The sequence below is a fragment of the Ammospiza caudacuta genome, chromosome 21 (assembly GCF_027887145.1).
Source record: "Ammospiza caudacuta isolate bAmmCau1 chromosome 21, bAmmCau1.pri, whole genome shotgun sequence".
NCBI lineage: Eukaryota > Metazoa > Chordata > Aves > Passeriformes > Passerellidae > Ammospiza > Ammospiza caudacuta.
The window spans coordinates 4,733,726-4,873,797 of record NC_080613.1 but is presented as its reverse complement, the minus strand read 5'-3'; the positions used below and the strand labels follow the sequence as shown (position 1 = coordinate 4,873,797).

The 140,072-nt window shown below is 46.6% G+C and overlaps 4 protein-coding genes across 6 annotated transcripts in view; all 4 read left to right on the top strand.

The window, feature by feature from the left end:
• FUBP3 (far upstream element binding protein 3) overlaps positions 1 to 33,790 on the top strand; it is a 38,915-nt gene extending 5,125 nt beyond the window's left edge. Inside the window, exons 2-19 of one of the 3 annotated variants that reach the window (XM_058818102.1) lie at positions 1,916 to 2,021; positions 8,032 to 8,082; positions 8,561 to 8,591; positions 10,174 to 10,223; positions 11,725 to 11,796; positions 12,500 to 12,557; positions 15,120 to 15,282; positions 16,138 to 16,236; positions 18,119 to 18,223; positions 18,614 to 18,716; positions 19,338 to 19,438; positions 20,639 to 20,780; positions 25,274 to 25,434; positions 26,120 to 26,193; positions 26,693 to 26,769; positions 30,385 to 30,456; positions 31,144 to 31,271; positions 32,457 to 33,790. In XM_058818102.1, coding sequence (XP_058674085.1) covers positions 1,916 to 2,021; positions 8,032 to 8,082; positions 8,561 to 8,591; positions 10,174 to 10,223; positions 11,725 to 11,796; positions 12,500 to 12,557; positions 15,120 to 15,282; positions 16,138 to 16,236; positions 18,119 to 18,223; positions 18,614 to 18,716; positions 19,338 to 19,438; positions 20,639 to 20,780; positions 25,274 to 25,434; positions 26,120 to 26,193; positions 26,693 to 26,769; positions 30,385 to 30,456; positions 31,144 to 31,271; positions 32,457 to 32,465 — 1,602 coding nt within the window. In that variant the 3' untranslated portion in view covers positions 32,466 to 33,790. Of the gene's footprint in view, positions 1 to 1,915; positions 2,022 to 8,031; positions 8,083 to 8,557; positions 8,592 to 10,173; positions 10,224 to 11,724; positions 11,797 to 12,499; positions 12,558 to 15,119; positions 15,283 to 16,137; positions 16,237 to 18,118; positions 18,224 to 18,613; positions 18,717 to 19,337; positions 19,439 to 20,638; positions 20,781 to 25,273; positions 25,435 to 26,119; positions 26,194 to 26,692; positions 26,770 to 30,384; positions 30,457 to 31,143; positions 31,272 to 32,456 lie in introns of all 3 variants that reach the window. The other 2 variants (XM_058818100.1, XM_058818103.1) reach the window with 2 other exon arrangements.
• Positions 33,791 to 43,312: 9,522 nt separating this feature from the next.
• Positions 43,313 to 50,638, top strand: PRDM12 (PR/SET domain 12). Its single transcript, XM_058818434.1, has 5 exons — positions 43,313 to 43,701; positions 44,494 to 44,684; positions 45,624 to 45,779; positions 49,243 to 49,354; positions 50,256 to 50,638. Exons 1-5 carry the CDS (start codon positions 43,383 to 43,385, stop codon positions 50,636 to 50,638), a joined length of 1,161 nt encoding a protein of 386 aa, XP_058674417.1. The 5' UTR covers positions 43,313 to 43,382.
• Positions 50,639 to 52,760: 2,122 nt separating this feature from the next.
• On the top strand, positions 52,761 to 56,737 carry EXOSC2 (exosome component 2). Its single transcript, XM_058818358.1, has 9 exons — positions 52,761 to 52,890; positions 52,975 to 53,076; positions 53,179 to 53,224; positions 53,584 to 53,673; positions 53,785 to 53,850; positions 53,997 to 54,065; positions 54,919 to 55,095; positions 55,264 to 55,392; positions 56,062 to 56,737. The coding sequence occupies exons 1-9, from the start codon at positions 52,766 to 52,768 to the stop codon at positions 56,140 to 56,142; spliced, it is 885 nt and encodes a 294-aa protein (XP_058674341.1). The 5' UTR covers positions 52,761 to 52,765; the 3' UTR covers positions 56,143 to 56,737.
• Positions 56,738 to 62,717: 5,980 nt separating this feature from the next.
• Positions 62,718 to 138,569, top strand: ABL1 (ABL proto-oncogene 1, non-receptor tyrosine kinase). Its single transcript, XM_058818123.1, has 11 exons — positions 62,718 to 62,994; positions 116,374 to 116,547; positions 117,822 to 118,117; positions 123,170 to 123,442; positions 127,265 to 127,349; positions 127,713 to 127,890; positions 130,040 to 130,224; positions 132,314 to 132,466; positions 133,110 to 133,199; positions 133,533 to 133,697; positions 136,035 to 138,569. Exons 1-11 carry the CDS (start codon positions 62,859 to 62,861, stop codon positions 137,732 to 137,734), a joined length of 3,435 nt encoding a protein of 1,144 aa, XP_058674106.1. The 5' UTR covers positions 62,718 to 62,858; the 3' UTR covers positions 137,735 to 138,569.
• Positions 138,570 to 140,072: the final 1,503 nt, after the last annotated feature.

Sequence of the window (140,072 nt, the reverse complement as noted above, 5' to 3'; positions counted from 1 at the left end):
TAACCACTGACAGAAAGAGAGTTCTTGAATAGGGTGTTGAAATTAAATATCCCAGAATATGTCAGAGTGTGTTATACCTGACACTGTTCTTTTTGGTCTAAGTTACTGCATGAAAGCTGTTCACAGATTGCTGTAAAATAAATTTTAAAATTTATATTTCAGTGTTGAAGTAGTCAGAAAGCATTTCTGCTTTTTGTATTTCATTGCAATTCTCTTCATCCCAAACATGAGGGGAAAGGGAAAAGGGCTGGATCCATGGATGCAGTACAACATTTATCAAAAGGGTAAAGCATCACCTGGCCCTCCCTCCTGGACAGGACAAGGTGTGTTAATGCTTTCAGAACCAGCTGGCTGGGGATTTACTGGAGATGTTGCTGTACAAAATGCTTGTCATGAAAGCTGCACTACAGGATTGCAGCTGGAAGATTTTATTCTCTAGCTCTGACATTTCTGACACAGCAAAGTTTCTGACTTTCCAAAAGGAGACAAGACAGGATGGACTATAAGGAGAAAATGGTCCAAACTTGGGGCCCTTTTCATGGAAGGCATTGAACAGAATGTTTGCTGTTCTCTTTCTAAAAGCAATGCTCTCGATCTTCCGAGATTATTTCAAATAGCTTTTTTCCAGTGCCCTGTGGTTCTGCATCTTGGGCAGTTGTTTGTTCCACTGCAGCAGAAGATAGATAGTGTCAACAACCAGAGCTGCTGGAGATGTCTTGCTGTTGCAGTGAAATGCAAATTTTAGAAATCTTTAGATATGCTGGTCATTAAAACCATCTCTGTGTAAAATGCTCTTTCATCTGCTCCTGTTCCTTATTCCCTGGTGAAACTCAGTTATAATGGAGTGAGATCAGTCTCTTGGTAAAGATTTGATGAAATTATTTTATTTTTGCTGGAAAAGGCAGCAAGTGCTGTAGCATACAGTGTACTTGATATTTGTTCTGTAACTGCTTTGTTCTGTGCTTGCTTATTCCAGCAAAATACTTTATGTGGGCAAGGGGAGCTGTGACAGTGCAGTTTGCCTGTCCTGGGTGGGTGAAATGGGGTGCAGCACCCAGGGAATGCACCTGGCTGTTTCTGGGGTGGTTTTCTATCAATTAGCTCAGAGAGCTAATTGTGTTGTCAGCACCCACCTGTACAGCTGTCCCCAAATGTCACTGGAGATGAGCTTCACTTGTCTCTTGCATTGAGTGATGTTTAGGTGTGTGTCTCAGTTTATTTGCTTACCTCAGTCCCCTCACTGTGATACCTGCCTCTCCTCTTTGCTGTGAATGAACTCCTTGTGTCCTGGCTCAGCAGGGAATGGCAGTTTCCCCTCTGCAAGGCTTGGAAGCAGCGGCACAGGCAGCATTGGCTGTGTTTGTGCTGCACTGACCACTGCAGGAAATGGAAACTAGCTCTGCACTGATAGTTTGCCCACTGGCTTATTCCTCACACAGCAAACAAGAGTGATCCAGTCTTTGACAGGGAGCTCCCAAACCTGTCCTTGTGCTGTGTTTGCACTCTCCCTCTGCTCCCCCCTGGGTGTGAGTGCATTTCTGTGTGCCTGGATCTGCGTGGATGCAGGAGGAAGCACGTGTCCTCCCACACAGCTTCTCCAGGACAAAGTTGGGGGGTTGGTTTGAACCCTCCTCTTAGCAAGATTTAGCTTGTCAGCTATCCATTGAGCAAATAATCCTGAATGTAATGTTCCAGGGCTGCTTATGATCAGGAAGAGGAACTGGGTGAATATGATCTTAATTAAGCAAATATTCAAAGCAAGCAGAAAACTGTTTGCTTTACAAATGAAGCACCTTGTTACAAATCCACCTATATAGTAACAACCTGAGAGAAGATTGGCCTGGGGTCAAAGCTTTATTGGAAGAAACAGTGTTCAGTTGTGGTGGCTGATAATGTTTTTATCTCCTTTTTATAGATTGCTGCTAAAATTGGAGATATTCCTCACTTGAATAATTCTACAACACTTGTGGACCCCTCAGTCTACGGTTATGGAGTGCAGAAACGGCCCCTGGATGATGGAGGTAAGCTGCCTGTGGTTACTCAGTCTTGTGCATGCAGCTCCTGAAATCCATCTATGGAGGCAGTTGTGTTTTAAGGATGGAAGCTGCAGCTTTCTGTGTGTAGAGATTTTATACAAGATGCCCTGTGCTGTTTGCTCTTACCTAGATTGCACTGTGTTCTTAGGCATTAGTGTTAATGTGAAGCAATTCTTTGGTAGTTCATGACCTTTGGGAATTAGCAAACAAACTGTGTCACTTAAATCTTGGTCTGTGGTAGTAGAGGGAGGAGGATTTGTTCATTGGGTCTATTCTGGAGCCCACATATAGAGCAGCAGGTGTACACAGCACATGTTCTTCCCTGATAGCCCTTCTTTTCTGAGAGCAGGGAATGTGTAGGGACAGTATTACACATGTTCCTTTCCACCTGTGACAATAATCACAGCCCAGGAGCTGAGTTGCTGTCAAGTTCTGGGTGCTGTTTACTTGAATTTTAAGGAGAAAAGATATTTATGTAAGGTGATGCAAATTGGAAGGAAACTTCCAATATTTAGCTGTGCTTTCTCCATTATTATTTGAGAATTCTGAAATCTGAAGAATTCAAAATTTGCCATAGCCAAAGGATGGTTTATTGCATGGACCATAACTGGTAACTGTCATAAGTCAATATTTTATGAATTGTTATAATTTTAAAATAAGCCACTAGTTTCTTATCTTTATTAGAACAAGAGTTCTAACAAAAATGTTAGAACTCAAAAAATAGCTTTTTAGGCTTTATTAATCTAATGATATGCATTGTTACAAGTGTTTAAACTGTGTTATCTGCTGCTGTACAGATGCAAAGAGCTCACCTTTTCTTGTGAAGAAATAAAAAGCATGGCTATGTCTTCCTTTTTGTTATTTCCTCTGGTGTTTTTCCTGACACTCATAGCCCTGCAGGGTGATCCTCTCCCCCATGAACATGTTCAGGAGTACTGAGGAGATAAGCCAAGCTGCTGCCTAGCACTTCATTTTGAAAAGAATTTTTTTCTGTCTGATACAAAGGCTGAAAATAGCTGCATGTCTGCTCCTCAGTCTGAAAAAAACATGCTGCTGCATGGGGAGAAGCTTCTCTCATGTGGAGCCTCTGGCTTGCTGTTTTCTGAGCACATGCCACCACCCACTTCTGTTCTCTGCTCTTGGCTCCATTTGAGCAACAGGTTGCTGCTGCTCCTTTGGTTTGGGGGTTCAGGAGAGAATGGATTTATCTGGGTGAGCGCCACATTTTGTATCTTTGTTGAGAAGCCAGAGGTCTGGCATTGCTGGTGTGTGCTGGTTCTGCAGGGGAAGGAGCTGGGCAGTGCTGGGGAGTGCTGAACAGCTCTGAGCTTAGGGATGTGGCTGTGTGTGAAAAGGAGTAAAAATAGCCCTCTGGGAACCTGTCATTCACAACATTTACCCTGCCTGTGTTCGTCATTGATTCATCAGACTGAAGTGGAGCTCTGACCTCCTGACAAAATGGGTTTTAGGAACTCCTACCACGTGAGTTGGTTGTAGTGTTTCAGTGACAGGTTGGACTTTGTACTTAAACTTGTACTGGTGAGCCCCAGAACGTGGTGAGCCTGTTTGTGTTGACACACAGCCTGTCAATACAGTAGAGTCTGGGCTAGAAAAGTGCATTGCTGCTGGTTTCTTGTGCTCTGGAGATAACTCCATGGGTGGGTGTTGTTCCTGGGAGAGCCTCCCAGAGTGGCTGTTCCTGACTCCTGCATCAGCAGTTGTTCTGCTCACCCTGTCCTCAGCACTGGACTTTGTTTGTAATTGTTTTTAAACGCTGTTTTTGCCCTTGGGTTGTTCATACACATCTGTATAGAACTTTGTCCAACTCCCCTCCCAAAAACCTGGTCTTTGAGAAGGTGAGAAATGACAGAAGTCATATTTTAAAGGGCTGGAATTTGACAAAGAAGCAGGAATTGTCAGGGTTGTAGCACTTCTTTCAGTTTGGGTCATGTTGGGTTTTATTTCTAATGGTGTTAGTAAATCCTGTACTGAGATGCAGCTGTGTGATGAGTTCCCCCCTACATGTGGGATCCTCCTGTGCTGTTCTTTACCTGAAGCTGTGGGTGCTTCTTGCTCTGGATCTCTTTGTGGTGTGATCCATATCTCACTCTTGGGCTACCTGCTCTTGCTGCTGTGTAATTAAATGTCTGTAATGCAGCTTTAGCTTTAAACATCTGGAAGATGGAAGTTGCTTTTAATAGGACACTTAAATTAGGAAAGCATTTCCTATTTGGATGATTTTTTAGTTCTCTGTTAGCTGCAACAAGGGGTGTTGGAATTTCATGCCCACACTTGTCTCCATTTTCTGCTTGTCTGTGAAACACAGTTTGGAGATGTTGTTGTCAAGAAGTGATTATATTGTTACACACGCTTTAGAAATGTTATAGTGCATTTTATAGTGGATTTGGATACATTCTACTGCTTTGGATGGGTTGGAAACAAATCTGATGGGAAATTTCCCTGTATACTGCATGCTCACAGCTGGGTGCAGGTCTCACTGCTTCCTTATCCCCATGCAGCTCTTGGGAAATTATCTCTGTTCCTAATACTGCTGAAAAAATTGTCTGCAGAGGAAGTGTTTAAGGTGACAGGAGAACTGTCTGTCTTTCAGGACAATCTCATTCTTCCCATCTGTTTTTGTAAACAGCTGCTGCTGTGGCTGCCTGATGCCACCTGAGGAAGTGGTCTTGAGACAGGTGTCAGTGTGTTGATCAAAACAAATTCAGCTGCTTTTCAAGCATTTCCAGGAAAAACAGACTTAATATAATGTCAGAAACCAGGATGTCTGAGTGCTTTTTGCACTTCCTTTAACATAACCCTCATCTGAACTGAGGAGCAGCAGGATCAGCCCTGGTAACCTGGCTCCAGTGTTAGATGGACCTTGAGACTGATTATTTCTCTTTTCCCTGGCTTCTTTTTTTCCCCTTTCTGGAAACAACTTGAAAGTAATCCTGCAAACAGCTGTAGTGCAGGGAAGAGATCAGGTTGATTTGTGCTGCTCCTGGCAAGTCACAGCTGCCATTTCTGTGGCCACTTGCAGGGGTTGATGTTTGTGGGGACAGGTGAGTGTGAGCTGCAGACAGACCTGGTGGCATCTTGCCTGTGGCTGCTGCTGGGACAGACCCCAGCCCACCTGTTAAGGGCCAACTGCTGCCCCTGGCCTCTGTTCTAATTAAAAGGTCCCTCTAATTATCAGCAGAGATTAATAAGTTTGTTTAATGCCAAATAACCTTTAAAGAAGCAGCCTCCTTTTGTTCAAAGGAAGCAGGGGTCTAGTCTGCTGCAAAGAGACTGATGGACAGAGCATTGCCCTTTGTTTGGGCTGCTTTAAAGGAGTATCCTGGGAGATCCGTGGGATTAAGCAGCAGCATTACAGCTGAAGGCTGGGGCACCCTTTCAGTCTGGGAAAACAAAGGTGAGAGACCTTGGAGAAGCCTCACACCCCCCTCCCCACTCCTCTCTCCTCCCAAAGCTCCTGTGGTACATCCAGATCTGAAGATGACTTGTTCTGGTGTAATAAAATTTGATTTTAATAGAACCAAGGGCTCAAACATGACATGATCCTGCTGTACAGAGTATTTTATTCTTTCCCTCCAATGTGTTTTCAATGAAAATAGTGATGGGCAGAAGGGAATTCTATCCCTTACTGCTGATGGAAGTCAGTACTGATGCTCTGACAGATCTGCAGCAGCAGTAGGACCAAGGCAAAAGTCCAGATCTCTTGGCAAAAGATTTTATTTAATACACAAAATGCCACTGTTCTTCAAAATTTGTAACTTTACAGATGGCCACTTTTTAAAATGAAGTGGTTTAAGGGAGGGGAAAAAACCTCCAAAGATTTGCAGTGAAGTCACACACAGAAATTATTAGGGTTTGACTATTTAATTCAAGAAAAACCTATCAATATTTAATGATGGAGAATTAGGATAACAATCTTTGTAGCTTTCTAAAATTTATGATTCTCCCATTTTGGCTCTAAAGTATGAAAAGCAGCCCTGTTCCACTGCTCTCAAGGAGATGTGTTGCTCTGATTTTATTCTAGCCATGAAGATATTCCTGAAGAGATTGCATATTCCCATCATGCACATTAATTTAGTGGGAGGCACTGCTCTGTTTTATGGGGTGGAAGAAAAATCCACATTTGTTTTGAGTGTCTGTTAGGTAGAATTCAGTTAAGGTGAAGCGTAAAGCAGATTGAAGAGTTATCAACCAGCAGGTGCCATTAATAGGAAATTGTGCTGATTTTATTCAGTATTTTTCCTTATTTGCAATAAAATGACTGCAGTTACAGTTAAATTGTACTGAATAGATGTAAAAGAGGGAAATATGTATGTGGCTTGTCAGAGTTCAGCCCCCTCCTTGGTGTGAAGGGAGACAGTGGAATGGTGCATCAGCTTTCAGAACTGTGGCTGCCCCAGCCCTGCCTCTCTGTCACTCCCTGTTTTTCAGAGAAAAATGGACATGTTGGAGAGGGAATAGACCTTTAGCTTGTTGGAACTGGGAGCCACATCATTTTTTCCCCCTCAAACAGAGAGAAATCATAAATGACTTGAAGTAAATAATGTCCATTTCTCTCCATTTGCCTTCAGTCTCAGTTTTTTGAGAAGTTATCTGTGAAGGAATGGTCTCTCACATAATTTACTGTGACATAATTTCTCCGTATTAATTTGTCCAATAAACGTGCATTAAGGCTGATAGCTCCCTGTGGGGGTGAATGGCTTACTCTGGATTCTGCAGCTCAGAATGGGTTGGAGGGACATTGCTACCTGCATCTAAAGCATTAATTCCCTGTCTGATTTAACTCCCTGTGCTGGTACAGGTTTCCCCTCCACAGCTGGCTTTTTCAAGTGTAGGATTGTGTTACAAAATGAAGGCTCTTCCCTTCCTTGCATGAACTTGGGGAGTTGATTATAGGATGTGTGTCTGTCTCATAATTTGTGGGCTGTGGCTGCAGCAGAACAGATTGCTAAGAGAGCAGTTCTGGTGAATTGAAATGAGAAGTGGAGATTTAAATACAGCCTTTGCAGGGTTAAAACCACTCTTCCTGGCATCTTGATAATGAGTGGCCTTGGCTGTGGCAGCCCCACTCTACACCAGTACCACCAGACCTACTGCATGGAGTTGAAATATTCTGAGTTTGGTTGTATTTGCTCAGCTCTGTGGTAGAAGCTTATCAGCCAGAGCAAATATTCCCCATTACATCACCCACCCTTTTCAACTGCAATATTCACAATTATCAAATTAGAGCTTTTCATATTTAGGGTGAGAATATGCAAAGACAAACTAAATGAGTCAATTAACACAGCAGTTGTCTTAGCGCTGAGCTGGAGAGAGTAATAAAATAGAAACATTGTCAATATTTTGGTCCTGAACTATCACGGAGGTATTGACACGCAGCAGAAATACACTATTGACTCTCTTTGTCTATTTTCTTTGAGTAAAGTGTTTGGCCACAAAGTTGATGCATTTTTCTACCAGATTTAGACACTGTGGGATGCATCCACTTTCTATCCCTGCCAGCTGATTGCCAATTTATTTCAGGTCAAAGAATGTGCAGCTTGCTGCAAGGTAGTTTGAAACAGCATCTTTATTCTCACAGCTCACATGTTGGCCAGTTTCATTTGTTTTGTTCTGTGCCCTCCAGGCATGCAATATAATCTTTCAACTGGTTGTTAGCACCAAATGGTCTGGGTTTTAGCTGGTTTGCTGCAGGCAAAGTCCAGTAGGAAGCCCAGCAGGGCTCGTGTTCCTACTTTGCATGAGTTGGTCTAATGATATTTTCCCCATTAACATTTGGAAGAAAGATCTAATCTGTGGAGGCTGGGGGGAGAAGTCTGTCTCAGAGTTGTCAGTAGGGAGATAATTGCTAATCAGGGCTGGACCACCAGCTAGCATGGCAGAAATGCCTGGAATGTGTTGAGGAACATGTGTTTTGTTGGGTTGAAACAGCGTTTGGGTGCCACGAGGTTACTTAACAGCCCTATTCCTTTAACAGGTCTCCGTGTAAGTGGGCTCCATGGAGCACAGATCAGAGACACTGAGAGAAGTATGTGCCAGCCCTGTCAATGCTTGGACTGAGGGAATCTCTGAGGCTGCTTGGCTTTTATTCGCGTTTATTAATGCACACTGGTCTCCTTCAGATTTCTCTCCCTCCTCCTCCCTCGCCCCCTTTTCCCTTTTTTTACTACTTTGGGTTTAATTTGGGAAGGGGGGAGGTTAGTTGCAGGGATTTGGATTTGGGCAGGCAGGATTTTCTCCCATGACTCTCAGCATGGGGAGACACGGATCAATTCCCTATCCTGTGTTCAGCTGGGCACTGGGCTGTGCTGTGTGTTGATCAAGAAATCCCCTCCTGTTTTGTAGCACATAACGCATTCATTTCAGCCACTGAACCTAAATTACTGTTTTGCTTTTCTTTCTTTTTTGATGAAACGGTAAGAACTCTTTTTCTATAGGGATGAAGTTAGTTTATCCGTGCTAATGCTTTGATTTTTTCCCCCTTTTTTCTCTCTCTGCCACAGTAGGTAACCAGTTAGGGGCCCTGGTACATCAAAGGTAAGCAGTGGGTTATGTTTTATTATTTATTGATCAATTCTAATTGTTTATTGATCCACCATCTGTAGTAGTGTTAGAAAGTCAGAGGTTGAGAATGTGGAAAAACTGTCAGCTTGGGTTTTCTACAGCCTGGCTTGTTTGTTCTGAGGAAAAAAGAGGAGTTGATGTGAAACTTGGATTTGGTCTCTGCAAATCTGCAGGACTGAAAAAAAGAAATTCTCTCTCCTTTCCCTTCCCCTGCCCTGGCAGGGGCAAGACAGAAAAAGTGAGAAAAGATCTGGCATTTTGGTGAAAGGTGGAACTATCAAACAGACACATATAACTGTTGTTGTTGTCATTATTTAGTTTTGTTGATGTAAAATGACCTGGGGTGACTCCTTTGTCAAAGATGGTTTGGGAAGACTGAAGCAAGTAGGAGTTGTCATCCAGCATGTCTCAGCATCTAATAAAAATGTAAAATTCTCAGTTTTTCTCAAATCCCGCTCTTGAGAATTTTCTATGTTGTTTTGAAGGGAGGAACATTTCTAAAGCTGGATTAGCCTGAAGGTGAATGGTAGTGCATTTCCATCCTAACCAGCTGTTTGGGGCCTCAGCAGAAGGGACAAACAATGTGCATGAAGGCTGTAGAACCTTAAATTTTTAATGGCTAAGTTAAAGCTAATGTCCTACCAGAGCATCCCAGAAAGGGGATAGGCAGTTTGATTACTTATCTGCAACTTAGCTAATCGAGTCTAATGTGTATTTTACACCTTTCCTGACTGATCTAAAGCAAAAAAAATGGGAATATTTTAATACACCTCCCTACAAAACCTGCATTGAACTTACTCTGCAGGTATTTTGTTGCTTTTGGGATTGCTGAGCCAGTTGTATATATAATGCATATTTGCAAATTCCACATTCATGGTGTTGTGTTTTCTCTAAGACAGAAAAAGCTAAACAAAAAAAAACCAATCCAAGTTAATTTCTTTCTACTTCACTATGGTCATTTCTTAGGAAACTGCTTTGAGTAATTTGTTTTGAAAATGTCCAAAGAGCAATAGGTATGGAAGTCTAGAGATAATAAGAATTCAGAGGATAATTGAAGACAATCTTTATTAATTCCAAGGAAAAGAATGATAAGGACAAGCAAGTGAAAAGGAGTCCCAAACCACCAGACCTGTGAATATCAGAAGGGGGATTTATGTCAGGACTGGCTGTGGTTGGTGTCTCCTGGGAAGAGAATGTCCAGAAGCTCTGGGCAGACCCTGCTGCTTGGAAGGTCCAGGCTCAGTGATGAGCAAACTTTGTGGTTTTTTTGTTAAATCTGTCTGGAGCAAGAATGACAGAAGGAGCTTCTTCCCTCAGCTCCATTCAAGGTACCAGAGACAGACTGGAAACGCATCCAGCATAGGAGGAATTGTGTGACCATCAAGAGATCCCTTCCAAAACAAATAATTTTGACAGTGATGTGCTTTTACTTGTGTGTGCAGAGCCCCTGTGCTGAGCCCAGGCTTCATGGCAGGACTGTAGTTTGCTCCAAATTGTTCTTTGTAATGACTTTGGGGTTTTCTTCCCTTTTCTTTTCTTTTTTTTTTTTTTTTAGGGCTGTAATAACAGAAGAGTTCAAAGTGCCTGATAAAATGGTTGGATTTAGTAAGTACCTTGGATGCTTTTGATGCTTCTTGATGTGTTTCCTGTGCAGGAATGCTGTTGATTCTGACACAAGTTTTTGTGTTTATTAGCCTTGGATAAGTGTTGTTTAATGCTGTCTTCATGGGGAACAGAGGATCTGTGTTTAAAATCCAGATGCAAACTTCATGGAAAAGCTTGGTGTCCCAGTAATAAGAACAAGAACGTTTGGTACAAGTTCCTGGGCATTTTAGTGATTTTCTCTTTTAAATTCCCATTAGCACAGTACATAAACAAGTCAAAAGTGACTTTATTTCCCTTCATTGCAACATTTTACTTTGAGTATGCAAAACTGTGAGAGTTGAGGAAGAAAAACAACATTTAAATGTTAAAATATTAGTTGGCCAAAGGCAAGTTAAACAGAATTTTAAATTCCTCACACATTTGCTGCAGGGAAACAACCAGACCAGAGTTTTTCCTAGATTTGCATTCCTGATGCTGTTCTCTTTCAAGCTTGATCCTAATTTCTCTCTTCCTCTTAATGATCATTACTCTGCCTTTCAATGGCACCTCCTGCTGATGTGTTACTGCAGTGATTGCATAGACTCTTCCACTGCTGCCTCTCTGTGTATCCCTTCCAATTTGATATATGGAGAGTAAAGAGGAAAATAACAGGCCCTGCTAATTACCCCATAGCGCGCCAAGTTTTGTCCCGACTCTGTAAGACTGGAACTCAAATTCCTGCAGAGGAAAAGCTCCCTCCTCTTCTGCCAAACCTCTTCATTTGCCACTCCTGGTGCTACACATGGAGCCCTGGGAGAGGGGAGCTTGCAGGCATCATCTCTGTTTCTCACACTGATTCAGGGGGGGATGCAGCCCCACAGCTGAGATGCTTCTTTGGGAGCATCCTGAGCCAGGAATGCCTGGTTGACTCAAAGCTTTGCTGTTTCTGCAGTCTGGGAAGGGTAGGAATGGTGGTTGGCACAGCCTGTGCTCTGGGTGTCTTGTTGTGAAACAGCAATTTAACTCTGAGAGTTAAGGGAGAGGGATATTTGTGTTCCCTGGAGGTTGATAGAGCATTTCAGGATGTGGTTCTGGCTGAGTGCAGACAGCCAAATAGCATGTCCGTTCAAAAATGGCAGTAAAATAGGAATTATAAAGAAACAAGTCTTTACCTTCTTTAGTACTTCAAATAACTGGCTTATTGGTTCAGACTGAACAAAATGTACTTAAATTACTCTCCTAGCATCATCCAGACTAGTGCCTTATTTCTTTCATGCTTATTTCTTTCCATTCCTGTGCAAGAAAGGCTTTTTTGTTTTGTTTTTCCAAGCAAATAGAATAACCTTCAGCAGTATTTTAATGTTTTTCTGCTATGATAAATTTGGTCATGCTGTGGATGCTCTTCTGCAATCCTGGAGTCAAACTGTTCCTTTATAAAAAGCTGCAGCAGAGTAAAAGGGGAAGGTGCTCTGCAGTTTCCAGGAAAAGCAGTTTGTTCTGATGCTTGTTGCACTCATTGCAGTAATCGGCAGGGGAGGAGAACAGATCTCACGGATCCAGATAGAGTCTGGCTGCAAAATTCAAATTGCTCCAGGTAAGGCCCTCTTTGTGTGGTGGGTGAGCAGGTTTTGATGTCAGAGGGTGTTGTGTCCATTAGATCAGGCACTTTCCATGCTCAGGGTGTGTTATCACCATTAACATGGATACACAGCCATGGGAGAGCTGTTGTGGGACCCACCTCCCAAGCAGGGTAGAGAACAGGTTGGCCAGGTGGTTTGGGGAATGGAACAGTGAGGGAGCTGCCTTTAACCAGCAGATGGTTGGAGAGCAAATGAACAATCCATGTTGTTCTCAGACCTGAAGCTGCTGGGTTTTCTCACTTTGCTCAGCTCTGTGGTTTGCCTCTGACTGGTGTGGTCAGCTCCAGCTCCTGGCAGAGGGCATTTCAGCAGGGTTGGCAGCAGCTTTCCATACAGCTTGCTTTGCATCATAAAAATGAGACATTCATCCAAATGGATCATTTGGTGCCAATTTGCTTTGGGGAAGACTGTGCTGTTCCCTGCTGATCAATGTTATCTGAGTTTTTACCCTTCCCTTTAATTTGTGAGGAAGGGTTTAAAAGAATGCAGACATCCAGTAAATAATTTAAAATATGTTGATCCTGGATGTCTTTGAATTCTTTAGCATGCTATGTGTGCAGGTGGGTGGTGCTTCCATTGGTGCTTCATGGTCACTGAAATAGCTGCCACATTTTTAATTCCATGTATCACAAGTTTTTCTCCTTGTTTCCTTTGCAGACAGTGGTGGGATGCCTGAGAGGCCCTGTGTACTCACTGGGACACCAGAGAGCATTGAGTGAGTTCTGACTTCATTTCTCTCCCTTTTCCTTCTTTCTCTTCTCCCTAATGCTGTGCTCTGTCAGTGGTGCTACTTGGTTATTAGCCACACCAGCAAATGTTGGCCTAGAGAAACTTGAGGGTCTCTGGAGCATAGAACCTCTTGGTCTGATGCTTTAAACTGTGCACCTCAAAGGCTTTTTTTCCACTTGCAGTTTGACTCCTCTGCAGAAATTTCCTTGGAATTCCCCTCCTCAGGGTGAGGTTGCTCTTAGGGCACCTAGGATGCAGTTTAGTAACTGCAGCTTTCCAGGATACTGAGCTAAGCTCTTGAAGGGCACTTCTCTTCTCCCCTTCGCTTCCCCACTCCTATTGAGATGAGCATCCTTCCAGCTGAACAAGGGCTGCATGAGGCCTCCAAAGCCTGTGGGTGCCACTCCAGGATACCCTGGAGCTGTTGGTGTTGTTGCAGAGCAGCATGAGGCCCACTGGGTGCTTGTCTCTGCATTGCTGCCAACAAGAAGCAAAGGACTGAACCCAAGTCTTGATTCTCTGCTCCTTGCATGGTAGAGACACGTGGCCAGCCAGCAGGGATTTCTATCTTTAGACCTATAGAAACTTTAGGGACAGTGTTTCCTCCCTCCCCCTTCCCAGGAGCTGAGTTTGAGACTCTCACAAACCAGTTGAGGACCTCCTGCTGGAACTGGATCCAGGATCCTCAGGCTTACAGGAACACACTTAACATATGGAGCTGCTCTTTCTCTCCCCAGCCTTTGGGTAGGTGGGTTTTTTAAAATCCATCTGGAAATCTTTGAGTTGCGTTTGAAAATACATTGGTGCAAAGATTGTCTCTCTAAAGAGAAGACACTCATCATCCTTCCATTCCTAAAAAGATCTAAGGGTACTTAAATCTCCTTATTCTACCATAATACTGCAAGCAGTGAGCCCCAACAAATATAATTGGCAAACTCATAGGGCAGGCAGTGTATTCTTGCTGATATTGAGGTGGTTTTCCCCCTTTAGCAAAGGATATTTAAGAACAGGAGCAAAAGAGTAAAAAGCTGGGATGCTTTATGAGATGCAGTTGTGGGAAAATGGGGGAGAAGTGTAGTTAAAACTTTGTGGTTCTGAAATAAGCAGTTAAAGGTAGTCATGTCCAATGCTGTCTTTAAATAAAATACGAGTAAATCTTAAGTGAGACTGTTAAATTTGTGAAACAGAACATGGACATGGAATTAATTGAAATTTAATTTAATTTTGTGGTAAAATTCTTGACAAATTGGTTGTTTGAACTGTTTTTTTCAGGCTACTTGTAGAAAAAGAAAATTATGTAAGAAAGCCATTCTAAGTGTCAGACTTCTTTGAGAAGGGTTTTGTGAGGAATGTTTTCATTAGTTATATCCAGTGACAAACTTATAGGGTTAATTTCCAAGTGACCCCTTCTGATCTGAAATATGTTGTGTATTAACTGCTGTGGTCTCTATATTGTCACTAAAAAAACTTTGCACAAAATACGAAGGCAGATAAGTAAAATGTCCCAGGACTTTTCCAGAACATTTGAAGCAGGCTTCCAGAAATTCTACCTTTTCCCTTTTGTTGTGAGAAAGTCAGGGGCAAGCAGTGCTCTGCTCTGAGTGCAGCCTCAGAGCACCACCCCCTGAGATGCCCTGGGGGAATGTCTGCTTGAAGGGATGAGTTTGTACTGGTTCTTCAAATCTGCAGAGAGAATTCAGTCATCCTTAGGGTGCCTGATATGGCTTGGTGTGAGGTGGAGAGAGGGGAAGGTGCTGCATTAGGCTGTCAGGGAACCAGTGAATTTCTTCTGCTTTCAGAAGGGTTGTGGGACAAGGGCAGGAATGGGATGTGCTGGTATAGGAGTCTTCAAGAGGAAGGGAAACCCTGTCAGTTAGCTCTGACATGCTAAAGAATTTAGAGAAGGGATCTTTAATCTCCCAAATGCTTCTTTGTGTGTCTCTTCTCACCAGGAGTAGAAGAACCCAGTCTTTCACTGGTGGCTGCTGCAGTATCCCTGCCTTGCTTCGTGGTGTAGCTTCAGCACCTACTGCTTGGAGCAGAGGCTGTGTTAGGACAGTGTTCTGGTGCTGCTGGTAAGAGCAGGTAGAGAAGAGCAAAGCAGTTGCCTGTGACTGATCAGAGAATGGTTAATCCATGGGCTGTGTTAGTATCAGAGCAGTGTGTGTCTTTTTGTCTTGACTGAGAAGGAGACCAGAGCTTGAGTTTTATTATTGTGTATGTGTTAGAAAAGTTAAAACCTAGAGCATCTTCATTTGAAGCAAGCATCCCAAATGCTGTAGTTCAACTATTGTCCTTAACTTCCTAAGAGGTCAGAGCATGCTGCTGCTCTTCCTTTTCTCTTCCCCTTCAAAAATCAAACTGCTTATAAGTAATCATGATAGGGGAAAATAGACATCAAAGAGTTTATTTTTAAAAAAGGGCAAATATTGTGCTGACTGGTTTCCTCCATCTTTCCACTTCTCCTCTCCATTCCGATGGTTCCTGGTCTCTTGGTCACGTGGAGCAATGTTGTCTAATGGTTGTTTCCCTCGATTCTTTTCCCAAGACAAGCAAAACGGCTTCTGGGGCAGATTGTAGATCGCTGTCGCAACGGACCTGGTTTTCACAACGATGTTGATGGCAACAGTACCATTCAGGAGATTTTGATCCCGGCATCCAAAGTGGGTCTAGTCATCGGCAAAGGAGGTGAAACAATAAAACAGTTGCAGGTGCGCAAGATGCATTTCCTTGAGGGCTCTCTTCCCTACTGCAGCTTCTCTAGATCCACTGGAACGGGCTGAAATGGAGAGCCTTGAATGCTCTAACCTTCTCCAGCAGGGACTACTCTTCTGCCTTCGGGGATTGGACTCAAATCCAATCTCGTGTTACAAAATCAGTGTGGCCCCAGCTACACAAGTAGTGGAGTTTTGCCAGAACTGCGACAGAAACCCTTGTGCTGTAGATAACACTTGGTGTGTGCTGTTCAGGAGGGGATCCCTGTAGCCAAGGAAGGGCCATGTCTGCTCTGCTCTGCAGTATTTTAATGCCAGCCACGCTCTTGTAGAGTGCTCTGCTTCTCTTTTGTTGCTGGTCTGTGGTAAAGCTGCCATATGTCATCTTTTTTTCTCATCCCACCCCTTTCTAATTAAGTGTTGTGTTATGTATAAACTGTGTTCCTGGACGTTCTTTATTCCTCCATCTGGTACAAGTTTTTAAAGAATAGAAGGTTATAGCAAAACACCTAGGGTCAAAAATGGAGGGGTTTTGAGTGCCCTTATTAGACCTCTGTCATATAGTTTGGAGGCTGGTCACTTAATAACTGTTACATGCAGACAGCTACACATTTTGGAAAGGGCTGGAAAGTCAGCAGTTGAGGTGGAGAGGGTTGTTCTTGCAAGGATTTCAGCTATTTGAGAACCTCAGGAGCAGTGCGGTTTCTGGCAGTCCTTTACACTCTAGGACTGTTCCTGAATTTGTGCATTCTGTAGCGGTGCTGGTTTGACCTTCATAATGTTTAATAACCAAAATCTAGTCCCTTGTTTTAGGGACTCTGCTTAGAAAATTGCTCTGTGCTTTTTCTTCAGGAGCGAACAGGTGTGAAAATGATTATGATCCAAGATGGTCCTTTGCCTACTGGAGCGGATAAACCTCTCCGTATTACTGGAGATGCATTTAAAGTACAGGTATGTAACAAAAGCAAACTGGTTCCCCAAGAGAACTGAGGAGAAATTCAAACCTGACTGTATTTGTGAGCACCTAATGGAGTCAAATCCAACTGTAAATGTAATAATCTTTCCTGGCTTTGTTTGTTCTGTAAGGTTGAGTAGAGCAAGTTAAAACAGCAGAGTTTGTTTTACAGCATGACTTAGGAGCTGTCACTCCATAAATACTCCACATGGGTAGGAGTAGAGATGAGGGGGAGGGTTTGGAGAAAGTAGTTTTGAAATGCTTTCCAGTATGTGACAAAAAATCAAAGAGAGCTCTGTGTCACTCAAGCAAATGGGTTCTTAGTGACTGAATCACGTTTGAGACAGCAAACCTTTCACAAAATTACCTCAGACAGCCAATCGACGCAGGTAATTAAAAACCAATCCCACAACAACTCCTGAAACCAAGGGGTTTGCTTAGTATTGGTGCCTCAGTCTCCTTGTGCCAGGGTTCTGCAGATGTGGATGTACCTGTGGTTTGGAGAAAATCCCCATCAGCTGCAGACTGGGGGATTGCAGTGTGATGGGAGCACCTGAATTAGAGCATTAAAGTTCAGCCACAGCCTGTTCCACTTCTCAGCAAGTGCCTTTCATAACTTGCTAAGTACTTAAATCTAGCTTAGCATTCCTGTCTCCAATAGAAGAAGTTCTGTTTCATAGGATCTCCCTAATCATAAATTACTGCAACACTTGATGTTGCTCAGGCATAGTGTTCGCGTAGTATTTTTCAAAGCTCTTATTGCAAGTTTTAGAGTTTTGGTTTTTTTTTTCCCTCTGAAATTCTTACTGTGGAGGTATCACTGTGCAAAAGGAGTTTAAAGACAGTCTGGCTACTTCTAACTAAATCATACTCTCAGTGCTGCCACTTCCCAGGTGGCTTCTGCTGTGCAAGATTTGCTGTTGTCACATCTTCCATTCAAGGAAACATGGAGACTGCACAGGCTGGAAGATCTTTGAGGCACTTAAGGCTGAGCACACTCAGGAAGTGTTTAAGAAGTGTGATGAATCCTTGGGTTTGGTGGGATTCTATGGATGCTGTAACAGTGTTTCTTAACTTCCTCAAATCCTTCTGAAATGTCTCCATCACCCATATTTCTGTCTTGGCATCTCTGAAATGTCTTTGAGTTGCTTCTTTCTGTTAAAAATACTTTGAGGACTTTGGGAAATATGTAAAAATAAAAGGAGAGAGATTCACCACTGTCCTCAAGCTTGGAAATAGAACCAAGTTGTCAAAAGCTTGACTGGTTGTAGAGAGAAACAAATGCTGGGGTTTGACATGCAGGCTTTTTTTATTTTATTGGTGAATACTGTTGGCTAGTTTCCAGGGTAGACTTTCACTAGCTGAGCTTGTGAATGGCCTTGAGTGCTGTCAGTAGGTAGGAAAAATATCCATTTGTCTCAGAAAATGTCTTGCTGGATTGCTGCAGACTTGGGTTTAACTTCTTAGGGTCAGTAAGCTCAGTGGTGCCCAGCAGCCTCTTTGGTATGTGCTCTGTAGCTCTTGGTGGGCATGACCTCTGCCAGCTTCTACCTTATTGTATTGGTGTCAGTTCTGTCACTAGGAAAGGGCATCCACTTCCAAAGATATTTTAAAAGTTAAAGGACCTTTTTTAAAAAAATGGAGGAGGCAATTGCACCCAAGAAACTGCCACCTTGTGTACCTGGCAGGTTTTGTCAGACATAGAAGATGCCATCAAGAACAGACTGTGGTAAAAGAAATCCTAAACCAGGCTGCTGTTCCTGTCAGCAGATGGAGACCCTCCTGCCTGAAGCCTGACCATTCCCCATGTTGAGGCCCTGACACCAGGAGGGCAAGCAGAAGAATTTGAAGCTAACTGTAACTTCTTTCCCCATGTAGCAAGCGAGGGAAATGGTACTGGAGATCATCCGAGAGAAAGATCAGGCAGACTTCCGAGGCGTGCGCAGTGATTTCAGTGCTAGAATGGGAGGAGGCAGCATAGAGGTACGTTTGCTTCTCAGTGCTCTGCTAACCTCCCTGTGGGATGGGTCCTGGGGGGAGTCATCCAACTGCACTTGTAACCTGTAAGCTTTTTTTTTAAATGTGTTGTGTTCTGTTTTTGCCAGAAGAATTGAGTCTGGCTCTGCAAAGAGGAGGAGTTCTCGTGGACTCCCAGATGGCACTTTATAATTGAAGCTGCATTCTTGTAGTGCAGAGTTCATTTAGTGGGGAAGGAATTTGTGGCCACGTGTTTGTTTTTCTCAAGAGATGCGGTTCTGTAGCCTGGAGCTGCCTAACATGGCCCACCCTCAAAGTTAAGAGCATCTCCTTGTAAAATCAGAGTCATTCAGTCTAGTTCTCTGCACTTTCATACTCCTTTGCCTTTCCCATCAGGTCTCTGTGCCCAGGTATGCTGTTGGAATTGTGATAGGAAGAAATGGAGAAATGATCAAAAAGATTCAGAATGATGCTGGAGTTAGGATTCAATTTAAACCAGGTTTGTGTGAGGATGGAGAGCCGTTGCTTTCTGACCAGTGTTCCACTTTTGGGTTCCAGCAGCCAGGCTTTCCTCATTTACAGGTGCATTGTGTCTCTTTCTGAAACCCATTTAAACGTGATGTGCTGCCTCCTCATGCACTTCCTGGTTTTCAGAGAGTAAGATTACGTACAGCAACATTAGATGTCACAACAGTCATGTCTTGAGTGATAAATAAAATAACAAAAATCTTTTATTTCCTGTTAAAGAATTCTCCTTCAGGACATTAAAGCCTTTGGGGATCAGGAGTTGATTAATTCTGAGTAACTTTCTCTGGGTCCTTGGCTGTCTGATCACCTATCAAAGCTGCCTTTTTTCCTCTTAAAATTATATCAGTCTCTTTCATAGCTTTTTGACATTTGAAAGTGTTTTCTTTTGAGTGTTGTTCCCTCTGCAGTGTGGGCTGGGTTTTGTCTTCTTGCAGTCCAGGGAAGAGGGGCTGAAGGTGGAGGGAAGCAGTAGCTCCTGGGATAGTTCTGTGGTGTGAAAATGCTGCCAGCAGTGTTGGTGCTGGAAGGAGGCTTTTGTTGGTGAGTGGATGTTTTCTGCTTTTAATTGAGTCTTTGCCACCTCTCTCCACAGATGATGGGATTAGTGCAGAAAGAGTCGCGCAGGTCATGGGGCTCCCGGACCGGTGTCAGCACGCAGCACACATCATCAGTGAGCTCATCCTCACGGCACAGGTGGGTCCTGCAAGTGCTCTTTGGGAATGTGGGCTGCATGGAGGGATGGAGGCCAGCTTCTGAGAAGCAGCAGTGTTCAGTTTTCCCTGGTAGGGCACACATGCTGCTGCCTGGTGCTGCTGGGTTTGAGGTTTGATTTTTTATGATGAGGTTCATTTAATGCAGTGTGAGCTAACTGAGCTGTGGGAAGGTCTTTTATTCCCAGGCCTATGAGGCATCATTATAGCTCCACATCTATCTTCTGTTTAGTTGTTAAGTTTGGAAACATTGACCTGATGGAATGGAGTCCATCAGCATCAGACAGTGACTGGGGGCTCTGCTTAGACAGCAGAGCACTGCCAGTGCTCAGTGGAGCCTCATCTTCAGCCTCCAGCCCTTTGGTCTGGTGGAGGCACAGGCAGGTGCTGACTGCTCAGGTATTGTGTCACTGTGCTCTAAGACACACCAACATTGCATTGCACAAGAGCAAGAAAGGTGAAGTACTAGGGCAGACTCTTGAAGGAGGTTGTATATTCCCTTTGCACTATGAGGAATTAAAACTTTAGGCCATTTCAGAAACCTGAGCATAATTTGTCCAACAAGGTCCATAATTTATCCATCTTGATATCTCTTCTAGCCCCAATACCTGGTTTGAATACTTGATTTTGTAACTTGCTGTAATGATTCACTTAAATATTGTGGTCTGTCATGATAACCTCTGACTGCCCATGGCATTTGCTTTTGGAAAAATCACTTACCCAAAATGGGTATGTCCTTTAAGTGCCTTTGAACTTAAAAGCTTCCTTTGGAAGTTTTGGAAAATGTGCATTTCTGCTGAGTAATTCCACCAGGGTGACACTTGAAAGGGTTGGAAAGCAACTTTTGTGTGTGTCAGTGCCAAGATCCATTGTTTGCTCTAAAGAGACCCCCATCACAAACTGAAAGTCCTTTAGTAGTTGATGCTTATTTATAGGTTTATTTCAGCAGATGTAAAGGCATGCATTTAAAAATAGAAATACCTTCCTGAATCAGGAAGGCAACCTACATTACTTGGCATCTTTCTAGAACGCTTCAAACTCTTGACTGTGAAACTGAGGTCCAGGAATATCTCAGTTCAATGCCATTGATTATGAGGGAGTTTAACTGACCTGGCTTTATTTTGTTTTTAATGAGCATTGGTGCCAGCATAAAACCACTGATGCACATGTTTTGGCTTCTCAGGAACGAGATGGCTTTGGGAACTTGGCTGTTGCCAGAGGAAGAGGTCGTGGCCGTGGGGACTGGAGTGTTGGAGCACCTGGGGGCATGCAGGAAATCACCTACACTGTTCCAGCTGACAAGTGTGGCCTTGTTATCGGCAAAGGTGGGTTTGGTGGCTCCAAATACCACATCTTGCAATCCTTCTCTCTCAGGATGGTCATGTTCTTGCTGCCTGACAACAAAGCTTTGGGGTTTTCTGTGATTGCAGTGTTTAGTGCCCGGTGAATGCAGCATAGGAATAAGCTGTTGTTGTTGTTGTCTTTGTGGTGTTCTCACTCATAATTGTGTTCTCCAGGCCCTTGTTCACAAGCTGTAAGAGAGGCTCTTAATGCAGAGCTGTCAAATAAGCTTGTTTTGTAACAAGCAGCTGGCTGAGAAAAGGCAGGTTCATTTGTGGAGTCTTTTTACAGAGAATTCGTTTGAAGGACAGTTTATCAGGGATAAGCAGAGCAGTCATTTCATGGTGCTGGATTTCTGTGAGAGCTCTGTGAGGAAATGGAAGGTCTCTGGGTGTGCTAATAGCAGGAGCTGCTTCCAGCCCTTGAAGTGTGTGATGAATGAAGTGAAGCAGGAGGATTTCTCTGCCTCTGCTGGCACCTGACCTGGCACAGAAGCCTGGTGCACCTTGTGCCACTTGGCTGAGCGTGTTCACTGCCATGGAGGCCCCTTGGCTGCTTGGTCAGTGGATTTCTCCATGCTCAGGGGATGGATGAGGAGCCATCCTCTCAATCAGAACACCCCTGGTGTTGACTATGAAACTGAGCACCAGCAGCAGGCTCTGTTTGTCACAGAGCAGGAGCTGCACGTGGGGCAGTGGCAGGACTCAAGGTAGAGCCAGGAGCAGACAAGCTCTGTAGCTCTGAACTGCTGGGATGTGTCTGAGCTCATGCACTGACCTATCTAAGGCAGTGTTTCATTTTTCTATCTGCTTATTTCAGAAAGAATGACATATGCCTGAACTGATGTTTAAGTAATCACAGCTGGCTTTCAGCCTCAGCAGAGAATAGAAGAGGAATAGATAAGCTACAGCAGAAAAGGAGGCAGAGGCTTGAGGGCATTGGGCCAAGTTTCAGTGGCTTTGAGTGTTCCTGGCAGGAGGGAGCTTGTGGTGAGACTTGACGTGGCCTCTCTTCCCTCCTGCACATCCCTGCTGTTCCCTGCCATGGGCTGTCCCCACAGCACCCTGAACTCCTGCCCTGTTGGATGACCAGGGACATGGGCAGGTCAGCCCTGTAGCTGCATTTGTTTTCAGATGTTTTTTGCCACAAGCCTGTTCACAAACCTGAAAACTTTTTTTTTCAGTATGAAAAACCACCTGCTTTCCCCATTATGCAGAAATTGCAGTGATTATGCTTGTCCTCACTGACCAGTCCAGTTGGCCAAAAGATCAAGCAAAGTAAATTTTAAGCCCACGAGTGAGACTTACATGTACAGAAAAATCAAATTATAATGAAACTTTATTGCTGTATCCATTAGTCATCTTTAATAAAGGATCAGAAAAGGTCACTTGTTGTTCAGCAGTGCACTGGAGCATTTGTGACTACAGAGAGCACTGTGTGCTGAAAAGATAAATGCAGGTAGTGCAGTGAATGTCCCAGCATTCAAGTGCAAGGCCTGGCACAGCCTCACTGGGGGGTGAAGGGTGGCTTTTTACCTTTGTTTCCACAACAGCAAAATAGGGATTCTTACTTGGCCAGATCAGAAGCTTTCTGGAGTGACTAATTACTAGTTGTATGGTGATTTGAGTGCTGGTAGCATTGTAATACCACCTTGTAATCGGTGTTCTCACAGTGCCTGTGCTCTTAGGCTGCTGCAGCCTTCACTTTTGTCAAGTGAGTGATGGCTGTAGCATTGCCTTTTGGGGTCTGGACCAGCATGGATGTGCTGCACTCTCCACACATTGATGCAAGACAGGCAGTTCTTATTTCCACACCCTGCTGCCTGTGGGGCAGTGCAGGGCAGAGGGGATCTTAGTGAGGCTTTCTTAACTGTGACCAATTACAAAACCTTTGCACTCCCTGACAGTTTCTGAGCAGTTTCCAGCTGTTGGGTGTGAGTACAGGAAAGGGCTGTTGGCTTTCTCTGTAAAATCTGGCTGAGGGCTGTGGGCAATCAGCTTGGTCTTGACATCAGCACCCAAGCAAAGAGTGCTGACCCAAGCGCCCTGAGCACCCAGGTGTGGTGTGTGTGGTCTGACCTGGTAAGCACTCGAGAACCTGGCAAAAAAGGGAGGCTGGGAAGTCTCTCAGCTCAATCCTGCAGCATTCACGACTGAAGACCTGATGCCTTTTTCTTGTGACCATCTCAGCTTGGGAGTGTGAGCTTTTAGGAGTTGGCCTGCAGCTCCTGCGCATGGCTTTTCCCCCTGAAGGGTGGGAAGATGCAGCTTTGCTTTCCCAAAGGCCCTGAGGAAGGGTGGAGGCGAGCACCATACACATGTCAAAGTCTGTCTGTGTTTGGTGGTGCTTGGAAACAGCCTCTGACTGCCTGGGCCCCCCTGGATTTCCATGATAAATACAGCAATCCTGACAGAAACCGCGCCCGGCCTGGCTCTTGTCAGGCCGGCCTTTGAGCAGGTTTGATTAATTGCTTTAGGATTTCACATCCAGCCGGGAGGGAGGCCGCTCCTGGCTCGCTCCTGCCCCCCATCAGGTGGAAGAATGGAGGGGATGAATGCTCTATAGGCAGGCACCATGTGCCCAGCAGTCGCCTCGCCGTGGGGAGGAGATTCCTTCCGGCACCGCGGCTGCGTCACGGCGTTTCCATCCTCTGGAGGGTGGCTTGGCTGGAGGGAGCACTTCCACCTGTACCAGGCTGCAGGGGGAAGAGCACAAGGGCAACGAGTCCTTCTGGAGTCTCCCACCAAACCTGGAAAGGCAGCTGACTTGTGCTGTGTAGTGTAGAGGAGCTGCTGTAGAAACAGGCCCAACAACCACGGGCTTGGTGCTGAATGCTAAATGGGGCAATGATTTGAAATCTGTATTCTCCTTGCTTCCAGTTTGAGAATGCTTCGATTTTTAATCCCCTTTTGGAAGGAGAAACTAGTCTGCAGTGCAAGTAGCAACCTCTGGTTGTGCCTCTGTCACCCAGTAAAGAAGTTGTGCCACTCCTTCAAATTGTGTTGCCTGAAAGGGTTCTCTGTTTTCACTGAGCAGATGAAATGGCTGTTGATTCAGATCTCACCTCGATATGTAAAAAACAGAGCTTGAAACAAATCTGCATCAGACAAAAGCATGACACAAAAAAAAAAACTTCTTGGTTTTGAAACTTCATCTTGCTCCTTTCCCATGCTTGACTGAAAGTAAGTGGGTTGGCTTTTGGCTGCACAGTACAATCCCTGTTGTCTGCCCAGGGATGTGACATGATTATCTTTTGTTAAATGCGTCTTCAAAAATTCATTTAGAAAGAGTTAATTGCCCTTTGGCAACTTTTCCTCCTCCCTTCCCCAAGAAGGCTTTAAAATGTTAAAAAGGTCACGAGTCCATTACAATGAAATGAACAAGTGTCTGCAACATCCACAGTTTGTTTTGAAATTGTGCTGGATGTATAGAGATGGAAATGTGAGCAAAATTGAGGCATTTCTTTTTGGAGGCTCTTTTTAATGAAAACCAAACAAAAATCCCTGGTTAGTTTCCTTTGCTCTCTGTGCTGCTTGCTGTCTATCCTTTGAGCTGGCAACTTTTTGGTTTGTGATTTTAAAACTTGTAAAACCCCTTCCTTCCCCACACCCTTTAATTTCTCCAGCTGAGTGGAGCTGCTCTGTAAGTTGTGTGAGCTTCCAAAAGAAGAATTGAACCATTGTAACATTGGCTGAGGCTTTTGTTAAGCAAATTTCATGAAGAGACCAGGACCTAGCAGGTCTTGAGGAAATCAGATCCACTTTGACTGACCCTGTTGCATCCTGCTGGAAGCACTCCTGTGCTCTTGTGCATCCAGATGGCAAACGAGCCAGACATGTTCACTGCATGCACAGCTAACTCTGAAATAGCAGGAGACAGCCTGAAATCATGGAGGGATGTGTGGCTGCAGGGTGAATAGCAAACTCTGTAAGCAGAGGCTGCTCTAAGGCAACAACCTGTCAAACAGCTCATGTTTGGGAGAAAGCTTAGGCTTTGTTATGTGGCTGGTGGCTTTTTGCCTTAGTGATGGAAAAAAGAAGAAAAACCAGCATGTTTAGATTGCAGGTGACCTTCATTTCATTTCCTAGAGGATTTGAACAGCTGTGCAAAAGCAATGGAATTCAGTCAGTGTAGGTTTTGCATCTGTGTTGTCAAAGTGTATCCCAGTCATGCTGCATCTTGGTGGGACCCTGGCAGTGGGCACTTAGCAGGGCTTATGTGTTCTTTAAGCAGCATCATCCATGACCCCAAAAACTGTTAGAGTAGCTCAAGGTTTCAGGTTGTGCTTGTGAAGTAGATTAAAGGAGCAGCATGAGCTCAGGTACTGCAGTTTCTTTTGCCATCCTCAGCCCACCTCTCCTGAGGCACACAAAAAGTGCCTGAAGCTGTAATCCATTCCCAGGACCTGACTTTGATATGATTTTATGGAGAAAAATGCTGAATATCCCTCCTAATGTCTTGGCTTTCTTCTCCTCAGGTGGTGAGAACATCAAGAGCATAAATCAGCAGTCAGGAGCACACGTGGAGCTGCAGAGAAACCCACCCCCAAACACAGACCCTGGTGTAAGAATATTCACAATCAGAGGGGTCCCCCAGCAAATCGAGCTCGCTAGACATCTCATAGATGAGAAAGTTGGTGTAAGTTCCATCCCTGCTCTCTTGCTCTGTCCCTTTCAGACTTGCTGTTGTCACTCTTGGGTACAAGTAGGCCTGGACTCACAGGATGGCACAGAATGCACGTGCTTGCATTGTTCAGCTTCAGAACCATTTGCCTCTTAGCAGCTGGCTTGAACTGGATGGCCCTCCAGCATCCATTTGGTTAATTTTTGCTGTGGTCCCAGAAGGATTTGACTGTTGACATAATCCTGGGTAGTGTATACAGCTATATGAGAGGGAAGAACAGCAATAATAAGGTATGAAAAGGCTGTCAGAGGAGATTTTTTGAAAGGCAGACAATAGTGTCACTGTGTGAGAATGACACAGTCCTGGCAGCATCATCCTGAAAGTAAAACGTTCAACTTTCTCAGTAGGTTCAGGATGACTTATCTTACACTTAATGCAGTGCTGTGGTATTGAAGTTTAATGAAGTCATGCTGCATTACTACTGAATGAGGACACTTTGGTAAAAAAGTATGGAAAATACTGAACTGGGGCATGGCAAAGCTGAAAAGCTGCCTTCGTGCTGAATTGAGAGGAGAAGGCTTGACACCAACCTCAGGATCCACGTGTCCCAGGCTGTCTTCTCTCCTTTCTTACTACTCATAGTAGCTGCCTCCACCCTGCACTTGGAGCTGGCATTAAATATTTGTGGATTCTGTGGCAGGGTACCAGCATGGGTGGACCTGGAGGATTTGGTCAAAGTCCCTTCAGCCAAGCACCTGCTACACCTCATCAAAAGTAAGCTGCTGCATCTCCTCACCACGGGCTGGGGGAATGGCTGGGAGCTAGAAAGTGCTGGGAGAAGGGTGGAGGGCCCTGAAGGGGTGGGGTGTGAGTGGAGCCTTTTAAAGACTGAGCATTCAGAAGCAAAAGCAAGTGAGCTCAATGCTTTAAGCTTGGCTACAGGAAAGATTTCACCTGTTAAATGATGCACAGGTAGGTATTGGCATCTCCAAAATTCTTATCTCTAGTGCAGTGAGCATGGAAAGAAGCCTGAACTGCACAGAGCACGAGGAGTGCTGTTCAGTGTGATGTATCTTCACCTTGGCTTCATGAACAGACTGATTCCAAGGCAGGACATAGCAGTTCACACCTGCACAACTTTCCTTTTGCTGCCATGTTGCCTGTTTGATCAGCAGCTGCTGACTATACAGCTTCTCTTCTCTGGGCAGCTTCATGTCTGTGCCTTGGTAAGTATTTTATTGTCTACTTGAGCATGGCTTTTTGTCCTCTGCAGTGGTCCTCAGGCGTTCATGACACAGGGCTGGGGCAGCACCTACCAGACGTGGCAGCAGCCTGGACAGCAAGTCCCAAGTAAGTAGCAGGGCCTGGAGAAGGGTTGGTGTTCCCTCTGCAGTCTCTGCAAAAGGCAGGATCACCCATGAGACCACGTGTGGGAAAACAGCAGAGCAGTTTTACTGAGCAGAGCAGAAGTGTGTGGAGACACGTGGTGGTGGCTGAGCTCAGAAGGAGCTGAAGGATGTGGAAAACTTTTGCTTTTTGTGTGCTTAAGTGCTTATTGCCTCTTTCTACTCTTTGGGTAGAAACTTGGTCTCTGCTGTCTGTTCCTCTCTTTACAAAAACATTCCTGCCTCTGGCTCTCTTCTCCCAGGATTCTCCAGGCAAGCACTTTCTAACCACCCTTCTCCCTAAAAGGTGCTGAGCCTTCCCATCTTTGTTCTTGACCTTATAGTTTCTTGCTTATTTTCTTATTTAATTATTCCTTACAAGCTTTTATCACTATTCAAATTCCAGACTGATGGAGCAACAGGGGAGAGGGATGCAGGAAATGGAAGGAAGGTTAGGGAGGGCTTCTGTACTGGTCATTTCTTCCTGAAAGTCTTTTGAGTCAAAATTGAGCAGTTTGGAATGGGGAATTGCCTTTTCAGAATAATTCAAGTACTAAATGTTGGTGGTGATGCTGTAGCTGCACCATCCTGTGTCTCCAACAGCTGAGGAATGGTTTGCCTTGAACAGAGCAGATTCATGTCTGCTTGGTAATCTCAAAGCTCATGTGATGGTGATAATGTCCAAAGGACCTTTGCAGTCACAATATTTTAAGAAATACAAATTTTTAAATTGTCTGGTCTCATAAGCTAAGCACCAAAAGGTGTGTGGAGGGTTAATTTTAAAGGGGTTTAATGGCAGATCCTTTTCACTGCTAAGGCTGATTTAACAATCAAGCAGATTTTGAATTTTGGTATAAATTCCCACCCTTTGCAGTGCCTGAGGTAGAGGAATCATTGCAGGGACAATGTCTGCAGTTGCACTTGTGATTCCCTGTAACACTGATCACCTTTGAGTGTTTATGACTCATTATTGTGAATATGTGAAATTTAGAAATCTCAGTGCTGCTTTGTTAACTTGCTGCACTTCTGAAATGTGTGCTGTGGTGGCACATGGGAACCCTGCATGGGAAGTGTGTGTTAAACTCTGGATGAATCCTCCCTCTTAGCAGTTACAGCCAGAAATGATGACTTTCCCTTTGAGCTCTAGGGTCTTGGAGAAGGTCAGCAGTTGTTCTGGTTTCAGCACATTAAAATGTAGTGATGGACTTTTCTTGTGTACAGGGGTGGAATGGTATGGTACTGAAGAAGAGTATTTTCTCACTAATTTGTTTTACAGGAAAAATTGTTACTCTACTCCTTTGCTTTGCACCCCCAAGGGCTCTGAACTTTCCTGTGCTTTGGGAAGCGGAGGAGTTAGTGCAGCAGGGAAAGCTCCACAAAAATATTTAAGTTTTATCTTCCATAGATATTATTCCTTGGAATAAATGCTTACAAAACTGCATTGCTCTTTGCCTTGCAAGATGCCTTTAGAAACTCACCTTGGTAGCTTAATTTCTTCCTCACCTTCCTGAAACATCCCCTCATGCTGCCCACCAGTCCCTGGGGAGAGAAGAATCTCCCTTCCTGCAGCAGATAATGTCTCAGGCTCACCCCTCCTGGCTTTGGAGCCTGCTGTAGGAAGCACAGCCCCCTGATGACCAATAATGCAGCTCATACTCCAGTTTTGCACTGTCAGGTTCAGGTGGCTCCCAAACCCCTGGAGCTTGTCCTTCCATTGTCCTTCCCCATGTGGGTTTAGTCCCACACTGCTGCCTTTTGGAGGCAGGTGTTTTATTTCTGCAGTTGAACCTGATGGAAGATGTTGGCTCTCTAGTTCCGTGTGTGCTCAGGATGCTCCCTGTTCCTGTTTGAAGGCAGGCTGGGTGAGGAGAGAGGACACACATAAAATGCTTTAAGAACCTTCACCACTCTTCTCTGCTGCAGTGGTGCCCAGGTGCAGCTCACCAAGGTGTAGGAGGATTGTTGTAGAAATAGGTAAATACCTGATTTGCAGTTTTTAATGTGCAAACAGCCTTGTGCAGGGTCCCTGGCCTGAGTGCTGCAGCCTGTGTGTCACAGCTCTGTCAGCCCTGTCACAGCACTGCTGTCCTGGGGACAGCCTCGAGTGCCCTGCTTGTGGGAGGAGGGGCAGACCCCCACCCCCTACACATGTATTTAGATTTTAATTACTTCCCCCATCTTAAATAAATTAACTGGCTGGGGAAACATTTTGCTGTGCAATGCATTTAGCTGCGTGTCCTTTCAGCCTGCTGTGGACTGTAATTCTCCGAGAAGAAAAGGCATTGAAGGAGGTCCTTTGTTGGCATTAGCAGGTGGACAGTTGAGGCAGCCTTGACCTCTGCCAGCAAAGGTCCTGACTTGTAGCGTTGGTCAAGTCTTTTAACCCGCTTTTATGCCCCTGGACAGGACACTGCTGCCCTGTTCCCTCCACCCACTTCACACTTGCAGTGTTTTATTTTCCCCTTCCCCCACTTCAAAGCCCCCCTCGGGCCAGCATCGGGCTGGGCTGTGCACAGAGCTGGGATGGGATGGGGAGAGCTCTGCTGCACCCGTGTCCTCTGTCCCTGCTCTCTCCTTGTCCCCAGTGCTCGTGCTCCCCACTCCTGCTGTGCCTCTCTGCAGCTCCAGTGCTGTGTTTGCTGCTGGTGTGTCCTGTGGCTCACTGAGGGCTCTGTGCCTCCTGCTGGGGTCCAGGGAAGTGTGGGAAGGGCAGGGATCCTTCCTCTCTCCCTGCTGTGGCACTTGGATGTGCTGGGTTGAAGGTTCCTTAGTGCTTCAAAGACGGGGGATCTGTGCTGGGTGGAGCCCAAGGTTTGGAATCTTTGAGGAGACACTGGCACCGCTTCCCTTGGAGGAGTAGGAGCCCAGATATGACACCATGAGCCAGCTGCAGCTGTTTGGGATGTTGTGGCTGCTCTTCAGTGATGCCTGGGCTGTGCCCCCTGGGCAATGGAGCTGGCTGTACCCTGTGGCCAGTGGAGGAGGTGGCTGTACCTTGTGCAGGGCTCATGGCACCTTGAGGAGTCGACAGCTGAGTGGCTGCCCCAGAGTTGTGCAGGTCATGCTGTGGAGGCTCGTGTGTGTGCAGAGTGTGTGGAAGGACATTGCTCACAGGTCCCTCAGCTCTGCTCCACTGAGAAGACCAGGGGTGAAGGATGCAGCCCCTGAGAAATAAATTAGTGACTCAAAACATGGCCGTTCCCTTGGCAGCTCTGTGGAGGTGACAGGTCTCAGCTGTGTCAGGTGTCCCAGCTCTCCTGAGTGCAAGCAGACTGGGAGCCCAGGGTGGCTGATTGCAGGCTGGGCAGCTCCTACTACGTGCTCTGCCTTGAGCACGTCCCAGCAGGGTGACATTTGGCTTCATGCCCTTCAGCACATGAGGTGAGATCAGGAACTCCAGCTTTTCTTCAGCTTCCCCTGAACTGAAGATGCCCAACACTGTAGAAAAGTGGAAGCTGAAGTATCAAGTCTGGGCAGCTGGGGTGGACCCAGGGCCTGTCTAGTGGAGAGGTGGATGTCACTGGCTGGAAACTGTCACCTGTTCCATACTGACGTGCCCCTTGTTGTCATCTTTGCACAGGCCAACAGAGCCAGCAGCAGAACAGCCATCCCGATTACAGCAAAGCATGGGAGGAGTATTTCAAAAAACAGAGTGAGTGAAACAGGCTTCCTGGAGATGAATCAGCTCTTGTCACAAGGAGTTAACTCTAATCTGATGACTTGCATCTCTGTCCCTGCCGTTTTTAGCTTCCAGTCCTTTGCAGATGCCCCCTGGCCCTGCCCTGTTGGTGATGGTGCATGTAGGAAAGCTCTCGGTTGTGCTGTCGCCTCTCGGGAGAGCAGCTCCCAGCGAGCCCCTCGTGCCCCTGCTTGCAGCCAGCCTGGCTGGGGGAACACAGAGCACGCAGGAGCTGCTGCTGGCAGAACCCAGGGAGCTGCAGCTGGGTTGTGAGAGGATAGGAGAGCTCGTGGCAAGTCACAGGCCTGGCTCTCTGCGCCGTGTTCCGGAGTGCATGATCCCGACCTCTGGACTTGCTTTGACATGGAGCTGCTGGAGGCTTTGCACCGTTGAGGATGAGGGGTGTGCAGGCTGTCAGGCTGTCCCTGCAGCTGCAGGAACGCTCTGGGTGCTTTCTGCCTGCTCTTGGCTTGTCCCTCACAGTCAGCTTGGAGCCCATCCTGCCATCCCACGCAGCGGAGCCGGTGTCACTCTGTCAGGCGTCTGCAACAGCTGGAAGGGGGCTGGCTCTTCATTAAGCTTGGCAAAAGGAGATCCTAAGCCTGGGCTAGAACTTCTGGAGTTGCTTATCTCTTTTCCTTTTTTCTTCTTCCCCTCCAGGTCATGCTGCCAGTGCTGCTTCTCAGGCAAGTTCCCAGCCGGACTACACGATGGCTTGGGCAGAGTATTACCGACAGCAGGCTGCCTACTATGGGCAGACACTAGGGCAGGCTCAGGCCCACAGCCAGGTCTGTATTCACACTCCCCAAACCCCTCTGCTCCTTCTCTTGGGCAATTGGGTATATTGGCTTTGCCTTAGTGTAGGGACTATCCTTCAGACTTACAGGGTGAAGCAGAGATGTTTTGTGGCTGAGGAAGTGATCACAGAAGCGTTGCCTCAACATCAAAGTCTTATTTTCTTGTACCGGTTGGGTGAGGGGTTTTTAGGAGAGGACTGGGAGGTTATTTGTTTCTCCTGGGAGCCTTTCCTTATAGACCCCAGACAGTTGTTTGACTTTGGGGAATTAAAGTAAAAGGAATTATGAATCCAGGCTGGTGAGGCAGCATAGCACTGAACTGGAGTGCAGGCACTGCCTTTTCTCATGCTGCGACAGGAGCTGTGTGCTCACCATCTCCCTGTTGAAAAAGAGACCAAAACCATTGAAAAATAATTTATATTAACCTGCTTTTGAGTGAAATCTCCCTTCAGCTGTTACTCTGCACCAGAGAGTTGTGTGAGACTCATCCTGATCACACTCGGTGCTTCATGGAGCAAACAAAGCGGCAAAAACTTTGTGCAAAGCACAGGGGCACCTTGCTGTGGTCTGACACTTGTCCCCACTGCTGCACATTTAGCTGCGGCTCCGGGAGCAGAGGCTGCTGTGGATGCCAGCCCCAGCAGCTGCTCTGCCCAGCTCTGCCCTGCTCTGCCCTGCTCTCCCTTCTCTCCCTGCTCTCTCTGCTCTGCCCAGCTCTGCCCTGCTCTGCCCTGCTCTCCCTGCTCTCCCTTCTCTCTCTTCTGTCCCCAGCTCTGCCCTGCTCTCCCTTCTCTCCCTGCTCTCTCCTCTGCCCAGCTCTCCCCGGCTCTCCCTGCTCTCCCCTGCTCTCCCCGGCTCTCCCCGCTCTCCCCAGCGAGGTGGAGCCGGCGCTGCCGCGGGCGCTGCCCAGGGCTGAGCTGGACACGGTGATGATGAAAGGGCTTCTCTTCATTCCTCCCCGAGCCTGCCCTGCCAGAGAGAGGGATCTTGTTTGGTGAGGGCAGTGGAGCTCTGGGACAGCGTTGGGGCAGGGGGCTCTGGTGGCAGCTCAGAGCATCCTTTGAGCTCTGTTTCCCGCTCAGCTGCAGCGGGGACAGACCTGTGCTCGGCAGCTTGGATAATTTTCCTGCTGCTCAGTAACTTTTCCTTTTCTCTCCTCTCTCTTTTTCTTTCCAGGAGCAGTAGAACAAGGTCCTCGTGGCAATTTTTTTTCTTTGGAATCGTTGTGGAAGAAAACCTTTTTGTAACAGAGGTTTCTAGATTTGCAACATTTTGATGAAGACTTTTCTGTTTGTGAAACACTAGCTGTAGGATAATCTATACTGAACTTTTCTAAGAATCAGGAACAATTAGTAATGTACTAAACGTATGGACATGCTGGTAATTTTGTTTCCAAATTTATATTAAAAAAAACCTCCGGGATTCTTTTTGGAGAGAAGCCAGAGAATTTGCAGGCACCAAAACGCACCCCAGAGCTGTGACATTTCAACATGTGGGTTTTTTGTGTGGTTTTTTTTTTCCTTTTAATTTTCGATCTTTTCTGTTGGAACAGAAAGAGTGGCTTGGAAGTCTTAGGTGGTATGTAACAAATCTTAAAAAGAAAAAAAAAATTTAAACAGTATTTAAATATTCTTAAATATGTAAATTCATTAAATGTTTTACTTCTAATTTCTTGTATCTTGGCTGTCTTTGATTTTATTGCATTTTTAAAAAACTGAACTATGATATGTATTGTAATTAATGATATGATTTCTGTATTTGAAACAGTTACTGTTTGCAAGTTGGGGGGGCATTTTGTAGGGTTTGTATAATTTCTAGAGTCTAAAGGGGTAATATAAGAACGTGTTAATTTTTTTAGCAATACATGTTTTCATGTTTCCATTGGTAGTTGCATTTATGTATCTAAGACCTCCAAGCTTGTTACAAAAAAGAAAAACAAAAAAAAAAGAAAGAAAAAAAACTTCTTCTATGCTCTCAGAAATATAAATACTGTTATTTTTAATATTAAAATGAATCTGCTATTAGTACCTTTAACAAACACTGTGGAACTTAAAACCGTATAAAAGGTAGTAACTATTTTTTAATTCCAAGGTGTTTTCTGCTTTTTTGTTTCTTTTAAATATTTTCTTATCTAATATTTGTCAAATTACCTAGAGAAATAAATGAATCTAGTATTAACCACAGTATGCGCTAAATAATTTTGATTTAATAAAAGGGATAATATGATTTCTGATGTTTACTGTAGTGTTTCTTGTACAGATAACAGTGTATTTTTAAAGGAAAAACGGAATTGAAGCTATTTTTTCTTGCATTTTTAATTGCCCTCCGGGACATTCCGTTTTTAAATGTACTGAATTTACTGTTCTTGGGTTCTTTCCTTATTTTTCCTTATGCTTGAAATGTCTAACTATAAAGAACCACGATTGGATAATGTTGAGCATGGTGTTAAAAAAAAAAAAAGTGTTCTTTTTATTTGACTGACAGTTGCATTTTACACTCTATATAATAAAATTTCCACAAGGTGTCTTGTGGACCAAGTATTTCCCGTCTCTTGGACTCCGTTGTTCCCCGCTCATGGCGCCGTGTCCCGGGGAGTTTGGGTGGTCACTGAGGGCAGGATCAGCTTTGATTTTGGAGAAACTCTCACTGTCACATCCCCTTGGTGCTGTTCTGGAGAAACTCTCACTGTCACATCACTCTGGTGCTGTTCTGGAGAAATTCTGTCACTGTCACATTGCCCTGGTGCTGTTCTAGAGAAACTTTGTCACTGTCACATCCCCCTGGTGCGGTGACACCGAGGATTCTCATGGAAGTTTCCGTGTTTGCTGCCATTTGGGTCAGAAGGGTCCTGGCAGGCTCTGTGTTAACACCAGGAGGTTTCCTCTGCAGCCCTGTAAGGTTTTACTGCTTAGGAGTTGGCAGCCCCTGTTTTTAAGGCTCGGGACTTGTTGCTCTTCCCCAGCTTTGTGGCTGAATCCATCAGGATCTGTCCCTGCACGGGGGTTGCTGGAGCAGCACTGATGGGAGGGATGTGGCTCCGACCTTATCAGGTATGGAGGGCATTAATTGTGCCCAGGCCATGTCTGGCAACATCTGTAACTCCTTCAGGGATCCTTTTCTTGTAAAATGTGAGTTTTGAGCAGCCTAAGGCAGCTCCATGCCCTGCTCCCAGGCAGAGCCGTGGGGGTTTGTGACGGGGGAAGGGAGGAAAGAAGATCCCATCTGCAGAGCCGGGAGCGGGAGGCACATTGAGAGCCGGAAGAAAAGGAGATGTAGCATCTCTAAATATACCTCCAGAGAATCAAGAGAGACATTGAGAGATGGGATAGTAAAAGCCACTTGGAAAGAGGGGAGAGGGGGGAAAAAATGGCTAGAGGAGGGCATAAAGGCTGCTGATGGGAATTGGGAGCGGGCATTACCGAGAAGACTTCCTTCTAATTCATCTTCCAAGCTCTGTGCCAAAACAGCATTTGGCATGGTTCACAGGGAGCAATTGTGTGATAATGAACCCTAAGGTGTCCCTTAATTGAAGACTGAGGATTACAGATTGTGCCAATAGTCGTAAATGGCGTAGGATTGTGGGAGGATGCATTTTCTTAAATGTATCTGTAAGTACAGATGAGTGAGTCTCCCCAGTGAAATGCCCCTACTATAAATTATGGAAATATCTCTTTCTGATGCAACCTTTTATTGAGGGGGTGGGGCAGCAGCACAAGAAATAGTTTGCAAGCCTTTGAAATTTGGCCTGTCATTAAGATGGTGCCTGCAAAGCTGGGGTTTCATCAGCAGTCTGCTGTCCTGGAAGGATGAAGTGCTTGAAACGTTCCCAAGTTCACCGATTTGTTTTCCATTATTGCTGCCTGCTCTGGGCAGAGAGGCCACGGATGTTGAACTGTTGTGAGTCCATGATGGGCTGGAGAGGGGCAGGGATTGAGGCAGAGATGTCTCAGCACTTCATGAGGAGTTGGTGGCCCCTGGGTTCCTCCAAGGCTTCCTCCAGCCCTGCTGCTTTCCTGGTCTGTGTCCATGCAGGGTGCTCTGGGACCATCAGATGGTCACTCCCACCCAGGGCTGGACACCCCTCACTTTTCACTCTGGGTCTGCAGGCAGCTCCTCATGTCCTGGCTCGGGTGTGTGGTGCAGCCCAGAAGCTGCTGTGGTGCCTTCAAAGCCAAGTCTTGGTGTCCAGGAGAGGAACCAAATCTCCTGCTCAGCCCTGGGCAAATTTAACCCCAGGTAATGTGGATCAAGCCCTGGCTGCACTGGGTTTTGGGGCAGGGAGGGTTTGTCTGTCCCTTTGGCAGGAACTGGAGCAGGAGCAGTCCCTGAGGGCTGGGCAGGACAAGGGACACATTTGGGACTTTGTGGTCCATGAATGGTGATGGGGATGGTGCTGCCTTTTCCTCCTCACAGGGACCCAGAGCCCAGCACAGGGCCAGGACAGAATCCTGAGGGGCAGGGAGGTGATCCCATCAATTCAGTCTGGGGCAGGCTCAGCCTCCAGAGTGTGACATTTGGGAAGAGCAGGACTGAGTCAATGGCCTTTGACAAAAATCCTCAATCCTTCTCCAGAGTCCTTGGCTCAGGCACACGATGGCTCTGCTGCCCCAGAATGAATCCATCTCACTCCTGCCCAGCTCTGCTGGGTTTGTGGGGGTGTCTGGACCGTGTCCCACAGGACCCCCCAAGCTGGCAGCACCCACCCCACTCTGCAGGCAGAGCCTGAGTCCTGAGCAGACATTAAACTGTGATCCTCCTGAAAACCCTTTCTGAGCAGCAGCCCTAAAAACCCTGACACTGAAGCCTCTCACTGAGTCCAGGGTGACCCTGATGCTCTCCTGTGCTCTGAATTTGGTGAGCCTGAACAGGAACAGCACTTTTAGGAGTGGGAGACTTTGAGATAGACTAAAATCCTTTAATTTTGCATGATTTGAGAACAAACTACATTATAGCCATTGTGAGTTAGACTGAAATTACTGTTGAAAGAGACAAGATGTGGGACCTTTTTCCCCCCTTCTCCAAGTATTTAATATTTAATTGCATTAAAGGAACGCTGTATTTACAGTAATGGGCAGCATGGTCAGAGTGAGAGCTCCTGGTGTTTAACATGGAGCTTTCCAACAGGATGTGGATCTTCACAAGGTCCCACCTGTGCTGCTGCTTCTCCCCTAAACCCACCTGGTTCCTCCCGCTCTCAGGGGGATTTTCAGGGCTATTGGTGTTTGCAGGGTGAGGAATTGGGATCTTGCAGTGTCAGTGTATCCTGTCACAGAGCACTTGGGTGTTTACTCCATGCAGGGAGCTGCTCATCCTTCATTTGGCTGGTTTGGAGGTTTTTCAGTGGATTTGCTGTGGGGAGCAGCAGTGCAGGGTGCCCATGGCCAGGCAGCGTTTCTCTGCTCTCATAAGGCTGGAAAAGACACAAAAGAAACTTTCCAGAATTTTAATGGTGGAAATGAACAGAAATTGGTGTTATGTGATATGAAGATGAGTTGGAAGAGCCACAGGCCCTGGAGCCAAGGGCAGTGGGGGGGCAGAGAGCCCCATCCATGTCTGGGTAGCTCCTCAGTGGTGCTGGGGATGGAGGAAGATGGCAGAGGGGAACCAGCCATCCCTGGGATGCAGGATTTGGGGCAGAGGGTACCAGATCTGCCCCGCCACTTCCCTCCAGGTCTGGGGCACCATGCACAAGGCAGGTGACCCAAAAGAGCATCTCTGGGGGTGATGTGGGGGCAGGTACCAACAGCCCCCAGATTATCTCCCTACCCTGCTCCTTATCACTTGAGGAAATCCTATTTCAAGGCCGCTCTAATGAAGCCTCTGATCTTTGCAGAGCCCGGCTCGCTGCCCTCTAATCCGGGCCGGGCCGGGGTGCAGGTGCCGCGGTGCCGGGGATTAGACGCTCCCTGCCCTTTGTGGGAGCCGTCACTCAGCGCTGCCTCCCTGTCCGGCCCATTCGCCAGGGAATATTAAACTTTGCTGCCGTGCAGTCCCTACACGGGCAGGCCGGAGCTGCTGCTCTGTTTGTTTTGGGGGAAATGGGGCTGGTGAAGGGCAGGAGCTGCCGGAGGGGTCACCCGCCTGCCGGGCAGCCCCGTCCCTGCCACCCACCCCTGTTCCGCCGTGCCAGGGCTGGTCCAGCCGCGCTGCCCCGGCCCTGGAGCAGGGCAGCTGTGCCTGGTGCTGGGATCCTGCTGCTGCCAGCCCCAGCTGCCCTCTCCCGCCGCCGGCTCCTGCAATCCCGTGGCTTTGGCCGCTGCTGGGGAGGCTCGGGCGGCTGGTCCTGGCTGTGGGCAGGGGGAGCAGAGGGGCTCACGCACAGCCCCGCACTGTCACACTGTCACACTGTCACACTGTCACACCGTCCCCTCGGGCACCTCCCCGGCTGATGGCTCAGCGCAGTCCCTGCTCCAGGTCACAGCCCGCAGCTGGATTGGAGCTGATGCTGCAGGAGGGATGGGGCGCGGGACAGACGCTGGTGGGATGCGGGACAGACATCGCTGGGATGTCACTGCCCCGTCCCCACATCGCTGCCAGCAGGGAGGAAAAGGCGCAGAGATTTCCCTGTCCTTGCAGTCCGCATCCCCACCCCGTGCCCCCGGCGCGGCTGCCGAGGAGTCGCCCCCTCGATCCGCCACAGCCGCGCTCCCTTCCGAGGCCGCCTGAGCTCGGCCGCAGCTGGGACGGTGATTTTCCTCCTCCTGCTCTTGCGTGCCGTGACACCCTCGCCGAAACAATCCTGGAAATAACACTTAAAAGAAAGGAAGGGGGGAAAGAAAGGCAAGGAAGCGAGCGAGAGCGCAGGGGAGAGCACTCAGCATCTCTGCTCGGCTCCGCGGCCTCCCGCAGAGTGAAATGGAGGCAAATAATGCCCCGAAGCTCCTTCCCCGAGCAGCGCGATCAGCCCGCGGCTCCAGGGGCTGCCGTGCCCTGTGCCGGAGCTTTTCCCCGCACCGAGCGCTCCGTGCCCGGGGCCGCGGGCACCGCCGAGGGCTGGCACCGCTCGGGAGAACCCGACCCATCCCCAGTGCTCCAGCCCCGCGGAGGGCAGCAGGGACAGGGTGGCAGTGAGCGGTTCGGAGGGAACAAGGGACCATTCAGCTCCGTCCATGGATGGGGCACCTTGGGCATGGTCGCTTTCTTTTTGTCCCTGGGAGGTGGCAGCGCATCCTCCGCACCGCGCACCTGCATCAGCGCTGTGCTGGCACTGCGATGGGGAACGCCAGGAGCTGCTCTGAAACAAGGGGTGCACACATGGGAACCCCTCCTCGGTGTCCCCTCGGGCCCGGGATGAAGCTCCCCAGGTGATGGTTCAGGGGTGCTGCGTGCGGCGGGTGAAGGCACAGGTGGGATGGAGATTCCCTCCACCCTACAGAGGGAACACGCCAAGGATCCGCCGGGCCCCTCGGCCCAGGCTCACCCTGGGCATCGCCTTGTCCTCGCCGTGTCCTCCTGCACCCCCTGCTCCGCCGGCGGGAGCGTTCCCGGGCGCAGGGAACATTTGGGCACATTCCCATAACCGAGTGTCACCAACTGCTGCGGCGGCAGGGCCCGAGCCCCTCTCCAGCGCTGCTGTTTGCTTTGCAGCCTCCTTAGCCCCCATTGAGGCTTTTCAGCTCCAGCCCCTTCAGGGGGTTTAAGTAGGTAAAACCTGAGGAAGAGGCTATTTTCCTCCCTCCCTTTTGAGCCCTGCCTTGTGCCCAAAAGGCCCCCTTGTTTCACGCGTGCCAGTCACCTGGCTGGGCCCCCAGCCCCTTTCTCTCCCAGCCTCCCTTTTCTTTCTCCTTTCTCTCTTTTGACTTTTCCAGGAGCCCTCGCTCTCCAAACGAGCTTCAGATTGGATCCAGATTGAGGTCCCTTTGTCTTTCAAGGGTTGTACTAAGCTAATTAAATGTGATCCCAACAAATAAACGCAGATCTCCCCATTACATTCAGGCCTGCCTTTCAGGCAGCACCGGGCGGCCCCTCGCCCCCGCCCGCTCCGCGCAGGGTCCCCCTCATTGAGTCCTGGCCATTGAAAGCACTGCCAGGATTTCTTTTGTGCCGGGGGTCTCCGAGCCCTTTTTCCATCAGAAAAGACCCCCAAACAGCAGCTCGGCCTTTGTGAGTTTGCAAGCAAACGCCAAAGAAAAGCCCCCTGAATGCTTTAATAAATGACACATTTAGCAACTTCGGAGGCGCCTGGCTCCTGCGGCAGCCGCAGGGGTGCGATGATCCCTCCTGCCCCGGCTCCCGCAGGGGTGCGATGATCCCTCCTGCCCCCCTTTCCCTCCGGCTCCCGGGGCATTTGCAGCCTGTGGAGGCGCAGAGGTGGCGGCCGGAGCAGCTGAGCGCCCCGGCTCGCAGCCCGGCTCTCGGCCGTGTCCCTGCCCGGCGCTCGGAGCGGGTGATGGGGTCGGCCGGGCCGCCCCGCGCCGGCAGCGGGCACCGGAGCCGCGGGCAGCGGGCACCGGAGCCGCGGGCAGCGGGCAGGGCGCGGCGGGGCGGCGGGGCCGGGGGGCTTTGGAGCTCAGAGCCCGCGCTCCCTTCGCCTCGTATTAGCGCTGGCAAATCCAAAATCGTTTTTAATGACACATACCAGCCCCCTCACCCCGGATCGGGGGCTGCGCTGGACTTTTCTCAGCTCAACTAATATCTTTTTAATGACTTTGGGAGGGGGCAGAGCCCGGCTCTGCCCTAGAGCCTGGATTGCTCCAAACAGATGTTGGGGCAGAGGGAGGGGGATGCTCTTCCCTGCCAGGGACTTTCTTCTAAAGTTCAAACGAGAGGGGAGCTTTCAATCACCGCTAAAAATGTATTTCTCCCCATTGAACAATGGGCTCCTTTCTGCGCCCGAGGGGACTCGGCTGCGATCGCGTTTCTGCTGCCGGAGAGGAGAAACCTCCGCTTTTAGGGCAAGAAAAACTCAGCTTCGAAAAGGGCTCTTCCCTGCGCCCGTTATTTTCGTAGCTCTGCATCCCTCCTGCGTTCGACTCTGTACGGAAAAAAATAAAAATAAAAATAATACAAAATTGTACTAACGAAGCACTAATCCTCCTTCCGCGCTGCAGCCCTTCCCCGCCGCACCGGAGCTGCCGCGGATCTTTGCAGAGAAGCCGGGCAGCGAATGCGGGGTTGGAGGAGAGAATCGCGGCTGCACCGGCCCGGGGCAGCGGCCGCTCCATCCCCTCATCCTCGCTCCATCGCCGGCGGCCCCACAAGAGTTAAATTTTAAAGCAAATCAAATTCCCATTGGCCACTGTATATTATCTCAGCAGTCTTCATTTGATACCTCTTTAATACAGAAAGGAGCTTTTCAAACCCCTTTTCTCTCTTTTCTCCCCGCCACTCTTTAAGAGCAATAAATGTTCAACTGCAATAACTATAAATCAATCTCCGCTCTGTTCAAATCCTATTCATGCGAAGGGCTGGAAGAGGGGAGAGAGCTCCCCCCTCCCCCCCGCCCCCCAAAAAGCAGCTGCTGGGCTCTAATCTCCTTTCTTGCACTGTCATTCACCCTCATTTTTCCTCCATCACCCCATCCCTGCAATCTTTTCTTGTTTTGCTTTTCTTTTCTCTCTTTGCTGCATTATGATCCCATGTCTCCCCTCATCAGACCCCAACCTTGTCCAGATCCTGACCATCCCCTTGTAGGCTGTGAAAGAAAAGAAGAGTCCATGGATGTCAAATTGGTCTCAAAAAGACCATGAAAGATTGATTTGCTCCACTTTTCTTCTGCCTGACATTATTTCTGAGGGTCCTGAATGGGAAACCAGAAAGTCTGGGACTGGAATAAAGATGTTCTCTCTGTAAGGGGGAGACGGGGGGGAAAAATGCCCATTTACTCCTGGCCCATCAACCCTGCAAAACAGAGCAAAAGAAAAGAGGACTGTGGCTATTCAGAGTCAGACCAATATGTACACCTCCCAACAATATGCCAATATACTGAGGGCTTCTCTATTAACACCCATGAATATTAAAGTGCTCACTAAACGCTCAGAAGGAACTTTGGGAATATACACATGAAAATACAAGCAGCATTGTGCGGGGCTCAGAACAATGGGGCGGCGATAATGGCCCTTCTCTATTAACAGCCATGAATATTAAACTTGTTTCCTCTTAAATGTTAAAAAGGAGGGATAGCTGCGATATTAAAAAAGAGAAATGAGTAGGGGGTAAGGGGGGGGGGGGGGGGGGAACACACAGCAAAGCACCTTCCTAGGACCGGGAAGAAGCTTGGGGAAACAGCTGGGGATATTTAAAACCACGCAGAAAATGGAAGAATTTTTATTCCACCTTTTTTTACCGTCACCCCCCCGCACCGCCGAGCCCCCGCAGCCGGGAGCGGGTTCAGTGCAGCCCGCACCGGAGCCGCAGGGGGTTCAAGAGCATCTATTATTGTTTTTTTGTCCCGGGATAACTTGAAGGTTGAAGGGTTTTCCTGGGGAAACGGGGGAAAAAAATAAAAAAAGCAATCCGATGACTGGCTTGCCTCGGCGGCTGGAGGGAGCCGGTGTTGGGAACCTTTCCACCTGATGCGTTACGTTTAGCAAGGCTGAAATATTCTGACGGCTCCTCTAGCCAAAGTCCAGAAAAACAAAATAAACTTATATTTTACATTTATTAAACCAGTCCCTGGCAGGTTGTTAACATCCCCTTTGAAGGCGAAGACCCGAAAGTCCGCGCAGGTTTGGGTGCGTTCCTGACATCTGCGTTGCTTCTTGATTGGAGCAATAGAAATAATTAACTGCACATGGGTTGTAGCATCATTTCACCCAGGCCAGAAGACACTCCACAGCTTCACCCTATAAGAACCCACCTAGGGGGCAGGCTGGGGGTTTGGGCTGTGCTCGGCTCTGCTCCGGGCACGGCGAGACCCGGCGGGGCTGCCCGGGACTCCGGGCTGCGGGCACCGGCCTTGGAGCGCCCGAGGATCCCGGGGGCCCAGCCTTCTTCCCGCAGCCCTTTCCAGCCCCTCGTCCCCATGAAAATCAAAAGAACGAGGCTAAGGAGAGGGCTCTAAGCTCCGACACAGCAGGACTAGGTTTAAATCCGGGAAAGATTAACCCTTTGCTGAGCCGGCAAAGCTCGGGCCCCGAGGGGAGCCCTGGGTTTGGGGGCCGCCGCTCCGATGCCGCTTTGCTGGGGAGCAGAGGAGGCTGCGGAGCTCCCGGGCTCGGCAGGGCGGGGATGGGCGCCGTGGCTGGCCGGGGAATGCCCGCGGGTGCGGGGATGGGGGAGATGCGGCGGCAGAGCCCCGGAGATGCTGCAGCCTGCCCGGGTGCGGGTCCGGCCCTGGGGGGACACGGCAGGGCACGGTTGTGATTGCAGGGACACGGGAGATCCACCAGCGGTTCCCAGTGCACACCTGGGCACAATTCCTGCGGGGATACGGGATCGGGGGCCGGCCGGGCTGGTGGCGGCAGCTGGATGAGCCCTGCCCCGGGGTCAAGCGGGGATCGGCCCTGGGTGGTGTCCCACCCTCCCCGTGCTTGGGGACCCTCTCCGGCATTCGGGGGAGCGGCGCCGGAGCCTCCCGGTGCTGCCGGTCCCGGCCGGGAAAGCCGGGGATGCGGGGCGCAGCGGGGAGCCGGGCACGGTCGGGGCCAGCTGCGGGCGCCTCAGCCCGTTCCCCCGGGGCTGCGAGGGCCGAACGCCGCCGAGCATCGGGAGCTGTCGGGCTCGGGGCCGCCGATTTCGTTGTGGTGCTCAGTGGCCCCAAAGCGCAGCGTTTTAGCTCCAAAACGAGCGCGGGGCCAGGTGGGGAGCGGGACCGTGCCCGAGGGTGCGCCCCGTCCGTGGGACATTTCTGCCCCCGTTCAGCTGTTGTGCCGTGCCCGGGGCAGGTGCCCGGGTTTGGGTTTGCCCGGGCCGGGCAGTGCGGGGGCCGAGCCGGTGCGCGCGTGTGTATTGGTGTGTATATGTGTGTGTGTGTATCCTGTGTGTTTGTGTATGTGTGTGTGTGTGCTCGCCGTGTCCCTCCCTCCCTCCAGCCACCCCACCCCTGGGAGGGGAGGGAAGGAGGAGATGGGAGGGGGGGGCTCCGACGGCTCGCCTCGCTCCGGCAGCCCCAGTCTCTCCGCCAACGTCAGGGAGGTCATTAATAACCAATTAGGAGGGTCAATGAAGCTCATATATAGCCGGGCGGGAGCCGCCGAGCCGAACGGAGCCCAGCCCACCGCCCGCCGCGCCCGGCCCCGTCGCGCTCGGCCCCGCCGCCTCGCCCCCATGATGGGCTCGGTGCTGCCCGCCGAGGCCCTGGTCCTCAAGCCCGGGCTGAAGCCGCAGGGGCTCTCGCTGGCCGAGGTGATCACCTCCGACATCCTGCACAGCTTCCTCTACGGCCGCTGGAGAAACGTCCTGGGCGAGCAGCTCTTCGAGGAGAAGAGCAGCCCAAAGACAGCGTTCACGGCCGAAGTGCTGGCTCAGTCCTTCTCCGGAGGTGAGTGACCCCCCCCCCCCCCCCCCCCGAGCCTCCCCGATCCCCCCGGGTTCCCCCATGGGCCCCGGGCCGGTTCCCGGAGCCCGGCGGCGGGATGCCGTCCCGGCGCCCCGCTCTCCCCAGGCGTGGGACTGGGGAAAAAGGGCTTTAAATTCATTTGGTTAACTTGGGCTTGACCTGAGAAAGTTCCCACTTAAACCGCGGGCTGGGGGGGCCGGGGCCGTCCCGCATTCAGCCGCCCGGGACAATATCTTTTCTCTCGCCCCGGCATCGCCGGGGCGTCCCAGCTCCCTTTTCCCCCTCTCGGATTTCTGTTCCTCTCTTAATTTACCATGAAGGCTAATTCCATTTCCATTCACGATATGTCAACCATCTCATCTCCCCATTTTGTAAGAGGAATTCCTGGGCCCTTTTAAACAAGCCCTCGCGCCATTCAGGCACAATGTACCGCTACAGCATTCCTAAAGGACTAATGAATTTAGAATTAGCAATTTCTTTCTAGTTGAGTTTAATGAATGCAGATCACTTTAACAGCATGACAAATTGCTGGATGGGCCGAAATAGACACCATTTAACCTCCTTTCCCAGCCCCGCTCCCTCGGCCAGCCCGGGATGCTTTTCCCAGGTACCTCCTCAATGCCCCGGGGGAACCTTGTAGCGCTTTGTGGGCGCCCGGTTGGGCGTTTAAAAGGCTCAGCCCCGGGTCTGGGCTGGGGCGGGGTCCCCGCCGCCCCCGATCTCCCTCCTCTCCCCCACCCCTGTCCCTTTCTGAGCTGCTCTCCCCCCTCGCAGAGGTGCAGAAGCTCTCCAGCCTGGTGCTGCCGTCGGAAGTGATCATCGCCCAGAGCTCCATCCCCGGGGAAGGGCTCGGCATCTTCTCCAAGACTTGGATCAAGGCTGGCACCGAGATGGGGCCGTTCACGGGCAGGGTCATCTCCCCCGAACATGTGGACCTGTGCAAGAACAACAACCTCATGTGGGAGGTAACGACCCCCCCCCCAAACCTCGAGCCCCGACTGGTCTGGGGAGAAGCAGGGACGGGGTGCTGAGGCTCTGTGCCGTGCTTGGGCACCATCGAGCACTGTCCTTGTGCCTCAGTTTCCCCATTCATGCAAATATCTGGGCAGATGGGTTTAGGAACCCCTTGCAGGAGAAGGATGAGGTTTCCCCAGCCCTCGGGGTGCAGCCAGCCCACAGAGGAGCCCCTAGATTCTGTTGCTCGCATCCCGTGCAGGCGGATCACGCCCTGCCCTGCCCATCCCGACCTGGTGGAACACCCGACTGGTTGCTGCCTGCACTGGGCACAGTGGACAAAATCAGCTCTGCCCTGTCCCTTGCCCCCTGCTTTGCTCCAGCCTTGGTGAGGTTAATCCCGAATGAAACCGTGGAGTTTGGGGGGATCTGAGATGCCAGGACATTGTGCACTAATTCACAGTGAATAGGGAGGGTTTTCCTATTTTTTTTCATTTGTTTGACTCAGAATTGCACTTCTTAATTATTGTTAATTATTATTGTAATTTTATGCTTAACAGAAACTTGCCTCATCTTTCCTGGCACCCTGCTAAGCATCTTTGCAGGCCTGGCATGCACCTTCCCCCTACACCCAGGGATTCTCCTGCTCCCATGGCAGCTGCAGGATGCTGAACAGCCCCTTCCTCTGGGGCTGAGCTGCTGCTGGGGCGCTGATGAGAAGGGAAATTGAGGAAGGTTATGCAGGGAGATAGGGGCTGGCATGACCAGCCGTGCCAGTGAGAGCAGGGGACATTTCTCAGTCCAGCACCACGAGCAGGAAGGGTTCAGCATCTCCAGCTGCTGTCAGGATCTCAGTCCCGGGGCTCTGCTGGCTTTGAGCTTGTCCCAGAAGTGGAGGGGCTCAGCCCACCGTGGGCAGCATCGCTACCAAGCGCTCTCTGCCCTCCCAGGTGTTCAATGAGGACGGCACAGTGCGGTATTTCATCGATGCCAGCCAGGAGGATCACCGCAGCTGGATGACCTACATCAAATGTGCACGGAACGAGCAGGAGCAGAACCTCGAGGTGGTCCAGATCGGGAACAGCATCTTCTACAAGGCCATTGAGGTAAGTGGGGCTGAAGGGCAATGGGAATCTGCAATAGAAGAGGAGGGTGGTGGGGTCCCCCACCCTGCAGACTCTCTCTCCCTTGTTCTTTGGGTTGTTGGCGGGGTGTCTGTGGAAGGAAACGGCAGCTTTTCCATCCTTGGCACTCAGATCTACCTGCAAAGGTAGAAATGACAGGGAAGGGTCGTTTCATGGGCTTCAGGGAATAGAGAAGGTCTCTTCTCCTCTCTGCCCCCTTCCTGTGGGCTCATGGAGTGATGTGTGTTAAACAGGGCGAGAGTAGATCCTTGTTTGGGGTGTAAAGCATGAAGAGCTGCAGTTCTGGCTCATATGGGGCTTCAGGCAAGGGTTTGGATGCTCTATTGAAAAAGTGGGATTTTGTGCAGAACCTCCTTCTTTATAGCAGGGTAAAGTTTGGGGGGTTCTGTGACACCCAGGTGCTGAGCACAGGCTGTGCCTGACTCTGCACTTTGCCTGGGCATCACTCTGGCTGTGCAGGGAGCCATGGGGAGGGCAGGGAGTGGGGCTGGTGCAGCTCTGCCCTGGGCTTTACACTGTGGGGTGGGGGCTCTTCCTGCCCCCTCACCCCTGTGCTCCTGCATGAAGTGCTGGTCTGTGCTGGGGTGGCACAGGCTGCTGTGCAGTGGGGTGATGGCTGAAGGGTGCCCACAGCTCCCTACAGGAGGCTCTGGGATGGAGGTGGGTGTCAGCTCCCCGGCATTACTGGTGACATGTGCATGCAAGTCACACAGTGCCAGAGTGGGGTGACTGTGGGGACCAGCCCTGCTTATGTGCAGTGTCCCCATAACCCAATGCTATTGCAAGTGGAGAAAGGTGGTGGCTTGGGGTGTAAAGCATGAAAAGAGCTGCACAAGGCCCTGTGCCACAGCTCTGGCTTCAAGAGTCACAGGAGGGGACATGTCCCAGTCCATCCCAGACCAGCACTGGGATTGTGTCGCTCCAGTATCAGGCTCAGAGTCTCACCTGGGGAGTGTTTGCAGGGGGAGAGGGTCTCAGCTGGGAATGACCATGAGTGCCTGCTGGCTCCGTGGGCATGAGCAGTGCTCTGGATTTGTCCAGGCTCCTGCACTGGCTCACAGAGCAGCACAAACCCAAATGCTCCACGACACAGGACCACAGCAGGGCTGGGTTAGGAATTGCTGCCACAGGGTAGCAAAAGGAGAATGGGTGGGTAGGAAGAGGATCAGATATTCTCTCCTCGGGTTGGAGAGTCCTGTGTGCCCTTTGGGCTCTGCCACCTTTCCCAAGAGTTCCAAGCACTTCCCTGCTGTTCTCCTGCTGGACAACAGGCTCCAGGTGTTTCTAGTTTTAAGACCTGATATTCCTGTGGGCGGCTGTGCCTGTTGTGACAGTACCTTAAGTACTTTTTACTACTGTTCTTAAATTATGCAAATAAGTAGAATAATCCCAGGTAGCCGTGGTGTAATTAGGAACACAGCTGTGGTTTTTACACGTGGTGCAGGCACAGAAGAGAGGGTGGGTGAACGAATATTTGGGTATAGCCTTGATCCAGCTGTGGGCTTGCTCCTAGTGCTGAAACACTGAGCAGTGGAGCAGGATGAGTTTAATTCTCTTGGGACAAGCAGTGAATTTGAGATGCTGAGAGTGCAGAACCCCAAGAGATGGGTGGGAGGAGGTGGGCACGAAGGGTCCCTGCTGTCACCCTGCTCCCCAAGCTCAGCAGGGCATGCACACACAGATCTGAACTTTGGTGCTGCCCTGCTCAGCACCAGAGGTGTCCATGCATAGCCATTGTCACCCTCCATCCTCTACCAGCCCTGGTGGCTTCCCAACCAGTGAATCCATCTCTTTGGATGCCTTTCTCACCTACATGCCAAAAAAACAGACCGCTTGGTAATTTTTTTCCTATTTGTCTTAGATATTTTAGTGCATTTTGCCTGTTCCTGCCCTTATTTTCTGATTCGTTTTTCCCATCCTCTTTCTCAGCAATACCAAGTTGTTGCTGCTGGAAAATAAAGCTAAGGCGGAAAGTTTTGGCCTTTGATCTGAAAGCCACAAGATTTCTGGGGGGCAAATTGAATTTCCTTTGGGGTGTACACACATGGGTGCTCACCCTGCTGCTGGTGTGGCTGCAGCAGCTTCAGCAGAAAAAACCACACACCCATGCATGCACCCATGCAGGTTGTTTTTTCCTTTCAGCAATACTATATTTGCTTGTATTAAAAATGACCAATTTTCTGTTAAGAGTAAATAATGCCAAGAAACAGTGTCATCAATTTGGGATACAAAAGGATATTGGCTTCCTCTGCCTCCTAAATTCCTCCTCCTCTGCAGCCCAGCGAGGTCTTTATGCAGAGGGACAAAGATATGAAGTCAAATTCCTATTTATTTCAGATGCTTTAAATTCAACATATTTTCAGTGTTGAGGTGATTGAACCTAGCATCTGTGTTTCCTGTGGATAATATTTTACTGGAATCTAACATGCTCTGTGTACAGAAAGCCATCCTCCAAAATGCAGGATGTTCTTATTCCTAAATTAGGTTTGTAACAGCAGGGACTGCTAGGGAAAATATGTATTTCTTTATGAAGTGATGTTGTTATTAGTGTTGTTTGAACTGGTCTGAGAGGACCCATCTCCCCAGCCAGGGCTGCTGCACGAGGGGAGCCGTGAGCGGCGTTTCCTGGCCGCTCGCCCCGGCCATGCGGGAACACGGCAGGAACAGCAGGGACAGGAGAATCCCATCACTGCAGGGAAACGGGAGCGTGGATGATGCAAAACCCCTGCCCTGCTCCTGTAGCTGTCCTTGGGCTGTTCCAGGCAGCTTTGGTGGGGAATATAAGCAGCGCTTCACACCTGAGCCATGGTCTCTGACAGCAGCTCCAAGCTCTCCTCTGCTCTGCGGGCTCATGAGCTGTTTGCTGGTGGATCTGCATTTCCACCTTCTAAAATCAGCCCCAGCAGGGGTGGGTAGGAGATGCTGCCTGTGAAGGGTGCTGATGGCTCTGTCCAAAGAGAAAATACTCTCCTGGAGCCCTGAGGGTTCCATGTCCCATCTCCTTGCTTTAGTCTCTGTCACTTGTGCTGGTTGTGGCTTCACAACTGATTTATTTCTCCATGTCTCTGTTTCACTCTGTCCTGGTCTCTCCGAGCTGCTGGGACCTCTGGGTCCTGCACTCCGGAGATTCCAGATCTGTGCCTGTGCTCTGTAGTTGCATATTTCCCCATAATCTCATTTGTGTCCCAGCTTGGGGGAGAGCCTGGAGTGGGTTTGTGCTGGTGCTGAGCTGTGCCATCACCTCTAGTGCTGCATCCTGGGCTGCTCCATGCCTGCCTGTGGGTGTAGGGGACTGCTGGCAGGTCCCAGATGGCAGCAGGGTTTCACAGAAATGGGGCACAGCCAGGGTAGGTCCCAATGGATCAGAGCAGGGATGGATGTTCATTGCCACTCCCAACAACCCTTTCTTTATCTCTCTTTGTAGATGATTCCTCCAGACCAAGAGCTGCTGGTTTGGTATGGGAACTCCCACAACACCTTCCTGGGCATCCCAGGTGTTCCAGGGCTGGAAGAGGAGCAGAAGAAGAACAAACATGGTAGGTAATATCAGAAAGAGCCAAGGGTGCAGCATCCCTGCCTGCTCACTGTGCCCAGCTCTGAGGCTGTTGGGTGGCCACAAGGCAGGGACGTCCCAGGGTATGTTAGATATCTCAGTTCTCTGTGGACAAGCACAGGGACTATGAAATGATCCATGCAGCTCGAGCAGGTCCTCAGTAATTCAGGACAATGCCTGCAGGGCAGTTTGCTCAGTTTGCTGGTGGGGTGTTGGCAGTTGCTGCCTGATCCAGCCAGGCAGGGAGGAGCAGTGCAGGGTGTGAGTGCAAGGCAGCCCCAACACCCCGTGAAACACCAAGTGGACGCAGACTCTGCATCCCCACTCTGCATTTAAGGGATCTTAACCACCAACACAGGAGGGCTTTCTCTCCTTGGGCTTTCGCTCTCTGCTTGTCTCAGTGGCTCCCTGAGGTGCTTCTCCATGGCACAGCAGAGCTCAGTCTGTGTTTGGAGCCACTTCTATGCTCCCTGACTCTGCTCCCCGCTCTGAGAGAGCCATGTCTGAGCCCAGCAGAGTGAGGGGACAAGCTGGGACTGGGGCAGGGGCTGGACAGTGTGGCTGGGGGTCCCTGGGAGTTCCTGCACCCACCTCCTCCAGCTCTGCTTCAGCCCAGGGAGGGGAAAATTGGTTTTGTGCCCATTTATAAGGGAATCATTCAGCTCAGCTTGAATGTACCCCTTACCTAAATCTGGCTGAGTGCATTCCCAGCACTGGCTGCATCCCAAAATGCTAAGAGCCAGCGAGGACAGGTGACCTCAGCAGCAGGGAAGCCAGCAAGAGGGCAGTGGGGATTTTCCAAAGCACCCAGCACCTCAGGAACTTGTGCTGGGGTGAGATGCCATGCTGGAGGGCAGTGCCTGACTATCTCCTGTTGTTCCCAGAGGATTTCCACGCGGTGGAGACGGGGGCCAGCACGACGGGGCGCATGCGCTGCGTCATCTGCCACCGCGGCTTCAACTCCCGCAGCAACCTGCGCTCCCACATGCGCATCCACACCCTGGACAAGCCCTTCGTGTGCCGCTTCTGCAACCGCCGCTTCAGCCAGTCCTCCACGCTCCGCAACCACGTCCGCTTGCACACGGGCGAGCGGCCCTACAAGTGCCAGGTTTGCCAAAGTGCCTACTCCCAGCTGGCGGGGCTGCGGGCGCACCAGAAAAGCGCCCGCCACCGGCCCCCCAACGCCTCCCTGCAGGCCCACTCGCCCGCCCTGCCCGTGCCCCACCCTGCCTCCCTGGCCCATCACATCCCCACCATGGTGCTGTGAAGCCCTGGTACGGCAGCAGGATTTGGGACAGCAGAGACTGATGCTGAGACACGCGATGAACTGGGGGGGTGGCCTTGGCTGAGCTGCTTTGCGTCTCAGAGAGTGTTGGGTTGTTTTTGGGCATTGCTGACTGCAGGGGGTTGGCAGGAGGGGAGCCCCCAGCTCTGCAGATGAGTTGTGGGGGATCATCCCCAGGGAGATGTGGCACAGGGTGGGCTGTGGGTTTGTGTGGGTTTGCCAGTGCACTGGGGGAGGACTGGGAGAGCTGAAAAGCCAGGCTTGGAGGAGTCATGCCTGGGTTTTACAGAAAATTTGGTAGAAAGAAAGAGAAAAATTCCTGTTATGTGTCATCCTCTGCTCTAGCATACATGTGCCCCACTGAAAGGTTGGCACAGCCCTGATGTGGCCACCCCAGCCATACCTGTTTGCCCCAGGAGTGGTTTGGCCCCGGTGGCTCCTTCCAAGGAACACCTTTCCCTGCTTGGGAGCCCCGAGTTAGTGAACATTTGCATTTTCCTGCACCCGAGGCCCCTCTGCCCACCCTGCTCCAGCCAGAGCCCAGTACTGGGGTCTGTCACTGCTCCAAGCCGTGCTGTGGGCAGAGGGGACACCGTGCCAGCTGGGAATGCCCATCCACCAGAGGGGACACCGTGCCAGCTGGGAATGCCCATCCACAGGCAGGATTTGTGGGGACCCTGAGCTCTGCCGTTCCAACCCTGGCAGCTCTTCTCCCCATCCCTTTCCCAGCTCTGAAGGAACATTTTGGTTGGAACTGCTACTGCCCTCTGGGGACAGAGAAAACCTGTCCCCGAGCCAGCTCCGTCCCCAAGGACAACTCTAAGCGCCCTCTGGAGTCCCCACACTGCGGAGGAGAGCTGTGTATCATAAATCTTAAAAAAAAAAAAAAAAAAAAAGGTATTCTAATATTAATGATAAGTCTAAGATGTATAAAGTTCTCACAAACCGTGTTTCACTTCCAGAAGAAAACAAACAAAAACAAAAGAAAAAAACCCCCAAACTGTCACTTTAACTTTGTAAATATTTATGTAAACATTATTTACCAGACTTTGATATTATATATTATTTGATTGTATATGTACACAGTGTAAATATATTTGTACCTTTCTTGTATTCTAAATAAAATTACTTGGAACATTTATCATTTAGAAGAGGGATTGCATGGAGAGCTTTATTTTATGTGCCAGGGGAAGGATGTGAGTATTGGAATGAGTGAAGGTCTTAACTAACACAACAATCTGTGAGTGAGGAGATGTGGAGTCATCTGTTGGACCAAGAAGTGCATCGGGGAAGGGAAAAAACCCCCAGTTTTTGGCTTAAGAAGCCCTTTTTCAGGTTTGGAAGCTGGGATAAGGGCTGGCTCACTCCAGAGTGGGTGGTATCTACTGCTTCACCCTGCCAGTCCCTATTCTTGTGAACTTGTACAGTCCCTCTTTGAAGCCACAGCTACTGCCATCCTTTGATATATTCCATTAATTAGTGCCCAGATTTCTGCTGTAATTCGGCACAGGTGCAAGTCCTGCTGGAAGGAAGGGATATATTTGAGGACAGTCATCTTATGGCGGGCTGCTTTTGGCATTTCCTCTGCAGCCCTGAGACCCTAACCCGTGCTTGAATGGATAAAACTTTTTCACAGACGTATCAGTTCGTGCCGGCACAGCTCGGCCGAGGGGAAAGGCTCAGGGCCAAGCCCCGGAGGATGTTTGAGCTCAGCGTGAGCGCTGGCCAGCTGGGGAGGGCGTCAGAGGACTCCACTCAGGGGGACACCGTGTGTGAGGGGCACCCGAACGGGGGGTGCTGCTCCCCGCCTCGGCCCAGGCTGTGGGGCCCGGTGAGCCCGGGGGAGGGTTCCCGAGCTTCCCCCCGGTTTGCCGTGCAGGTTCTGAGGGAGCGGGTCACAGCCGGGAGCTGCCCGCACTAAAAATGGCCGCAGTCCCCCTTGGGTTTCAACGGAGCGAAGCCAGAGAGGCTCTCCGCTGACAGGAACAAACATGGCTGCCCAGTCACCGCCCCTGCTGCCCGCACTCAAGATGGCGCCGCCCGCGCCCTCAGGCGCGCTCTCGCCAGCAGCCAACATGGCGGGCGGAAGGCGCGTGCGGCGGTACCAAGATGGCGGCGGTCACCATGAGGCTGCCGGCGGCCCGTGCGCCCCTGGATTCCAGCGCGCTCCGGGGCGGCGAGAAGCATCTGGTGGCACCGGGGGACACCATCACCACGGACACGGGATACATGAGGTACGGGCAGCGCCGGAGGAGAGGCGGCGGCGGGGTGGCGGCGCGGCTTCGGGCTGTCCTTAGGTAGCCGCTGTCTCTCCGCAGGGGCCACGGTACTTATGTGGAGGACGACAAGCTGATCGCCTCGGTGGCCGGCGTGGTGGAGAGGGTGAACAAGCTGGTGTGTGTCAGGGCGCTGAAGGCCAGGTGAGCGCGGCCGCGGCGGGACAAGCCGGCGGCGGGGCCTGGCTCGGCCGGGTGAGGGAGGTGAGGTGAGGTGAGGTGTGTGACCGCCGCTCTCTGCCCCAGGTACAACGGCGAGATCGGCGACATCGTGGTCGGCAGGATTACGGAGGTAAAACCCCTGTTTGCCGCGGTGCTGAGGATGAGGAGGGTGGTTGTGGCTCAGTCCCACTCTAAGCGCCTCCCGGAATCCTAAAACACTGACACACATCAATGTCCTTGCTCAGGGTACTGGGAGTGTGTGGATTTTAACTGGGATGGGGCTGGAAGAAGCCAGCAGAGCTGTCCCCTACTGCAGTTTGGTGAGCTGCAGGTCCCATTCAGTTTTTGAGTGTGTACCCATAAAGCTTGGGTGATTTTTTCCCCCTTAGGTTCAGCAGAAGCGATGGAAAGTGAAAACAAATTCCAGGCTGGATTCAGTCCTGTTGCTCTCATCTATAAATTTACCTTGGGTGGTTTTTTCCCCCTTAGGTTCAGCAGAAGCGATGGAAAGTGGAAACTAATTCCAGGCTGGATTCAGTCCTGTTGCTGTCGTCTATAAATTTACCTGGTGGGGAGCTGGTAAGTGTAGCTGGTTGTGTTTTGCTTGGCATCCTACGGTGCCCCACAAAGAGCTACTGATGGGTGTTTTCTCGTTCTGGGCTACATGTAACTTTCCTTGTGATGTTTCAGAGAAGGAAATCAGCAGAAGATGAGCTTGCAATGAGGGACTACCTGCAGGAAGGGGATCTCATCAGTGTATCCTTCTGCTGCTCCCATTGACAGAAGAGCCAAGGATGTGGGAAGAACAGGGAGACCTTGGCTAGCCTGGCTGGGGGTGAGAGCTATGCTGGGGTGGCACTGGGCAGCCTTGGGGACCCTGTTTCCTTAAGTGGCACCAACAGGCAGAGGTCCAATCTATATTTTCTGATGGGGCTGTATCGCTGCACACCCGGAGCCTGAAGTATGGGAAGGTGAGTTATTCCAAAGCCCTTGATCCTGGGTTCATTCTGCACCAGCTGATTTGTATAAGGCATTTTGGAGCTTTGTTAAGAAAACAGCTACAGAGTAGAGCACGATGTTGTTATAACCCATTCCTGCAGGACAGGAAGACTCTTAGCTCTTCCATGGGACCACCAAGCAGAGTTTCCCCAAAACAAAGGTGTCCTTGAGTTGCCCTTTGAGTCACTGCTCTCCCTGTCCACAGTTTCAGCCTGCTAGTTCTGTTTCCCCCACTAGCCACTTGGGAATTAAATCCTGAGGAGAGATCTCCTCACTCCTCTTCTGCTGGCTGTTGCCCCTGTGACTTGTTCTTCTCCCCAGGGCTCTATTTTAGGCTTTACACAGTTGGCATTTATCTCTGGTTTTGTGCATTGAAATAAGCCAAGGGGCCGTTGGAGCGTAGGCTGTGCTTTGGGATTACCAGACCAAGGGTATTAGCACTTAAAAGATGAAAGGGAAGTGTGCTTATTGCACAAAGGGTGAAGGACAGTGATTGGATTATGAGGGAAAATGTTCTGCTAAATTGGGCCTCTGACTCCTCATTTTTCTGCAGGGATGGTTGATGTGTAGTTACGATCAAGATATTATTAACATTTCTGCTAAGCACTTAGAGTATTCTTCATCTTCAAAGGGCTGCACAGGCATTAGCTAATCCTCCCAGTGCTCCCAGAGGCAGCCAGGTTTTACATTCACTGTTTCACTGGAAAAGGTGTTAAAACAGAGTTGTTCCTAGGCCAGGAGTGGGGTGAGTGTGTATCAGTGACTTGGTGTTATCTGTGGTGGCTCATGATGCCTCTCACACTGAGTTTGTGGCCTGCCCTCCAGCTTGCCCAGGGAGTGCTGGTTCAGGTCTCTCCCTCCCTTGTGAAACGGCAGAAGACTCATTTCCATGACCTGCCCTGCGGTGCCTCCGTGATCCTCGGCAACAATGGCTTCATCTGGATCTACCCAACCCCGGAGCAGAAGGATGACGAGGCTGGAGGCTACACTGCCAACCTGGAGGTGAGTCCAGGAAATGTGAGCCCTCTTCTGCCAGTGATGGTTTTTAGTCTGACACAGTCAGAGGCACCTGAGTAACCTGAGACTTTCAGGATCCTGTGTTAGGTTCACAGCAAGGCTTTTTTCCTTGTATCCCTGTGCATTCATCCCTTTTCCTCTGTCCTTCCTCAGCCAGTTCCCTTGTCTGACCGGGAGGTGATCTCACGGCTCCGAAACTGCATCGTGGCTCTGGTTACTCACAAGATCATGCTCTTTGACACCAGCATCCTGTATTGCTATGAAGCATCCCTTCCTCATCAGGTACAGGAACCAGTGGTGTTTATTCCACACTGAGGGGAGGGAACAGCAAGGCTGCTGAAGTCAGAGTTTCATTTCAATTTACCAAAGCATCCTGTAGTATGAACTCTCCTCTTCTGCACAACATAAGTTGCCTTGCACAATTTCAGGGATAGTTTGTAAGGTTCTGCCTCTGGCAGTCTAACTCTTCCTAAAGAGAGTTCAGTCCCTTTATTGATAGATGTGTATCCCTCACTGGGATTATGGACCCTTTAATTCCTGTGAAAACAGTGTTAAATTTGGCATTGTATGAGGGTATAGTGCATTTTATGAAGCAATGAAAAAGTAAATGTCATGTATTGTACAGAGAGCAGGCTCATGTCTGTACCCACATCCTGCACTGCTGCAGGACTGCCTCCATTTGCCCTCTTGCTGTACAGCTTTTCACTGTGATTCCTGCCAGCACTATCACAGGCAATTCTCTTCCCACAAATAAATGAGATCTGAATTCTGCTTTCATTCCCAATGAGGTGTTAATTATGCCTTGGACCCTCTGCCATAGATCTTTTTTCACCACAACCCTCTAAACTCCCTTGCTGGTTGCTGCCGTGTGTCAGGGACCTTTGTCTCCCCACAGAGTGCAGAAGTAGCTGTTGATTCCTGGTGCTCATATTGCTCTTGTTTCCACTGCAGATCAAGGACATTCTCAAACCAGAGGTGACAGAGGAGATCGTTCTGGAAGCTCGACAGAGGTTGCTGGATTCAGAGGGATAGGACAGGGCACGTGGCCAGAAGCAGTCATTTGAAATCCCAGCATGGCAGCTTTGATTCTCAGTATTATACGGTTTTTTTCAGTGTTCTAGTTCAACATTCATTCCACACTTCAGAAACCACCAAAATTCCTCACTCCTAGGATATCTCCTGTGTCCTTTTAGTACAAAGTAGTACTTAAGTACAATAGCCTTTTAGTGCAACGGCCTGAGAAATTGATATCTGACCTTTATAAAGATCAGATGCAACTGGCACCTGTCTCCTAGCACCTGTTGCTGTGTCTAGTGCCCCAGAACTTTGTGCAAAATGACAGGAAGAGATTTGCTTTGTGATGTTTCTCTCTCCCTAGAAGATGATTTGGATTTTAATTTACTTGTGATACAGATCTGCCTGTCTGTCCCCTGATTGAAAGCCCTCATTTTTAAGAATGTGTTTAGAGAACAGGAGTATCCACAGCCTTGCTAACCACAATTTGGGTCTGGCTGTTCATGGCTTGAATGTCTCAGGGGTATGAGATGGGATGTGGCTGTGTCTGTTCATATGAGCCAGGAGCTCTGGACAAGCAGTGTCCTGGTTTGTGTATATCCTGCTGGTCATTTTTTATGCCTGAGAGGTGAGCTCCTCTTCTGAGGAGTCACCAGTATGGTTTTGTATTAAGTATTTTACATTTCAATAAATTTTTTGAAACAAATCATTCCTTCAGCAGTGTGTGCATTGGCTTGTTTTTAGCCTAGCTTGAGAGCTGTGGTTGGCTCAAGTTTCCTTGTGCTAGGACACTTGGAATGGTTCCACTGTCTTATCTCCCCTTCAGCTGCTGCCCTTCATCCCAGCAGGACTTGACCTTCCTCTTCAGCCCTTACAGGGTTCCTCTGTAAGGATTGCCTGGTGTTCACAGTGGCTTTCCAAGCACTGCCTCCCTGCAGGATCTCTTGGAGAGGTGAGTCAAGCAGAGGTGACTGGGAGGTGACAAGGAGCCCAGTATGACACTGGTGAAGATCTTCATGCTGGTGGTTAGAGGTGGACACGTTGAGTCAAAGTGTTGGCAGGCAGTCAGTCACATTCTCTGTGAAGATTGTGATGTTTTCCCTGAGAATCCTCTCAGTTCCAGGTGCTGTATTAGAGCTGGTTTATTATATATGTATTCTATCTATTCTTAAAAATGATGATAAAACATCTGTCCCAATTATTCCTGAATCCAACTGCACGTTTCAAATTCACACTCTTGCCTCAGACAAACGAGAAAATTCTTTCCTTTGTGTTATCCTGGGAACTAGAAACTCCCTTGTGGCTGTCCCTGCAGCTCGGGCCGCTTTCCCTGTGCCGAGCAGGCACTAGATGGCACCTTTGGATCGCGTTTGTGGCACTTCCCTTCTCCAAACAGCAGGGCCTGGGCGGCTGCCACCAGCGCTGCTGCCCAGATCCAAAAGCACAACGGGCTAAGGACAAGCAAGGACATGGCTAATCCGTTCTGCTGCTGCACAACTGCCCGTGCTGCCTCTGAAAATAGCACTGAACTTGTTGGGGGTATCACTGGAATGCCCCACACAAGGCCTGGGAATTGTTGTTTTTGAGTTTTAAGAGGATTTCATAGTAAGTGTTGCAAAAATCACATCCTCAAGATGACTGGGGAAATTTGAAAACCAAGGTTTGATGGAGACACTTTCAGGTCTCCATTGAGACTGCTGGTAGCCACATAATACACACCTCCATTGACAAAACTGGTTCAAAAAGGCTAAAAGAGCTTTAGCAGTCTGCATCTTTCACTTAGAAAAGTACATTTCCCCCCCCCCCCCCTTACCTAATGCTGTAGTTTAGCAGCTGTTTATTCTGCTAAAAACCAACTCAAGATCTGGACTGCTTTAGCTCTGAGCTTTCTGATTCCTCCTGCTTGCTGCAGGATTCCTGATATCTTGCATTAATGATGAGTTAAATAGGGGAGCCCTGTGACTCATCCAGTTCCCTTACTCCTGATTACCTGGCACTTTTGTTTTTAAACCCAAGTAGAACACCAGCTGGTGAGGTTTGGTTGTGGATCTTTCCTGATGGGAGGGAACCAAAGGTCTCAGTATGTTCCCCAGGGACCATGAGGGGTAATTATTGATCTTTGCACATTCAGCCAGTGCTGTGCCAAGACCTAAATTCTGTAACAAGGCTTCAGCAAGGTCATTGCTGGCAGTTCCCATCCAGCGCAGCTCTGCAAACCAGCAGCGACCAAACAACAAGCCAGCAAACAGCAGTGGCCCCTTAAATTCTTGAAATAGTCTGTGGGATTGTGCTGGGCAACTTCTAAGCAGGAAGGGTGGAAGGGAAGAAACTATGGATTCTCTGGTTTAAGAATAAAAAAAACAAGTAGTTGAAAGGAGGGTCAGAATAACCTAGTAAGTGTTCATTTTTCTATGGGGAACTAAAAGGCCCATGCAGGTACTAAAACAGCTCAGACCAACCTGATTTCTTTGCTCACCAGTGTCTGACACTGTAAAGCAGCTGTAGCACCTCCTGTGCTGCCTCCTCCAGGGTTAACACATGGTGCAGCTGTGCTCAGAGGTGGGGTTGGTAACTCACCCTTCCTGGTGAGTGTTGTCTGTAGGAATAAGAACACATTATCACTCATGTGCAAAAAGAATTTTCTTGTTTCTTGGTGCCAGTGTTCATGTACTAATAGCAAGGATTCCTTTACTCCTAGGAATAACCACTGAGATTTTAAATTTGTGCTAATGGGTTATTAATCCAATTACTGCTGCTTATTGCATTACTTCTGTACCAGCCGTGCAGTTTTGCGGTTCAGCTGAGAATGGTACAAATAAAAAGCTTTGCACAGACCTGAGAAGAGACAAATCCCACTGAGATTTGAGACATCTTGAAATGGTTCTCTCAGGTTCCTGAGGACTGTTAATTAGCATGCTAAGTTTTATTATTTGGTGAAGAGGTTGAGTTTTTAAAATATTGTTATGGAGAAAATGTCACTGCAGCTGTTGGGTGAGAACCCACACTTAATGGGAGGTAAACAGAAAAAGTGCTGAAGTATCTCTTAGGAAAAAAAAAAATAAATGGTGGTATGTACATGGACTTGATTGAAAAAAAAAACCTCTGAAGCTTTTTTAAAACTTATTCTGTATTCACACAACTTTTCTGTCTCTGTTTTCTCTAACAATTTCTGAATCTACTGGGCAGCTTTCAAGTTTAACAGGAGAGTCATGTTCCCAAAAACTGGCAGCAGGGCTGGGGGCAGAACATGCAGTACCCTTCAGGAAGGGGAAGGCAGGTATCTCACCATGACATTTGGGAGTGACCAGCTGACTCATCTGCCTCTGTATTGTCCCAGATTAACCACAGCAGTGCTCTGGGAAACAGGAAATGCTTTTGGAGAAACTGCTGAGTGGAAAGAGGCTGGGAACTGCTGGCAAAGGATCTGCCCCACTTTGCTGCTTGTGATTGCACAGCTTCAGAAGGAATAACTGCCTGTCGGCCTGAATGATAAACTCACCTGGTCTGTTAAATAAAAAGTAAGTGCATTCCTCTGCACAGATCTCAGGCAAGGCAGGAAGAGCACATTTGCAGCCTTTAGTGTCCACAGCATAGCTCTAGAAGTGTTCAAGGACAGGTTAGATAGGGCTTGGAGCAACCTGGAAGATGTCCCTGCCTGTGGCAGGGGGGTGGAACATGATTGTCTTTAGGGTCTCTTCCAGTCCAAACAGTTCTGTGATTCTATTGCATGTTTGGAATGACTTTTGCTTAATTTGGTGAAGGTTTTTCTCACTATTGTGGACCCATGGTTGTCTTCTGGAGTTTACTCTGCTTCAGCCCTGCCATGGTAGGAGAGATTATCCAGGATGCTGCAGTCAGACCCAGAAGGGAGGAACTTTTACAGTGAAGAATGGTTGGTATTGGGTTTTGTAACAAATTTCTCTTGGGCTGCTTGGCCTGTGCTGACAGCTTCATTTCCTCCCTTTCCCCCAGTCCGTGGGAGCCCAGAGGGGGTTATATCACCTCGGTGAGAGGCTGATCTCCATTACTGAGATAAACCTGGAGAAATTCCACAGAGTTCAACAGATGTGACCTTGGATTTGCCTCAGCATGAGAATTTCTCTCTCCTGTGTGGGTGTGTGCGCAGCACAACCAGTCTCAGTACCTGCAAACTGAGTGATTGATGGAGAAATCCAATAGAAATGGTTTGAGCTCAGTCTCCTGACTAAGAATTAGTGATGTAGGAACAGCCTGGCACAGCAGAGATGGAGGATCCCGCAGGGCTGGATGAAGTGCTCCATTTTGGAAGCTATTGTTAGAAGATGAAAAATGCAGGTCTGCCAGAGACCTTGAATATGGCACAGGAGACAAGGAGTGTGTTTGGATTTGTCACAAGGGAGGAGTCAGTATAAACAAGCTGCTCTGTGTCCAGATGGTTGCCCTGAGCAGGAGGCTACAGCACAGAATTGCAATTGTGTGTTCTCCTGTTGTCGAGTGGGAGCAACCACAGACCTTTGACCAAAACACCCTGACCTCAAGCTGCTGCCTTGACCTTCTTTATCCCCAAGGTGAACTGGAGAATGTATGAAAACCTAAATATCTTCAGCACCACGGTCTGCTCTTAGCTCAGGGAACTCTCAGTGCCTGCTGAAGAATTTGGTGGTTTAACTCCATCTTTGTACTAAATGGTGCACAGAAATAGGTCAATAAAATATTTTGTCAACTGTCACTGGACTCTATGGTTGGTTTTGGTATCGAGTTCTGTGTACGCTGAGAGCATTTTTAAGGAAGTGAAGTCCTTTGTGCAAGCAGGGTGACAGATTCCTGCCTGTGCACACAGCTGATCCCACAAAGATCTCTTCTTCCCTGTCCATCTCTGCAAGCATCCAGGGTCCAGAGCTGGCCAGAGGCTCTGAGACCCCTGCAGAGTCAGATCTGTGGGAAAACAACTTGGGTAGCCCTTCTAAAGAGGTACGGGATTTCACATGAGATTTTGGGGCCTTTTCACAGGTTTTTTTCACAGAATCATAATTAGTTGGGGTCGGATGGGATCTCTGGAGATCATCCTGCCCAACCCTCCTGCCAGGGCAGGGTCACCTGGAGCAGGTGACAGGTGGGTTTGGAATGTTTCCAGAGAGGGAAACTCCACACCCTCCCTGGGCACCTGTTCCAGAGCTCAGCCACCCTCAACACAAAGAAGTTCTTCCTCCTGTTGCGAGGAAACTTTTTATGTTTTAGTTTATGTCCATTGCTTTTCATCCTGTCACCGGGCACCACTGAAGAGAGTCTGGCACCATCCTCGGACACGCCGGGGAGATATTGACATGGATATTGACATGGATTGGTGAGATCTCCTCTCAGCCTTCCCTTCTCCAGACTGACCCGGCCCAGCTCCGCAGTGTCTCCTCACCAGAGAGCTGCTCTAGCCCCAAATCCTCTGGGTGTCCCCTCACAGGACCCTCTCCAGCCGCTCCTTGCCCATCTCGCCCTCAGTGCCCAGCCCTGGGCACAGCGCTCCAGATGCGCCTCACCAGGGCCGCCTGAAGGGAGGATCCCCTCCCTCGCCCTGCCGGGCCCGCTGCTCGGACGTTTCTCCCGGGAGCCCCCCCTGCCCTTCCCCGCCCGGCCGGTGCCCGGAGCCGGGAGCGGGGCCGGCATCGGGCGGGAGGCGGGGGCGGCGGAGGAGGAGGGGCCGGAAGGGGATGTGACCGCCCGCCCGCCGGCCCGGGGGTTCCGGGATCTCCCTCGCCGCCTCCGCCGCCCCCCGCCAGTCCCGCAGCCCCGGGCTACCCGCGGCCCCACGCCCCGCTCCGCCCGCCCGGCCCCGCTGCCGCCCGCCCGCCCGGGGATGCGGCCGGCGCGGTCCCCCCCGGCTGCCCCGGCCCGGCTGCTGGGCAGGACCCGGCCTCCCGGAGCTCCCCGGCCTCGCAGCCCCGCGCCCGGCTCCGCCTGAGGCAGCGGGCACGGGGCGCCGGCCCGGCCGCCCCAGCGCTGCTCCGACGCCGCCATGGCCCCGCCGGGCCCCCCGGCCCCGAGGTAGCGGCGCTGGAAGGAGCCGAAGCCCGGTGACCGAAGCCCGGTGACCGAGGAGCCCCGGTCCCATCCCTGCAGCCCGGGGAGCGTGCGGAGCCCACCGCGAGCTGCTGCTGCTGCTGCTGCTTCGCCCGGAGAGCTGCCATGGTTCCGGCGCACCTGACCCTGCTGGACTTGAGCGATACTTGAAGCCAAATCCCCGTGGCTCTTTGGCCTTTGCTAACTCAATGCTATGCAAAAGAAAAGGAGGAAAAAAAAAGAAACCTTGACACTAGCTGTGGTGGGAATGGCTGTTTCCTGCCCTGGGTGAGCCCGTGTGTGGTTTCTTGCTTGTGAGATGAACTGATTCTCCTTTCCCCGGTGGAAGACACACTACATATGGCAACCTGAAACTTTGGTACTGCTTGGTCATTGCTGAGCGGTTGGAACTTTTACTCGTTTGTTTTGTTTGCTTGTTTTCTTTTTTTTTTTTTTTTTTTTTTTTTTTTTTTTTTTTTTTTTTTTTATAAAGTCACCTAAGGAGCCTTGTTGCTGTCTTCAGGAGCATTGGAGGAATTTGTCTTAATTCTTCACCTCAAGTGACTTTATCCCACTGTGAGTGCCGCCAGTGCACCCACCTGAGTACCTTCCTCCTTCAAAACTCCTTCCCAGCCTGGAAGATCAGGGATCACGGACTTCTTCGGAAACTTCTCCTCCTGGGAAAGGCTGCCCATAGTTACTTTATGGGGCAGCAGCCTGGAAAAGTTCTTGGGGACCAAAGGAGGCCAAGTCTGCCTGCCCTGCACTTCATCAAAGGAGCAGGGAAGAAGGAGTCATCGAGGCATGCGGGCCCACACTGCAACGTCTTCGTGGAACATGGTGAGAAGTTTCTCCTTGTAACAGAAACTATTCCATTTGGTTTAATTTTGGTTTGCTGAGCTAGGTACAATATGGATTTATTCAAGACCATGGAGCAGATACAGACATGTACTTTATGGAAGTCTTGTTTTCTTTCTCTTGCTGCTTAATGCAAATCTTCTGTGATTTGTTTTTTAAGAAAATACTTGGGTCAGATTGCTTGAAAGCTGGGGAGCGGTTATTGTACAGCTAAAGGTGAAATGCAAGGAAGTAACTTTTTAACATTGTAAAAGTTTCTAATTTCTGCCTTGGTTATGTTCTGGTTTGCAGTCTGGGGAAGTGTTTGATCCTTTTTGAGTTGCCTGTGTCATAGTACAAACCAGCCTCAGCCAGTGGTGATGCTGTGGTCAGTCACAGGTGTTCTTTAATTATCTTTACTGAAGGGACTTTGCTACTTGGAAGGGAAAAAAACTTTATTTTGGAAAGTTCGTGAACTTACTGCTGTTGTGAAAAGAGTTTCTTGTGGCATTTGGAGCAGCTTTGCTCAGTGGTTTCTCATAGCTGGTTAAACCTCCATCCTGTGCTGTGATGGATTAAAGTGCTAGAGACCAAAAGTTTGGGGTAGAGCAACCCTGTCACTTGCTGGCCTTCTGCAAAGTATGGGAGGAGTTCAGAATCTCAGGAAAGAAGCCAAATGAAAAACTCTGTAGGACTTAGAGGTAGATTTGGTGACTGCATTAAATTCTTCCTTAAACAACAAAAACCAACCAAACGACCCCCTCCCACTCCCAAAACTGTAAACTGAAGGCATCTCTGCAGAAGTGAGGTGCAGAAATGCATTGTTTTTGCTTAAACTTTGGAGTAATCCTTGCTTTTGCACAACACTTTAAAAATTCTAATACAATATTAGAATTTTAAGAAATTTCTTTGAAATGACGTGCTGTCTTTGGCTAGAGAATGTGACTTTGACAAAGCTTCTGCAACAGTTTTGTCTTGTAGAGGAAGTTTATCTGTGAACAAAGCAAAACTGCATCTGTAATCTTTACAGAACTAAAAATTGAAATATTTGCTGTGTCCGAGAGCACAATCTAGTTAGAGGAAAAGTTTTGATTTGTTCTTACTTTTAAAGGGCTTTGCTTTCTAGCTTTTTCTCATTCTGTGTTTCTAGAAGGGCCCAAGGAATTCTCTGCAGTGTTCAACAAACACACAGAGATCCCATGTTTGTACTGCTCTGCTGAATTACTGTTTTGAGTTACTTCAGTGTTTTATTCTCCCATACAATGTTTGTGCACTGAAGAAATTTGAAGTAATTAAGGGAAGGTTAGAGAGAATACCAGGGCTAATTTGTCCCTCTGATGTTAAACCTGCTGCTGTTTTTTTTTCCTTGCTTTCAGTGCTGTGTTATTCCCACTCCTCCACCCCCAGTTTGGTTCCTGCTTTTACTACTTTGGACAGAGTTTCAAGGTCAGGTGAGGTACAGCCAGAGCACTTGCTGCAAGCAATACAACGTTCTTAGTCCCTCTGGTGCTTTGCTGTGGCAGAAAAGCCAGAAACATTCCTTTTTGATCATCTAACAGCAACAGGCAGATGGTAACTTCTTGCCAGTGTGACCTGAGGTCAGCAGATCCCAGTACATTGACGAGGAAAAATGGTATCTCTAATGTCCATGTGCCATATGTCCACGAGAGACCTTGGTGTCTTGATTTAGAAGGGGATAAACTTGAAAGGGGACATCAGGGCTAGGACATCTGTTAAAAGAACTGCAAAAGATCAGCTTCGTTTGTACACATGAGGAAAAACTTCTTCCTTTGAGTGGATGAAAAGGTTCTTCCAGGTCCTGGCAGTAGAAGGCAGTACCACTGTTGTTTGTTCAGCTCTCTTCTGAGTTTGGGCTGCTCCTGTCCTGAAAAATGGCATATTAAAAATCTGGACAAATTAGGAGGGAACAAAGTTCGTTTTAGAAAGTTCTTCCTTTTCCTTTGTAATTTACCTTTGAAATACATAGACTGACATACTTTATAATTAATGAACAGATCAGTATTTAATGCCTTCACTTTATTCAGTTATTGTCCCATGGGTTGTAGTTCATAAAACTAAGATTGGTGTTTTTCCAGGGCTTAAATATTTGCATGTTTCCCTTTCAGTATGTTATTATACAGTTTCTTCTAAATACCAAACACTGTATCTGGTTTCTCTGTTGCACTGTGGGAACTGGTTTGTCCCGGGAAAATTGTGTTTCTGGCTTTTCATAACTAAGAAATGCTTAAGGAGAAATTCCATGGTGGGCCACTTAACCCCCTAGAGACAGGTGAATTCTTAAATGTACTTGTCTGAAGTTCTTGTGTATTAAAGCCCATGATAAAACAAACACGAGAAGTGGAACTTTTGGTAGCAGGGCTCTCCTTTTAGGGTTATTTTTATAAAGGTATTTATGATCCTGGTTTGGTGGAGCATGCAGAGTTCTACTGAGGCTCATCCAGCAGGCACTTAGTGAAAGATCTGGATTGCTTCAGTGGTACCAGATTTTGGCTGAAAGGGTTGGTGAATATTATCAGATACTAACAATGTAAGGCAAAATAACTTTCAGCAAAGTAATTCTGTTTTTCGGTCATCACACTCTCCGTAGCACCCAAAGCAACACATGGAGAGGCTTCTGAAAAGCCAAGGAGGCAACTGGCCAGAAATCAGCTCTGCTGGTGCTCAAATGTTCTGTGAGAATAATGCAGAAAGGCTCTAAATTTTGTCCTGAGCTGACAATTGAGGAGTGCCTTAAGGGGAATAAAGTAATCTATGGGCAAGTTTTGGGCTTGTCTCTTTGTGCTGCTGCTTTCCCCACGGAGGGTGTTTTACAGGCTGGAGTTCACGCTCGTGTCGTTACCCTGGGCAGCAGAGTAGCCCTTGCTGGGATTTCACAAATTTCACCCTGATGCAGATTACTCCAGCTCACAGCTTGCTTGCAACCTTGAACTTGAGAGGAATTATAAAGGCAAACTTTGCTTCTTTCTCTCTGCTTTCCTTGGTGAGAGTTGAGTCTACAATCACTGCTTTTTGGGGATATCAGCTGAGAAAAAAGTGTGGCCAGCAGACAGTTAAGGGGAAACACTCTGTCAGTGCACCTTGAAATTGGCACACTAGTGTATCTTGTGCCTTTCCAGAATGTTAATTTCAGCAAAACTCAAACTTTCTGAAAAGGAAGGTGTGTGCTCAGAGGGCTCAGCTGTGATCCCAGAGTTGGCAGGAGCTGACTGGAGGGACTGGCAAACACCACACCTCCTCTGACTGGCTCTCATGGAGGTGTTGCTGTGCTGAATGATGAGCTGATCCCCCAAAGCATGTTGGTAGAACAGCATCTCCGAGCAAAAGCAACACTGGAAGGCTTCAAAAATGAACTCTAATTATTACATACATGATGCTGAGATGAGGAGGAGATTGATGAAGCACTCAAACAAAAATGGCCTTTTCATAGTCTTTCATAGTGTTAAAATGTGGTCTTAGAGTTTCTCTTCCAGCAGGTGAGTGATAGGGGAGGTTAAATGAGCTGTTTACCTCACTGTAAAGAGAGATAAACTGCAGAACTGGATCCATTTTTCTTAAACATTTAGTGCTGAATATAGCTGAAGTCAGCCAACTACAGCCTCTGTCATATTAGATCTGAATTCTTTTTCTTACAAGGGTGCTGAAAGATTTTACTGCTTTAATTAGGAAGCAATTGTGCAAAATGGATCTATAGCACCAGCTTGCCACAGCTGCCAGTTGGAGATGTGCCCTGTACAGTTCACTGTGAGGAAAAACCCCAGCAATTAAAAGTACCATTTCCTACATTATCGATTAAAAATAAATTTTAAGGGTCTTTATGTTTAATAATCTATCTTGTTTTATGCCGTTAAGTTTCATGTTTCAAGTACTTCAATTGTGAAAATGAATAAATTACTTTATAATCGCTTCTAAGCATATCCTGGGCTGATCCCACAATGTGGGCAGAAGGGCAGGGGGGGAAATTCTTCTCCTTCTTGCTCCACTATGCTGAGAGCCCTCCTGCAGTGCTGTCTCCAGCATGGGAAGGACATGGAGCTGTTGGAAAGAGTCCAGAGAAGGCCAAGGAGAGCTCCAAGGGCTGGAGCTGCTGTGCTCTGAAGACATCTGGGGGTGTTCAGCTCAGAGGAGGCTCCAGGGAGGGCTCAGAGCTCCTTCCAGTGCCTAAAGGGGCTCCAGGAGAGCTGGAGAGGGACTTGGGACAAGGGTCTGGAGTGACAGGACACAGGGAATGGCTGCAAGCTGAGGGTAGATGAGATATACAGAATAAATCCCTCCCTGTGAGGGTGGCACAGGCTCCCAGAGAAGCTGTGGCTGCCCCTGGATCCCTGGAAGTGTTCAGGGCCAGGCTGGACAGGGCTTGGAGCAGCCTGGGGTAGTGGAAGGTGTCCCTGCCCATAGCAGGGTTTTGGAACAAGATTTGGATCCCTGGAAGTGTTCAGGGCCAGGTGGGACAGGGCTTGGAGCAACTTAGGGTAGTGGAAGGCGTCCCTGTCCATGGCATTACCTTCAAGGTCTGATTTTTGTACTCATTATCCTTTATCCTACAGGGGAGCTCAATATGTCTTCCTTATATGCAATATACATTTATTAGATAGTCAATTGCCCATACAAGGAAATGATTTAAATGAGACTCCTTCCATACTAGAACTGTTTCTTCAAACCCATGTACTTAAAACCCCTGCATTTATCTCTTTCCATTGTACCTCAGGGAATTTTTATACTTTGTCTCTGCTTCACCAACTGCAAAACCTGAGACTTCAAAGAAACTGCTTTACTACTCCTGACTCCACTTTAGACCATTCACCTGAAATTGGATCATTAGCAGTGGCCTAATTGGAAGCCATTTTTTAGTCTGCCTTCAGTATTTCAGGTTTTCATTCTGAACTGACAAAACTTTCTTTGTTGTCAGGCTGGAGATTTGGCAGCTCCCAAATTTCAATTTCCATCTCTATTAGGAGAGACTTATCTCCAGCTTTTGGGATCATTGCTTATGAATCCAACTTCACTGTGCCTCAGTATTAGCCTGGTTAATGCTGACATCTGCTGCATGCTGAATGCAGATTTGTTTACTGCCTCTGACTGTATACCTTCTCATCATAAAAATCACTTGCTGTATTTTTTTTTTTTTGCTCCAATTATCAAATACTACTAGGTTTTGCTAAGAAGCTCTTCCACAAAACTTGATCTATGGTTGGAATATATATGGAAAGAGACCTAAGACTTTCTAAACTGCTTTTCCACAGGCTGAGGTGGATGATGATGATGATGGGGAAAGGCTAATCCCTTTCCTGGGCAAAAGCAGTTCTGTTCTGTGCACTGGCTAATCTTTGATAACTTGCCATATTTAAGCAGTTGATCTCCTTCATGACTAATAGGTAGTGGTTGCTCATAAGCCAGACTTTTATTAACAGATTATGGTAGTTCTGCATTCTTATTTACAAATTTTAATAGGGAGGCTGTGGTAGGAAATCAGGACAGGGAGGCAGGAGAAGGCTAGAGGGTATTAGCATAGAAATCTTCCTTTGTAGGAGATCATCTCTTTCAGCACACTTCAACATTCTAGTATTTTACATTGGAATGTTTAAATCTGAAGCTTGAAAGTGAGGAGTTGACACAGTCCTGTTGCTGAGAGTTGAGAGTCCTGACTTTCATCCCTGTGCTCTCAGTGTCAGGCTCTGTGAGAGTGCAGAAAGGTGAAAATGGCCTTGGAAAGTCTTGTCCTGCTGACAATCTCTTTAGGGTGGTGATGCTGCTGTTGCGTTGTGCCTTGGAAGAACAGGGATGTGTTTCCTGTGTAGGAACTGTGACAAAGCAGACAAGAAATAATTGGGAGAGTGTTTTGATAGCCCTGGTGTGGATGGGACTGCAAGCAGAGCCTTGGCGGGTGCCAATGAGGAATGCTCTTGGCTGGCAGCAGGCAGTGAGGATGCAGAGCTGCACGAGTTAGTCCGGCTCTTCACACCCAGCTGACACCAGTGTTGTGTTCAGTAAAAGTTCAGAGCACCCTGCCATGGGTTTGGGCTGTTTGGAATATTTCAGCATGGCCGGGACATTCCTGCAGCTCCCTCAGTGTACTTGAGCCACCCTGTAAAGTTTAAAACCTGGATGGCTGTGTGGGTGGACATGGGGTGTGTTGCAGGTGCCATCTCTTTCAGCTGTACAAAACACTCTGATTTGCATTTACAAAGACTGAAGGAAGTGTTTGAAACACTAGTGACCTTCTGGAGTATTTTTGCAGATGGAAAAATACAGATTTTGCTTTCCTTGTTCTTTGGCAGGGGGAAGGGGCTGCCTTCCCTCTGCAGTGTGTGTGAGGAGCGGTGTCTGCACCCAGCAGTGTTCTGTCAGTTCAGCCATGCTGTGCCATTCTTGTGAGAAGGAGTTGGTCTCCTTATAAAAGCTCTGTTGTGAAGTCTTTTGCTGTAGGAGCATCCAGGGCAGTTCCAGCAGAGAGAGGGACTCTTGCTTCTTTGCTTCTGTGACTCCCTTATCACTCAGCTCTTACTCTGCTCTATGTTGATTGAAGATCAATCTAAACAATCTGTAGAGGTTATTAATCTGCTTGCCAGAGTGTCCATTTAATTGGTTTAAGGAGGATTGTTGGGCAAAAAGGTAATGAACATTCAATTTTAGTGAGTAAAGCTGCCTAAGGCAGTGTCTTTTCTTAGTTCTTAACTAAATTAGTTCTTAGTTAGTTCTTAACTCTGGTCTTTAAACTTCTGTGTTTAATGCCAGTGTTACACTTAGATATTATCATTAATTTTTGTGAGATGGCTCAAAGTTTCATCATGCTGGTGGCAAAATTTGATATAATTCTGCTAGAATGGTGTGTTGTGCTCTGGGAGGAGTCCCTCTACACATTTCCTTGTGTGTCCTGAATACCAACTTTCTTTAGTTTTTGCTTAAGTACTTTCTGAAATTAGTGTTGAAATTAGATTTAGGGTTTTTTCATGTATATTTTCTTTTTCTCCAGCATTTTTTCCTGGCTGTCACCAGCTGGGTTGTGAAAAGCAGGAGCTTGCTTTTATGCAGAGTGATTGCTGCTAATTTACATGGATGCGAGCAAGCTCATCATTCTTTCATGAGTGAGGAGACTGCCTGATTTATGTTGTGTCATTTCTGAGCACTGTTTTTACCTAATGAATAGAGTTTCACAACAGATTATTAATCATTAAGACTTTGGTTTCATTGTGTGTATTAAAGAATCAATATTGCTACATGTTGCCTGCCTTGAGAAGCTGCTTATCCATTAGTGCTGCTTTTCTAAGGCATTCTGGTGCATTTATCATTTTGGCTGACTTAGTTCCTACCTTATTCCTGCCACGTTTTCCAGGGCCTGAGCTGTGTCCAGCCTGCCTCTCTGCAGATTCCTCCTTTGAAGTGCTGTCTGAGCAGTAGCAAATGTTATTTGCTCCAGTTTCTCCTTAGAGCTCATGAAATAGTAAAAGGCTGGACCTTCCTCTGCTGTGGTTTGCACTCCACATTTGCATCAAAGAGGGAGTGATGGCCTCAGAAACTGGGAATAACGTGTGATCGAGAATATATTGAATTACATACTCTGCTGCCTGTTAAATGCTGGGTTTTGGGTGGCAAGGCTTGCTGAGGACAGGATTCCCCCACTGTCTGACCTGCTGTTTGTTCCCTGTCCAATGTCCATCTCTGCTGGAAGCACAGGGTGACCTGGGCATGTTCCCTGTGCTTGCTGTCACTCTGAGCTGCAGAGGAGGAAATTTCATTGCTCTGCACACCCAGCATCCAGCACACACCCACATGGGCTCTGTCAGGTTTGGTAGTGACCCCAGTGAGCTGATCTCCTGCCACTCCACACCTGGGGGAACTGATGGCTAATTCATGGCTTTTTTTTGTGCCTGTGTGTTCCCAGAATCAACAAGGTGGTTTTTCCAGAGGCTGAATGTGTGAATGGTAGTGGGATAAGGACATGGAAACTTTAAATAGGAAATTCTTTGGGCTTTCAGGAAATGTTTGCTCTGTCATTTGTGCTCAAGTTGCCCAAGTTCAAAGGCTCCTTGTTATGTTCAGCCTCATTTAACATACCTGGTGAGGGGCTGTTCCCAAGCTCTCAGCTCCTGGCCTGACCACAGGGCTGTTATGCAGCAAACACAACTGTTTTCACTTGGGTTTTTGTGAATGAAATTATTTAATTAATTTGAAGTGTTTAAAATTATTTACTTAGTTAAAATTTAAGCTTTATTACAAAGGTGTAAAGCAAATGAAATTGTCATTTGGGGCAGTGGCCACCAGATGTCTTCTGTGACTCTTCACTAACTTGCTCTGATTAAAACAATCCCTGCAGTGAGAATCGTCTTGGAAATGAACAAAAGTTAATTGGTGAGAACCAGGGTCAGAAGTGACAACTGTGAATTTCAGAAATAGTGGCTGTCAGGTCTTTTTAGATACTACCAGAACCTGTAATCTTTGTGTGCTTGCTTGCTGATGAAAAAAGCTTGGTAGGTGATGTTTGCTTTCACTGTTAATGGGAAAATCTTGCTCCTTCATCTCCTCAAGCTCCATTTTAGCTCATTCTTTGTTAAAAAAAATAAAAGAAAAGGTTTTCAATTTTGCATTCTTTTTCACTTATTGATGTCTTCTGCAATTGGTCTAATTCCCCTACTTCTTTTGTTATGCTCACTGACTTTTAAAAGATATAAATACTTTCCTGAAATTAATATTAAATATTAGATTCCTCTCAGTATAGAAATTGATTTGGTAAATCCTCTTGTAGCATTGAGTTCAACATTTGTGATCATGAGCTTTTTATGGCAAGGATGCTCAGGGAATATCTGGAAACAAATTCAGCCTGTGACACTTATTTACACAGTTGGTGTTGTCTGAATGTCAGAATTGCTCTCACAGAGCTAATGGTGGAGTTAAATTGTTATGAAGTCATAACAATGCTCACTAAAGCAAAGCTGTAATCTAGTAATACTCTATTTTACTTAAATCTCTTTTGGGTGGGAGAATTTTATAATAATGAAGATTTAGTGCATCTAGCAAAATAGTTTAAGCTATAAATTTGTATGTATGAACGGGGCTTTCTTTTTATTATTTTTATTGGCTCTAACTTCTTTTCATTCCTGATATAAGTCTGACAACACATAATGTTCATTTAAAAACTACATCCCATTTTAGCCTGAATAACTGGAACAGCTATTAGAGCCATTGTTGTCTGGCTACACCTCATGTTTGCAAATAACTTAGGAAAGCTCAAATGAAGAGTTTTGAATAAATGCCAATCTGTTATTTCTTCTTTAATATATTTAGCTGGATGGATAAGAAGCTGCATTTGAAAGTCTCTGCAATTAAACCATTACTTCTTACAAGACTTATTGATGGATTGCACTAAATGTGTTTGTCTTTTTTTTTTTTTCTCAACGTGCAGCTATTTAATATAAAATAGATGTCCTTTACAGGAAATGAACTGGAGGGAGGACAAAGCTCTTCCCATCATTTGATACTGTTGATGTTCATCTAGAAGCTGTAATTTCCCTGGGCTCTGCAGATTGTCTGTTATGTCTAAATAGTGCCTCCCACGCTGAGGGTGGATGTCAAGGTGCTATCATGTTTCAGGTTTTAAGTAGTAATTATTGTTATGAGGTGATCACATAAGACAGTGTAAGTGTTGCTCAACCTTTCAAATTCCATGTCATTGGGGGGAAAAAAATCTGTTGTGGAAACTTCAGTCTAATTTAGACCTCACTGTGAGAACTGCTGGTGGTTTTTACCTTGCTCTTGCTGAAAAATGGGATAAAAAAGGCCTTTCTGACCACAGGTACACCACCAGATGTGGTGTGGGTTGTTGGGCTTGTGAAATACAACTTGGAGACATAATCTGGGAGTTAATTCTGGATTTGCTGCAGCAATTAGTCTGGAGAGGGTCAAATCCTGAAGGCTGTGGCTGGTTACCAACACCACTGAGCTACCTCTTAAGTAGGTAATATTTTGAGCCAAGCAAAAGGAGGAATTAGAATAATAAAGGTTGGATTTTTGGAGGCAAATGCTAGCTTGAAATGCTAATATAATCATCTTGGTGAGTGCAGTTTTGCCTCTGCAAAGCAAAGGCAGTGCATGACATTTCATTGAAGACCTGCTGCAATGTTGATAAGCCGACCTCTCCTGAGAGGAATTGTGAACTTCACTGAGCAGCAGCATGGCTTTGTAATCGTGGTTAAAAACACAGGATTTGAAAAACATTAAATGAAAGTAGATCAGTGCTGCATTCATTATCAGGTAAGGATTCAAAGAACCGTGAAATGTTAACTTGAAGTATTTTGCATTCCACTCATAGGAATAAGTAGCACAAATCCAGGGAGGTGTTTTTGCTCTGATTTGTTAGCTTGGGGCTGCTTTTCCCCAAAAAAGTGAATATTGCATTGTGTTTGCCATGTCCACATCATTTAGTCCTGCCTAACTAGAGAGGCATTAAAAACATGGAGGTGAAAGTCACAGACACCAAGAGAGCCGTGGCTGTGCAGCTCGGACATCTCTGTCATCCGCAGCCTTCCCAAATTAGGAAGTGGTGGGCTTCAGCAGCCAGGGAGCAGGATGATGTGGAGCCCCTGGAATGAGACACATTTCGTGGCCATGGACAGGCCTGAATCATTGCTGGGGGTGCCTCGTCACCCCAGAGCCCTGAGTCACAGCAGGGGCAGACACAGCTCTGCCCGGAGATAAAGGGTGAATGTTGTGGCTGAAATGGGGAGATCACCACTCAGCCACTTCTGAAATAACTACACCATGTGGTAGCCAAAGTGCTTGGCTGGGCTGAAATACCTTGGCTATTCTACCTTTAAATCGCTCCATGGATGTCACAGTTTTTTAATTCCAGATTTAGGAGGAAGATGGCTCTTCTGTGGTTATGAGGCTTTCATCTGCTGAAGTTGTATTTTAGAAAGTTGGTGTGCTGCTTGTGAAATGCTCCCCTAAGGCAAACAAGCCCTTTGGGGAGGGGGACTGAGGGCTGGAGTGACTCAAACAGGCATTTTACATCTCAATTATTAATACAGCACTTTTTATGATTCTCAAATTGGAATTGCTAGAAGCTGAATTTTAAAAATGTAATAACTTCTAAAATTTTTAGGAGTAAAACTAATGCTGCGCAAGTAAAGGTGCTGTCTTCTACTCCAAGACCTCTTTACTACAGCCTTGCACAATCACACTTGGATTTGAGCTCTCTTTGTCTTGCTGCAGTGTGTCCTGTTTGTATCCATGGTCAGCCATGTGGGGGTGTCCATAAGGGATGAGTCCAGGGGATTTCTGCAGAGTAAGGTCTTACCTGAGAGTACTCAAACTCAAAAGGTAATTGCAGGGTGCATTCCTGGCTTATAGTCCAATTCTGATTTATTTAAAATGGATCCAAATAAGCAGTGCTATTAAAAATTATTATCACAAGGATGCCGGATGCAAAGCTGAACAAATGGATTTCTTTTAGACTACAACAAATTGGATTAGAGTGTGTTGGATGCTTCCCCTTGTGCCTCTCTCCCCATCAAAAAAAGGTATTTAAAAAACCAATCTGAGTGCAATGACCTAGGCAAAAAATGGATGGAGGAGGAGGTGTGTGAGAGAGCTTTTGCTGAGTTCTGTCAGTGCACCTCCACCTTGACTCCATGTTGTGGTGGGGCTGAGCTGTGTGAATGCAGCTCCTGCCCAAACAAAGCCCCACAGGAGCCAGAGATGTTGGAATTCACCTCCTTGTGCCATGCAGCACTTCTCACTCCTCTGGAGTACATATCACCCTCCCTGACTCCTGATTTCAGGGGCTGACATCTCAGTCTGAGCATCCAAGGTGTGTGGCTGTGGGGAGGGGATTGCTTTTAGCCTGGGATCATACCTGGGGTGTTTTATGAAGCTTGAGGAGCTGTCCTTGCCAGGGGTTGGCCTGGGGGTGTTTTGTGAGATGCACAAGTAAAAGCAGATAGCAGGGATGGGGGAGCAGAGCCGTGGAAATGTTCTTTCCATGTTCTTTTCCAGCTTCTCCAGGGCTCTTCTGTGAGCCAGCCTGGGTGACAGCTCCTGTTACTGTGACACCACAAATAAACCACAACAGGGACTTTGGATCCTGCTTTTCCTTGTGCCACCTCCACTCATCCTCCCACACCTGCCCTTGCACACAGTAGCAAAGTGCTACTAAAAGCAGACCAAATAATACAGAAAAAACCCCAGCTTTTTCTTTGCACCTGACATCAGTGTTACATTGCAAAGAATAATTGAGATTTATTTCAGTCATTTCTCCTCTGTGCTGGGCTTGTCCTTGGATATGTAAAATGTATATTTTTAGGCTGGGTAATTGAGGTTTGTGTAGGCAGTGATTCCAGGGATGCACTGGTGCTGAGGCAGATGAAGTCCTGTGTTATTCCTTGTACCAGGGAACAGCATCACAGATAGTTAACAAGTGCCTGCTTGGATTATTCCTAAGTCAAAACCAGATCCTTTATCTTTATGTTCTTTGCCATCATAAAGCTGCAACTTCTTGTTCTATAACCCATATAAATGGTTAATAAGATTTCTTCATAGGAGGGAAAGAGGGTTGAAAGTGTGGAAGTGCTTGAAGGTCCTCAGAGATGGAATAATTTGTTTGCTGATTTGAATTGGAAGCTCTGCCTTTTGTGCAGGCATTGATGCCAACATGGAACGCTGTGCATGTTTATTTGGCTTTGATTTATTCATTGGAGTGGGTGAAGATTAAACTCTTCTGGATAACACCTCTAGTGGATGCCTATCCTATTGGCACCTAAATTTGATCCTTTGAAAAATCTGTGTTGTATATCCCAGATATTTCACACTCATCTTGTAACTGCTCACCTTTTGTCTTTCAGTGTGTTAAAGCTGTTTATTTTTATGTGTTTTGATTATTTTGGAGTTGGTTGTTGTTGGCTTTCTTTGTCTCTATCAAATTGTTTCTTTTTTCTCTTGGAGAAACAACTGTCCATTTTCAAATTGGATGCTCTTGCAGGTTGAGTGATTGCTTTGTATTGTGTAAGACTATGGAAATCCTGCTGTTGAGCTGAAGCAACTGAAATCCTTGTTTAGAAAGGAACTAATAATTTCCTACTGCCTGCTGGAAAAGGTGTTGGCCTGCTCCTGCAGGTGACCTGCCAAGGATTTAAGAAAGAAAAATTGGGTTTTATCCTCCTTTTTCCTGGTTTTAAGATGGTCAAAGCTGGCATGAAAAATAGTGATTTTCAGAGAGGGGCTTTGTCTGCCCAAGGCAGCAAAAAAGAGCAAACCTAATCTTGTTTTTCTTCTCAGGTCAGCTTTAAGTTCTTGGATATATTAGCTTGCTATTGAAAATAATATTTTTTTTTCTTTCTACCCCTTTAAGTAAAGGGTGATGGCTGCTTTGCCCACTCAAATTGATATTTTGGCATCCTTCTATACTTGTTCCTTCTTGCTGCTTTTTGGGGAGATTGTCTTTAGGGATTGGCAGTGTCCTTTTTGGGGCAGCTGGACTTGAAATGCTGGTGGCATTTGGGTAAAGTGACATTGAGTCATCCCTGACATCCCTGCTGTCCTCTCCCACCACAGCCTGTGACCCTTGAGCTATTGATCACTGCTTCTAATTAAACATGCAAGCTGGTGTAACTCCTGAGCAGCCTGATGGTAGGGAACACTTTAGTAGTCTCTAAGGTGCAAAACACCACCTCCAACAGCTCAGTGGAACAAGAAAATCAGACTTGTTTTTGGGCAACTTGCTTTTTAGCTTTTTTGATGACATGGATCAAAGCTTTTAGCCAAACTCATCTGTATGACAGGATTGCACTGAACGAAGCCTGAAGGATTATGTGGACAGGAGGCTGTTGTGAGTTATAACAAGAAGCTTTGTTTTGAAAACCTGTGTTTTTCTCCTACCTTGCAATTACAGGGGATGGGACTTGGATTTCCACTTTGTTCTTGCCAGTTGTTGAGGCCTGACCTGGAGCTTGCTGGGAGGTTGGCAGTGTGATTGCAGCACTCTGGAGCAGGACAGACACTTGGGACTTCCAGTTCAGACACTTTCTCTCATCCAGCCTGCAGGTTTTTATCTCTTTTAACAAACAGTCGCAGAAATTGAAGAAACAATGCACAGGTTCACGTCTCGGCAATTTCTCTTCTTCCATGAACCCTGACCAACACAGCAATGGGAAAGAAAGAACATAATTGTAGCAAAATGTTATGTGTGTCTCCTTCATTCTGCAAAGCCTGTATTTTAGGGAAGATTGTATTGCTGGACTCAATAGTCCAGAAACATTGTCCTTCCATTTCCTCTGCATTGTCTCTTTCCTACAAATATTATTTTCATAAGATGCAGTCAGAACGAATGCCTTATATATATATATATATATATATATATATATATAAGTCTTTTCTATATCATAAAATAACTATTCCAGTGAGATCAAGTTCATCCTTCATCCATATTCAAAGGAGAAGTCTTAAGGATTAATAAAAAGCTGAATCTGGAGGAGGCCATCTTGCCTTCATGATCCTTTGGGCTTTGAGATTTTGGTTCGGAGCATTTGGTATTTTTTTTTACCTCATGTCTGGGGACATTTTATCATCCTCCTCTTTCCTGTTCCAAGCAATTACCATTTATTTTATCTTCAAGCAGCAGCCTGTGGCAATAAATTTTAGGAAATTCCTCCCCGCCCTTTATTAAGCCCCACATAATAGCTTCCGCTACTCACTCATACATTCATTAGGAAGAATTAAACGAGTGCTGGCTCCCATTAGCAGAGAGTTTAATAACCTCTCCAAGGGAAGGTGCAGCAGATTGGAATAAATGAACAGGAGCAAAAACAAATGAAATAACTCCATAGAATATGCTCAACTAATTCATTCTTAGAAAAACTACTTATTTACATGAGCGTCGCACTTCAGAAGTTGTCGGTTTGAAACCCCTGGCAGAGGAGTCCCTGAAGATCTACAGGCAGTGACAGTGGGAAGGGTTCTGGGTATTTTAGGGAGAGAAAGGGGATTTTAGTGTGTCCTGCCCACTTCCCCAGCTGCTGGTGCTGTCAGCAAGGCTGATGGCTGTGCTTATGGACTGCAGGGAGGACATCTGTCCTGCAGGAACTGGGCCATCACTAATAGCTCAGCTCATCTGCAAGCAGCCACACCACAGCCCTTGGATGCCTGTGATGGCTGATCCCTGCCAGGATGGGCTGTGGGGAAAGCGCAGTAAGGAAATTACCCCTCCTCCATTGGTTTTTAGTTGTTGTTTTAAAGGAGATTGATGCTCAGCTGACAGTTGGCATAGGAGAGATCAGTCTCAGTACCCCTAAGTGGCTTTTCCACAATAAAAGAGCATATTGGAGGCATTGCTGTAGGGAATTTCCTTAGGAAATGTCAACTTCGACTACAAATGGACCTGGAGTTGCACATTACAGGAAGAGTTTTGCCACTAGTTCTAGTACTTTCCATTATTTGACAGTATTTTAATTTTCATGTGTATGATGTGATCCACGCAGATGAAGGAAAGTTGCTGGGACTCATGTAGATCCAAGTGCTCTTTTGCTGGATGTGCATTTCCTCTTGTCTTGGTGGAAAACAAGCAGAGCTTTAAGATCTGCTCCTGTGTGTGACTCGTGACAGCTCCGTACCCTGGTGTAAAACAAACACTGTACCCACCGTGGGCTCGCAGTGTCACACTAAGTGTCTCTCAGCTGTGCTCAGCAGCCTTTCCTCCTCCAGGATCTGATACTGACACTTTGTTTTCACACACTTCAAAGCTTCAGACTGATTCTCTCTTGAAAAAAAAAAAAAAAAAGAAGAATTCTAGTAAATAAAGCAAATGAAAACTCTACAGTAGCAGTTTTCATGGCTAACGTTTCATATTGGCAGTGCTGACAACTTTGTTTTCATTTTGCTGTTACCTGTTTTGGAGACAAAAATGTCATTGTTCAAATGTAATTCAGATCTTGTGGATCAGAGAGTTTTTTGAGATTTTGTGTTGTTGGGTTTTTTTTTTCTGTAGTCATTTCTGTTCTCATTTGAGGAGCTCAACGACTTGAGAACAGTGACACAATAATTGCAGTTATTGAACCAGAGATGCAGTCTAAGACTTTTACCTGGATCACTACATTTGATTGATATTTTAATTTGGTTTTCTGGCAGGTGAAAGATAATGAGAATCAGTTTGTAGTTGGAAAGATTTGCACTGGAGAATTTCTAATTTTTTTAATTATTGCTTTTTCCCTGCTTATAATACATATGCAAGTTTCCTGTTTGAGACCCCTTATTATATTTCAAGCATCAACATATCTGAATGGAAGGAATCTGCACAAATCATTTCAATATGCTGCTAATACACTCAGAATATATTTTTCTTGTCTCTGTGCTGGATAATAGCTCGGATAACAGCTTTCAGACACGTAAATAACATTGCAGAGACATGGTGCAGACTCCTTAATGGATAAACGCATTTATGAACCTGGTTATTTGCATTGCTTTTTAAATGGCCTGATGACCACCCTTCATGTGAGGGAAGGAGTAACTCAGGAAGATTTGGAGCAGATTGGTTTTGGCTCTGTCCCCTGCTGTGATAGGTGGACAGTGAAGTGTCACTGAGAGCAGGATTGAACCTGCACAAGAGCAGGGTGAAATGCTGCTGATGAGCTGATTTATTCCTGTGGGGTCACTCCCCTGCTAGTAAATAGCAGCGTTGGTAATTCTTGCTATTTTCGTGCAAGTTTGCAGTATTTCCTAGTTGAAATCCTGCTGGATAGAGGCAGGAAAAGCGCTGCTCGCATCCCTCCACCTCCAGCTTTCCCTTCTCCCCCACCGCTCTCCTTGTGGTGCCAGTCTCTGCTACTGGAGGAGATCTCTTTCCATTTTAATTACTCTGGGAGCTTTTGTCCCGCATTTGAGAGACTTGCCTGAAGGCACAGCGTAGATTGCAAATGGCTGCCCCTCGTATATAAGCTAATAATCGTAATAGAAGCTAAAAATTGTAATAATATCTTTATCGCCTTGGAACAATTCCCTGCTCCTTCCGTGCTCTGGAGCGGCAGAAGCCATTCAGCGCTGTGACATTTGATCAGGAGCTCAGGCGGAGCCGCAGCTTGCTAATGGATTTCTGATTGTTCTCCCGGCCCATTCTCCTGATGAATGGTGCTCCGGCAGTCTGGGAGCTCACAGAAAGGCTCTGCCGTGCTGTCATTACCTTTCTCTGGGAGGGAACAAGAGCAGGTTTCCTCTCCTGTCCCCGTGGCTGCTCTCCTGCTCAATTAGAGAGATGGAGAAGGGTTGTCTCTCTGTTCCAAGCTGAAATTAGTTTTACAGTTTATATTAGCTCTTTCCTGGGCGTCTGGTGGAATCCCTCCTTGCTCTGGGGAGGCTTGAGCAGGTTTTCCTGTGGCTGTTTCACTCTGTGGAAGCCTTAAAGCCCTGCTGTTAGAGCTGGCTGATGTAGTGGGAGGTGTGTTTTGGGTGGGGGGGGTCTCTCTGCCTCCTGGACAAAACCCCTTTTTGTGCCAGACCTCTCCATTTCAGGCCAGGGAAGCCACGTCTGCCTGGGGTCAGCATGCAGGGTCCCCCTGCAGAACTGCCTTCAATAGGGCTTTTGTGCAAGGAGCTCTTAAATGTGCTGTGACTGCTGCTTTAATAACTCAGGTGTATGGTTTGGAATATCTGCTTCAGGGCTTGTGGGTGCTAGTGGGAAAATTCGGAGTGATCTCTTTATTTCAGTTGTTACAGGACAGCAAACATCTTTATAATAAAATAACATTGTAGAAAGAAAAATTTATTCTTATGAATAATTAATTAAAATGTTTTTATCAACTTAAAATCAGCATTTGTGGCCCCTTTACCATCTCTAAGAACCCGAACCAGCTCATTCCTTTCTCTTGAAGGATTGTTTCCCTTCCAACAACTCCCGGAGAACCACAAAAGTGAATTCTGAGCTTTGTAATTAAGGTATCTTGAGTTATTTCTGATTTGTCAACATGACTGATGAAAGGGGTCGTACATTTCTTTTCCTTTCACTGATATAGTTCTGCATGTGGAGGCATTCTGGGGGCTTTGTGGGTGTCAGTCTGCAGAGTGCCAGCCTGCAGACCTCACTCCATGAGCAGGGGCACATCTCTGCCTGGGGAGATCCCCTGCAGGCTCTGCACCCTCATGTTTTGTTTTCTAGAAAACTCCAGCCTAATTCAGCCTGGGGGGTTGAGCCTGTTGAAGATAGCCAGTGATAAACACCAACCTACATAATAAACAATAATATCATGTAGGATGTTTTACTCCCATGCATCTGAGGAATACCTGCTGAGTGATCTAGCTCACATTTCAGCAGATATGACCAGCTTTAAAAAAAGTAACTAATGAATTGTTGGCTTAGCTCAGTTTTATGGCTTAGAAGTTCAGGCTGTGCATTTCATTCCGTCACAATCTCATTATATCCAACAGCTGCCTCCGGCCTGGTTCAGATAAACAGAATTAACTTGTATTTAACCCCAAACCCTGTGTGCTTAGGCTGTGCAGCCTTTCCCTTGCACAGGTGATTTGTACCAAGGTAAATCCTTTCCCTGCAGGCAGCTGGCCCTAGGGAGAGCTGATGGGCTGTACAGGAGGGTTCCATGATCCCTGGGTTTTCAGGAGCAATTCTGATTGGACTCATCTTCTTGTGAGGAGAACATTGTTTTCTCAGGACGTGCTGTCTTTTGGTAGGGTTTTGAAATGGTGCTCCCATAGTTCTAAGGAGCTTTTCCCCAGGATCTTCCTACTTGTCTAGGAAGAAGGCCAGTTTATCTTCCTCTCTTTCTATTACTCACTGATTTTGACTGGTATTATCTCTATTCCTGATTTTTTTTCCTGTTTCCATGATCCTTCTGCCTCTTTGATTTCCTGCAAACCTAGCAGAGCTTATGGATCAGTTTCAAAGCCATCAAGTGCAGACCTCCTGGGCTCCTCACAGGGCCACAAAACAACAACATTGCCCACTCCTGTCCCTGCTGAGGTGTGCAGCTGGAGCTCCCCTCTCTGCCCTTTTGTTTGACTCCTCCATAAAAGCAAGTTGATTATTTCAACTTGCAATAGTTATACCTGTGTCCTGTGGACACGCTAATACCAGCTATCTGTGCAGGCTTCCCATATCTCTTCATTCATAGTGCAGAAAACGTGAAGAAATGTGTAGAGTTTTTTTCCTTTCAATCTGTAGTGCTTTGGTTTAGTAACTGGTTTGGGGCCTTGTTTGCTGTTTGAACTACTCCATTTGGGTTTTTAGTGTTTTTTGAAAGCATGCCATCAGAACAGAGTACTCAAGTGTTTCCAAACTTCCCAATTACGTAGAGAATAATCACTGTGCCAGAACCACCAGGAATCTTTCTTATCCTACATGGAGTTTTTTTTCCTTTGATTACATTCTTGCTGAAAGACAGTGTTTAGGCATACATTCCTTTTTGTGTTCCCTGGGATGGGCTGTCAGTTTGTTAGGCTTCCAGCAGTCCTGTTTATTCACGTGTGCCTTTGGAAGAGTTGCGACACAGCAGGCCCATTTTGCCTTTGTTCACTGCTAAACAATTAGAAAATAATTTATGGCTTTGCTTTTGCTTTTGAATCTCTTAAGAAAATGATGGCATATTCTTACCCCAAGAGCTGCAGCGCTGAGCCCTTTGCATCAGAGAGGAGCTGTTCCTCATCTGTGTTGGCACAGCATTGGGGCACTCTGCTGATGATTGGGCCATTTGGCTGTTACTTAGAATTAAATGAATAATGAATTTTCCCATTCACCCAGAACGGGCTAAGTGTTAGAAGTGATGTATGTGTTAGATCCCTGCCTGGGAGCAGCAGTGTGGCTGAAGAATTGAATGCAGTTCAGGCAGGCTGGGTATCCATGAGTGTGTGGGATCATTAGTGCTTTAGGGTCCATCTGCCCCCCACTAGCAGCCAGTTGCTGTGTCTAACAAGCAACTGAGGTTTTATCCTAACCCAGGAAAACATTTGTGTTGTGTGTATGGAACTAGCACCCAGGTTTATTGATCATCTGATAGCGTTGTCTTGGGCTGTTTAACCTGTTGAACGTTAATTAAAAAAAGGAATGGCCAGCATAGAGACCTGATTGTTAATCTGAGTGTGACTGTGCAGAAGTGAGTTCTTTATGTACTGAAATTGGTTTATAAGCCTTTTCTAGATTGCTTCCCCTCCGCCTCCTGCTCTGTGCCTGGCATTTTTTTCCCAGCTTGACATAAATATTTGGCTAAGGCTAAAGGGATGAACAGAATTACATACTATCAGCAGAATTAGAGGGGGAAAAAAGGTTATTCTGCCAATCACATCATGCGCTGGGTAGAGCAAAGGCTTGACTTAATGCATTTTATTGTACTTGGCATATGCTAAGCAGGATGAGGATCCAGTGGGTGCAGGTCACCGCCCACTGCCAGTTTCCCAGGCTTTGGGAGAGCCTCCATCCAGGAGCTGGAACGAGCAGCATGTGTCGGTACCCGCTCTGCAATGTGACCTCTGCTGCACTCCCCGGGCTCATTCCTGGCATAACTTGGCTTCTCCATCCCCACCCCCTGTCCTGGCTGCTTCATGGTCAGGCTGGAGAACCGTGGTAACCCTGAGCCAGGCCTGAGTCCCGCTTAACTGGAGCCTAGAGACCAGCTCAGGGTCTCTGTGCCACCGTGGCATGGCAGGGATGCTGGGACAGGAGGGGATGGCACCTAGAAAAGTCATCCTGTCACTAAACCAGCCAGCACAGCTTGCCAAGCTTCAGACATGTGCAGTCATCACCATATGTGCAGTCATCACCATACAACGATACTTAACCTTGTTAAGGGTAGGGTAACCTCTTCCAAAGTAATTTAGGCAGGAAAAGAAATCTGTAATGCTGGAGTAAGTGTAAATTACTGGGTTATGTGTCTGTACGTGTGACCTTTGGATTACAGCAAAGTGTCTAACAGGCAAGACCTTTTGCCTTGGGTTTTCTTCTAGAGTGTGCTCATCAGCCTGAGAACAGCTGCTGGTACGAGATATAATTAAGGTTTAATTGGAGATGTCCATTAGGAGAATAGAGAAAGGAACACTGGGAGAAAATAAAGAGAATAAACTCTGAAGGTTGAAAAGAAGAAGAAAGTTTAAAGAATACTAAACTGAGAAATGGGAGCTGATGCAATATTGGTGCACTGGAGGAGAAAAAAGAAAGGGCTGAGGAGCCACACTGGAGCCAGAGGGCATTAGAACAGCTGAGCTGGCAGAGCAGATCTCAGAAGTACAGTTGCCTGAATTATTCTGGGATGGAAGAGAAGAGGAACTGAGGAACATCAGGGCATGAATTTGAAGAGCTTGGAAGTGAAAATAAGTGGGTTTTAGGTGGCAGCAGTATAAATGTTGAAGGGCAGGAGGCCTGTTGGGGTGAAACGATGAAGTGGAAGGTTTTTGCTGGAGGGCCCTGCAGTTCTTGGAGAATGGATTGTAATGGTTCTGCCCCAATGGATGGGAGTGGGTGTTGAATTACTAGCAAAATGCCTTTTCTTCAAAGTATCCTTGTTAATCTCTCTTAGTGTCAGTGCTGTGTTCAAACAGGAGTTTATAGCCCATGTTTTTGCCTTGTCAGTGTTTCAGAGGGGGTTGTTTATGTCAAGCACGCTGGCAGTGGCACAAGAGAGGTGGATTGCTCTTCCAGAGGTTGGTGTCCCTGGTGCTGCTCTGGGACAACACCAGCAAACATCACAAATCAAAAGCTCTGCAGCCAACCCAATGCTCCAGAGCCCTGCTTAGCAGGGCAGTTTATCCTGGGGGAGTTGTAGAGGTGAGAAAACCTCAGGGTGTGTGCTCCCTACCTTCCTTGTGGCTCTGCAGGATCAGAGGCATCAGGGAATGCCTTGGATTGCCCTTGCCTGTGCAGGAAACTCAGAATGGATGAATTGAAGGCTGATGGCCATTATGGATTGCCTGGGATGTTTCACCCTATAAATTCTAGCCAAAATGAAAATAGTTCCTTTAAACAAAATATTTAGGCAGGCTCTATTTAAACATCCCCTGCAGTTTCCTTTCTTTTATATTACTTGCCTAAGTAAGTTTGAAATTCTGCTGTTGAAAATGGAAAACTCCACAGTGGCAGTTTCCAGTGAATTTTCTAATTGTGAGCATGTGCACTCAGTGCCTTCAGATTTTCATCGTGCCCTTTAGCAGGGTTGCTTCAAACTCTTTATGGAGGGAAGTGCCTTTTCCTAAGAACCGGGGAATGTTTGAAATGTTGAGAACAGATTTAGTATCTTTTGATGAGAAGGTTACTCTGGTGCTTAGAGCAAAGTCCTGGGAGCTGTAAAAGTGCAGGGCTATTATGCCAGTGGAGCGAACTGACTTTCCTCTCTGTATGACCTCCAGCAAGTTCCTCAGACCTCTTTGCATATCATTCAACCCAGCTGGAAAACCTAAGTAAACAGCAGGAACCTTGCTTCAAGCCAGAAGCCTCAAATGACTTGAGTTATTCTGGGGAAATGGAATAAGTTGTGAATTAGAATCAGGTAAATAACATGTAGATTGGATTGCTTTAAAGAGAAAATAATTTTGTAAATGTCCAAAACCACTTTAATTTGGCTTAGTTTGAATGGGTGGAGTGATTGCTTTGTCCTACTTTACAGTAAATGGGAAAAAAAATCTACTTGCAGTTTCTGTTTTCATCAGACTGTTTACAGAGTCTGTAGAAATCCAGTTAATCAATATTTCTATTAGGCACCTCTTTGGGCCCTCTGCCACATGCACACATTTTTAAAGCCTTCAATCTTGTATCATTTATGGAGATGGTATTGTCAGAAATAGTACTGTAAATAATTTATTCTGCTGCCAGTGCTTTTCTAAAGGTCTCTAGGCATGAGGCAAGATTTCCTCCAGGAGCTGTAAAGCCTCCAGATCAGTTTGCTATGGCAGAAGGATTTATTTTTTTTGAGGGGGACAAGAAGGATGGTGGAAATGATGGGTTATTTCAAGGAGTGGCTGGCAGCTGTTTCTTTTGCATCATTTTTGGGATCTAGAGTAGAGCAATTATTAAAGTGGAATCATTGTTTTGTGGGTTCTGTGGGATGAGTTGGGTTCCTCGGTGCTCCCAACCTCCCAAATCCCCAGATTTGTGTCAGTGTGGGGATGATGGGTTCCCAGTGGCTGTGCCAGCTGGGAGCAGCTCAATGCACCTGTGTCCAGCCCTGGCATGGGGTGTGCCGTGCTGTAACAAACACCAGCCTGCAGACTGGGCTTTTCACTGCATTGCACAGGGACTCCAGTTTGCAGATTTGATGCTTTCCTCTCTCAGGTGATGCTGGTTTTAACTACCTTGTCATTTGCAGAGGAAATGTGGCACCGTCTTCTCTTTGTGCTGTTGAGAGCAATTCCTTTGTTGGTGGCTGGTGAGTCCAGGCCCGTTGCAGCTGGACATGCCAGCCTGGAACAGAAGATGGAAATCTGTCAAACTTATGAGAGACTGGAAACTTTGTTGATTGAAAGCTCTATAGCAGGCCTAAGTAAACATCAGCTGTGTGTTGGGAGGCTTGCAAGAAAGTCACCGCCTCCAATTTACTCCTGAAAATCTTCCCAGGTCTTTAACACTGTTTTGGATTTCTGGCTAATGACTAGAGAGTGCAAAGAAAATTTCACATCAACTCACTTGGTTTACTCCCCAAATAAACTAGAAGGCAAGTTTCTAATAGGAAAGCAGGCACAGGTAGCCTAAATTATCTCCAAGCTTCAGGGCTTGATGACCCTTATGGGTCTCTTCCAATCCAAAATATTGTGATTTGCTGCAGGTTTAGACCCAGAGAGCTGATGTGGCTTTAATGATGGTGCATCAAAGCTCTTTCTAAAGCACTGACAGCAGTTGTCAAGAGACTACTTGGGTATCACGTGCTCCATCATTGTTCTCTGATGGTCTCTGCTCTCTGGATGTAGTGTGTATATAAGCAGTAACCCACAAAAATTGATAGTTGTTGATGTAAATCTTGGTGGTTCCTGGCGATGCCCTTCCCTGTCTTCACTCACCTTCAGTTACATGTAGAGAAATCAACATCTTCAAAGAAATTAAGATTAAATGCAATTTAAAAGAGAAACTGTGGCGTTTTGCTTGGAGGAGTAACAAAATCACAGCTACTGTTGTAGTGCAAATGGCTACTTACAGGTATGGGATGAAACAAATCCATCCTGTACATCCTGTATGGATCACAATGTGCCTGATGAGCTGAGGAGTCTCCTTCCCTGTGGGTGCAATGGTAATGCAGTTTGCTAACAGCTCCACCAGCCAGGCTCCAGCTTGATTAATAGATGAATCCTCAAATGCCTGCTTTGCCTAGATGTATGTACTCTTAAAAATTGCCTTTTTGTAGTGCTTTGGGAAAACACTAAGTATAATAGTTAAAAATAAGTTGTATTACTTCATGTCAGGTATAAAACATTGCATTTTGACTCAAACTGCAGTTTGAAGTGGGAGGCTGTGTCTTTCCTTCTCTTTGTTTTACAGCCCCCAAGGTGGCTGTTTCACATGAAACAGTGTCATCAGGCTTTGTTGTCAGTGATTTTTGTGCTTCAAAGGGAAGAATAAAAAACGGAATCTACCAGTTTTTATACTGACAGAACAAACCTCACAGTATTTGAAGTTTCCTTCTGAGATAATTTATTTTTTCCTTGGCTTATTTTGATTTAGTTACCGATCTACCCTGACATTTCCCTCAATGTGCTGAGATGTCCTGGGACATTTGGTTGGATTTTTGGTTGTCTTGCCCCAGCTGATGGTGTCGGCAACTCTGCTGACCTGGTGCAGCCATTCGGAGCTCTGCCACTTGGTGACAGTGTTTTAAAATAAAATCATCCCCACTAAAGGGGAGGCTTGAGCTCAACTGACCAGTGTGTTTCTCAAATCTCAGAAGGCTGTGCTACAGGGATTTATTTGCATGTGAAGTAAAGTACAGGAATTCAGCTCCTCAGTGCCAGTTTGCTCTAAATACCAGGTTATCACTTCTCATTATATCACTCCCTGGAATATCACTGCTGGTAGGACTTTTTTTGTGGAGCAGTAAATGGCAGGTCTCCATCACTGCAGTGTGTCTCAGGTTGTCACCAGGGGTGACACGTATCCACACGTTCACACCTTGTGAGCAGCCTCCTAAAGGCTGTTCAGGCCGCGCTGCTCATCTTTCCATGAAAGAAAGGCACAATCCTGTGCTGGTGAGGGTTTTGCTAATTTATTCTAGACAGTGAATCTGTTAGCTGGACTTTTTTCAAGTGAAGAAAATATGTTTCAGGCAGGTTTCCTGCATAGTGTCTGCGTGGTAGCTGTCCATACCTTATAACTTGCAGCCAAATTTAATCCAGGAATAGAGGGAGAAGCAGGGAAAGCTCATCTGTCAATCTTCCTGCACAGTAAAACCTGGTCAGATGAGCATTTATGTTGTACTGGACTAACCACAGAATATCTTCATTGAATCATTCCACTTTATTTTCTCTTTCCATTCAAATCTGGCAAAGTTCTCCCGGAAAGTCAGAGCAGTAGAATAAAATAAAAAATTAAGTTTGCTCTTTTTTGTGCTGCTCTATGGCAACACTTTGCCTGTTGAAACATTCATGAACCCATCTAGTATTAAGCTATTTTAGTGGATTTCATGCTGCTGGTGCCAGGGGAACCTTTCTAGTAGCCAGAGTCCTGAAGCAAATCAGTAATCTCAAGAATTTGGGATCAATTTTCTTGGGTTCTGAAGTCTGGTGTGCTGGAAAGTGAGATAATTTGTGCTGTGTTAAGTTCAGTGCAGAATTGTGGAGGTGCCCAGTAAAGTCAAAGCACTAATGCTTTTCACAGAATTATGGAATTGTTGGGGTTGGAAAAGCTCTCCAAGACCAAGTGCAACCATTAACCCTGCGCTGCCAAGGCCACAACTAAACCATGTCCCTTTTAGTGGTTCTTTTATTAATTTGCAGCTATTTCCCAGGATTATAAAACAGACAGAAAGAAAACCTGGTGAAGGCAAATTTCCTCTAGAATAAACCTGCTTGATGGAGTTGCTGAAGGAAACAGAGATTTTGACATTGAGCCTGCTCCTCACCTAATGCAAACTTCGATTAAAACATTACAGTGTTTCGATTAAACATTACAGTGGAAGTTTCCTTGTTATATTTTGCTTGTTTCCTAAATTCCCAGGGTGGGAACATTGGTGTTACAGAAAATGATTCTCCATTTTCAGCACCATGATACCTCAGAGCTGTTTCTGAGCTGTGTGATGCAGGTACTGGCACAGCACTGGCTGGGTGAGCAGGATTTCCCTTAGCAGAGGGCAGGTGAGCAGGAGAAATCAGACTTCTGGAACCACAACAGCAATCCCCTTATGCTTCCATCTTGCTCAGCTCCAGACAAAAAGTCATTCCCAAGACAAACTGTGAGGGATGCTTGTTTTTGTGCAACCTGAGCCTGTTGGGGTGGTGTGGGTGTCTGCTGTGTGTCTGACACAGGAGGACAGCGGGCTCTCTGAGCCATCTTTCTGTCTCCAGCAGCAGCAGATCCTCTGTCTGGTCAGAGCATCCTGTCTGCAGTGCTGCCTCAGCTGCTGCTTTCAGACAGCCTCGGCTCTCACCTTCTGATTCTTAATGGTCTGGAGAGGATGGAAGTGGGAGGAGGGGGCAGAAATCTTCTGTATTCACAATTTTGACATGGCAGCTGTGGTGGAGCTTGGTTTTTATGCTCTGTGTTTAAGCAGGGCATGGTTCTCTTCTGTAAATTCTATAATGCAAAGAGAAACACTCAGAAAATACATCTTACTGCAGGTATAGAATGCTTTGGGGTTACCTTGCTAAGCTCCAAGTTTCAAACAGAATACAGTGCATTTGTGGGAGCTGCATCAGCAGCACCAAGGGTCTGATCTTCTGTCAGTAGGCTGGTACCTGGTTTTGGATTGTGTAATTAGTTTGGGACACATGGCACAGAACCATAGCCAGAGGACAATATATTGGATTATTTAGATAGCTTGATGTGCCAGGGAGATGAATTTTGACTCCGTTCCTTTGATTCTTGCTCATACACTGGAGGAGCAGGGGAGCAGCTTCAGCAGCTCAGAGCTGGCCTGCTCCAGCTGCTCCAGAAGAGCTCTTGGTTGTGTCAACACTGGAGACTCAACTCTCTTGGAAGCCAGGTCATGAAGGATAGCATGGGGCCGTTTTTTTTTCTGAGTTCTTTCCCTTTTCTGCAATTCCTGAAATATTAATCAGCCTTTTTGAAATAGCTGCCACGGTTTTCCAAGCAGGGGTGTCTGTGAGGCAGTGCTCCATCGCTGGCCACGATGACACTGCTTGGCACGAGCAGCTGCCAGGTGAGTGAAAGTTGATCTGGAGCTGTGGAGAGAGTGGAAATAACGTGGCCTGGGACATGTGTATGCAATTTGTGCAGATGATTCAAGTGAGAGCCATGGCAACTGAGATAAACAGAGGGAAAGATACTGGAAAACCAGTAATGGCTTCATTTTAATAGCACAGCCTTGATTCCAGACAGCTCAGATGTTTACTAGAAGAGCTTCATCTTCTTGCATCTCTTCCTGCCCACCATCCCCATTGCTCTGCATGCACTTAGTCATGAGATCAGATGGCTGCTTGGATGAAGCACTGCAGGCCAAATTCCACTGTTTCTACTTGAGCTGGGCTGCAGAATTTCTCTCCCTGTTTGCACACCCATGATTCAAAGCACCCTCATAAAAACACATCCCATGGAACAAAATAAACTTCCTTGAAAGTGCTGTGGATTATTAGGCCTAGTGCTGAGCTTGGGATGTGCTTTTGCTAGAGGTAAAACCATTGGGAAGCTCCCAGCCTGTGCTGTCTAAAGGTAAAGCCTGGAATGGGAAGAGTGGAGCCAGGATTAAAGCACTGCTGCTCTTCCCGTGTGAAGTCAGAGCAGAGCTGGCTCATCTGTGGCTGTTGAATAACAAACAGCTCTTGAGAAGATCAAGCCCAGCTTCCATGCCAGGGCTCCGTGGCGTGCTTGGCAGCGGGGCCGTGCTGGTGTGTGGGCTTTGGGCAGGAGAAAGCTCAGGCTGCAAGGGGGAACAGCCCAGCGAGAGCAGCAGGCGCCGCGCGCTGCTCCGCCGGGACAGGGCTGGGAACCAGGACCTGAGCTCTGCCTCCAAGTAAATCATCCTGTGCTCGCTGCCCTGGCTTGTGTAATCTGGCATAGGGCTGCACTTCGGGTATGCTTATCCCAAATTCACCCCCCAGGGGAGCTGCTGGTGATTCACCTCTCTGCATCATAATTCCTGACGCTTTTCTAATCGCTGTCCTTAGTGTGTCCCTGGTTCACGGGCTGCCAGTCCAGTCTGATTGGGAGAAAAGGGCTTTCAAACAGTTTAAAAGTTTGCCAATTTCCTACACCAATGCATTAATCCCACGTCAAGACTCTGGCTCATTTCTTTTCCTCTGTTGCTTTAAGAGTGAACCAGAAGACACAGAAAAATTAGAGAAAGAAATTTAGTTAGCTGTAGAAATGTGATAAATGACCAGTAATTTGCTTGTGAGCAAAAGCATTCTTGTATGCAGTTTTCAGTTCACAGTTTGTAAAACAGAGTGTGTTTGCCTGGTTAGAAAATCTGCTCTTTTTGTTAAGATCTGGCAGGATCCTCAATCCTCTCTTTCCAAGACAGTGCAAATACTAATTAAAAAATCTATATCTAAATAAAGTTGTTTGCATATATTAACACTAGATATCTTTTTCACATATGGTTTGATATAAAACTCCCAATTCTGCACAGAGAATGTGAAGCTTCGTGTGCCTTTTTATGAATGACAATAAGGATTAAAGCAAGTTTGTAGGTCCCCTCCAAGTCCTTGTTTTGGAGTAGGGATGGAGCCAGGGCACTGATTTGTGAACTCTTGGCCCATGTGAAGCCATCCTGCACTTCTTAGCACCTGCATGCTCCAATCCTGCTGCCTGCTTTTCTCCTGGTGTCTCCAAGCTCCTCATGTGCTCCATATTCTTGGTTTCAGATATTGCAGTGTTTGTGCTAACACTTGTTACTCTGCAGTGTGAGGAAATGAATGTTTGGTGCTCTCTGTGAGGCAGGAATCAGGAACCCTCTGCTAGCAAAAGGCCTTTCTGCCTTAAAGAGTGAAGTGTGAACAGGTTTGTTTTATACATTTATCTTCCTTTACTTGGCTTGAATGGAATGAGCAGCCTCTCCAGCAAGGAGGTCTTTTCCCTGAGATGTGCGTTACCAGCGTTAGTGGAGATGATAAAACAAGACACTCATCTTTCTCTCTGAATTTGTTCTCCACTTCATTATGTAGTTTTACATTTTTATGTCACTTCCAGTTCTCTTTATCACGGTGAAATCTTTCAGAGAGGATAAAAGCTGAAGGCAACAAGCAGAAACCAGAATTTTTCAGCTGCCTTTGCTATCAAGCTGCAAACATCAGTCAGAAGCCCAGTGTTTATTTTGCTTTTGTTACCATTCCTGTATGAAAAAAAAAAAAGTACATAAAAGGGCTGTTTGCTGACTTGCAGTAATTGGGAGAACACAAAGAGCTGAGTGAAGGGATTCAGAAGGAAGAGAAACAGAGTTCAGTTTTGAGTCATGGAAAATGCTTTTCCCAATCTAGTGTTTTTTGCATGCATGTCTCCCCATGGTGGTTTCAGGTCTCTTCACATAGTCCACCCACGAGCACATGTGCTTAACCTGTTGGAGTGTTCCCTAAACGTTCCCTCCTGGAATAAATTTTCTCTTCTTTTACCTGCCTGCCCTTGCTGGGAAGATAAAACTGAGAAACTGGGAATCAGCTTGGAAAATGTAGTGTGAATCTGAATGTTAAGGGTGCAGCTTGAGAGCAGAGGTTTGCACTCAATAATAGAGCTGGAACTACAATCCCATGGGAACAGGGGCAGAGCTGGATGGGTCAGAGGAAGTGGTGGACCAGTGCTCGTAGGTGTTCTGTCAGAACCAAAATATTTTCCACAGAATTCAGAGTGGAAACTTAAGCTTTCCTAGAAGTATTCCCGGGAAGAAGTGATGCCAGTGATGAATCTGTTTGCAATAAGGACAGGAACTGAAGTTTGCCCCCTGCTTCATGGGGTGATGCCTGCTCAGTTAGAACACCTAATTTCCATGGTTCTTTGGTGGCCACTTTGTGCCTGGAAATGTTTGGAGCCTGTTTTGAAGCTGTGCAGAGGAGCATGCTTGCGTCATCCAGAAAATGCAGTGAGTCAGTGCAGTCCTGAGGGAGCTGTAACGGCTCAAACAGAAACTTGGAAAATGAAATGGGGATGGATTTAAAGACACAGCATTTGTGGCTGCTGCTCTGTTTAGAGATGGTCTGCAGTCATCAGAGGCATTGGTGAGGAAGGGGTTCAGGGAGGACTTTGCTGCTGTAAAATACAAGTGGAGCTTTATGAGCGATCCACCCGGGACAGGGTGTGGAACTGGAAGAGGGTGTTGAGCAAGTTCTCCTTGTCACTATGCTCAGTAATTTGGTATTCAGAGAATCTCCATGAATTCTTCATTGATATGTGTATTTTGGTATGTTAATGAATAACTTATGGGGATGGACAGGAAGGAAGGTGGGGGCAGCCTCTTGGTTTGGCCCCCACTCCTCCTTTTCCTTAACGTTTTCAACCGCCCTCAGATTTGGGATGGTTTCCACAGCATTACGAGCTGTGTGTTGCTGCAGCGCAGCTGGGTTGGGATTGCTCTTGGCCCAGCTCCTCTGGCCCAGGAGATGCCCCAGGTCCTGTCACAGAACCCAGTGTGGCTTGTAAGGACAGGTCCTTGCTGGACCCTGTCACCACCATGGGGAGGTTTGCTGTCAGTGCATGCTGCTCTTTCTCTTTGTGTCCACCCACAAGTGGACAAAGTGGGAATGGGATCCCTCCTTCCTCCAAAGCCAGCAGTGATCCGCAGCAGGACATTTAGAGGTGTGCTCTCCTGAAAATGCTTTCAGTCCTGCTGGAGATGAAATAGCCAAGGTCTGTCATGGTATGGTTGGTGTGTTGGTTGTTTCGTTTGAAAGCTTTCAGAGGTGTGAACCACTCAAACCCACAGATGAGTTCATCTTTATGGTCTGTTTCTGGAGGGAAAAAGTACAAAGAAAAGAGGGAAAGTGGCCTAGCAGTGAAGTCAAAGACAATGTCTTGTGCTTATATATTTCCTATTGGTTCTGCTTCAGAACTGAGCCCGTTTTCCTCATTTACCAGACCAGCAGAACGAGGCTGTTCCTCCCAGCAGAGCACAGCAAAAAATCCTGAAAAATCTCCCCTCCAGGCAGGCTCTTTGCCTGCTTGGACTGAGTAACTTGAGGTGCTGAACTTTGTTGGTTTATCTAAGCAGGGCAGGGTAAGAGCATCAAAGCAAGCTGGACTTTTACAGGTAAGATGAACCTCCAGAGTGACTTTTCTGTAAATAAAAGAACAAGTTTCTGGAGAGCCAAGAATGAAGAAAAATGAGAAAACATGGCTTTTTCCATTCATTTGGGGTTTTTTGAGCAGGGGTAGCTCGGTCCCTGGGCTCCCTCAGAGCTATTCTGACACTTTATTATCAAGAACATAAAAGCATTTTGTGACTGTGATGTGTATGCACCTCAGCACTTCAGTTTAGCTGTTTTATTCAGACCAGGAAAGCTTCATTAGTTCATGTTGATTGAAGAGTGATATGGTCCCCAGCCATCCTAATGCAAATTGATGACTCATTTATATCTTTAAAGTTGAATTTAAATTTCTGTAAAATTTTAGACTTAGGCAAGTAATTGCATTACAGTTTTGTGGCTTCTGTGAAAAATCAATTTTTTTTTAACACCTAAAGCCATATTTCAAACCTGTCACCTCATTCCCATAAAGCAAAGCTATTTCATTACATCATAGCTGTGCAATTTGCCTCCTGATAACTGGCATATACACTTATGTTGGATCTATTAAATACTTGTCCATTTAAAGAGCTGGCAGGCATTAAGATGTTAGCATGTAAATATTAATTAAAAAAATATTAGAAATTGGTATTTTTTTGGCCTTCTTGCTGGCAGTTTTGTTAAAAACAAATGAATCGTAGTTTTCCCTTCCATCATCATCCTCTCGGTTTCCAGAAAAAGTGATTAATGAGCTTTAGCCTTTGCAGCTGCAACATTTGATTGCAGTCTGACTTCACTAGTGATGAATACGGAAATATTTCTGCAGTTAATAGGATGTTATCAAATCCAGAGCAGGTGACTAAGACATACTCAGATGTAGTTGTTGCAATGAGCAAGATCTCTGAGGGCAGGTTTTCCTCCATGGCACTTTACTCCTTTGTGTCGTGATACCAGTCCACTCTTTATATTCAATAAATACTTGAGGAGCTTAGTGTTCAAGATTTGCTCCATTCCCTTTGCTTTGGAGGAGCTTAGTGCCCAAGATCTGCTCTGTTCCCTTTGCTTTGAGGCACTGAGGTTCCCCTGCTGCTCTGGTTAAAGTTAAGTTTCAGATAAGTTGGATGGATTTAGGGTGGGAAAGGATCAACATGTATTTGAAACAGTACAATGTGTCAGTCTCATACAAGATGCCCATTTATAGGCTCCACATAAATGTGAAATATTTTAGCTTAATATTTATCCTTAGCAATGGTCAACCATCTTTGAATCCCCCTGAGTTCCAGCACTAGTGCTCTGTGCTGAAATGACTTAAACCACATCTTTCATGGCTCTGCAGCTTTAAATTGCCTTATTTTTTCTTCTCTGAGCCTCTTCTGTCACCTCTGTTTTGCCAGCAAGTCTTGTGAAAGCAGCATCCCTTGTGATTCAGATCAAATGACCGCCTGGCAGCAGGACAGGGACCCTCCTGTGGGGAGCAATGCAAGGGCAGACCCCCACCCTGGACCCCTCACTGCTTGGGGAGAGGATGCTCTGTCCATGGGATTGAGCAAACCTTCCTCCCAGCACACTGGGAGAGGGCAGCACCAGCATTAACAGGAATGTTTTCTTGGCACCTTCGGCTTGGGAGCTGTGGAGTTAAATTCCTCCCTCGAGCTTTGCCCCCTTGGTAACACCTCCAACACCCTGATTATTCATGTTAAAAACAAAAACAACAAAGGGATAATTGCCCAAATTTTGTAAAATGGTTATTTCTGCACATTCAGCCTCAGATGGCGTTTGACCCTTAATACATATGGTTTCACTTAATGTATTTTGTTTAAACAATCCCTGTTCCTGGAAGTGGTTTCAGAATAGGCTGTTCCTCATTGCTGTTCATGTTTGCTTTTTCTTATGATATTATAAGAAGCTTGAAGAGAGTGGATTGAGAAAAGGGCAGTAATCAGTGTTCACAGGCATTTGTGGAAGCCTTTGTATTTTCCAATTAATACCATGTTGACTCCTCAAGCTGTCAAGACTGAAGTGGTTTGGAGCACTTTTGTCCTTAGGCTGTTGAGCTCCCTGAGCTTCTGTTACTCCTCTGTCTGTGCTAAGAGACCCCAGGGAGTTCCAGCACATTTCTGTGGAACAGAAACCAGAAAATATCCCTATTTCATCAGGGAGACCTGGTTTTCCTCCCAGGATAGGCTTCTTGGTGCTCCAACACATGAAAACCTCCTTTCTTTTCAGTGCAAACAAAGTGTTTCTGTGCAAGGGGAGAAAAAAATTGTCTGTTGTGCTTGGAACTATCTCCTTTTCATGTCTGTTAGAATTTCTGCATGTGCAGACATTTCGCAGGTGGTGCAGGGTGTGTTGGTGATATTGAGCACACCCTGAGTGAGCTGTGAGAAGCCTCCCTCAGATTTGAATTCAGGAGTTTTAAAATCCTGCCCTGTGCCACAGCCACGAGAGGCAGCTCCACTTGATGGAAAGAATGTGAGTGCCCCTGAAGTACATGGGAAGTGTGGTTTCTGAGCTGGAAGTTGGTGTGTTGGGTGTGTTACTGAATGTTTCACATTTATGTAGTAACTCCTAGCAGTGGGTCCTGATTTGTGGTTTGAAGGTTTGTCTTAGTTACATTTGGAAAAAAAAAATGGAGATGCCAAGTCAGGTAATTTATCTACAATGATTGGAGAAATCTGAAGAAGAGTTGGCAATAAAATTATGGCATGTCTGTTCATATGATGAAGCAGAATAGTTAATTTTCCCTTATTTTATTCCGTATAAATACTTAATTTTCCATTATTTATTTTTCCCCCAAAATTATTTTTTTCTTAAAATCCAGGCCCTGCTTGGGGGGTTGACAGTGTAAGCAAAAGTGACCCAAGCTATCTTTCAGGTCTTTCCAAAACAATAACCTGCTAAGCCTCCCAGTGACCTTGTGACGTCCTTTACAAACACTTCAGGTAGAATTAAAAAAATGAGAGATCACATGGTCTGTGGGGTTTTTCCATTTTATAAATGGTGTGTTACAAGGCTTAAAATCCTTTTGTGTCACCTCCTCAATATCCTCTATTGTCCATTCAGTCCTTGCTTCATCCCCCTTGACTTGGAGCTGCTGAAGATTTCTAGTCCTGATTCTTTCTATGAATGTTCTCTACTTTGAGATTAATTTTAAAATGGGTTCTCCTGGCACCCTGGCTGCTGTATGTGTGGGAGGGAGGGATTAGGAGAACACAGCAGCTCTTTCACCATCTGAAAATCCTCTGGTCACGCTGGACGTGCAAAGACTGAACCAAGGAAGGGAGGAAATCAGGATGTGTGGCCCAACAAAAACCAGTTCATTGATTTTTGCCTGGATATTCCCACCTGATGTCAGTTCAAGCCAGAGCTTTCCTCCGCTGATGTTCCAGGCTCACTAGTTTTAGTGAGATTTTAGTCTTTATTCTTGTAGTAACTGAATATAACATCTCTAACTTGGCTCAGCTTGTTTATGGCTGGCATGAGACCTCACTATGGACTAGCAATGAGAAATAGGAAAAGCTGTGAGTTAAATTACAGAGTTGTGCTATCTTCTGTCTGGCACTTCATAGAACAACCCCAGAATCAGGAGAGGCTCAGAGTGGAGCTGCAGAGGAATTCCTTACTCCGGAAGGTTTCTCACCAAGCTGTGTTTTCTGGGACTGCTGTCTGTGTTGCAGCACTGCTGCATATCTGGGTATCTGTCAGCTCTCTAGGAATTTGAGGCATTGCATTCCCTAGATCCAGACTGGAGTGCAGCCAGTTACTGGAGGCTGGATGAAGTACTCCCATTTCAGGTGGAAGCACGTCTCCCAGCACAGAATAACTGTGGTCTGTTTGAGGGTCTCTGAATGATTGATGAACTCCATCTATAGCTGGTCCAGTTCTAGATTCTATATGTTTATTTCTTTGGGATCTTTTGTAACTGTCTCAGTAGGAAAGGTTGGTAAGATTAAGCTATTTATATACAACTTGTCAATACAGATGGTTTACTCAGTATTTTGAATTAAGGAACAGCTTTGCTGACCCCCTCACGATGCCAGCACTGTTATTTGTTTGAATATAAACTGACAAGACTTGACATTCTTGAACTGGGTCACCACATGGTTGTGTGAGCACCAGTGCCAGCAAGAGGGAGAAGATGGGAAAGGTGGGACCGAGGCACTCTGTGTTTAGATGGGGTTAACTGGCTGAAGACCCTCACTCTGTGTCAGCAGGATTTCTTCCCAGCTCATCTCAGTGTTTGTCTGCAGCACTTTCCTGCTTCCCTCCCTGCTGCTCCATTGTGCAACTTTTCAGAGCAGTCACAGGTATTTTAGTCTTGTGTTTGTTTGTTTAAATATTTGTGCACATCCTCAAGATCCTCCTCTGTCCCTGAGCAGTGAAGTGACTCAGCTGAGCCTGACATGACAGAAGTGTCTGGCTCACCCTTGGAGCAGGGTGGGATGGCTTGAAGGGTGCCAGTGGCTGTTACTCCTTGATACTTGGCTCTTCTCCCTATTTTCTGTCTGTTATGTGGGCAGACAGAATGAGACCACATGTAACATATCTGCTCTGGGAAAGGCTCTGATTAATGATGGGCAGGTAAAGAGGCAGTGAATAGAAAGGAACTTTTGGAGATCAGTAGCACTGATTTCTTTTTTACACCTTCCTTTATCTTTCCACTTGTGCCTGGAAAGGCAGAAAACATGCAGAGGTATTGCACAGTCTCGTGCCATTTTCTAAATCTGTATTCAGATATGACAAGCATGATTAAGCATACAAAAAACCCTCATTCTTAAAGAGCTTAGCTTAATAACTATTCCCCCTTATGAATTCAGCATCAGTCTTTTGCTTTGTCTTAAGGGTGCAACCCAGGGACAATGTTCCCTAGCTTTTTAATAAAAATCCAAATTAAAATGCTTCTTTCAATGTGTTTTTATGTTTAGCAATTGGAAAAGAGTGTTCAGCCTTTGTGAGAGTTTAGGACTTGAACTGCATCCATTTGTGCTCAGCAGTGCATGAGTAAATTAGAGATCCTTTTCCTGCATCCTTGCTCCAGTTGGACCAAGACAGAGGTGTATATATACATTTTGCTTTTGCCTTATTTCTCTCTGAAGCTCCTTCCTGTCGGCCCCAGCCTTCACAGGAAAAAATACTGGTCCTGCCTTTACGTCATAGTCCCAGCAGGACTCTTAAAACTTCTTATATTGTGTCCTGACAACAAAATAAAATGCTGAACTGTTTGGAGGGAACCATTGCTGCAGGCAGTTCTAATTAACTGGAAGCTTTTCCTTTCTGGGAGCATATATTTACTTTCTTACACTGGGAATAATAAGCAATTAGTGCTAAGGAGCACCCGGCATTTACCTGCACATCTAAGGGAGGCTGAGAGTAGATCCTGAGAGTGGATAAGTAGAGTAATTTAAATCAAGTGACTGTAGATGGCTTTATATAGTGGGTTTTATGCTTATATGGATGCTTTTTTATTTCTATAGTTACGAAGGGCTTCCACTACTTTCTCAAAATAATATGTATTCCCCTGTGGATGAATTAGTGACGTCTGGAATTCCTGAGCAGAAGGCACTGGAATTTGGGGCTTTGGGTTGGGGTTTTGAGGGTTTTTTCCCTTGGTTTTTTTTTAAAAAAAAATAATTTAAAAGAAGAGGAAAAAAAGCACACTCATTTCAGTGTCAAAACATCTGTGTGTTTTAAAGGTTTCTGCCCGTTGATAGTGTTCAAAGGCACTGTCAAGGATTAGCTCCCTAGAGAAAAATGATCTCTGCAATCAAATTTATCCTATTCTCTTGTGGCTGTGTGCATGTATTACTTGAAATTTTCTGCATTTCAGTAAATTAGGATAATCTTTGCTGAATTCAGTGCTGAAAAAGCTTAGGTGAGTGAGTACAGAAATGATGTGTGGTGGGGAAGGGAACCTTCACCTGCCCTGAAATGGCTGTGAGACCTCCTTTGTGTGATCACCTTCAAGGCAAAGGAATTGAATTGCTCCTCGGTTTGATGGATTATTTGTTTATTTGTGCACCATTACTTGCTCCACGTGGCTTTCATCCCTCTGCTTTTCAAGTCCTTGGGTGATTCCCACACCCGTGGCAGCAGCAGGACACATCCACAGATCCGTGCCCCAGCTGGGAGAGGAAAAGCAGCACAAGCACTTTGCCTGGGTGGGGAGAGCCAGAGGGAGAACGGAGATCCAGCTGGTCCCATCACTGGAATTCCACAGCTGGTGCACAGAAGGTTTTGCACACTGACAGAGCTCAGGGGCTCAGGGCAGGTCGGTGTTCCCGCAGGGAATGGCGAGGTGCAGGCATGGATTGGGTTTGTGTTTACAGCCAGTCCTGGATAAAGCTCTCCTCCTCCATGTTCTCCTAATCCCCGCTGGGTCTCATGCGGCAGTGGTTCAGTAATACTTGTTTTCTTTTCTTCTTTTCCCCTTCCACCCCCTCCTCATGTGTAATTTGATCTGCGAGGCCTGCTCTTCTGCTTTGGCAGATTTTTCAGCTCTTGAATGGAAGAAATTAACCATTTAGTTACTGCCAGCACTAACCCCTGTTCACTGGTCCCTCTGGCTCTTCTTGCAGATGTGCTCGGATTTACCCAAGAAAAGCCCACAGTCATCAGCTCTGAGCTCCCCTTTAACCTCTTCTCTTACCTTTACTTTCTCATCTGCATTTCCTTGCCTTTTCATTTAAAGGAAATACGGAAATGTTCCCACTCATGATCTGAGTCAGTGTTTGGCAGAGATATTTCTCTAAAATTTGTTTGCTGGTCCTTTCCAAGCATGTATGTTTTGTGATTGCATCCTGGCTGTCTGTGATTCCTCCCTTCCCTGGGCTGGCACAAAATACTGAACTTCAGCAGGATCCCTAAACTTTGGAATTCTACCTAATGCACAGGAACTTCCAGTCCCTGCTCCCTCTTTGGCAATTTTAATAAACTGCCTGGACAATGGAAGGTCAGTCATTAATAGTCAGGAGGAATTTATGCCATTTTTGTGTCTTTAACGTACACTGCTATTTTTTTCAGATCTGAAAAGTGCAAGAAATTTCTTTGGTTTCTTTTCTTTTTTCTTTTTCTTTTTTTTTTTCCTTAGCCTACAGATGTTCATAAAGTGTTTAGTGGAAGGGCCCCAAAACTTTTTCAGTGATGGGTGATGAGCCACTTTGGACTTGAATTTAACCTTGCAGGCTTCAAATGAGAAAACTCCAAGCAATTCCCTGCAGAGCTCATGACCCATCTTGTGTTTTTACATGAGTACAGTGAATACATATCACCATTGCAGGAATTTAGTACTACCTTCTGCCTTGTTACTACCTTAAAAAAATAAGGATTCTGCTCTGTTGCTTGAAAGGAATTTCAAGTAGTTGAACATTCCATCTCTGAAATCCCACCACTTCCCAGGCACCTCCTTCACTCATGAAAATTGCAAATAACAAACATCTGTTAAATCAAGGAGAAAAACCAACAAATGCACATGGTTTATTGCAAAATCCTTGGCTTTTCTGTTGATGTGTACAGTGGACTTTTTGTAACCTGGCATTTCTTGTTTTTTATTTTTTTTAAGTTTCTACCAACGAGAGTGGGACTTAGTAAGTCCAAGTACCAGAAGTGTTTAATATCTCCCTGTACATGCATTTGCCTCTCTGTGCTCTTGCAGAGCTATTCCAGCTCTGCTGGATGGTGACTGAAGGAAGAAAAACACTCTTTGCCTTCAGGTGTTAACTTGCCTTTATTTGTGGGGTTTTTTATTTTATTTACAATAATACCTATTGTGGAATGGTCTGAGTAGTAGCAAGAGGCTTTTGTTTTTAACATGCTGTTTTAACTAGCTGTTGTAAACTTGTCAGCTGGATCTTGAGAAGAGCTTAAACAGGAAGGTAGAACAGTGGTCTGTAAAAATGTTTTGTGTGTGAAGTGGAAAGGGAGAAACAGGTTTCTACATAAAAAGCTGGAAGAGAGACACTGGCAGCACTGGTGGAGTGGTTTCAAGTTAGGGCATTGGTGGAGAAAGGCTGGCATTTGCACACATCTCTGGCACAAAGGTTCATCTGGGCAGAGTGGTGAAACCACTTGAGCCCTGTTTATCTGGGTGTGCATTCCTAATTTCCTAATGCCAGTGGGATTCCTAGAGCTCACGAAATAAGTGGTAGCTGTAGATCCCTCAGTATCCTGGTTTCCTGTGCTTTCTCTTGTGGAGAATCTCACTTGGAGATCTCACCCGGCTGATGTAGAGCACATTCTGTGTGAAAACACCAACGAGGACTTTTCTCACCCTCTCTTCATTACATGGCAGATATTACAAAAAAATCCCAAAAGTCATTGCCTTCTTGTGTAGTGCTGTCATAGCCAAAGAAGTGAAGAACCTTGGGGTATTCTGGAAGACTTGTTTTCACTTGTCCTTTGGAGTGTCTGAACAATCACTCGAGACTAAGAGGTGATCCACTCAGGAGACAGTTGTTGAAATCTGAGGTGGCTGGGTGTGGGATGTGCACTCACCCCTAACCCTGCCAGACTTGGGAATTTCTCTACCATAACAAAGCTCTCATTACACAATGTGCTTGACTCACTGAAGTTGTTGTATTCACTGCCAACAGCTCTACAAGACTCCACCAGAGTTTTTGTGCTGCACGTGCCAAGAAGGTAGAGTTGAGTAGCCAGGGTTTGAAAGCTGCTAGCCCTCTGTATCTGATAGATAGCACTGTCTTCCCAAACGTTTGGCACTTTGTGTCTAAGAGTGGATGAAGTTGTTTAACAGTGCAGGATCTGAAAATCCAAAGGAAAGCTGGAACCTGTCAGACAAAGCAGGACTAACCCCCAGGAAAACAGGCAGTGCTGCATTTGCTGTCAGATCAAAGCCCAGCTCTGTTACAGCTCCATCTGTAGCACATGCTGTGGTCATTCATGGATTTCAACATTGGCTTCTTTAATTATTTGCATATAAACATGCACACATACACATTTTTTATCAGGTAATGGTGTTAGGATGTGTTACTCCACTATGTGAAAAATGCCATCAGACAAGAGCTGTGTAGCATGGGAGTGTTCTGTGGCATGGGTGTATTTTTAATCCTAAAGACAGTGACCTATGAATGTGCCAAATGACATGTAATCTCACCACTTACGAAGAAAAATGCATCTCATAAATTATGTGATTCTACATTTTGTTGCTCCAGAGACAAAAAAACTGTTTTACCGCTGGCACTGATGAGTCTTTATCGTGGGGAAATTCTCAACTGCCTTTATAGAAGAGAGAGATAAGGCACAGGTAACTTTAAGCAAGAATTTGCTCTTTTTCTGGCACACTTGTTTACTCCTTTGCTTTAACCACTAGTTTGAGATACTTCTATTTCAAGTGACTTTTCCATCCCAAATCAGCTGAATGTGCCTATCAAAAAATGCCCAGACTTTGGGACTTGAAACTCTGTTAACTTTCCATGTTTCAGAAGAGGATTTTAAAACAAAATTAAGTTCAGATTTTAAATGGGTGACAAACACTCAAGCTGTTTTTAACAGTATTGCAACAAAATTCACTCCAGCTGCTAACACGTGAGATCATGCCAAAACTCACTTTCTGTTCATGGAGTCCAGTCCTTTTGCTGCTGCTGTCATATCTGTGTGTGTGTGATCATTTTCTTTGGGATAGAAATCTGTCCTCAAATTCTAGGTAGTGTTAAGAATGTAAAGAATAAATATCTGTCTGCTAGAAGCAGCTCTGACACAAAGGCTGTGGCTAAATAGGTTTGTGCTCTTGTAGGAACATGAACCATAAAGGCTAATGGATACTGGATTGCATTAATGAGAGCAGAGCCAGCAGGTCGAGAGAAGTGATTATTTCCCTCTTTTTGGCTCTTGTGAAGCCACATCTGGAGCTCCTTCCCCTGCAGCAGATGCTGAGACCCTGGAGGGAGCTGGAGGGGGCTGGAGCCAGCACTGCCCCCCAGGACCGAGGCAGAGAGGGGGTGGAAGGGGTCCCAGAGCTTTCATCACCACCCTGCTGGTGGCTGGAAAGGCTCTTCTCAGAGGTGCACAGCAAAAGGAGGAGAAGCAACACTTAAAACTTGCAACCAGGCGGAGCTGGGTAGGTATGAGAGGATAAAAAGCGTTTAACTGCCCAGCAAACTCTAAGCCTGGAAAATCCTGATGTGGGGAGATGGCTTCCCTCTGAGCAGGAGCTGGAACTGGAGACCTTTTGAGCCTGCTCCCAACCAAATTGTTCTGCCATTCTGCAGCAGAGAGACTGAGTTGAAGGCTGCATCAGTCACTATAGTCCAGAAATCTGCACACATTTCATGACTGATCTTGTTTAAGATGTGTATGACAAACAAATGTGAGAGGGATTTATAGCTGACAGCACTAAGAGTGGCAGAGGTTGTGTGACACTACCAGTATGGCTTTTATTTCTGTATCACCAGTTAATTTCATGGCATTCAGGAATGGCAGAGGGTGTTTGCTCAAAGTATTTACAGCCCAGTTTGCCATGACACAAAAGAGGAAATGTTGAAGGATGATGTTTGTAGCACAGGGACCACACAAGCGTGTCTGCCTGGAAGCATAAAGGGAATTAATTTGTTTATCTACAGAGGAAGTTATCCCAGATAGCCCTTTGTGTTTAACTCCCCAAGTGGATGTGTTTCTCCTAGAGTGAGGTTCTTCTGCAGGCGGGTTAATTTAATTTGAGATGAGGCATTCTTCTTCAGGAATAGGAACCCCAGGAGTTCATCAGAAATGTAATCCGCATTAATTCTGCTGGCACTCATTGTATTAACCTTAATTGTGATGGCTGGGTGGTGCTCGTGGGGGGCAGCCTTTGTACTGCAGGGAATGCTTTGGGGATTCTGAGTTCCTATAGCTGCAGGAGAAGTGGGATAGGGATGGGGACGCTCGTCTCACGGAAAAGAAGCTGAGTGCAGGATGCTTGGTCTGCTCTTAAAACCTCATTTCATCCTAAAACATGACACTGGGCTGAAATATGTGAGGCCTGAGCTCCTCGTGTGATTTATGTAACCTTTCTCCTCCAAATCTGTGTTTAACTCCTCTTTTGTTTCCTGGTAGTTTTTTTTTTTTTTTCACTCCCCCAGTGCAGTTGCACACAAGTTCCCTGTTAGGCAGGCAAGGAACAAGTAGATAGGTGTGGGTTTCTCTTAAACTCTGGTGCTTCCATAAAACAGAAATTCTCCAGAAGTGGAGAGAGGATGGGATAGATGGGGAGAACTGTATTGTTGTTTTCCCAATGTCCATGCAGGCTGCCAGCAGTGGGGATGAGAGCCTCAGCTCTTTGTCTGAATTGAGGAAATGTTCAAGTTCTCTACCTGCTTTCTGGTGTATTAAATGGGCATATCCATGTTTGTGTTTTCTGAGAAAAAGGTGAAAGCACTGTAAACATCACACTGTCCTTAGTGTTATTTCTTTGCTAGAAATGTGACTTGTGGTATTTAAAAAACCAAAAAGAAAAACAAATGCTCTTATTGCAGTTCAGTATGGGTTGAGAGATCAAGGATTTTTTTCCCAGCTGTCTTTCATGTTTTTACCCCATGGATCAGAAGACCGGGGCAAAGTGATGCTGTAAAATAATGTTTAAAGAGTCTGAGCAATGTTTGCTGTTTCGGAGGCACAGACCTCAGATGCTGGAAGCATGCAGAGTTTCCCCTAAAGTATTCAATGTTTGAAAACCATGGAGGGCAAAAGAGCACAAGCACTAGTCAGAAACCTTGCCAAAATAAACTGTCAGATGTGAAGGCAAGTTTTCAGGGACAAAAAATGAAGATTTGCTGATCTGTTGACTCTGTGTGTGACACACCAAGGGCTCCACACGTCGTGGGGTGATTTGTGCTGAGATCAGCTTCCCAGGCCGTTTTCCCCAAACTCTGTGTTCTGCATCCCTTATGAACTCTGCATCCTTTGAGCACCTCTTGCTCCAAGCAGCAAGAGCACCCCGAGCTTTGGGAGGTGAAAAGGGATTTTTGAGTGGAAATAATGCAGTTGTATATATACCCAATATGCTATCTCCTTTAGAGAGCGATAGGTAGGTAGATAGACCATACCTACTATATATAAATATAAACATGCAAAATATATACAAATATAAATATAAATAATATATAAAAGTCATAACTAGATATAAATAGAAATAAATATTTTTATTATATAAATATATATTAAAATTTATATATATGTGTGTGTGTGTGTGTGTATACACACCCCAAAAATTATGTCTGTTTAAATGGGACACACACAGTAATGCCAGAAAACAATCTATAAAAATACATGAGCAGAGAGCATTAATTGGTGTGCAGCCTTGAGAAACATGCCGGGAAAAAGAACAGTAGGTAGTGTGAGAGTGAAAACTTTTGTGCCCTTGTGCCGGAGGAGCAGCAGCAACCGCATGAACCTGAATCCCTGTGCCTGTAATTGGCGCAGAGATGCCAGGACAGATCGCAGGGCAGGAGCTGCGGCTCCCCCGCCGTTCTGTGCCGGGTTACCGTGGGCATCGCTCCGGGCTCGCCGCTGTTGGAGCAGCCCCGGAACGCGCTGTGGAGTGACGCGCTTTGGAGGCTCCCCTGGCGGCACGGAGCTCCGGCACTCCGCCTTTCCCCCTCTTCCCCAGACCTGCTGGTTTCCCCCCCGGCCTCCTGGGCGCTGGGAGAGTTGCAGGCAGGAGGAGGTTAAGGAGCGAGGGCGTTGCTGCACGCCTGATGTCATGGAGGCCGGCGGCGGCGGAGTGAGGGGCCCTTTGTTGGCAGCCGAGCCCCAGCAGCGCCCGCCGGCTGCCGCGCACGGCCGGCACCGCTCACTCTGCCCAACTTAGTTGGCTGCGCTTTTTTTTTTTTTTAGTTCTTACTGCTTTTATTCTTTCTTTTTTTTTTTTTTTTTTAATTTTTTTTTTTATTCTTCCCCCACCTCATTCCCCGCCTCCTTTCCTCTCTCTCCCGCCAAAAGAGTTGGGAAGGAGGGAAGATGGCTGGAGTTAACTCCCCGGGAGAGGAGGTGCGGGGCCCCTGCATTTTCCGCCTCTCGGGCTCGCCCTTGTAATGCTTTTCGGAGCGCTGGATTTCGTCGAGTTTTCCTGGATATTTTGTTTCAGGCTTCTCCTGGATATGTTGTTTTAGACTTTTTTTAGACTTTTACCGGGATCTTTTTAGACTTTTTTTTTTTTTTTTTAAAGACTTCTAACGGATAATTCCACATAGAAAAGAAGCTGGAGAAGAGGGGGGAAGGGAAAACTGAACAGCCGAAGCCAAACTCTAACAAATGAAAATGTTGGAGATTTGCTTGAAATTGGTGGGTTGCAAATCGAAGAAGGGGCTTTCCTCCTCCTCCAGCTGCTACCTGGAAGGTGAGTACCCCGATCCCCCCATTCCGGACAGAGTTTTATCCCTCGTTTTTTAGGCTGGGGCCAGGTTTGGGGGATATTTGGAGCTGGCCACGTTCGGGTTGGGTTTTCCAGAGCCAGGGTGAGGAACCAGCGGTGTCGGACCCAGGTGCCTTTCATTAATGCAGTTACAGAGGGAGCGCGGCTCTACCATTTATGGTTGTAAAATGTCAAGTGATCTTATTGCCGAGCCCATAAACAAATCCCTATCTTCAGGCCTCAGCTTTATTATTTTTTTTCCCTGGGGGGGGGGAATCTTCCTTATTTTGGACGTGAAAAAACCTAACGCCGTACTCAAGAAAATTTAGATGAGTCCATCGGTAAAATATTTTCAGCATGTGTTAATACGTAACACATTAGTCAATTTTGGTTATCCCCCTTCTTAGTGTGCTTTCCACAGGCATTCGTTTAACTGACTTTTCTTGCGTGTTTGCTTTTAAAAAGTGATTTTTGAGTCACACCCGTGGTTACTTGCAGACAGCGGGATGTTAAACATATGGAGTCAACTGGTTTGGATGGAAAGCTTGGGCTTTCCAAGGGGGGACGTTGGGATGAGGTGTGACCTCAAGCAAGATTTTCACCCTGCCGTGGCTTCACACCGTGCCTGGACCAGCCTTGTGGTCCCTCCTTCCCTGCACTCCCAGGGCTGTGTCCATCCCACAGGCTCCTTCAACTTCTTTTGTGTTGCTGGATGTTGTTTCAGTAAAAATAATCCTCCTGCCAGGAGGACCGTGCTAACTCATCAAATCAGAGGCACGGAAGGCAGCAGCTGATTTCCAGGGGCCTATCGCAAGTCGCTGTTGCTCAACTCTCAAATATTCAGTGCAGAAACGGCCCTCGGAAATTCATAGGTTAGGAATCTCAAAATCTACAAATGGCTGCTCGTGGCAAACTCGCTTGAAGAAGTTTTGGATCGAGAGTTTGTATTTATTGGATACATTCAGTGACTCTGAAGAATTTTTTCTGTTCTCTAAAATCAAAGAACATTGTCCAGAGGACTTTTTCTGCTTATTTAAAGTTTCAGAAACCAAATGGTGGGCAGATGCATGAATAATTTTGATGTTTTTATGTGACTGAATTCTTCTGCGATCTTTTAAGCATACAAAGCCTGTGTCTGTGTTCCCTGCCCCTGGTATTGCTCAGGGTGTGTGTGGAGAAGGAGCCCCAAGCTGTGCTGGGCCTCCTGTCTGTGCTGCTGGATCTTTCAACACAGCCCTGGGAGAGCAGGCAGAGCATCTGGGGCCTCATTTCCCTCTGCAGAAATGAATGCTGAGGGATGATGTTACAAGGGTGTTGCCCTGACTCTTTCTTGCAAGTTTTCTCTTTTGTGTTCCTTACAGCCGCTCCCCCCCTCCCCAATTTGCAATGCAGTTTCATAATAGGATTAGAGCATAGTTTGACTCGGCTGTATAGGCAGTGTGAGTTAAGAACGTTGGACACAATTCATATTGTAGTATTTCCACCTCCTGCTTCCCTGAGACTGTGGTTGTATATTTGGTTTTTTTAATGATGTAATGGGAAATGCACATTGAAACGACTTTTACTCAATTTCAAAGTCTCACTTCTCAGCTCATCATGGGGCAAACCCAAAGCCAGTGTCAGAGCTGATGTTAAAGGTGTACAAATGTGGCAACTGCAACCTTAATGTGGCAGTCAGGACATAGACAGCCCAGAACCCCCATAATTGATTGGGGAACAGGGTGAGATACTCAGCTGAGGAAAAAGAAGTTTAAAAAATCAGGATTTTCTGTTACTCCTTTCTAAAGCTGAATGTCTTCCTGGGCAGCTTTCTTATAAACATTACTGTGAGGTTGAAATCCTTGTTGAGGACTCCTCCAAAAGAATGGTGGTGGCTTGTCCCAAACTCCTGAATTCCAAGAGCACAAGTGAAATCCATTTGCTTGTGTTGCCCTTAAGAATGTGACAAGCTTTTACATATGGATTTGTTATTTTAAGCTTGGCAGATCATGAGAAAGGGGCAGGCTTGTGTCAAGGGTCAGAAACTCTGGATCATTGCTCCTGGATCCCTCTGAACAGCCTGTGATGGCCAGTCCATTTCCATGCACAACCCTCAGCCTCTGAAAGAAAGAATTAATGAGATAGTGGTGATATCATTGGAGGATTTAACTCTGCTGTTATTTTAGTTGTATGAAAAGCTGAAAGTTTCTTTACTGTAATAGATGAGAAACCTTAAACATAACTGCTTAAACGCTGAAAGGTCCATTAGGTGCTTGGAAATCCAGTTGCAGCCAGGGGAGGATAGAAGAAATTTTACTTAATTCCTTATTTTTGTATGTATTTGTATTCCTTATTTTTGTATGTATTCCTTATTTTTGTATGTTAACAGAAATAATCCAGTTGTTGGTTGATGAATGGCATAGGAGGTAACAAAATCAAGTCTATTTGTTGTATTTTCAAACACTTCTGGAGATTATTGTGCTGAGTCTGGATTTGCTGTGAGGCTGATTTGGTGTCAGGCACGTGTGTAGGTGCATGTGTCCTTTGACCAAGTAATCAGAAATGTGGTTTTCTTTTCATGGTGGTCCCTTCTGAGAGGCTTTTATGCTCTGTTGGTTTGCAGGAACGAGGGTTGTTTGGAGATGCTCCGTGTGTGGTGTGGAGGGCTGGCAGGTGCTGTGGCCCATGGCTGTGTGCTGCTGTGCAAGGGCAGACTGTCCTGCTCCCTAAAAAAGCTGAAATCTTCTCTTAACTTGATCAAAAATACGCTCAACCTGGTTCTAACAATGACTGAGTTTTCATATTGACGTTTGAGCTGGGCATTTCTTTGCCCTCATTTCTATTCCCACTAGTAAATATTATTTTAAAATGTGACAGATTTGAATTTCTCTCATCTGCTTTCTCGTATCTGCCTTTGCCAAAGTGAATAATTCCTCACCCACTTCACACCAAGAAAGGGTAAAGAGTAGAAGGGAAGAGGCACAGCGAGTACTGCTGCCAATCTGATCAGGAAAACAGAATGTGTCCATGTCCCAAATAGGGGCTGGAATAGTCTTGCTGCCTTTTTGGGCTTGGCTCTGCCACTGAAAGGCAAAAGCCTTGTTTAAAACCTGTCAGTGTTCTCTGTGAAGTTGAAAAAAAAAATATTTTGAGGACACTAGTAAAGTCCTTTTGTTTTTTAGCTGAAAAGACTCCTGTTCTGCCAGCTTCAGACTGACTTTTTTTTTTTCTAATTTATTTCTTTTAGCATGTCTTGTTACAGCTAGAGGAGACAAGCCTGGAGAGGAGCAGCAGCCTGTACCCATTGCCCTGTTCCTGGAGAGGGATTTTTGTAATGCATTTGGGCACACATTAAGCCAGACCTAAACTGGCAGCACAGTGACTTGTCTGCCCCAGTGTCACTGGGAGAGCAAAATCATCTGCCCCTGCTTGGGAGAGCAGATGCACTAACCTGGAATTGCTGCCTCCCTTCTGTGTTTCCTCTCTTCCTTGGCTGTTTTCTGCTCCTCACCTCATGGCCTCTCATCTACCACCACTCACTAGAGTTCTTGCTGTTATCCACATTTCTGGCTTTGCAGCGGCTTCTTTGTTGTGTGCTCGTTCCAGTGGTTCTTATCTGTTCAAAAATCTGGCTGATGGTGCTTGCTACAGTTTCCCGTGGGATGTGGTGAGGGAAAGGATTGTCATTTCACAGGAAAAGTTGTAACAGGTTTGAGACCTGAAACTGATCATCCACAGACACGTCAGTCCTTCCCTGAGCAGTCTGTGGGGCTGCTTAGTGAAACAAGGGAATAGAACAATAAATCTTGATGATTCTTGCTTGGTGCTTTCCCTGCCCCAGGGCTCAGAATCAGGCAGACTTTCCTACTTCTGCTCCTTCAGGAAGGAAACAAAACCAAAAGCTATAAAAGTGAAGTTGTCAGAAATACTGAAGTGTCACTGAAGTTCACTTGAATCTAGTTACTCTTTATTCTTCCTCTCCCAGACGTTATTGTCTAAGGTCAGGCAGAACTCAGTGGCAGATTTGGGAGTAAAGTTCAGATTTCTGCCATACCCACTGTTCTACTCCATCCATTTACAGCTGTGATTAGCTGGCTGCAGAAAGATGATGTTTGCCGTGTCACTAAGGGGTTATAAATGGAGTAAACTCAGTGACTGAGTTCAGGTAGAGCCTACCAGTCTGTGTATGAGTGAACTTGCTGAAAAACCCAGCAGAACAACCCACAAACAAATCAACAAAACAAAAAATGACATTAAAAGCCCTGAAATTATGGAATCATCTCTTGGAGGAGGGGCCCAGCTCAGGGGAGTGGGGCTGGATCAGTTTCTGCACTGCTTCATCTCTGTATATAAATACACAATGTTTAAAAAGTGGTATTTATCCTCATGCTAGCTCTAAGAAGGTGGATTTTCCAAATATCAGCCAAGAGCAGGAAAATCAGCAATTGTCATTGCTGCAGAAGGGTCTGTGGGGGTAACAGCAGAGGCTGAGCCTGATCTCACTGGAGGGATGAGTCTGAAATAAAACATGAATCCCTCCTTTTTGGAAAGATCTGCTTTACAGGTTCTTTAATTTTATATTTAAATCCATATTCCATCAGGCATAGGGAATCTGTGAGGGCCACTAAGGAGCAATACTGAGACAGAGAGGCAGCTGCTCCATCATATGTGCTCAGAGTGGGAAACATTTGGAAGTATTAAATCTGCATTGCTATTTATCATAGTTTCTTCCAGGGGAAAAGGGGAGTAGAGGGAATGTAGGGAAAAGAGAAGGCTTAGGTGGCATGTGCTGTGCCTCCAAAGAGATTAGCAGATGTGTTCTGCACTCCCTTGCTCTACAAACCTTGTGGAAAATTGCCAGCACAGTTTGTAAGCCCACAGGATGTTTGTTTTGTAGGGAGACAGGAGGTCTCCTCCTTCCCTCAGGACTGCCTCACAGTCAGCTCTGGAGGAGCCAAGTGTAATTTTGTGCTCCTGCCTCTTTGCCAGCCCTTCCCTTGCATTGTGAAGGAAATTTGCTTGCGTTCGTCTCGACCAGAATTGTTCATACTCAGAAGTTTTCACACAGCCCCTAACCATGATTCATGGCTTCGTATGAACAGTAATGAGTAGGAGATAGTTACACTTATGAAACCTTTTAGTGTGCAAGCATAAATACCTTCTGGGAAAAAAATTAAGGGAGGAAATGATGACATTCTTATGGCTAATGCCTCAAAATACAAACTGCTGTTGTCTTATTTCAAAGTTGGCACCACTTTAATTAAGAGTCATCATTTAGTTGATGTTAGTGGAGAACTGAATTACAGTGCTGCTTTAGGACTCCCATCAGGAACCCAGGTGTTATCCAGAGCAGAGTAATAAATTGCAGCCTTGCTGGGATGCAGCACAAGACAAAGTGGATGTGTGGAAGGAAGGACAGCCCAGCAATAACAGATTGAATTACGCTCGCTTCCTGCCCCTTCTCCGTGCCAGGATGGCCTCCTGTAGGTACAGCAGCCAGGCTGATTTATTAGGAGGAACCTGGCCCACTGAAGATCTCAGCAGTGCTGTAAAATTGTAGTTAAAACCAGCAGTAGGAGGTGAAGGAGCTGTGTGTTGAAAAAGACTCTCAATATGTAGGAGCAGCAATGTCTAATTCCTGCTCTGGAGGACTGGAATGTCTGGGCAGATTTGCTGGAGGATGCTCAGAGGGTAAATGCTGCTGACAGCCGGCTGTACGTGGCTCCCAGATGGACATGTCCTGTCTGCTTCTCTCGCTTCATGGTTTTGTGTCCTCAGTCTGCTGACAGTCTCCTCTTGGGGCCCAGACCTTTAAAAGTGTGTTTTGTCACGGTCTATCAAGCTTCTGCTACACTCGGGTCACCACAATTCTGCTCTTCCCTTTACGCTCTTCTCTGTGTTGACTCAGGGCCTCATCCTCCCTTTCTGGACACTCTTCAAGCTTCATTCACCACCTTCTCCACCCCAGTTCTTAACTTGGGGTCCCTAACTTCTGGAAAAACCAGCTCCACTCAGCCCAACAGTTGTCTGGTGTGTCCCCATCGTGCTCTCCTGCTCAGCACGTTCACACACAGCCAGCACCTCTGTTGGGGTGCCTGTGGCTGCACAGGAGGGTCAGACTGGGAGAGACAGAGGGTGTGAGCATCCCCTGATTTCACTGGGAGACCAGTGTGGTTTTCCAGCTTAGCAAATTGACATGTGTGTGTTTAACAGCCCTTGCTCCTGCAGTCCTTGGTGTTGCAGGTGTTGTCACTGAGTCAGTGTCTGTAGGAATGTCCTTGAGCACAGCCAGCCTTCCCCGACTCTGTACCACGCTCGTGGGTGTTGCTGGCACTGGCATGGTGTTGTCTCACAGCTGAACTGAAGCACATACCTTGGCATCCCAGTGTAGTGAGTCAGTCCCAGCCTCACCAGGGCCTGGGCACGAGGGAGGGATTCTTGTGGAGCGCTTGGCTTTGCTCTGACATCCCCATCCCTGCTTGTGCCTGAGCCATCCTCGCTGGGCTGCCATGTGCTGGAGTTGGAGGGGAGCCTGCCTTGGATTTCCTGCCTTCCTGTGGAATTAGTGCCCATGTGGGAGGCATTTTCCTTCCTAAAGGAGTTTATGGTCCATCCCACAGAGCAGTGACTGCTGCTTTGTCCCATTTTGGGGGAGAGCATCACAGCATTGCTGCTTGCTGAGGCTGTGTGTCTGCCCCTTGCAGCTATGCTGTCTGTCTGTTCCAGGTGTTCACTGATGGTTTAACTCCTTGGAGTACCTCTCATCACTCTGGTGCCCTGTGTTTCATAAGGGAGCTTAATGGGCTTCAAAGCATTTTCATGGTAAAATGATTGTAGCTTAATTTCTCAAAGTGGATTTTCTGTTTCTTGTCTCATTGTCACTCTTGAGGGAAACCAGGCTATTAAAATATATTCTCCTTCAGGACACATGAAGAGGAAGCCAGGATATCAACGTGCTTTAAAATAACCCCCCAACACACTACCACTTTTTCTGACTGTGGAATCATTTAGAAAGTGGAATTATTTAACTGCTGTGATTCACTATGGAAATATATCTCCCTGCAGTTACAGTTTGGCTATGGAAACAGGCCCAGCAGTGTCTGTATTTGCTATTTTGCTCACATAGATCATATACTTTTTCCAACAAATACAGTAGTACTCATGTACATAAATAACCACCCAAAGAGCCTTTACCAGTGGTCACCTGACTAACACATCAAGGATGCCAGATTGTCTTTGGGTGAATAGTGGCCACTTCTACTATTTGCACTTTCACTATCAAAGATGATATTAGAAAATAATGTGTGTTGTTATGATTTGTAGGTTGAATTTGGGGGGTTGGTGGTATTTTTTTTTAATCCTTTCTCCACTGGGAACATATTTTGGACATGTCCCAGTACACACTAAACTTCCTTTTCTGATGTCAATTGCCTCAGTTCTTCACCGGTTTACTGGCACAGCTTATACTCAATTTCCAGGCCAAACAAACAGTAGTGTTAAAACCATGTTTTGACAGGATTGCATCTGTACAACAGCACAAAGCTACTGAGTATTGCAGGTGTAAACAGAGTTCTGAGCTCCCAGGTGACCTGACAGTCTAGGAAACACTTGGCATGGAATCTCTGCGTCCAGAGCCCTGTGTGTGCAGAGAGGGGCTCAGCAGGCAGGGGCTGATGCTGTAATGAAGGGCAGTCCCTGGGGCAAGGGGCTGCAGTGACAGTGCCGTGTTTCCTGTCCCCAGAGCCACGCTGACGCAATGCTTTGTGTGCAGCTCTGTGACCTCGCTCAGCAAACTCATCCAGATGGAGAATGACCCTTCAAATACAAGAGTTTCACAACTTATTGTCCTGGCTCTGTGCCAGTACAGTCAGGCTTGGTGCTGCCAGCACATCTGGGGGTAGCGTGTTAAAGAGTGAGGGGCGCAATTATCTGGGACATTTCTGCTCCAGACTCTACGGTCGTGCCCCAAAGTGAAGGACTTGCAGGAGCAACTGCAGTAAAATTCCCTGGTGTATTGGGACTTGCCTGACACTTACTGAATATTACATGCCTAATGTGCTGCAGGGTATAAAAAACTTTGGAGGTTGGCTTTTATTCACCTGTAAAGCTCAGTTTTCCGGAATTTCTGTCTTTGGAGTTGTCTCAGGGTTCCTAAAAGTGTAGAAGTTTGCTCAACACTGCTGTAGTTTGAGAGTGATGGGCAGGAGAGAGGGCAACAAAAAATACTGCATTGTTCTCAAATAAGAAGAGAAATGATTAAAAAAACTGTGAAGATAGAAAGACCTAACTCCTTCTTAAATACCATGTCTTATAAATCTCACCTTGCTTGGCTCCATTTGCTGCACGTTCTAGCCATTTCATTTATAGGATAATTAAGGGATTTACCTTTTAAAGGTCTTGGGTTTGTTTTCAAATCTAACCATTCCAGCAGTTAGGTGTGAGCCAGAGGATTTACAGGCAGCAAACAGCCTACGTGAGCTGCGTTTACTGGGGGAATGGAGAAGGGCTTTCCCTTTCCTGCATTTCCTGAGAGCTGGGGGCTCTGGGAGGGTTGGGGACAGCTCTGGAACAGGAGTGTCCTGCCCATGTGGCAGGAGATGTGCACTGAGGCACCGTCCATATCTGTGCTCTGACGCACGAGGAGCACACGTGTCATGAAACAATGCAGCTTAGAAAGTCAGAGTGTGTGGGTTGGCCAGATGGCTTTTATCAGCCAAAATGAACCTGCTTTTTCCTTTCTCTCCCTCTTTCTCCTGCAGAAGCCCTTCAGAGACCGGTAGTGTCAGACTTTGAGCCGCAGGGTCTGAGCGAAGCAGCTCGCTGGAACTCCAAGGAAAACCTCCTCTCCTGCCCCAGTGAAAATGACCCCCATCTCTTTGTTGCACTGTATGATTTTGTGGCGAGTGGGGACAACACTCTCAGCATAACTAAAGGTAAGGTCACTGCCCAGAATTCCACTGGGAGTGTGGGAGAAGGTGTAGGAAGGAAGGTCGCTGTGAAATAATTAAGTTTTACACCAAACCCTGTGGAATTTTTTTTTTTTACTGTGGGAAATCATCTTAAACAAATACAAATATTTCACAAAGTCATGACCTTTTTAAAGGTTATAACTGTCTTTTTTTTTTATTGCATTGGGCAAGAAACTGTCAAAACTAAATTCTCCATTAGGATCAAGAATTTGAACTGAGAAATTAAACTAAGCTGATTTTGGAGGCTGGCCTCTTATTTTCACAGTTCTCCAAAACACAGTCCCTGTATGAAAAATGACTGTACAGATATAAGGACCAGAAGGATTGAGAAAGAAAACACTGTATGTACTCCAAGTCACATCTACTTACCTTCCTAATTAAAATTATTTTTTAATTGTTTATCCACTCCAGTTCTTTCCTAGCTCCAAGAAGCCAGCTCAGTTCAAATAAAATTTGCTGGATTCATTTCTTAAACTCGAGCAGTATTGGAGCTGGTGCAGAACTGCAGGAGAGCCTAAAAATCTGAAGCATGTGACTTTATTTGGCTTGGAGAGCTCCACTCAAGCTTGAAGAGAAACACATGCTCCCTGCTGAGTCAGATACCTATTCTTATAGGAGATTATTTAATGATCTGCTCGGCAGAAAGAACTTATCTTTGTCTTCAACTCCTAGGCTCGCCATGTCTAAATCTAATCCTGACTCTCTGCTGGGCTAATTTGCCCCAGAGCAGGCAGCAAGGACAGAATAGCTCAGTCCTTCATGGGGGCAGGGTGTCTGAGTGCCCAGGCCACTCTCAGCCCCTGGCTACCTTAGCAAGCCCAAGGGATATCAGCTCTTTAGTGATTACCAGCTCTCTTAGGATTCCAGCTCTTTGCTTGCTAAGGTGCCCAGGCTAGTTGAGAAGCAGACACGAGAGAGGAGAAGAAAACGTCCTGGGGTTCCACAGCGATGGTTTTATTGAGGGGTCTGTGTTCCAGCCACGGCTCTTCTAACCAGAATGAGCTAAAGCAGCCCCTTTTTACAGGCCATAAGGGGATCCAAACTTGTCCAATAGTAGGGGTTAAGGGAAAGTGACCTGTGGGGTTACAGAGATAAGCTGGGGTCTGAGAGGTGGAAGACAGGAGCTTCTTTTGCTATTTCATCACGACTTGGCAATCCCTATCTTTGCACCTCAGCCCTCCGCGGGGCCCTAGCGAGCTCAGAGCCTGCCACATAAATCCATTTTCTCTTCCCCCAAGGTGAAAAGCTCCGCGTGCTGGGCTACAATCACAATGGGGAGTGGTGTGAGGCTCAGACCAAGAACGGGCAGGGCTGGGTGCCCAGCAATTACATCACGCCGGTGAACAGCTTGGAGAAGCACTCGTGGTACCACGGGCCGGTGTCGCGGAACGCCGCCGAGTACCTGCTGAGCAGCGGCATCAACGGCAGCTTCCTGGTGCGGGAGAGCGAGAGCAGCCCCGGCCAGAGATCCATCTCCCTGCGCTACGAGGGCAGGGTCTACCACTACAGGATCAACACTGCCTCCGATGGCAAGGTAGGCTCCAGGCTCTGCTAACCTCGCTGGGATATTTGGTGGAGCAGTAGCAATGGAACTGAGCAGTTCTGAGCTCTGGTCGCAGGACTCGTGATTTATTACGGTAAACTGTGAGATTCTGATGTGGCTGGGACAAAACAGTTCTGTTCCGGTAGAATGCTATATAATCCAGAAACATTTTATCCCTTTCTTTAAGGGAAAAAATAATAGAGTTAGATCAGAGCAGAATCTAATAAATAATTTTATTGAGATCCTGAGAATTCTTATCCCTTATGTTCAAAAGATAATCCCTGACTGTCAAATCAGAAAAGTCAGCGCCTGTTGCTAATAATCCTGTAAATATTAGGGACAGAATGCTTTCTGAGGTATTCTGCAGTATTTTTAACTACTGTTTTGATTTCTCTACAGTATTTCAGCGTGATCATTGGAGACGGGTAGGCACTTTCACTTTTATATGGGCTTTGTCCCCAGTTCCTTCATTTTTCCCCTAGATTGTTGTGTGCTGTAGCAGTGGTGCAATGCTGTGCTTTGTGGATGCTGCAGAGAAATGTTAGCATAAAAGTGTAGTTTTCCACAGGTTTTTGTTTTGATTTCATGGAAACATTTCCACTGGCATTGGAATTTGGAAAATTTTGTTTTTTAACAAATCTATTTTAAGCAGTGTCTCTTTAGATCCTGTGCAGAAGTTGAAGTGTGGGTCTGGAGCATGGCTGCTGAGGCTCTTCTTGCCAGCATCTAATAGATGACAGATTCTGTACCATTAAATTTCCTCAAAAGAAAAAAACCAAAAGTAATCAAGTATAGTAGCAGCCCACTGTGCCAAATTTTCCTTTGTCCTGTGAGACCTTTACTCTTCTTACAGCAAAGGTGACAGCAAAATCTTTAGTATGAAAATACAAGGAACCAGTACACTGTGCTTCCTATTTATTAGACTCAGCACTCTAAAACCTCCAATAAGATAACCAGATTTCATTCTGTGATGAAATATTTTTTGTCTGCTTTAACAAATGGGTTGTAATTGAGACAATTCTGACCATGTCATTTAAGGCAACATATTTCCAACTTATGGCATTTTGATTCTTCCTTCTCCCTCCCATGTAGACGCTCTCTGTGGTCAGCATCAGCTCAGTGAAGTGCTGACATGCAGCATACTTGAAGGACTACATGGCAATCTGGAATATTATTCCTCCTCCTCTCTCTCTAGTGGATATTCCTTCTATTCCCATAGATGCTGGCAGATGAGCAGTGCTCACATGTGAACGTTTTGAACCGAAGGCTCCTTGGGTTGGTGTAAATAAGCATGTGTCCGTGAGGAGATAGCACATGTTCTCCATTTGAGCTGTAATAGAGTTTGGCATATGAAGGCTTTCATCCCAGCAGAGCCGTTTTATCCCAGAAAAACAGTTCTGCAGAGCTCCAGTAATCCATTCAGGTCTGTGTTAGCCAGGTTAACTGTTCGTTTTCCACAAAGTTGCTTGCATTGGTGTTTTTGAGAAGAAGCAAAACAAAGGTTGGAACAATTCACTAAAGCAGATTTGCAGCTCATGATGGTTGGAAATACAAAATTGAGCAGCAGCAGTGACCTAGACCTGTGGCTTTTGGGCGTTGCAGGATCAAGCACAGAGGTAGCCACAGTGCTCCTGCTGCTGTGCCAAGTGCCAGCATCCCTGCAGAAGGGGCAGTTTGCCACGGCCATGCATCATGAGCTGCAGTTTGCAGCCTGGCCTGTTAAAGCTCATCGCTTTCAATTTGCGTTAACGAGCAGGGCAGTGAATTGCGACATCTCAGCGGCAGATGTGCTGCCGGGCTGGGGACACTGTGCTCTTCCAGCACCCTGTCCCTGGCTGTCAGAGCTGAGGAGCTGGGAGGAGAAACAGCCAATATCCCTGTTTATCCCTCTGCAGGATGGAGGCTGCTGGAGCAGGTCCTGCTCTGAGCTCCTCGTGTCGCACTCTATTTATTACCAGCTTTGCAGCAGATCATGGCTGTGCTGGAGGAAAGCTCTTACCTTCACTGCCCTGAGCACCTGGGGCTCTCCCAGCCTGCTGGATCATTAGCCAGCCTGTCCAGGGAATTTAATATCTCCTAGTGCTGCAGTAAGGATGAATGGCTTTGGTGGGATCATATCCTGTGCCTGACAGAACACGCTCCAGGAGAAAGAGGTATTAGAGGAACATGTGGACCAGCTGCTGCTCAGCTCACTGCTGTGTCCTGCATTGCAAAGCCTTACCCAGACTTTTTCCTGGGAGAAAATTGAAGGGACTAGAGAGATCAGAGGTTTGTACATCTTCATTTTAGTACAAATTATATTGAATGCATTGGCCGACTTCAAAAAAATTCCTCTGGGAATTTTTTTCTTTATTTCCCACTTCTATGGGTCATATTACTTTGGACCACCCTCTAATGTTTGGTTTTGTTGGTTGGGGTTTTTTTAAGGAAGGTATTAAAAGTGACCTTTCTTGATTTGGCTGGCACAGTGCAGCCAGTCATGTGGTAAACCACTTCTGTGGTACAGAGGCCTTGGTTTTCCTGGGTTTGATAGTACTTGAGGGAAAACCTTTTAGTGAGTAACCCAACTGAATAAATAGCCTTGTCCAGCCAGTTCTTCAAATCCTGCTGTCCTCAGCAGGAAGGAAACAGGACTGGGGTCCTGCTTGAGTCTCTTGGATCTTCCAGTGGCTGAATTGTATGCAGACTTGAACCTCCATGGATTTTTTTGGTGTGGATGTTCAGTTTTGTCTTCTGAGTGGGAAGTGGGAGTGCCACTGGATTCAGGATGTGCTGAGGTTAGCACGGGCCAGTTTAACCACCTGTACAAAATACCTCAGCCAGGAAAAAAGAGATGTGGTCTGGTGGTAGGAGTGCAGATGAGCAGCCCATTTGTGGAGGCAGAGCCCCTTAAAACAGGACTGTTGTTTGTGGTTTGTTTGATACACAAAAATTGACCAAATAGTGTCAACAACATAGCCAGGAAGCAAACTTGAGTCCCTGCAATCTCAGATGCTGAGTCTGTCACCTCTGAGAGTACAGGTTAGCAGCACCACATGTTTTTTTTTTGTTGGGTGTCATCAGTGAGAGGTTAGAAAAAACCTGCCTGCAGAATAAACACATTTACTGATGGATGTTTATCTTAATGTAAATGGAAAACTTCATGAGTGTTAAGCCATGAAGTGTTGTTTTTGTGGCCTGGACAGGGCAATCCTGTTCTGTCCTCATCCTCCTACAGCTTTTCTCTGAAATCTTTGGCCATTTATTTAGCTTCTTTCTCCTTCTGTAACAGGATCATACAATCTGTCACACTAAATGCAGATATCTCTAATTTTCATGAGATAGAACTTGTCATAAAACCATGGGGGAGCTTCCTTCTCCGTGCCTCTCTAATACTTCCAAGTAATCCTGGAGTTCAGCTTTTTCTACATCCATATTTTCAGATTTTAATTCTCAGTGTAACATGGGAACTGCTTATACCACTGCAAGTCAAGTTGTTCCCAAACAGGCATAGCTTGTTCTAAATTGTGGTTGTACTGGCTAATGCTTGATCACTCACACCAAGCAGCTGTAACAGCCTCTTAGGTTGCCACTTTTCTGTTCTAAGAACATCTGGTTTTAAGGTGATTGCACCTGTTTGGTCGTGAAAAGCTTTGTAGGTTTTTGTAGCTTTTTTCATTTGAGGGGGATTTTTTAGCCAATGTTGAAATGAGATATCAAAAGAATATCTGATTAATTCTGGTGGAGAGATGTGAACATGCTTCCCAGGAGGGTGCCATTATCTTCCAGTCTTCATTAAAAAGACTAATCAAGTTTGAGGGTGGTTTTGTCCCTTCTTGCAAACACTTTTTTCTCTTGCAAACACAGTTCCCTTTTTTGTTGGTGATACTCTCTTACTGCTGGAGCTTCACAGATGCATTTTCTTTTTCTGTCCAAATATTCTGTCTAGGTGGAAGAAGCAGAATTTTACCCTAAGTCTAGGATTTTTGGATGCCTGGCAGCCCCATCAGCTTCCCAGCCTCCTGAAATCCCAAGCAGATGGCCAGTGCACATGCAGAAATTGTTGAGTGTACATCCAGCATGTCAGAAACATTTGAGAAGTTTGATCATAGCATGTGATGTGAGCAGTAGGTCTAGCCTGTGGAGTGGACAGGAATTTGGGTGCTGCTCTTCCTGCAAGCTTGTCCCTTACCAAACCTTGGTCCTCTGTGAGAAATGGAGCTCTTCCATCTTCTGTGTTGTAGGCTACACTGTGATGCAAAATGCATATTGATACAAAGACTTCTCCCCATCTCCTTCAGGTGTTACCAGCACTTTTCAAATAATTCAATTTCTAGCTTTTTTCACCTTGCCTGGCAGAACATTGGGTTTGAGGATGAAAACTGGAAGCACACAGCTCTGGTGGGAGGGAGTCAGTTGTCCATTATCTTTAGCAGGATTTTAGGCTTAAAATGGATCTTGTGTATAAATGTTAAGAAGGTAACAAATATGGGTTATCATGCCTCGCAGCAGGTTTTCATTCAGTGGTAATGATTTTCCTTCTGTGCTATTGATCAGTGCCCATCACAGGAATGGAGCAGAGCAGCTCCTGACTTCATGCTAAACTTCTGCAGAAGCTCAGGCCTAAAGCAGGGAAAGCTCTGGTTTGCCAATGACACTTGAGGGAGAATTTAGGCAGGTGAAAATGTAGTAACCCAAGCAGTAATAGTTGAAACAGTGAGGGTGACACCCCCCATACTCTGCAGGAGATGTCCCACTGACCAGCCTTTTGAAAAAAGACATCTCAAGCAACAGCATGCCAGTCTAGTGCTATTTGCAGCTATTTCTGCCCTGTTGTTTTGGCGAAGTGCATGTATTTTCTCCTGAATCCATGCCTTTCCCATGTAAGCATTGGTTGTTCTGGGCTCTGGAGCTGGTTACAGAGCTTGTGGAGCTCACAGTTCCATGGCTCAAGCAGAAGCAACACCACACTTTGCTTTCACAATTTTACAACGCAGCTCCTATGCGCGACCTCTCCGAGGGGCATTACCTGAACGAGCTTTTCCCTTCCCCTTTGCTTCCCAGCTCTATGTGTCTTCAGAGAGCCGCTTCAACACGCTGGCAGAGCTGGTGCATCACCACTCCACGGTGGCAGACGGGCTCATCACCACGCTGCACTACCCAGCGCCCAAGCGCAACAAGCCCACCATCTACGGCGTGTCCCCCAACTACGACAAGTGGGAGATCGAGCGCACCGACATCACCATGAAGCACAAGCTGGGGGGAGGCCAGTATGGAGAGGTCTATGAAGGAGTCTGGAAGAAGTACAACCTGACAGTGGCTGTGAAAACTCTCAAGGTAGGACTCGATCTCGGAGAAGTTCGCGTTCAGGCTGGCTGCCTGCCCTCACTTCTAGTTGTATTTGTGTTGATGGTTGCTCTCCCTTTGAGTGCTGTAAGCTGGAGCCAGAATATTTTTAAAAGAGCTTGATCCTCTTATGGTTTATGTGATACCTAAAACATTCGTATCTAAACAAAGGAGGATGTTAGCAGCACAATTTTTACTGGAGAATGGATGAAACCTTAGAAAAGCAAATAGTGCCACAGTGTCTCGTGTTCAGGGTGTGGTAGAGGTGAGCTGTTCACGGATGAACACACCAGCACAAGCTGGTGTATTAAAGAAAACTGTGGATTGTGAGTCAGTCAACATAAAATTCAAAGGCTGTGCTTCAGGGAGGCTTTACATGTTTTGATTTTCTGTCTTATGTGGCGTCCTTCCCAAAAGACAAGCTCCCTGTGTACCTGAAAGTCTTAAGCAACTGTTCACAGCTGCTTCTTATCAAAAGACACAAGAGGAGAAAAGATGGTATGCAAGCTAAGGTATATTAAAATTCATAAGTGGCTTTAATGAAGAAGTGGATAATCAGTTCTGTTTCTGGCTCTGCTCCCTGATTTCTGCATCTTGGTTTCCTTGTCTGTTGAAATGCAAATAGTGCTCTGTGAGTTCATAAGGTCATTTCTTAATTCATCTATGTTTATAAAACTGTCTTGAGATCTTCTGGCACCATCTGCATGCATTGCATTTGATTGCTTAATAGGAGTTTATGCAAACTTGACACCATGTTCTCTCTTCTCGAATGGGGACGTGGTTTGGTCTTGCAGAAACAAACAGAACTGAGGGTTTAGTTTGTTTCTTTTGGGTTTTTTGCAATGGAAATTATGAAGTGGAGAGAGCTGTGTGGATGCTTCAGTGTCAGGGGAAGAACTTTTTCTTGATTTGGGGAAAATATTTCTTCCTTGCTCTCCGAGCAGCGGCTGCCTCAGTACTTGTGGGTTGCCATGGCTGCAGAAAGTATTTTGATTTTGGCCTTTTCTGTACTCTGGAGGTTCCTGCTGCTGCTCCCGGCGGGGGAGTCCAAGTGCAGCTTGCACAGGGAGCGAGTGACATCTAGTGTTGTCCCTGCTCGGGATGCTCGGAGTGCCACGGTGCAGGTGGGCTGGGCTGGGGCCAGGTTCAGCAAAGCTGCTCAACACTGAGCAGAGCTCAGCTCTGCCCTGCAGCACAGCTTGCAGTAACATCTCCCTGCTGCTGGCTGCAGTGTGAGCATTCCTGCTGCTTTCAGACTTCCCACCTTGCTCCAAGCTCAAGTTGTTGATTTCATTCTCATCTCCCTAAAACATGTCAACAAAGACAAGCTGCATGTTATCCCATCAAATCTGTTTGTGCAAAGGAGAAACCTTAATACAGACCACGGCTGTTTCAAATAAATAAATATTTAATGAAACACGACTAAAAGTGGTTCATAATGTAGTATGGAGCAGCGTGTTCCACTGGGGAGTGTAAGAACAACCAGGAAGAGAGTTGAGAAATGCTTCAACCTGCAATTATGTACGCTAAAACCATCCTTAAAAGCAAATTTATAATCCACCTTCTTTAAATCCATTAGTCTGCTGCCTGACAGGTGGGATTATAGCTTTCTTCAAAGTTTTGGGAAACATTTTAAAATTGCATTTATATCCCAGTTCTACTGGGAAAAACAAGCCTTTTGCAGCTTCTGCCCGAATCTTCAGATGACTCATTTTATTTTCCTTTGAGACAATGTTTTTCAAAACTTTGTATGATTCTTCTTGCTCCTTCCTCCTATACCTCAGATATCTCTAGAAGAAAGATAAAGGAGAGCGAAGACTAAAAGAGAGAGGAGGAAAAAAGTCCTCCCAGCATCTTTTTGAATAATGATGCTTTATGAACACCCATTTGTTGTTCAGTTTTCTGTCAAGTGTCTAAAGATAGCTCATGGCTGGCACAGAGCTGGAGAAGAAGAGATGGAAGCAGCACAGGCTGTTCCTCAGTGTTTAACTGGAGAGGGCAGGACCGTGTTTTGGTAATGAGATGTTGCCTGTTAAAACCCATCCCTGGCAGCTCTCTGAGTTGCACAGGACACAGTATTTATCAGGGGCTGTTATAACAGGACACACTCAATTTGTGGTTTTACCCCCAGATTGGACAGGAGCACAAGGCAGTGGCTGTGGGGACAGGGGGCTCTGTGACCCGCACTGGCCAAGTGCAGCCAGTTGTGACTCTGGCCATAACTGCTTCTCCTGAGGGCCATTTAATGGCTGAGCTGCTGTGAGCTGGTCAGCTCAGCACATTTCTCACTGCTCACCTCGGCTCTGCTGCCCCTAGGACTGCTGCTGCTTTTTCTTTGTTTTTTTTTTTTTTTTTTCCTTCTCTCCTTTATTTTTTCCCCAGCAGAGAAGTCTGTGTTTAAATTAGGCAGCATGTAACCCTGGTGTCCCTTAATGCCATGGCATGGCCCTGTGCTGTGCTGGGAAAATGCTGGACAGCCAGAACTGTTTTATTTCTGCCATGGTTTAGTATAGTAGGAGCTGGAAGCCAGTTAAAGCTTGGTCCTTTCCACAAGATCGGGTTTTCAGAGAGGTCATTGCTACAGTGGTTCTCTGTATGTGTCCTTCCTATTAATATGGTCACTGAGAGGTAAGAAATTTCAAACTGTGGAGCAGCTATGCAAAGGACAAACCTTCCAAGGCTTGTGTAGCACAAATAAGACAAAGACATATTTAGGATAATTTTGCAACCTGGATTATTAACCCAGTTTCCTCTGCCAAAGAGAACAGTTTAAGGTTCTGCTCACAAGGACCTCTGGACTATTAGTTTTGACAGTGTGTTGAGCAAATCACAGCTGTCAATCAAGCTAATTGGCAATGAATAGTAAATGATTGAATGGAAATGTTGGAAAAATGTTCTCAGTGCTAAGTGCAGAGCAGGGAGCTGGCTGGATCTCACAGTGGCAGCCCACTGTTATCGTTCTCACCAGCAGCAGTAAATCCTTTCCAATCCTTCCCTAAAACACTTTGTCCATGTAGCCTGTCAACATTAATCCATCATTGAAAAAAATATGGATATAGAAAGAAACATTGCTTTAGGAATAGATCTGTATTTTTGCACCACTTTGATATGACCTTCCGGCCATTTGGGGCGTATCTCCTTCAGAAAAATAGGTCTTTTGAGCAAGATTGTATCTTCCTTGGTTTTGTGCTGTGCCAAGTGACTTTGTGGTGCCCAACAGATTGGTGGTGACACCTCTACCCAGAATGGATACGTCATGGGTCAGGCTCTGAACGCCAGAAATGAATCTGTGAAACCTTGGGTTCTTAGTCACACCAGGGCTGCCATCGGTCATGCCTCCCTGACTGAGAGAGGGAATTTCTTGTTCCTGCCCAGTGAACACAAGGGCCTGCCTTTCAGCAGCCTCTCAAGCATTTGATTGTGGTGTATCCTTTCTTTTATGTTCGTTCTTGTTCCTTTTCTGTTCTTTTTATTTCATGTTGTTTTTTTTTTTTTCCTGTTAGGAACAGGCTTATTTTTTCCTTTTCTGCTCCCGAGCGTTCTGTGAGAGACTATTCACAAAAGGGATATGGATTTTCTTGCCCCAGCAAGCTCAGCTAGTATGAAAATTACAAAAATATGTATTTTTAAAACCATACAAAAAATTAATGTTTATAACTCCCTGGCTTTGTGTTGTGGCTACAGGGAAAAAAATTACTGTGTGAGAACTGTGGCGTATGTTGTCAGTTTGCAGTTCTTTTTGTGTCTTCATATAAAAATCTGTCTCTCCTTTGTGTACACTGCCTTTGCCAAAGCTTTGCCATTGTTCTGCAGGAGGATACCATGGAGGTGGAAGAGTTCTTGAAAGAAGCTGCAGTAATGAAGGAGATCAAGCATCCGAACTTGGTGCAATTATTAGGTAAGTGATAAATACCAAGCAGAGGGATTTGAACTAAACCCTTGTGCAGTGATATGGATGTTAAGGAGCAGATAAGCTGCTTACCATAGCAAGGCTTTAAATACAGTCACTTATTGTCTGGCAAAATTCACAATTTGTACCACTAATACATGATTTTTAATGATCTCGTCTCCTTAATGTTTAATTTGCCAGAGGCTGAAGCAGAAAATTAAGCCCCTCTATTAACCACTTCCAAGCAGAATCCATTCTTTCCACCGGCCCCATTCTTCTGCCTTCTGGAGGTACAAATTGCCTTTGAGGATGAAACCTGAAGATTCACTGATATTCTCCAGCATTCACTGTCAACTTCACGTTGTTCCCCAGGGGTGTGCACACGGGAACCTCCTTTCTACATCATCACAGAGTTCATGACATATGGGAACCTGCTGGATTACCTGAGGGAGTGTAACAGGCAGGAGGTGAATGCTGTGGTGCTGCTGTACATGGCAACTCAGATCTCCTCAGCCATGGAGTACCTGGAGAAGAAAAACTTCATCCACAGGTAGGGAGGACAGTGACCACCCTTGAATGTTGAGCACAGAACAATCTTGATGTATTTTCCTCCCTTTCAGTCTGTCACAGCATTGATTGGTGTCATATATTTAACACACTAGTGCAAATCTGGCACAGTCTATTAACCTGCCCAAAGGATGAGTTTTCTCTCTGGGTTTTTCTCTTGCCTTTGAAGCAGATGCAGGTGAAAGACACATCAGTACTTATATGTTTTGGGCAAGGCCTGAAATGTGAATTTAAGCTCAAAGTAATGGACTTTTAATGGACCAGATAAGGCATTTACTTGTTTCTAACAGCCTTTCAAACCAGCTGCAGTTGGTGATGCTGGATGTGTGCAGGTCCCCACAGCAGAATCACCCTCCCAGCACCGCCCCAGCCTCTGTTCTTTCTTGTTTGGTTCACTTTGTTTTCCACCGCAGGGATTGTTCCATGCTATTGTCCAGATTGTGTATTCACTTTAATAAGCATTTCTACTGTCTTAAAAGTCTCAGGGACTCTGACCTTTAAAGTGTGCTGCAATTATGGCTGGAGCTTTGCGTTCCTTGTCTGCAGAAATGGGCTCCTGGCAATGTAATGACACATCCTGCACCAGGGCTCAGAGTGCCTGAGCTTTGTACAAGATGCTCTCAGTGTTGTAGTGTGACCTTTCCTGCCCAATTAACTGGAATATGGAATTAGCACGTGGGTTTTTTAATACAGACAAATATGAAGATGGTGTGTAAAGTTCTAGGTGCTCTTCTAAGCCATGAGTTGCCTTTGCTGCTTGAAAGGCCTGGTTAAATGCTGCTATCAGTCAATAAATTGAACAGTGATGCTGCCAATTAAAATTTCCAGCCTTTGATTTGCTCTGTTGAAAGGATTTTGTCCCTTCAGCCCGCAGGAAGTAAACTTTAAAAACTCCTTTGTGTGAATCTCATTTGTCTTCTCTGCCATTCATTTCATTTCCTCTTACTTCTGATGACCCATTTATCTAAAATAAATAGTAGCTTTTTTCCTTATCAGCCACCCCCATAACCACCTACCCAATTATTTGAAGAGTGTTGTCACAATTCACATCCATGGATTCAAATGCTGTGCTCTGACCTCATTTAATGAATCAGGAAGGAGGAGGAATTTGATTATGGAGAGGAGCTTTTATTTGGATACACATTGTAGTAATCAGCATTGATAAGAAGGTACATTCAAAAACACTGTGAAATTTAAATGGGCATCCAGTAAGATGTGCTTTTTTTTGGCTTTTAATTTATTCCAGTTGAGAAGAGCAAGCAACAGAAACAGCAGTGTCTGCCTCATATCTAAAGATCTCACAGGAGCTTCCTGGTACAATCAATTTTTAGTTCAATGTGACATAATCTGGAAAAGTGTTTTTAACAAAACCTAGTATTAGGAGAAATGTAGTTCTGTGCTTTACATTTTTATCGTCCTGAAGCATTTCCAAGGATGCAAACAGCATGTACAAACCAGAGAAGTGGAAAATGCAATGTGCACATCTCTCACCTGCCTGGGCGGGGCCAGTGGTGGAAAAAAATACAGAGAAAAAGTTAAATCTGCTTTTTGCCCAGTCCTTTGAAAATGCCAGCACTGATAACAGAGGCTCCAGCAGGTTTGCAAAGGCCAAGTGCTGGTTGTGAACAAGTTGTGTTGTGAAAGGTGGTACACCTGGGAGGAGAAAGAACAGGACTAGGAACTCATCCTGGTCCTTAAGCAAGGACTGGAAAAGGAGTTTTGGAGAAAGGCTGGGGTGACTGAAGTGCTACAGAGGTGGGCAAGAAGTGAGGAATTGAAACTCAGTTTATTCAGTGCTCATCCCCAGCTATTGATAACTTGAGCACTGACATTTCTTTGAAATATTTTTATCCTGAGGGTGGCAGCTTTTATTGAAAGTGAGGGGGCTTCTTGAAGCTCTCACTTCAAATTAGAAGAAAAAAAAAAAATTGGGATGACAGTCTTACGAAGGGGGAATGGAAAATAACTTTCCCTCTTGTGTGTGTGCATGTAACTCCAGAATTTCTGTGTAATATTTGGATCAAAATAATCACACAGGCCCAGGTTTCTTTGGGAACAGCAGGCTGCCTTGCCATTGCTAAAAGTGAGATGGTAAAGAATTCTCATTGCCTATTTTTGCCTCTTCTTTTTAGGGACCTTGCTGCCAGGAACTGCCTTGTAGGGGAGAACCACTTGGTGAAGGTGGCAGACTTTGGCCTGAGCAGGTTAATGACGGGTGACACCTACACGGCCCACGCTGGAGCAAAATTCCCCATCAAGTGGACTGCACCAGAAAGCCTGGCCTACAACAAGTTCTCCATCAAATCCGATGTCTGGGGTAAGAATTTGCATGGGAAATTAATGCAGATGATAGTGGTTTTTTCCAGGGCTGGGAAGTGAGGTTGTTTGGAACATTTCAGGAGGGAGCAGCAAGTTCCCTGGTTTGGGCAACGTTGTTCTGTGAGCTTATCAGAGTGCAGGAACTGATCTCTGCTTAGGCAGTCTCAGCAGAGAATGCACACCTGATTATATATATTTGAGTTAGTAAATATGAAAAGTAAAGGGTACTGTAGTGTTTATAGAAATGTAGAAATGGGGCTGAAGTGCACCAGTGCTACTGCCTTGATGGGGTTCTGGCACAGGATTATGAAGTGATACATTATTATATAGCCAAAAACTTTCTAACTACTTAAAATGAACCAGATTCTTTAGTCCTTTATGTTAAAAAAATAATTATGTGTGTATCTGTCTAGTGATAGCTCCAAGCTTGTCTTTCTACATTTTAAAGGAATAATCTTTGGAATGAGATGAGGAGAAGCAGAGGGAAAATTTGATGACAAATGGGTATTGAAGAGCCCTGAAGTGCTGGTGATAAGAGTAGACTTAGCTAAATTGAGCTATATTGTATCAAATCTGACCACAGAAAATCTCATTGTACTTTTATCAGTACACTTCTTTGGGTTTTATATCTCTGCAATAGCTGTTGGTCAAATTCTCAAAAGTGCCCAGTGACATGAGATAGAGGTTTGTGGAATGTGGTCCCAAAGGCACTTGGAAAATGATATCCTGAGCATCTTCTATGAATAAACCAACAGACAGTAGTGAAGCAGAGATGAAGTTTTCTGCAGTTTGGGTGAAAATGTGCAGAGAAAGGTTTTATGTTGAAGAAACTTTTAGGTGGATGGGTGATGTGTAAAATATTTCCTAGATGGAGGAGGAAAAGCCAAAGCAGCCCCCAAAGGAGTATGTGATTGCTGATCAAGATGTTTCTTCTGCCTTGGGTTTCCATGTGTTGTTGGCTGCTGAGTGTCTGCCACAGTCTTAGGATTTTGCTGTACTGCTGTGGTGCCTTTCAATAACAGAGTATTTTGGTGAGGATAGATCCCAAAGGAATATGGGGTATCTTTATTGAGGGTTAATGTAACCTCAGGGAGCAGAGCTGGGGCAGTGGACTTTGGGATCTCATCAGAGATCAGCTGTCCCCAGAGGCCAGGGCTGCTGCTGGGCACGCCAGGGTTTAGATGTTTTCACCTCACTGCCTCAAGACAGCAATCAAAGAAAATTGTGCACAGCAATGTCTAATGTAAATTGCCCTTGGTGGCATTGCCATGTAATGTGATGTGATTTCCTTACTTATGCAGAATTGTAATCGCTTTCTCTTCAGGTTAAGAACAGAATAGGGTGACTGAACTAATTACATGCAGGTTGTTGAACTGGTGTTGGGTTTATTCTGTGTGCCTGACTCCTGGGTTAGCTGCCTGACCCCGCTGCTGACCTGCATCCCCACTGACTGCTGCCACTTGAATGCCTGTTCCAAGACCCTTTTTGTGCTCTCCCTTTTCCTATTCAGCTTTCCCTGGGCCCAAAATGTCTCACCCTCACCGTATCTCGTTGGTAGCAGCTGCTCAAACTTTCCACTCACTGCTGCCTCCCAAATTCCCCTTCCAGACCACACTGCAGCTAAACAAGGGCACCCCAAAAACACTGAGCTATTAAAATGTGCGAGTCCTCCAGGGAGAGGTTGCAAATGAGAGGAGCTGTCACACTGAGGGAGCGACTGCAGTGCAGCAGTGAGGCAGTTTCAGCTAATCCACTGTGAAGTCTCTTAATTGTGCCTCTAATAGGACTTGAAGGATCTCAAGGCGTTCAGGTTGGAGACAACTGATACATTGAAAATTAGTCTAATTCTACCCTGTCATATCGCAGGAGACTTGTCTGTGCTGATGGAGAGTCTTGTTACGCTTCTTTAACATTTAAGCTGCTGCTGAGCATGGGATCTGAGCCACCCAGGGCTGGTCTAAGTGTGCAGCACTGTTTAGTGACTACTCCCACTAAACATCCTCTCAAATTCAAGATGAAAACAAAGCTTATTGATTTTTTTTCCTCTGTTTTTTTTTTTTTTTCTTCTCTATTGTTCTCTACCGCAGCCTTTGGTGTTCTGCTGTGGGAAATTGCAACCTATGGTATGTCCCCTTACCCTGGGATTGACCTGTCTCAAGTCTATGAGCTGTTGGAGAAGGACTATCGTATGGAGCGTCCTGAAGGCTGTCCTGAGAAAGTTTATGAGCTCATGAGAGCATGTAAGTGTTTCTTAGCCCTGCAGATGCTGCTTTTTACCTCTGCAAGGGTGCAATAAAAGTGCAGGGGTCTGACTGTGTACCACAAAGCATGAGAATCCCCTGCCAGTATCAGGGAAGGTGCAGTGCTGTGTGGAAGTGTTTGGTTAAAACTGCTTTCTCTTGAGGATGAACATGCTATGAAACCAGCTGTTCATCTCTGCTGGGAGCCCACAGGCCCAGAGAGGAGATTTGTTGTGGAGCTCAATGCTTCCTTTGTCTCCTTTTTCCTGACAACTTAAAGAAAAGCTTGTGCTCCAGGGATGAAGCAGGAGCTTCATTTGGCTTCTTGCAGGACAGACTGTGACTCTTCACTGTGGCCTTTTGGTACGTGACTCAGTGCCCTGCACTTTCCCCCAGCAGTGCTCAGCACCTACTGTCACACACTGACACCAAAACCTGATTTAGGGAGTGCTGGGTGTCTGCAGCTGTCACTGAGCCAAAGTGGTTGCAGACACTCAGCACCCTGTAAATCACATTTTCATGTCAGTATTTTATCTCAGTGTATTGGAAGGGAACTGTGATTTCTGGCTCCTGTTGGTGCAGGGCACTGAGTGAGTGTCTGCTGCTGGAGGGAAGATTTGAGTGGTGCTGTGCTTTTTTTCAGGCTGGCAGTGGAGTCCCTCTGATAGACCATCCTTTGCTGAGATCCATCAGGCCTTTGAGACGATGTTTCAGGAATCCAGCATATCTGATGGTAGGTCTGGGTCCCTGCTGGACCAGCAGTACCAGGGGTGAGGTCAGGGCTGACTGCATCCTTAACTCTGCTGTTATTCATAGACTGCTTTGCAGTGAAACTCAGTCCTGTGTTCTACTACCTGGTGTAAATGATGTGGAAAGCAGTTATTTGTTTACATGGGTATTTTTTCTGGGCAACCATCTCATTTTAAAGGGGCCAAATGTCTGAACTAGCCCAAGGAACCCCCGTTTTGTGTTGTCCGCTTTTCTTTTGTGCTATTAATTCTAAACAGAGCAATAGTTTTTTATCTCCAGTTCATTGCAGTGCTTGTTTTTCTTCTGTGGCTTGCAGAGGTGGAGAAGGAGCTGGGAAAGAAGGGCATGAGGAGTGTAGTGAGCAATTTCCTGCAAGCCCCAGAGTTGCCAACCAAAACGCGAACATCGAGGAGAGCTGCAGAAAGCAAAGATGCCAACGAGGGCTTGGAGACTGCTCATGCTCGAGGCCAGGGGGAATGTGGTAGGTTTTAATTAAAGTCATTATTCCTTCAGGAAATACAGGGGGAAACAAAATGCACATCTAGCTGCAGGCCCTCACGTAGGCAAAGCTATGCCTAATCACAGGTGCCATCTCGCTGTGTTTCTGGGTGACAGGCTGCTGAGTTTGCTGTCCTGGGTCCAGAACTCCTTTTATTAGTTTTTGCAAAGGTGGGCTGTTAATTCTGGAGCCAGATACACACAGCAGCTGGGAGTGTGAATCCTTAACTGGCTGAGGGACTGGTGATCTCCCTGCTGTTGCTTAGAGAAGCCCTTGGAGTTCTTTTAACTTAATGGCTGTTGCCTGCAGCTCCCCAAAGACCAGAGCCTGAGCACAGAGCTCTCTGATCATATCCTCTTCCCATTCCCTGGCAGGAGCTATCAGTGGGATCTCCCACTGCATCTCAGTGCTGGGTAATCTGCTGTGTTCAAGCCACTTTACACTACCACACTGCATAATTTAAAGCAGGGTGATAGCTTGGGTTTAGCAAGCCCCATAAGGGAGGTTTCTTCACTGTTCCATCCTACCAGATTTGTGCTTGCAGCACAGAAGTGTATTACTCTTGGCAGGCACCAAATATAATTTCAGCGAGGGACAAAGAGGTATTTACAGACTCTTCCATAAAATTAAACTTCCAATCAGTTTTTTCAGGCACTTACCTTCCATTCCGAGGTAATAAAAGCAGTGGTAAAAGGCTGAATGAGTACAGGAGATTTGTGTCTAGCTCTGTGCTGGAAAAACAAGAATGTAAAATGAAATGCAGTGGGGTTTTTTGCAGCTCTTGTTGAGGCTGCCTCTTCTGACCATTCATGAGACTGACCTCTTTTGTGTAATGTCAGATTCACCCAGTGGTACATGTGTCAGTGACCAAAGTACATCTGGGCAGAGGGGAGGGAAAAAGGGGATTTTAAATGATGGAAAAAGAAAATATCAGTGACTCAGGCAGGAAGGTTATTTACCATATATAGGAAATATAATTGCCTATTATTACAAGCTTTTGAAGTTAAAATAATTTCATTTAAATACTTGAGAGCTTTGAGAAATTAAAGTACAGCAGGCATAATATGATTTTAACATTATGCTGGGAATCATTTAATTCTTTACTGTGGAAGAAATTTTTTCACAATAAAGTTTTATTGCAGTTTCCCTTCCAATTGTCAGTGTTTCCATAGCAAGTCCAGCAGCTGGAAGCTGATCCTTAGTGCTAGCTGCTAGTTTTCTCTGGATTTCTGCACCTCTACTGTGTCTGTACTCAGTAGAACCATGGTCTGGCTCTTCTGGCTGTCCATGTCCCCCTGAATCCCATGGGAATGGTGCAACTGCAGTGTTCCTGTGCAAAACATGTTGTCCTCTCAAACTGCACAAATATTTTCTTTTCAAATTCTCTCCCCTCAACCAAAATCCATTCCTCAGCCAAAATCCTACCCATAGCATGATGATCACCAGTTTGTGACTAAGAAGCATCCTTCCTTATGACTCTGCTTCATCTCCCTTCTTGCTGCCTAGTCAAGCTGTAAATGTATATGCTGCCCTGCAGACATTGCTGCTTTGGATTAGAATGCCATTGGAGTGCCTGGCCTGGGAACGAGCCCCTCTGTCAGTCAAGCACAGAGACCTTCAGGACTCTCTATGAATTTATTATAAACCATTATTCATTTTTAAGTACTGCTTGTAAGTGGAGAGAGGGTCACCCCCTGGCTTCCCTCTGCAGCAGCGCTGCTGGAGGAGGCTGGCACTGCCCCTTTTCTCTGTTGCTGTACAAAGCTGAGCATCTTCACTGTGCTACGACCTGAAGTGTCATAGCTTGATCTCCATTTCTGCTCATGAAACAGTCCTTTCCATTCTCCACAAAGGATGACATCAGGAAAATGAACGAGGAGCCTGGGGATGGAGGTGGGTTACGGAGGTGCCTTATTAATTCAGAGGGTCAGCGATTCAAAAGACAGCAATTGCACAGGGACTAAAGCAAAGGCTTCTTCCTATTTATCTTCTTCACAGTGTGAAGTTTAGACAAATCTCCAGATGTGAGGAGGGGAATCTGAACACAAACATGTAGTGTTTGTATGTCACTCTTCCAGTCAGAAACCCCCACAGGGAAAGTAGTTTGGCAGCCACCTCAGGAATGAATGGATGCAGAATCATGGACCATGTTCAGTCTAGGCTTGAGTGTGGCTGCACTTGATTTATTTCTGCTCTGAAATTGTGTCTGTTTAGAGAACCTGCACCTTTTGGAGGTGCTGCACTGGTTGGATCCTGTAGGAAAATGGGTTATTCTGGCTCTTTGAGCACTGCTGAGAAAACTTCCCTTTTCCCTTGCAGACCTCCTGGATCATGAACCTGCTGTTTCCCCCTTGCTCCCACGGAAGGAGAGGGTGGCCCTGGAGAGCAGTTTGAATGAAGATGAGCGGCTGCTCCCAAAAGACAAAAAGCACAACCTCTTCAGTGCCCTGATCAAGAAGAAGAAGAAAACTGCCCCCACCCCTCCAAAAAGGAGCAGCTCCTTCAGGGAGATGGACGGACACTCGGAGCGCAGGGCAGGCGGGGAGGAGGAGAGCAGGGATGCTGGAAATGGAGCTTTCATTGCCCCCCCTGCAGACACAGCTGAGCCCTCCAAGTTCCAGAGCCCCAGCAATGGGGCTGGTGTCACCAACGGGGTCGTGGCTGGCAACTCTGGGTTCTTATCTCCCCACCTACGGAAGAAGTCCAGCACAATGAGCAGCAGCCGAGGGGTGGCTGCTGAGGAGGAGAGCAGTTCCAACTCCAGCAAGCGTTTCTTGAGGTCCTGCTCAGCCTCCTGTGTGCCCCATGGAGCCAAGGACACAGAGTGGAAATCTGTGACTCTGCCTCGGGATCTGCAGTCCACGGGACGCCAGTTTGATTCCTCCACTTTCGGGGGGCACAAGAGTGAGAAGCCGGCGCTGCCTCGGAAACGGGCGAACGAGACCAAGGCTGAAATTGCTGTCAGGGGAACAGTGACCCCTCCTCCACGGCTGCTTAAGAAGAATGAAGAGACTGCTGATGATGTGTTCAAAGATGCAGAGTCCAGCCCTGGCTCCAGCCCTCCCACCCTGACACCAAAACTTGGCCGTAGGCAGCCTGCTGCTCCTCCTTCCTCCAGCGGGCTCCACAAGGATGATGGAGTCAAATCCAGTGCCTTAGGTACCACTGTGATGATGGACCAAGGTTCTGCTGCCAAACCCAACCCTGCTGGGTTCGTGGGGGCAAGCAAAGCTTCCTCTGAGGAGCCACGCCTGAGGAGGCTCAAGCAGCCCTCGGAGTCGGCAGGGAAGGACAAAGGGAAGTTATCGAAGCTGAAACCAGCCCCTCCTCTCCCACTGTCTTCATCCTCCATTGCCAAGCCTGGGAAGGTTTCTCACAGTCCCAGCCATGAAGCAGCAGCAGATGTGGTGTCTGGGCCGAAATCCAAACAGTTGACTCAGGTTGGAGAGGCTGCAGGCAGTGATGCTGTCAAGCCAAACCAGTCAGGGGAAGGTGTGAAAAAGCTGGGGATCCCCTCTGTACCAAAGCCACAATCCTCTACAAAGCTGCTGCTGAGCACAGCAACCCCAGCTGCCTCCTCCTCATCCATCCCCTCGGCCCCAGGCGGGGACCAGCCGTCATCCACAGCCTTCATCCCCCTCATATCCACCAGGGTCTCGCTGAGGAAGACCCGGCAGCCCCCGGAGAGGATTGCCAGCGGCACCATCACCAAAGGGGTGGTGCTGGAGAGCACCGAGGCACTGCGGCTCGCCATCAGCAAGAACTCGGAGCAGATGGCCAGCCACAGCGCCGTCCTGGAGGCTGGCAAGAACCTCTACACCTTCTGCGTGAGCTACGTGGACTCCATCCAGCAGATGAGGAACAAGTTTGCCTTTCGGGAGGCCATCAATAAGCTGGAGAACAACCTGAGGGAGCTGCAGATCTGCCCCGCGAGCGCTGGCGGCGGCCCCGCTGCCACCCAGGACTTCAGCAAACTGCTCAGCTCCGTGAAAGAAATCAGCGACATCGTCCAGAGGTAGCAAGAAACCAGGCTGGAAAACAAACCATGAATCAATCAATCAATCACAATGGGCCAAAGCCAGCTGTGGAGAGAGTAAGGTGTGGACTGACAAAGGAGAGGGGTGTTGGGGTTAGGGCTGTGCCAAGGATGCAGACTGTGAATGGACACCCCAGCTCCAAAGGACAGGGCTGTGTTCAGGAGGCACTTCCCACCCTCTGAACCCACATTCCCTGTGTTTCATATACTTGTAATCGTCTTATCTGTGGAGTTCTTGCCTTGTGGACTACAAGTCTAAATGCTGATGTCACACCATGCCTTTTTATTAATATTTTATTGTTCTGGACAGACAGTTGAGACTGAAGCCAGACTGATGGACACTGAGATGACATCCTCCTCAGGAGGACTTTGTACTGCATTTTTGTCCCCTCCTTCTGCCCCCCTGTACATGAGGATGAGTGTTTGGATAACAATATACCCATTGCATTTCTTGGGAGAGTTTGCCCAGCACGTGCTCCTTGCCCAAGTCTGACATTTGCCTGACACTAATGCAACAGATTTGGTGCTTGGGAGGGAAGGGGGGAAAATTATTAATGTAAGGTTTTTTTAATGACAGAATGCTACAAGTGATGATTGCCCAAATTCTTCCTCTGATTGCACCTGCTCCCCTTGGTTTCTGTGTTTTCAGTAGTTTCTCAGTGTTGTTGAGCTCCAGTGGATTGCTTGGGCTCACAGTGTTGGAGGCAGCACCCGCTGGTGTCCCAGCCCTGGAGCCTGTTTGTGGCTCTCCCTGGGCAGCAGAACAGGCCTGGAGAAGGTCAGGAGGAGGATGTGGCACTGGTGATGGCTGACACTAACAGGGCTGGTCTTTGGGGTGGGGTCACAGAGCTTGGGGAGGTGGGAGGGTGGCAGAGGGAGGAGATGGCTCAGGGTGAGCCATCCCCATCCAGCTGTGCCTGCAGCTGCTGTTCTGGCTGAGCCTGCTCCTCTCAGTGGGTGAGAGCTGCTGGGCTGTGCCTCCATTGAATTTCCAGCTGTTTGTTTAGTGAAGGGAGATGGAGCCTGCCCTCCTGCAGAGCTTTGGGCGGCTGTGGTGTCTCCCTTTCTGTGCCCCTGGAACCCCCTGGCAGGAGCTCCAGTGCTCTGGGGTTGAAAGCATTCCCACCCTCATGCCAGCCTGGTTCCATCCAGCATCAAACAAGGATCTGTGAGACTGCAGACCCTTCCCTGGGGTGCATCTCCCCAGAAAACTGCCATGAAAACAACATGCTGACAGCAGGACTCCAGGCCTTCCTTACCAAGGTCCTGTGACCTTCCCAATTAATGCTGGGAACTAATTGTGACTGGTGACAATAGTGAAAGAACAAGGTTTAGGGCTATTAACAGTGCAATTTAACTCCTCTTAACAGTTCCAAACATGAGAAAAAACACATTTCCCATTTTCTGTTCCCCTGTAACTCGTGACCCCTCTTGTGTATCTTAAACACTAATTGCCTTCAATTGTATTTTATGCTGTTCTCTTTGGAACTGTTTGTTTTGTATATGATTTCTAGTAGTTCACTCATGTATGTTCATGCCACTTCTCGCCCTCACAAACAGCCATGACTTAACATGTGACAAATGTTCAAAAGAAAATACACACTTCTACCACAGGCTGCCTTTAAAAGTGTAAGAAAAACCCCAACCCTTGAATTGTCTCTTTCCTGGAGGTACTGTTTTTACTTTGATAACATATTGTGCCACTATATTATACATTTGTATCTCGTTATTACACACTTTTGTAGACTCGTCTTTTTTACAGTGTGTAAATAGCTCTGTCCTTCATCTCTGTGATACTTCAGGGGGTCGTTTCCCCTTTAATTTAGTCCAGTACAGATTGTTTCTGTACATGACTTCCAATTCTTCTCTCTTTCTCTGTTTCCATTTTTTTGATTTGTTTTTTATTCCAGTCTCTCTTGCGTAGTATATTTAAAAATAAATCAATGTTGAGGAAAACTGGTGTTTGTCTGTAAGTGAGGCTTTTCCAACCCAGCTGACTCCCCTTAGACTCATCCAAACCCAGGAGTTTCTTGTTTGGGTTCACTGTGACCCTTCAGCACAGTAGGGTGGGCAGAGCCAGGGCAGCAGCCCCTTCCCATGTTCTTTGATCTGGCTCTGAAAAGCAGGAGAGAAAAGAGATACACAGAGTAAGACTGTGTCATCACCTCTTCTAAATCAAAGACTTTCTGTTATCTTCAAGGAGATTTATATCAGAGATTTGGCTAAACTTTTCTTCTGTTAATGGTTTGTATTCTGTATAATTCAGCTGCTGATGTGTTTTCCTCCTCCTCCTCCTCTGCTCTGAAATGACCCATGAGTTT

What these genes read in the sequence shown, in the direction of transcription:
- EXOSC2 (XM_058818358.1), top strand. Translation starts at nt 52,766, where the DNA reads ATGGCGGCGGTCACCATGAGGCTGCCGGCGGCCCGTGCGCCCCTGGAT. An exon ending in GCTACACTGCCAACCTGGAG is followed by an intron (nt 55,096 to 55,263) that starts GTGAGTCCAGGA and finishes GTCCTTCCTCAG; the next exon opens with CCAGTTCCCTTGTCTGACCG. An exon ending in AAGCATCCCTTCCTCATCAG is followed by an intron (nt 55,393 to 56,061) that starts GTACAGGAACCA and finishes TTTCCACTGCAG; the next exon opens with ATCAAGGACATTCTCAAACC.
- ABL1 (XM_058818123.1), top strand. Translation starts at nt 62,859, where the DNA reads ATGGGGCAGCAGCCTGGAAAAGTTCTTGGGGACCAAAGGAGGCCAAGT. An exon ending in ACACTGCCTCCGATGGCAAG is followed by an intron (nt 118,118 to 123,169) that starts GTAGGCTCCAGG and finishes TTTGCTTCCCAG; the next exon opens with CTCTATGTGTCTTCAGAGAG. An exon ending in TGGCTGTGAAAACTCTCAAG is followed by an intron (nt 123,443 to 127,264) that starts GTAGGACTCGAT and finishes ATTGTTCTGCAG; the next exon opens with GAGGATACCATGGAGGTGGA.
- PRDM12 (XM_058818434.1), top strand. Translation starts at nt 43,383, where the DNA reads ATGAAGCTCATATATAGCCGGGCGGGAGCCGCCGAGCCGAACGGAGCC. An exon ending in TCTTCTACAAGGCCATTGAG is followed by an intron (nt 45,780 to 49,242) that starts GTAAGTGGGGCT and finishes CTCTCTTTGTAG; the next exon opens with ATGATTCCTCCAGACCAAGA. An exon ending in GCAGAAGAAGAACAAACATG is followed by an intron (nt 49,355 to 50,255) that starts GTAGGTAATATC and finishes TGTTGTTCCCAG; the next exon opens with AGGATTTCCACGCGGTGGAG.